The sequence below is a fragment of the Ambystoma mexicanum genome, chromosome 7q (assembly GCF_040938575.1).
Source record: "Ambystoma mexicanum isolate Mex_15411 chromosome 7q, UKY_AmexF1_1, whole genome shotgun sequence".
NCBI lineage: Eukaryota > Metazoa > Chordata > Amphibia > Caudata > Ambystomatidae > Ambystoma > Ambystoma mexicanum.
Window position 1 is genome coordinate 1131001102 of NC_090941.1, and position 141294 is coordinate 1131142395.

The 141294-nt window shown below is 46.0% G+C and overlaps 1 protein-coding gene across 1 annotated transcript; it reads left to right on the forward strand.

Moving 5' to 3' along the window:
- The first annotated feature begins 5797 nt into the window (after window positions 1-5797).
- On the forward strand, window positions 5798-115721 carry LOC138528226 (extracellular calcium-sensing receptor-like). The gene is made up of 5 exons (XM_069639683.1): window positions 5798-6079; window positions 21202-22044; window positions 29911-30138; window positions 103880-104003; window positions 114802-115721. Exons 1-5 carry the CDS (start codon window positions 5822-5824, stop codon window positions 115719-115721), a joined length of 2373 nt encoding a protein of 790 aa, XP_069495784.1. The 5' UTR covers window positions 5798-5821.
- Window positions 115722-141294: the final 25573 nt, after the last annotated feature.

The window sequence follows — 141294 nt, forward strand, 5'->3', positions numbered from 1 at the left end:
CCATATTGCACATTTGTAATCCAGAAGCCTCCCTTCCACAGAGCAATGTGTTACAACATTCCGCAAGCAAACGTCATACTAGGGCCCAACCAAAGGAAACTCAAAAGGTGATTTGTGCCTCCCTGTTGTGCAACAGGGTCACTAATAAACAGCATATGCTAATGTACGCATAGCACCTCACTTCTGTTGTTCTATCAAGTGTACAATATCGTCCACTCACCAACTTCAAACACATTCAGAGTAAGAACTGCATCAATGCATTATGTTCTGGTGGCTGTCATTCAGGCCTAGCCTGTTGGGTGCATGGCCTACAGCCTGCAGCCTCCGCCCTTGTACCCAACAGTTTAGGCCTACACCACACCCACCACAACTTAGCAGAGCCATACAGGCGACCATGCATGCATAGACCAGACATCAGAAAGACAACATACGCACCAGCACTTCCACCCAACCGCCACACCATAAAGCAGGGATGCAGGCACACATGTTCCACTTACCTAAATTCGGACACATATTGCTGTGTTTGATAATGCTACCCACTTCTCACAAAGCAGTATAAGCATATCAACCAAAAAATACAATCTTCACAACATTGGGCCTACTCCCAACACTCTACTACATGCACAACATAACACAGCCATGCAGGCGAACACGTAGCCATATACCATTCATCAGAAAGGCAACATACGCACCAGCACTTCCACCCAACCACCACACCATAAATCAGTGAGGCATATACACCTGTTGCACTTACCATAATGCAGAAACATGTCACTATGTTAGTCACTGCAACCCACTTCTGATCGCAAAGCATTATAAACATACCAACCAAACAAGACACTCTTCACAACATTTACCCTTCTCCCAACACTCTAATACGTGCATACATGCAATGCTGCGTAGGGCACTGCTGGGAATTACAAACTACACAGGCACATAAAAGAACCAGGTGCACCGTCACCTCTTAAGGCTCTATGCCATTGTGTTGCCTGTGCAGAATGGTATCTGAGTGGCTGGGTAGATTCTCCATATAACAAATTTATTATGCTGAAGACTTCCTTGCATGGCGCAATGTGTAACAACACTTCCTACAGCAAGGGTCTTACAAGGGCCTAACCAAAGGAAACACAAATGGTCACATTTCCTCCCTATTGTGCTACAAGGCCCATCATTAACACCATACGCTAATGTACGCATACCAACTCACTTCTGCTGTTCAACCAATTGTACGTCCTCCTCAAACATTGTGTAATACCCACCAACTTGAAAGGCATGCAGAGTAACAACTGCATCGGTGCATTATGTTCTGGTGGCTCACATGCAGGCCTAGCAGGCCTAGCCGTTTGAATGCATGGCCTACAGCCTGCAGCCTTCGGCCATGTACTCAACAGTCTAGGCCTAGGCCACACTGTCATGGCCACTTTCCCAGGATCACAAGAGTGGTACCATCAAGAGGAGGGAGCAGGCAGCATCATGGGTCATACATGTCCCTGTGGGACTTTTATGCATGGAGGGCCTGGTTGGACATAGTCCTGGTGCCTTTGGCGCCAGGCTCATGGAAGGATTCAAATAGGACATTTCCATTATGGGCAGAAGTGCTTAGAATGAACAGGCACACTTTTATTATGAGCAGGAATACTCTCACGAACTCTCATTTGTGTAACTAGTCCGGGTGTGGTCTCCATCTTCATCTGCCTCTGCACGTGCATCTTCTAACTTCTAGGAGTGGCAGGGTGTGGCATGCAGAACTTGGCTAGGGGTGGTGTGGCCTTAAGAGCTCAGCTATAAAAGCCAGCCCAACCCCAAGGAACACACTTCACGTTATTCTGCAACTCTGTGCAGTGTAACGCTCACTGTCGCCTGGGATTCATCTTACCTGGAGTTATCCTGCCATCTTCATCCGTGCTTGTCACTGGAGAATCTTGCTCTTACCTGTACGCTTCGTCTCTTGGCACCACTGCTCATCTGCAAACATCTCGGAGCGCAGACATCTTCTTCCTGGCACCGTGGCTCACCTGCAAACATCTCGGAGTGTAGACATCTTCTTCCGGACAACACGGCTCACCGGCAAACACCCCGGAACGCAGACAGCATCAACTAGGCACCGCGGCACGACGCACTACATCCGAACTCGCAGCACTGGCAAAGAAAGGGCAAAAGACATGGTTAGACACTTAACAGACATTATGTTAAGAGCTCGCTGCCATTAAAACCTCACACCTTCCCTACAGCCCTCACTCACCTGCTGCTGGACATTGTGGTCGTCTCCATCTCCCGCTCAGCCGCATTCTGCACCTCCACAAGCGTGGTTAGGCCGCATTTCCACCTATTTGGCAGAAACCAGAGAGAAGCGTTATTCAGTGCAAAGCAACCACATTGAGAGCAATAACATCAGACATTGAGAGGGAAAAGATAAAGACATTGTAAGAAAGCAGAAAGAGGGGAAAAGACAAAAGACATTGAGAGAAAGTAGAAAGAGGAACTTGGTCGCAGCCGGACTGGACTAATGCTCAGGAATCAGTGAAGCAACTGGATTCCACCAACAAGCGCCCCTGCCGGAAGTAGCAGGACGGAGAGCTCATCATTCACATTACTCAGGTGAGCCTTATGGGCTGTAACGTGCCCACAGAAATCGCACCTTGGGTAGATGGGGTTGGCAAATACCACCGTCACCTACCAGTGCATTCACGTTTTGCCATATCCACGCAGGAGCAGTGCAACCAGTTGTCGCCGCCCATAGCTGATCCGCAGGGGACAAAACCAGAAAGGAGAGATCTAACACCAGGGTGGGCTGCAACCGTGCCCCAACGCCTCCACAGAGACTAGGTGAGCATAATACCCACCCACCACAACGTAACAGAGCCATGCAGTCGAACATATAGTCATATACCAGACATCAGAAATGCAACATACGCACCACCACTTCCACCCATACACCACACCATAAAGCAGAGAGGCAGGCACACATGTTCCACTTACCGTAATGCCGACACAGATCGCTGCGTTTGGCAACACTACCCACTTCCTCTCACTAAGCACTATAAGCATCCCAACCAAAGAATACAAGTGTTACTACATTTCACCTGCTCTCAACACTGTACTACGTAATTACAACCAATGATTCGTAGTGCACTGCGACACTTACTAATCTCAGCACTACCCACTAGGCAAGCACATATAAGAACCAGGTGCACCTTGACCTCTTCCATAGGTACACCATTCCATTACTGCAGCCATGCAGCACACTACACAACTCGTCACTGCTGCATGTCCACCCATACACCAACAAGTGTAGACTGCTCTACCAATCACCACACCCATGGTACCAACATTATGTGCACTTCAGCCAAAGCACACACACAAAGTTACAATGTAGTACCGACTTCCAATGAGTGGACACACTTTTCAGTGCTAGGGCTACAGCGGTGCATCGAAAGGGCTACAGACTTACCTCATACAGCACACCATACTACACACTGTTTACATCCTCAAGTGTCCTGCAATGCATTACCCTTCTGCAAATGTGCCTGCCACCACTCATCAGAGAAACACATTTACTCCGCCGCTGCCATGTCATTGCGAATGCTGCCTGCAATCACCACGCAAAAGTGTTGTCTGTTCACGTAACCGCACATTGGCAGAGTATGAACAACTACTGCTGGCAAGGCAGCGTCTTCTTCAAATGAGGTATATCACATGAACCATTTCTCACTCCCGCACCTTTTCCATCCCTTCTTCCCACCACCAAGTAACATTCATTATGTTTCTCAGTTCCTTTCGCCACTTCATTGTCCTCCCATACAGCATGCCGCCATCATTGAACACTTTTAACAGACATGCTGTGAACGCACACTGCATTGCACTCAAACTTTTCACCGCTCAGCGAACAGGTAAATGGGACGCCGAAGCGGTGCCTTATCAGACTACTTTGAGTGTGCACACCAATACTTACAATGCTCCCAGCCATGCTCACAATGCCTTACAGCCTTGCCACACACACCACAACACTATACTCCGATACACCATGGTAGCGTTTCCCGAAAACTTTGACGCACAGCACTCTTCCCTCCAGCCAACCACCGTCCGCGTCCAATTTTCACCGACATCACGGTGTGCTGCATGCCAATCAGACTGTGGTCCACAAAGCGAACAGGGAAATGGGTCCGTGGAGTGAACCCCAATATCACTAATTTTTTGGGACCTACATTTCTGTGATTTGCAACAAAAGTGCTGGTCGTATTTCCACCAAACACACAAAAGCATGCTTTCTAGCCGAAGCCCCTGCTCCTGCCGCACATTTGGTAAAAATCTGTCCAGCTGTTCGGCCTGTAGCAGTGCGCAACATTTTTCCCCATTCAGTCTATGGGAAAAAACAAAACATCGGGACCCCCCTATATCTTCGCCCCCCCCCGCACAACACGCCACCCAATTTGGCAAAAAAATTCAGAGCTGACCATATACTTTTTTTGTAAAGTTTGGTGAGAATTGGTACAGGGGGAATTAAGTTATAAGCTGCTGAAAAAGTGCTCTTCCTGTGAGTTTAGTAATTTAACCATAACTACACGCCCGCTAGCACGGGCCCTGTAATTCATTGTTATGATGTACAGACATGATTTCTCCCACGCAAAAAGTTTCTGATTTTAGGTTTATTGTTACCTTTTCTTATACTAGTTATTAGGTAGGTGTAATCATAATACCTACCGACATGGGGGTTTACCAATGTGTACAAGCCTCAGTGTCTTAAATTAAAACATCTTGCATTTTGTCCAAAAATACTGAGTTCCTCGGTCATTTTACTGGAACAAAATCTGCAATTAATTGTTTGGGGTGAGTTTCACCAGCAGGCATTTGACAACATCTTCGCTGTCCATCTTGCCATAAAACCTCTCAATATGTGCGTTCACAATGATCTGTTCTTTTGTTATGAAAACCTATCATCAAAAATCAAAAAATAGTCCATAGGCGCCCCTCTGCGAAAATGTGGGCGGGGCAAAGACTGATATGCAAATGCAAATTTCCCTTCTGTGAAAGAGCTAAAGTGTGGCTGCAGACTCTCGAGTGGTTACCTTCCCAAAGAACCCGGCCATTTAGCCATGTTCCTTCTTGCAGAGGGGCGCCTATGACTATATTTTTTGATTGTTTAAAGGACTTAGGTTTAGTCACCCTAGGTTTCCCATGGTCATCCAGATGTGGACCCCTTGCTCACTGTGCTCAGAAAGGCACAGCTCCACCTCACTGATGATACCCAACAAGGTTGAAACATGTGTATGGGGTTGCTGTTGGTTCTCTTGTTCAGAAGGGAATTGCCATAGCATTTCAGTGCTGGACTGGCCATGTGGGCGGGACAAAGACTGATATGCAAATGGATGTATCCCATCTGTGAAAGGTACAATGAGCTAAAGTGTGGATGCAGACTCTCGAGTGGCCTTCCCAAAGAACCGGTCATTTAGTCGTGTTCGTTCTCGCAGAGGGGCGCCTATGATTATACAAGGTCACTCCATGATGATGTCAGTTTCGGAATCCATTGAGTAAATGAGCCAGACTCTATTCCTTTGTACTTCTAAAAACAGTGGAAAATGTAGAAATATCCAATTTCAGAAGTGGTTGTCTGCTACTGTTAGCGTGTGTGCCTGGTTTACCACTGAAAACAGCCAGAGTCATCACATCCAACAGAAAATGCTACAACCAGTTGTGTTTTCCATGATGACAATTGTGATAATATGCTTCCTTTCTGAAAAGCCATATTTATTCACTGTTGAAAATATGCGTTTTTTTCTAATATTACAGGTTGTACATTCGTAACTATCGGGAAGTTCTGGCCATGGTTTTTGCCATAAAAGAAATAAATGAAACGCCAGACTTTTTACCAAACATCACGTTGGGTTTCCAGATCTTTGATTCCTGCTTGTCTGAGATAAAGGCTGTTCGGGGGACCGTGGAGCTACTCTCGGGAAAGAGGGGACCTGTCCCTGGATACAGATGCCCGACGCGTCCACTGTTGGCTGGGATCATCGGGGAGACATTATCATCTTTAACCATCCCAATGGCCAGGATCATGGGGGTCCTTCACTACCCGCAGGTAAATGAAAGAAGGACTTCTGTCATACAGACCTACCAGGAAAGCAATGCAGTGCTCTACAATACAGAAGAAGAGAGAGAGAGCATACAGAAAGGGGGGTTGGGTTTAAAGAGCAAGAAGCAATCAGGGTATAGACAGAAACCAAGACCCAGCCATTCCGGCTGACAAAGCATTCTTGAAAGTGTGTGAGAGAAGGATTTACCTTGATGTCCATTGATATGTTAATGAGAAGTATTTCTGCATAGCAGGAAGAGACATGTATTGTTATTTTATACGTCTTGCATTTCTGAATTTTCAGCTGGACAATTCTGATATTTCTTGTATTGTATTGTGTTCATTGAAAGAGATTTAGCCCAGTAGGAAGCCACCTTGTTTGTTTTTGTTTTGTAGAGACACAGCATGTCATGAAGGGGGTGCTGGATTTGAGGAGTAGGCTCCACATTTCCTTTGGGGTGGACAGGATGATGTCAAGGTTTATTACACCTTTGATGAGATTGGATGGGGCAAGCTGGAAGGCTATGAGCTGGGCCATTGTGGCAGTTCAACACCCGCAAGGAGGAAATTACCTCGACGGAAATTGGAGTGGTCCAGGGTTTGGGTGATGATTTTTAGTTCCGAGGCTGGGAAGAAGGGGGTGGATTGGTGCTGAAGAGTTAGGTGATACCCAGCCATTTGGGTTTTCATAGAGATGTTGACATCGAGGTGTTCATTAAAGGTTATATAGCGATGTGCCATTGAAGTTAATTTCTTTCCACCTACTTGGATTTGCTTTATTGAGATATTCTGTGGGATAGAATCTGCCTTTGTGGAGTTTATCCTGAACTAGGACATTCCCATCCAGGCCTGTAACATGGAGAGGAAGTGTTTAAAACTATAAATGTCATCAACACAGTTTACCTTGTGTTTCTATCAGCATTTTGGCACAGGTTTCGCAGGAGGTTTTTCCAGTCCTTTCATCTAGTGGTTAATGAAGGTTTCGGTAAGAGCCAGGATCACCTGGGCGCTGGATCGCTGATAGTATAGGTAGTATAGTTTGATTAAATTTTAACGCAATACATGAAAAGTCTTGTCACTTGTTTGTCGGTAAGATAACAGGAATTTAATTACACATTTGAAGCTGACACATGTTCCGACCCAACATGGGTCTTTTTCAAGGCGTGTGTGATATGCATAGTTGTATGGTAATGAGCTATTGAGTAAGGGCTCTAGTTAAGTAACCTGGCAGGCCTGTCAACTGGAGCCCTTACGCAAGAGCTCAATACAATACCACTACTTTCACGCATATCACACATGCCTTGAAAAAGACCCAGCTGATACTGGTTCTTACCCAAACCCACTGTAATCTCGATAAGACGGAAGAGTGCCATGTCTTAAGAACCTCTCACCGGCAGCAGTATCCACTCTTAACAATCATGACCATGACAGTGATCTCTATATTCTAGTGGTCTTCCGCCAATGCTGGCAGTGGTTAAAGAAGACTGGTGTGAAGATGGATCCTGAGAGACTCCACAATATACCTGCTCTTAAGGAACCTACTCCTGACTCCTGGCTTGCCTCTCATTTTCATCCTATTTCTCTTCTCCCATATCTTTCTAAACTACTTGAGCACCTTGTTTACTCTTAAGTATATCTCACCACTTCTATGCAGATGAAACTCATCTTTTTCTGTCTTGCTCATCCTTCACTCCTGAAGTCCATAACAAACTTTTGTGATGCGAATTAGCCTTCAACTCCTAGATGTCAGAATATTTTCTTGTACTAAACGCTGTGAAAATGGAGGTACTTTTCTGTCCAGCTGACACAATCCTATCATCTCTTCCTCCTTCTTTTATTTTGTTTCCTCCTTCTCAGCTTCCTGTCTCTCCCACGGCTTGCAACCTGGGACTTCATCTAGACACTGATCAATCTTTTAAGTATCATATTTCTCTATCCTTGTGTGCCCGTCGCTTTCATCTATATAACATGTGTAAAGCTCGTCCTTTCTTGACTTTTGATGCTACTAAACTTCTCATTTCCTCACTAATATTCTGCCTCCTATTTTGGCCTTCCTCCCATTTGTCTTGCACCTCTGACATCTGTTTTTAATGCCTGTGTTCATCTTCTCTCGCTTTTTGCCCCTGTAACTCTATTGCCCCATCCCTTCTTACTCTTGGTTGACTCCCATTTCAGTCCTGACTCAAATTTAACTTTCTCTGTCTTGTCTTTAAATCTCTTCATGATCTTGCACCTATCTATCATTCCTCCCTCGTTTCATTGTATAATCCGCCATGTTCGATCTGCTTTCGTTCTCAATTTCTCCCTGCTGTCTCTCATCCTCCTTGTGCCCAGTAACATTTCCATTTCTTTTCTTTGATGGCCCCCTTGCAGTGTAATACCCTCTAACTTTCTCTTAACTCCATTTCCTCACACTCTCGGTTTTGTGTATCACTTAAGTCCTACCTTCTCCATTCTGATTGACAAGGCTGACTACCGAATGTTACTTGCATTTCCCATTTTTATTGTACTATTTCTATGATCTAATGTATTTGTATTTGTATTTATGAAATTTATAGAGCGCTTTACTCCAAAGCGCTTTACATTAAAACAACTGGATACATAGAATAATTGGAAGTGTAAATGCAAACATGAGACAAACCATTAAAAACAATATATAGAACAATTTACCTAGAACAATAAAAGAGAAACACAAGAGAAGAAGAGTGAGGGAGAAGTGATGAGGTTAACAGGACAGGGAATGAAGAAGATTATATTTCAAGGAGGAACGGAAGGGGGGTATGAGGAAATGGAGTGGATAGAGAGATAGTTCCAAAGTAGGGGGCCAAGGTGCTGAAAGGATCAGAAACAGGAAGGGGCACAAGTAGGCATGGGGACAGTGAGGAGGAAGAGATCAGCAGATCGGAGGGGACGAGAGGGAGAGTAGAATGAAAGGAGAAAGGAAAGGTAGGGAAGGGAGATGTCATGAAGATATTTAAAGATGAGACAAAGGAAGTTAAATTTAAGTTCAGAGTGGAAAGGACGCCATCCAAGATGAGAGAGTGAAGATGAAATTGAGTCAGGAGGAGAGAGAAGGCAAAGGTAAGGATGGCAGAGTGATAGAGGGATTTGAAGGGAGCAAGATGAAAGGCAGGGAGGCCAAAGAGGAGAGTGGAGAAATAGAAATTACGAGAGGAGATGAGGGAAGAGATTAAGAGTTTGGTGGCAAGGAAGGTGAGAGAGGAACTGATTTTGGGAATATTGAAGAGGTGGTAGCGACAGGCACAAGAGGTAATAGAAATATGGTGGGTAAAGGAATGGGAGGAGTCGATGTGGAGGCCTAGATTGCGAGCATGGTCAGAGATGGGGAGATTAGAAGGGGGAAGAGAATGAAAGGAGGAAGAGAAAGAGAGGGAGGCGAGGTGGAGGGAAAGATTAAGACTTCAGTCTTATCATCGTTGAGAGAGAGAAAGTGGGAAGACATCCAGTTTTTTATAGCAGTGAGACAGGAAGAAAGATTGTGGTGGATGTCAGGTGTGAACGACAAGAAAGATAGAAAGAGCTGGGTGTCATCAGTATAGAAATGGTGAGAGATACCGAAAGAAGAGATGATGAGGCAAGGAGGGCAGTGTAAAGAGAGAAACGGAAAGGGCCCAGTACAGAGCATTCGGGGACCCAGAAGTCCAAGGGGAGAGTAGGGGAGGTACGACCACTCCAAGAGACAGTGAAAGAATGGTTGGAGAGGTAGGAAGAGAGACAATTAAGAACAGGGCCTTTGAAACCAAAGGAATAAAGAGTGTTGATGAGTAAGGGGTGATCAACGATATCAAAGGCAGCAGAGAGGTCAAGGAGGACAAGGACAGAGGATTGCTTAGAGTAGCGAGCAGTACAGAGGGAGTTGAGAACAGAGGTGAGGGCAGTTTCAGTGGAGTGCTCAGGGCGGAATCCATATTGAGAGAGGGGGAGAAGAGAAAGATTGGAAACAACAGCTGAGAGTTGAGAGTAGACTATACGTTCGAGGAGCTTAGAAAGGAATGGAAGAAGAGAGATAGGATGAAAGTTGGAGGCGAGGAGGGGGTTAGCAGAGTGCTTTTTCAGAATAGGGATGATTGTAGCATGTTTGAAGGCGGAAGGGAAGGAGGCAGATGAGAGGCAGATGTTGAAGAAGGAGGTGAGATAAGGAATAAGAAAAGGGTAGATTTTAGAAATAAGGGGTGGGGGTTGGTCAGAGGGGGCAACAGTAGGGTAAGTTTTGGACAGGAGGAGGGATACATCGGAAGTAGTAACAGGGGAGAAATTAGACATGTAAGATGTAGGAGTGGTGAGAGAAGGGGGAGGAGGAGAGTAAGAAGGAGAGCGAAGAATGTTTTTCCGCAGAGTGAGTATTTTGGAAGAGAAAAAGTTAGCAAAATCGGAAGGAGAGAGAGGAGAGGTAGTAGAATGGTCAGGGGTAGGCGGGTAGAGAAGACGAGATAGGGTCTGAAAGATGCAACATGGGTGGGAGGATTGGGATTGGAGGAGGTTAGAGTAGAAGGAGCATTTAGCTACGCTGAGGCAGGAGTCATAAAGAGAGTGGTATGAGAAATAGCAGCCTTGATTAGCAGGCAAACAGAATTTGAGCCGACGCCGCTTAAGGCGACGGAGGAGACGGCGCATGGACAGAAGGTGAGGGGAAAGCCAGGGTTGAGAAGGTTTGCAGGTAGGGTGGAAAGAGGAGAGAAGGTGAAGTTGATCAAGGCTGGAAGAGATAGAGGTGGACAAAGAGGATAAGGCTTCATTAGCCGAGAGAGAGGAGAAATCGGAGAGATATGGGAGGGAGGATGAACAGGAGTCAAAGAAGAGAGAGGGGTTAAAGTTACAGAGACCCCGCCGATAAAAGGAAGTGGGGGAGGAGGATGGAGTGGAGGGGCAGAGAGGGGTAATGAGGAGGAAAGCGAGTAATGCTTGATCAGAAATATAGTTGGGAAGCGTAGAGACTGGGGAGGAGGAGAATGTTGAGATAAAGATAAGGTCAAGAGTGGAACCGGAGGAGTGAGTAGAAGAAGTAGGGAGTCGAGAATGGAAAGGAGAGGGGAAGGTTGAAGGGAAGAGGGGAGGTGATGGTTGACATCGCTGTTTACTGTAAGAGGAGAGGGGGAGGGAGAGATGAGGGAAAGAAGGTGATCAAGGTCATCATACAAGGATGAGAGGGGGCCAGGAGGGCGGTGGATTATTAAGCAGGAGATAGCGAGAGGGAAAGTGAAGGATTTGTACAGATATTCGAAGGAAGGAAAGACAGGAAGAGGGGGTGAAGAGGACGATGGGACACAGTTAGGGTGATAGAGGAGACCAACGCCGCCAGCATGGCCAGAGGGGTGGGGATATGAGTGAAGGAGGAGGAGGTGATAAGGGAAGCAGGTACAGTAGAGGTGTGAGGGGTTATCCATGATTCTGTAATACAGAGGGTTTAAGGATAGGGGGTATATTAGGTTGGGACAATGAGGAAGGGAAAAGGGGGTTGGTGTGGACTGGGGGACGGGTTGAGGAAGGGGGTGTTCATGAGGATGAAGGAGAGGGAGATGAGAAGGGGCAAGGAGTGGGGGTGGCAGGAGGGGGAGGAGAGAGGGGATAAAGGAGGAAGAAGAGAGTGAGGAAAGGGACCACGCATGTCAGAGGGGGAGCAGAAGGGGATGGACCGAGTGGAATAGAGGGTGTAACTAGCGAGGGAGGGTGATGAGTGAAGGGGAGAGTTGGGAGATGGAGCGACAAGGCCAGGGAAGAGGGGAAGAGCAGGGAAGATAGTGACAGGGGAGTTGGGAGAGGTCAGGGAGGAGGCCGAGGTAGAGATGGAGGTGGGAGAAAAACTAGGTGCTGGTTCAGGGAAGAGGTCACAGTGCTGGCTGGTCTAAAGTGAATGGCAGCCGCGAGACAGAGAGGGCTACAGGGGACAGGTCACTGAGGAAGACGGAGAAGTGCCCAGAGCCAGTGGAGAATAGTAGTCGGAGAACACAGATGGGGGCCAGCAGGAACGAGGCAGGTGAAGAGGGGGCTGCGGATGGCGGGTAGACTCCGGATGGTGAGGACTAACTGAGGACCAATTGCAACAGGACATTTCAGGAGAAAACTGTAGGAGAATAGAGTCAGGAGAACACAGCCAGGATAAGGTCAGCTTCAGGAGAGCACAGTCAGAAGAACTCAGATAAGTGGACACAGACAGCAGGACCCAGGCAGGTGTGGAGGCAGGCTAAAAGGGGCGGGCAGGCCCAGGGTGGAGAGGGCGCACGAAGGTCCAGATGCAAAGATGGAAGGCCAGCAAGAACCAGGCAGGTGCAGAGGCAGGCTGCAGGAGGTGGGTTTGGGCCAGGGTGGAGATGGCCAACTCTGTCCAGAGGCCAGCAGGACCAGGCAGGTGCAGAGGTGGGCAGCAAGAGGCAGGCAAGCCAGGGTGGAGAAGGCCCAGGGTGGTCAAATGCAGCAGGAGTTGCCCTCTGCTTGTGCACCAATAGCAGAGAGCAACGAGGGTCAGAAGAGCGGCGCCACAGCCCAGGTTGACACACACACCCCGCGAGGAAGCAGGCCACAGGAGTCAGGCAAGCTCAGTGAGAGGGGTAGCAGAGGTCCAGCCACAGCGGGTCAAGCCACGTGAAAAGGTGATGGAAGTCAGGAGGAGTAGGAGCAGTGCCGCGGTCAGTGGAGATCAGGACAGAGTGGGTGTTCGGAGACACAGGCCCCATTATGGAGGTGGAAGCATCAGCAAGAAGCGGAAGAACAGTCAGTGGGAGGAATCAGACCACAGAGGAGACAGGAGCTGGAGTGCAGAAGTGCGGCCCAGGCGAGAACGGGGTAGCGTGAGCAGTCCAGAGGAGGTGCAGAAGAAGGCCACTGGAGGCAAGATGGCGCAGGCCACCTCGTGGGAGAAACAGAGAGGGCCAAGCAGGGCACCCCGTGACAGGAGCAGAACAGGAACAGACCCTGGGGGTGTTTGAGCAAACAGACCAGAGGAGGTACTGTGGCAGTCCGCTGGAGGCAAGGTATTTGTATTTGTTTATTTGTAACACGCAAACCATCAGGCCCGGAGACATCAGGGCGCAATTTGTGCAAAGGTTACATATAGAGCGTATGTACATACATAAAAATAATATACAGGATAATAAACAAGCAATTCTATATACATAAATTACAATGCGGATCTGGGTATGACATGAGACATAGCAAGGAGTGTCCAATATATAATAGGCAAATCAGATATATAATGGGCCAGAGTATGGAAGGCAGGTGTGCAGAACGTGTCTTTAGTGCTGGTTGAAGAGCCAAGATTTGGTTTTGGACTTGAATGTGTTGAGTGAGTGTTCAGATCTAATTGTAACTGGGAGGGCATCCCATAACTTGGAAGCTAAGACCGGGAAGCTTGTGCCCCCCGCTTTTTGGAGTTTGAACCTAGGGATCGATAGACAGTGGGTCTGGGCAGTTCTTAGAGGTCAGGATGTCGAGTGGTGGGACAGCTGACTGCAGAGGTAGGGGGGCCTTGTTAGCCAAGCATTTGTGTATGAGGGCAGGTGTTTTTAGTGAGATTCTCTGTTTGACAGGTAGCCACTTTAGATTGGTTCTGGATTCGGAGATATGATGGTTTCGAGGGATATTTAAGACGGCTCTAATAGCGTTGTTCATCCGCAAAAGGAAACAGTAGGGTTTCCGGTAACACAGAGACGGGCCTCGCAGTGTCACTCAGAGGACCGAGTCAGCAGCAAATTCCAGGGGGAGGGGGAAAGCCACAGCTGCCACACGTGAAGGAGGAAGCTTCAGTGAGGAACGGTCCGCAGACGGGTTGGATAAACAGTCCAGGCGTCGCAGGCGGTGGTCAGGCCTCTTCACGTCAAGGTGGTTGCTGGAGTGAGAACAGTCCGCAGACACGATGAAGCAGGTTGGAGAAACAGTCCAGACACCGCAGGAGGTGGTCACGCACACCCACACTAGGGCCTGAGCAGATATGAGGCCCAACTGGCGCTGCATCGGCGAGTACCTGCAGGCTGAGACCAGGCAGAAGGAGGAGGTATACCACGGGGAAACCAGAACCGGAGCTGCTCCAGAGGTAAGGAAGAAGGAACATAGGATTGGGCTCAGGAAAATTATCATTTATATTGGTTTAATAGGTTTGAATCGGCCTGATGGAGGGAGACACTGGATCAGTGTCTCTTTGGCTTAGGGTGCTATATAAATCCCAAATAAAATACAAATATAAATATTATGAGGTGATGGAAGGAACAGAAAACATTTCAGCTTTTAACAGACGTGCGGTTGGCTCACCAGTTCCCTAATGACACTTGCAAAATTGTTCCAAAAGTGGGATCCTGTTACACCTAGAGATCTTCCTCCAAGTTTCTTTTTCCTACAAGCTAAAACAGCTAGTGTTTTAGAGTCTGAAGATCACAGGTGCGAGGGAGGTAGTGTTCACTTTCTGCTCGAGGTCCAGTGAACCTTTCTTCCTATTTGCTCTACGATTAAGGCAGCCTATGTTGAAATCAATGCACGCTCTGCGAGGGATCCAGTGCAAGGAGAGAGGAGCAGGTGTGATGTGATATGGTCCCAGGTTATGTGGCCCAGTATAGGTCTCGTACATTGATCGAGGATCACTTGGAGTTGATGTGTTGGCTTATGTTGGAACCCCTGAGAGGAGACTGCTACAATAGTGAAGGCGGGAGAGTACCAATGCAGAGGTGACCGTGGGTCTTTGAGGCATGTTGAGGAGCAAGAGTATGCACCTCAGGACATGCAGCTGGAAATTAACGTTCATATATTTGAGAGGAAAGAACAGAACATTTAGATTGGTTATTAAATATATGACTGACACGGTTAATGGTAAAAGTGTTTTCCCTTTTCATTGTCCCTCTCTTATCAATTGCATTTTAGCGGATGACTGTGTGATGTCCATAGTGGCCATAACACAGTGGCATTTGTTACTATGTGTGAAGAGGAAGTGGAGGTCATGTCTGCAAGGGCTAAGGTAGAGGCAGGCAAACAGGCTACCAGATACTACTTCTCCCATGCACCATTCGACTGCACACCCGAGGAGATGGAGCCAAAAAAAATGCATCTGGGTCATGTGATCAGAGATCCTTATCACAAACATAGATGCTGCTTTTAAAAACAGATGCAGCAGGATGTGGCCTGTCACTGGGCAATGGAATGACCAATGATAAATCGATACATGTTTTGTGCTAACCAGTCTGGCTCCAAGGTGATCCTGAAAGAATCCTCCCCAGAATAAGCCTGACATTCCCATGAAGTTTGTCAGTGAATTGTTTAAAGAGCTCTGTACTTGGTAGTTGGCCTATCTCAGGAAACTCTGAGTGAATCAAATGTTTAAACAGGGATCGACACATGTAAAGTTATAGCAGTGTCTTATGAAACATGGCACACGATAAAGGGCACCTGTTCGCTCTAGAATATTGTCCTTTATTCTCAAATGTGTTGTAAATAAGACAGTTTGCCACTCTTGTAATACCAGTAAGAGGAGCCTGGAGTAATAATGACTTTCATAGGGTTGGGGAGAAATGATAGTACTTCCCAAATGAACCTTTCAAGAAAGAAAGACTAGAAAACTGACCTAAAGAATCATGTTGCGTAAAAGGATTGTCAGTGGCCGGCTTGCGACTTTAGTCAGTCCTCTGTCAATGTGAGGTGCAAGTCTTCCTTTGGACCGGCCATGCATGCCTACGTCTGTTCTGGGAAGGGGGCTGGCATAGAGACATTGAATGACATTCAGAGAAATAGATGCATAGATGCATTGGCTAAAAGGGTGTTGTCACAGGGTGAAGGTCACTAAATCTTGGATATATACTATGTACAGTTAACCCCAGGTTTCAGAGCTGATGATGCATTTGCCAGGTTGTTACTGATGTTAAAGAATATAGGTGATTGCTTTTACCGCATCCTATGACTATACAGTCTCTATTACTCTAAGAGGAACACCATTCCTCAATCTGCAACCTGTAGCAGATGTTCAAGCCATTCAATCTCATGAGCCCATTCCCTAGGGGCAACCAAGCTAGGCCTTTATTTCTTGAAGTTCCTCTAGGTTCCTTTCTTGCCGGCTTCTCCACATTGGTGATGATTGTGTTCCTCTTATCCTGGACTAGATCGCTTATTCTGCTACTTGCAATTGCTAGCTTTTCTTAAGGGGAGATCCCTGGGCAGAGAGATTTATAGAATTATATGGGGGTTTGCGGGTCCACATAGCAGGCCTGCTAAATGGACGATGATACTAGCAAGGTCGGTGGATGTAGAGGAACAGCCTCACCCCACCATTTCTCTCCAATGTGACCTCTTGACACAGCATAACCTCTGACTCTTGGTACAGTGGATATGGTTGTTTGACAATGTTTGTCTGCCATTCTAGATTGGCCGAGAGGTTGAGCCTTGTTATAATGCTCTCCCTTATAGAATGCCAGTCAGAGGAATCATTCAGCTCAGAGCCTGTCTTTTCCCGGGTTGAAAGAGCATGAGCAGGAGGGTCATCGATGGAACTCCTCCAGCCACCCTTGATGAGGTTTGTGGCAGAGTGTTCTATCTTGGTGTTGTTTGGGCTGGCTGTTACTCCTACTGCAACTCTTGCTGATGCAGCTTCCTTTAGTTCCTTTTGTTCCACACAATTACCAACATTTTCAACATAATTTGCAGGCTTTATATTAGCTTTCCTAGAAGGCTTGTAGTCCCACGTTCCTGGCATATAGCCAAAATCTGCTCCCGACATACTGTTGGGTGAATATTTATTCATTTTATTTATTGTTCATTTATAATGGGCTTAATACCAGCGAGTGGTTTCTAAGCGCAGAATCGGGATTGAACCTGTCTTGCACCGCGTTGCCTTGCTTCCAAGACAAACGCATTGCCCCTGAGCTATAGAATGTTCAAGGACAGAAGTGATAGATTTTGAGATTGGCCCCTGGAACAAAACCCAGTCTCGTGAATCCCACTATAACCTCTAAGTCTTTTCAACAACTTTTTAGCATTCTCCCTGTCGCCTGGTCTCTGGACTCTCAGTTGTTGTCTTCTTCTTGCACTCCTCTCCAAAACTTCTGAGAGTCGACTCACTCTTGGTGGTGAAGGGTGGATGACATTGCATGCTCCAATAGAGGCTGTTTTATCACTAGAGAGGTTTGGGGGCCATTACCCCATACAAATAAATCAGTAACCTTGGGCTGGCTAGAGGATTTGACTTCTTCTGCCTTTCTTTCTCATTTGGGTAGTTGAGCATGCATATATCAACTTCAGCTGGTGAGACCTTGTAGTGGGCATTCTTTTTCAGAAACAAAATTAAATAAAAATAGTATATTAAAATGGTATCAATAAAATAGTATCAAAAAAGACCAAACAGCCCAATAAATTAAAACAAAATACAAAAATAGGAAAAAAGTAAAAGTAAAAGAGGATCAAAAGGCAGCTCTCACATCATGCTCAGTAATTGTAGCCATGGAATATTGGGTACGATATGCCCTCTGCTTGCACCTATGAATACCTTTAGCTACCTCTGCGCTCCGTTTGTGTTACTATGTCTCCTCCCTGTGTCTCCACACCTCCCAAATAAACTGCCATAGAGACTCCAACACCATGGAGTGGAGTAAGATGGACCGATCATGGGAAGGACAGACTGCAGAAGTCCTACTGCAGCGACCATGCAATGTGCAGCAGGCAAGTGGGCCTTACATGGAGGAGGATGTCAAGGTAAGACAGACCGGCAAGCCACATTGTGTGGTGCATGCAGCGACTACGTGCATGCTCCCAGAACGTCCACTTCTGCCAGCGTAATTCGGCAGCATGGACGGGTCCTGATAGTTAATTTGGTGTCACGGAATGTCAGTTGTTCTGGCTTGCTGGTAGTGAGTCGCACTCCAGGTTCTCAAGGACCAATGTTAGTCCTTTTCTCAGGTTTCCAAACACATGGGGCTGGTACAAACCTTCAGGGGTCCTGCAGCATATTGAGGTCCAAGGTAACAGGGTGACTGGCAGTGATGTAGTCTTGATACAGCAGCAGAGGGCACCTCCAATAGTCGTTGGTCATGGTTAGGGGACAGAGCTCTTCTCCCCATTGGAACACTTGCCTTTACCTCATAACTGGAGGACTCTTGAATTGACTTGTTTCCAAGCAGGCTCCAATGAAATCTTCTTTCAGGATTGGAGTACATAGATGATTCAAAGAAGTGTTGTGACACACCTTCTTTTAAAGGTAAACGTCCACAGGTAATTTGAGTAAAGCTAGCCTGCTTTAGAGGTCAAATCCCTGCTCTTGAAATTAGTGGACTTTGCCCTTCTAACATCACACCCAAAGTGCTTTGTGCTACAGGAAGTGGAAGGGAAAGGAAGATGAAAGAGAGGCAGAGACTATCACAATGGCAGACGTTTCCCAAACTTGTACAGATCTCCCACTGGCTACACCCTTCTTCCCTTCTCAATAAATTCAAAGGGCTTTAGAAATGCAGCACCCTGGTGTGAGGTCTAGCTCTTTGTGAATGGTTGTGCCCTTTGATTCCTGTTCCCAGGCCAACTTCCTGTGATGTGGCTGTCTCTGAGGAAAGGGCATTCCCTGTCCTTGCAAAGGAGCAAGGAGAGGCAATCCCTAAGGCTATTGTCCTGCCGGTGAGTAGGGGAGCCTTGTCTACAGTAAACACACATAACCCTTACACAGCTGAACTGGGCCCACAGGTTGGGATAAATATGGGATATTCTTGCCACCATGACCTAATGCAGGTATGGCTTATTTTTACAATTTACCATGCCACCAGGCAAGGATCCTCAGGGTTATGCAGTTCTGGCAAGGAGGGTTTTACTTTTGTCTGATCCATTGGAATGCAGACAAGCAAGTCCCTGAAATCCGCATAACATCTCACGGCTCCCTTGGCTCACAGGTATGACATTTGCATGCTATACATTAGATGTCTATTCTGTGTCTTGACTTGGCTGGCCACCTCTGACATCTTGACCTGCTGTATGCCACAGGAGAGCAGGTTCTGCAGCTCATGCTACTGGGGAAACAGGGCACATGCTCACTATGATGATTTTGGCATGAGTTCCTGACAGAGGGATCCGGTTAGCAGACCACCTTTTCTGAGATGGATATTTGGCATCAAACTATTGTTAAAACAAATAAAAAAATCTAGAGCTTTTACATCCGTGCCAGGTGGAAATCCTTTACATCTAAATTAGTGAATCATCTGGAAGAAATATCTGGGAATAGATGTTGATGTTTTGCGATGGGAGATTATTTTCCTCAAATGCTTCAACTTCGAGGACATGTTCCTGATGATTACCCTCATCTTGGTAGAGAAAGTAAAAGAGTTCACATTGCACACATGAAGTATGATGACAACCTCCCTCCCCCAAACAGACAATCAACATTCTTTCACAAAATGGTATTGAGTGCTTAGGAGATATATAAGAGCACACTATGGGCGAAAGACTGAATGTTTCTCTGGTGGAGAAAAATTGAGGTACAAGCTACATTCAAACCAAAGCAAATTTTAGAGCATATATTCACCTAATCGGTTCCAAGAGTTTTTAGCAATTTTTTCACGGTGGATATTTTCAGTGCATATTTCTTACTGCATTTTATTCCTCTAAATGTGGCGGTACACAACCACATGCTCCCATTCACCCCCACCCTTACCTCTTTCAAACCAATATTCCCCCTCCCAAAATAAACCATCTGTTTCTTGTTAATCTGTAGTTATTTTTAACTGCTGAATATTCTGCACTGAAGAAAACATGCAATAAACATTCAGAAATTAAATCTCTGGATTGCAATTAATGGGTGTAAGGTCATTTGCCTGCTATCTATTGATTGTGAGAAAAAAAAGACTGAATACTAAAACCAACTGAGCCCCGCCGCACGCCGTACACCAGTGCATGCAAGGACTTACATGTGTGACCAGTAAGAGAGAACCTGTGGGGAGCAGATAAGTGCATGTGAATGTCTGTGGGGGGCTCAGTGGCAGGTGTGCAATGTTTGTGGTGGGGAAGGATGAGGCTGGGTGGGCTAGTGGCTCCCTGGGGTTTTTGGGGTATAAAACACCCCAAAGTCATTATAATTCTGTCTGTTGAAATCTATGAACAATTAAGTCTAAAAACGTGGTCTTCTTTTGTTAGCGTCTTTAATGGGCTGCATTAGGCCATAGAACCAATGAATGTACTCAAAGAAATATGAACATTGTAATTTTGTGTTCCAGTTAGCTTTCGGTCATGCTTTTTGTTTTTTTGTCAAGGATTGGGTGATTGGTGTGAGGTGATATTCACAACTTTTTAACAGTAGGATAGGCTAGATTGAGGCAGATGATAAGTAGAAGAGGAGTAGTCTGTGCAGTATTCTCATGGCTGAGAGTTACTTTCTAGTAATACATCAATTGTCAGAGAGTTGTGATGCTGCATGTGTGCGCAGCTGCTGCGCGCACCGGTGGGGTTAGTCGCTTGTGCCTGTTCGAAGCAGATCTGGGATTTCATGAGCTTTTGTGATGAGCCACATCTTGGTGTATGGGATGGTGCTCTAAGGTATGCATTCCTTTTTGCATCAATGTCCATAGTTTGGTGGTCAAGACAGGGAATGGACTTCCCTTGAGGGTTGAAGTGTGAAAAATTGTATATTTTATGTTTGCATTCCTTTAATTAGTACCAGGGAAGTGCAAGATTTGCATGATATGGAACAAGATCTAAACCCTAAATTGCTGGGCTATTATACAAGTCTGTAATTTAGATGAAAAGACACGGTGTCCAGTCACTAATTCGAAAACAAAAGGATCGAATGCGATACATTCCAGTCAAAAGGACCAATAAAAAGACAGAATGCCCTTTTTTAATGTATTTTTTTTGTTTTTTTGGTTTTGATATAGGTAAAAATATTGGTTTTTGGCCAAAAAACGGTGGTTTGGGGGGACCCCCCCCCCAAAAAAAATGCATTCGGTCTTTTTTTTCGGTCTTTTTGACTCGAATGTATTGTTATTCGAACCTTTGTATTCGAATCTTTGACCCTAAACCAAAGACACACTCTTAGCAATGGGCAGAATAGAGTTGCAATGTGCCCCCAACCCCCCCTTCTCATTAATACACCATGAAATATGACTTGTTTTGAAAAGTATAAATGCTCTCTCTGAGGAATGCCTAACATTATTTTTAATTTCTTACAGATCAGCCACTCAGCCACTATTTCCACGCTGAGTGACAAGCTCCAGTTCCCGTCCTTCCTTCGTACTATTCCCGCCAACACATTTCAGAATATGGCCCTGGCCCAGTTAATAGGGCACTTTGGTTGGACATGGGTGGGAATGATAACGTCTGATGACGACGTGGGCTTGCAAGGAGGCCAGCAGGTAAAGAAGCTAATTGAGGAAAATGGCGGCTGTGTGGCTTTTCTGGAGAGAATTCACAGCCGGTACTCCATGGAAAAAGTACTAGGAGTTCTGGAAGTGATACGGGAACATCCGGTGCAGGTGGTTATAATCCATAGTGCCGCATCACAAGCAAAGGTGCTACTGGAAGCGCTTTACACTCGGAATGTTACGGGGAAGACCTGGGTATTGTCTGCCTACTTTGGGATATCTCCTGGAATGTACGCACATGAGGCCTGGAAGATATTTAATGGGACGCTGGGTCTTAAACCTTATGCAAATGTCATATCAGGATTTGAGGAGTTCCTGTACGGCCTCCACCCAAACACATTTCCTGATGACATTTTCATTAAGCACTTCTGGGAAAAAGCCTTTAAGTGCCAATGGTTGGAGGACAATGCGGTGATAACTATTGACCCGGAAGCACTGGGAACAAAGTCTATGTATTGCTCAGGAAATGAGTCATTGAATGAAAAAGCAATATCTTTGTTTGAACTCAATGATATGAGCTTCACTTACCAATGTTATTTGGCAGTGCATGCATTTGGCCAAGCAATGCACACTCTGGTCTCCTGCACGTCAGCACAGGGACCGTTCAGCAATGGGACTTGCGCTGATATCAATGACGTCCGACAATGGCAGGTCAGAGAAAGTTGTAATTATCAAGAACCACAGATTCTGGAAGTTGTATACGTAGAGCACAGTGTATTCTGAAATTGGGAATTTAAAATAGCAAGACAATATAAAAACACAGCTGAGAAAGTAAAACAATGTTGGGGCAACAAGGAGAGCTGTTGAATTAACAATAGGTGGAAATGTCTATAGTTATAAAATGGCAAACAATTATGTTCCTTGTTACAAAAGGACAACGTGGATTGGGATCAGAACTAAAGGGCTGAATTGAGAAAAGGACATTCCGGACTAAAAGGTCAGGTCCACATTTTCAAGACAGTTGAAAGGTCTAAACTCTCTGGGTAATATAGGAGACACAGGGCTCTGTACCCCAAAGCATAGGTGGCCTTGTGAACCCCTAAATACCATGTGTTAAATAGAAGATGCAGTTACCCTGGGATCATATGGGGTCCCCAATTTGGGTAAACAAATCTAGGAAACCTGAGTTATTTTGCTCCCTCGGCACATGGATGTCATCTAATGGGTAGTGAGACTAACGTGATATTTAAATAGCATTAATAACAGTCACCAGTCTGTGGATAAAACCTACATCTAAAAAATCAAAGCTTATTGTTAATGGTATCCTTCTCAATAAGATTATTAAAGTAAAATAAATGGTCCAATCAGGCTCATGCTCAAATTGCAGACTCACATAAGTGGCCAGAAGGCTTGAAATAGGCTCACACATTCTTCACTTGAGTGAACATTAACCTACTCCTCATTGACAGTGCAGTGGGAAAGTGGAGTGGAGATTCTTTGCAAGGCTGCACTTAGCCATTCTCCCCTCGCAGGACTCTCAAAGTTAGGTGGCCTTATCACTGGTACCTAATTCGTTTTTATTATGTTACTGTTGCTCTGAAATTGTGGTAACTAGGGCTTGCCGCATCATTCCTTTCCGCTTGATCTCGTCTGTCTTCCCCCCCACTCCCTCCTTATTCCATGGTGCTCTCTATCTCTCCTATCTTCTCTAACCGCTTCTACATTGACTATCCTGCTCTCCTCACTAAATCTGGTAGTAAAAAGTTTAAAAAGGATATCCTGGTCTCCAACCCAGGCCTCCCTATCGCTGACACCTACACTAGTGCCTCCTCCAAGGAAATTCTTACTGACATCCTCTTTTTCGTGCCTGACCTATGGACCCTTCATATGGTCTCTGTGCTCTCTCCCTTCTCCTCTTCTCCCATTAAAGGTGGCACCAGTTGGGATGCCCTCTTGGCCCCCTTCCGCTCCTCTAAGGCCATCATTAATGTCTACGCTAATGGGACCGTCTTGGTCCAAGGCCCTCAGGCCAACCTCCACCTCTTTGATAGACGCTTCCCGCGCCTCATCAACTTCCTTTCCTCTCCTGCTGTCCCCCCTCCTCTGTCCTCGGCTACCTTGCCTCTACCCTCCCTCCCTGCCCCCTCTCGTGCTCCTTCTTCACCTCCTTCTTCTACACCTCGCAGGGCGTACCTCTGATCTGCACCCGTCCCCGGAAGTCCTTCAAGGATGGCAACCTACTCCACATTGCCATGCTCAACTCTCACTCTGCCGTCAAACATTCCTCTGATATATGTCACCTTCTTGAGGAACTAGACCTTGACATCCTCGGTCTCACTGAGACATGGTTCACAGCCAGCTCTGTCACCAGCTTTGAAACACTCCTACCTGACGGTTACAAGGTCCTCTCCTTGCCCAGTCCCAACCGTGCTGGGGGGGGGTGTGGCCCTTATCTTCCCTGAGTGGATTCCTGCCACTGTCACTCCTACGCAGACCTACTCCTCTTTTGAATGCCTTGTCTGCTGTCTCTCTCACTCTCCTAGCCATTCCCTTACCGTCACTACTATCTATCGGCCACCTGGTCAAATTTCCTCCTTCCTCTCTGAGTGGGCTGACCTCTCCTCCTCACTCCTGTCCTTAACCACTCAACTCCTCTTTCTTGGAGACTTCAATATCCACCTTGATGCCTCCTGTCCTCCCTCTGGACTCTTTTGCGACCTCTGCAACTCTCTCTCACTCTCTGTTCTCCCGTCTGGGTCGACCCATTCTGCAGTGCACACTCTTGATGCTCTGATCTCTTCTGACCTTCCCCTCTCTGTCCCTCTCTCTACTCCTCTCTCCTGGAGTGATCACTTTCTCCTATCCTCCCACCTCACCCTCCCTACCCCACAGACAAAGCCACCCTCATGACTGCCACCCACCTTTGCGGTCATCCGACCCATGAAGCGCATGTCAGTGGAGGCTTTCGCTACCACCTTCTCGCCCCCCCGTTCCCCTTCGGCTGACTCCCACCCTTACACAGCCCTCTCCACTCTCCACTCTGCTATATCTGATACCCTTGATATCCTTGCCCCTGTCATGAGAATCCGCCTAAAGCCCAAAGCCAAATGTAACTCCTGGTATGACTCGGGCAAGCTCCTGGAGAACTGGCCATCTCCCAGCTTAATCTCCATGCTGAATCTGTTGGTAGTCTTCATGACCATCAGTCTGGCTTCAGAGCTGCCAGAAGCACGGAAACTGCTCTCTTGAACATCCGTGAGGACCTGCTCTCAAACCTTGACTCTAACACCCCTTGTGTTCTCATCTTGCTAGAACTCTCTTCTGCCTTTGACACTGTTAACCACACCATCCTGCTCAACCGTCTCCGTGATAACCTGGGTATCACTGGTCAAGCTCTGGCATGGCTGTCCTCCTTCCTCTCCAATCGACCCTCCCAGGTCCAACTGGGTTCCTTCCTCTCTGACATCTTTTTCTCTACCTGTGGTGTCCCCCAGGGATCTAACCTCTCCCCCTGGTTGTTCACCCAGTACCTGGCACTTCTTGCTCACCGCATCGCCGCTCTCTGTCCCAACTTTCAGTGCTACGCGGATGATACACAGCTCATTTTCAGGCTACCCTCGGCCTCCTCTTCCACTTCCCTCATCTGTGACTGTCTTTCTGCTATCCAGGAATGGTGTGCCGCCAACGACCTCTGCCTTAATGCCAGTAAGACTGAGATTCTACTTATCGGCACACCCACTCCCTCCTTCCCTGCAGCTCTCTGGCCGGCCTCCCTTGGCCCTCTTCCTGCTCCTACCTGCACGGCAAAAGCCTCGGGGTCATCTTCGACTCCACACTCTCCTTCTCTACTCACATCTCTGACGTCACTAAGAAGTCACACTACCAGCTACACCTCCTCAGAGGTATCCTTCCTTTCCTCTCCTTCCCCCAGAAGCTCACTGTCTCCAGAGCTCTGGTTCTCTCTAGGCTGGACTACTGTAACAGCCTCTATCTAAATCTTCCTGCCTCTACTCTCCGCCCTTTGCAACTCATCCAGAACAGGACTGCGAGACTTGTCCTTGGCCTCAAGCCCAGGGACCATATCTCTCCAGGACTGAAATCACTACACTGGCTCCCAGTGGCTGCAAGGATTAAGTTTAAAACCCTCTGCATTCTCCACAAGGCCTTCTGGGGCCTTGGGCCAAAATACCTGCAACTCTCTCTTCCTAAATATCTTCCTTCTCGAGCCCTTCGCTCATCCACCTCCAACCACCTCAGGGTCAGCCGCTTCTTCAAGCAACGAGCTGGGGTAGATCTCTCGCCGCAGCAGGGGCCTCCCTCTGGAACAGCCTTCCTGCCTCCCTGAAACTTGAGGAGAACCATCTCCGGTTCCGGAAGCACCTCAAAACCTTCGTCTTTGCCTCCACTTTCTCTCCCTCTCTCCCCTGCTAAAATCACTGAACCTGCACTGAATCTGCAACTGGGCCACTCACCGATCTCGTGTCCTGGCCCAGCCACTCTTCCCTGCACTGCCTACCTGCATTACGGGACTGTCTCTGTATCCTACAGCCCCTTCTCCCCGCACTTACCTTGCACTTGCCATCAGCTGGCCCTACTATTTATCTCGTATTCTATTAACCATGTACCGCACTTTCCTTGCACTTACCACCAGTTGGCCCTTTTATTTATCTTGTATTCTACTAACCATGTACTGCACTTCCCCTCTCCCCTTCCCCTGCACTTTTCCCAGTCCCCCTACCCTTGCACGATCTGAATGACACCTGGCCTAGTAGGATCGTTGTCTGTCTCCCCTTGTTCCCCCCGCCTCGTCGCGCCTTGAAACACTTGTGTATAGGCGCGTTACAAATACCATATCATATCATATCATATCATGGTGAATGGGAGGCGTCCATGAATTTCCTACTATTTGTGAAGCATATATATACATCTTTACAGAAAAGTGGAATTTATTACCAATGCATGCCGGTTTTCTACATCTTACTATTGGTTACAGACTGGGCAGTGTCATGGGCACTTAGGCATTATTGAAATGCTGCACTGATGATTAGACACTAGTATTAATCCTGCGATTATTTCAGTATGTGCATTTTTCCATCAGTTTTAGTCCTTTTCAGTCCTCCAATTTTAGCTGAAAATGTAATGCAACAATACCCCTGAATTCAGCTCAAGCCATCTTAACTTTGTGCCCCCACTTGCGGCACCTACGACCACAATGACCTCCCTGATGACATCCTGATGACATCACTGATGGCATCACTGGTGGTATCACTAATTACATCATTCATGACATCACTGATGGAATCACGTATGACATCACTAATTACATCATATATGACACCAAAGATTACAGGCCAAATTGCTGAAATTGTTCGTGTAACTTGTACTCATTCATTAGGCAATGTAGCCCCTTCCTCGCTTTGAAGCTTAGCAGGATCAGTCCCAGTTACTGCCTGCATGTCCCGGATGCCTATTGCCTATTTACAGTTTGATAATAAACCACATATATGCCCAGATATCAATACAGATAGCTGCGTGAATGTATAGTTTTATTGTCGTGAAATAAATACATTTACATATACAAGCCTCTGATAGAAATGTTATTTGTAGTGTTCAGCTATGTTGTGACTCCATCCATCTCTAAAAGTACTTGATAGCATTCATGAAATATTAGTTCCCTACTAAAACATGTATAAAACCCTGACTAGTAAACATGCCATCGCAAACAATATTTTATAGGGTTCAGGAGTGTATCCCTTCTGCCCTTCACGTCAAGGGAGAAGAACTCAGTCATGAAATAGTTACATACCATCAATGTCCTATTATACTTGCAAAGAATGCTGATGGAATAAATGTATACTTATTGTCCTGGGAGGAATATCACATTAAGTCCCAGAAATTACAACTGAGTTATGTCCAATGAACATCATTACGCAGACAGGATTATACAAAAGTATATCTCAGCTGATAACAGCCTCTTACACCCTTGGAGGATACCCCACCTCCAGTGAGTATAGCTAGGCATCTTGTGTCCACTTAACATGTTCCCAAATAGAGTATCATCTAAATCCAAAACCCTCCTCCTAGTGGTTACTACATGTCTCTGTTCCTACTATAAATCACTAAACTCCCCTGATTGCCCTAGACACCGAGCTGCATCTACTGCCCCTTCCCCCTACCTGCTGCCCCAGGGGTGTCTCCCCTAAATATATTACACATTGATTTAGAAAGTCATGGTAGGGGAGTAACACATCAATGTTTTCACAGCCTTAAAGTGGATTTGGTAGGTAAGTTATCAAATGCTAACAATGAGCTAAACTTTATTTTTCCCCAAAGAAGAAGAATGTTCATTTTTTTTCCTGAAATAGAGGCAATATGAGTAGAGTGAGAAGGCAGTTTGCTTACTGGTAGCCCAGCTGAAGGGAAGAGAACATAGAGGAGGTGTACCTTTGCTGATGATAAAAACAGTATGCAGCTTTAACAACACTGTTTGCCACAGAAAGGATGTTTGGAACTATTGAAAGTCATTAAATATAGGTCTCAGAAGATCATTTTCACAATAAAGATAGAAAGCTATTGAAAGACATACCATAACCAGACCGAGATCTTGTTGCTCACTTTTTATTATTTATAATCAGTTGTAATCAGGTGTCAAGATATGTGCAACAGTCATTGACAAGGCAATACAATAACTGGGCCAACATTTTGCAAAATTCATCTGACCTTAAATGTAAATATGCAAAGTTGACTTCAACCTAATATGATCTGACCATCTTTTGGCTTTTGGGAGTCGACTAGGGGTTGACCATACTTGGGATTTAGGTAGTTGACTAGGGGATTGACTATACTTAGGCTTTAGTTTTTCGACTAGGGGATTGACCATACTTTGGCTTTAGGTAGTCGACTAGGGGATTGACCATACTTTGGTTTTAGGTAGTCGACTAGGGGATTGACCATACTTTGGCTTTAGGTAGTCGACTAGGGGATTGAGCATACTTTGGCTTTAAGTATTCAACTAGGGGATTGATCATATTTTGGCTTTAGGTACTCAACTAGGGAATGGACCATACTTTGGCTCTAGGTAGTCGACTAGGGGATTGAACATACTTTGGCTTTAGGTAGTCGACTAGGGGATTGACCATACTCTGGCTTTAGGTAGTTGACTAGTGGATTGAGCATACTTTGGCTTTAGGTAGTCGACTAGGGGTTTGACCATACTTTGGCTCTGGGTAGTCGACTAGGGGATTGACCATACTTTGGCTTTAGGTAGTTGACTAGGGGATTGACCATACTTTGGCTTTAGGTAGTCGACTAGTGGATTGAGCATACTTTGGCTTTAGGTAGTCGACTAGGGGTTTGACCATACTTTGGCTTTAGGTAGTCGACTAGGGGATTGACCATGCTTTCGCTTGAGGTAGTCGACTAGGGGATTGACCATACTTTGGCTTTAGGTATTTGACTAGGGATTGACCATACTTTGGCTTTAGGTAGTTGACTAGGGATTTGACCATACTTTGGCTTTAGGTAATCGACTAGGGGATTGACCATACTTTGGATTTATGCAGTCGACTAGGAGATTGACCATACTTTGACTTTAGGTAGTCGACTAGGTGATTGACCCTAAGTTGGCTTTAAGTAGTCAACTAGGGGATTGACCATTCTTTGGCTTTAGGTAGTCGACTAGGTGATTGACCATACATTGGCTTTAGGTAGTTGACTAGGGGATTGACCATACTTTGGCTTTAGGTAGTCGACTAGGGGATTGACCATACTTTGGCTTTAGGTAGTCAACTAGGGGATTGACAATACTCTGGCTTCAGGTAGTCGACTAGGGGATAGACCATACTTTGGCTTTAGGTACTCGTCTAGGGGATTGACCATACTTTGGCTCTAGGTAGTCGACTAGGGGATTGACCATACTTTGGCTTTAGGTAGTCGACTAGGGGATTGACCATACTCTGGCTTTAGGTAGTCGACTAGGGGATTGAGCATAATTTGGCTTTAGGTAGTCGACTAGGGGTTTGACCATACTTTGGCTCTGGGTAGTCGACTAGGGGATTGACCATACTTTGGCTTTAGGTAGTTGACTAGGGGATTGACCATACTTTGGCTTTAGGTAGTTGACTAGGGGATTGACCATACTTTGGCTTTAGGTAGTTGACTAGGGGATTGACCATACTTTGGCTTTAGGTAGTCGACTAGGGGATTGACCATACTTTGGCTTAAGGTAGTTGACTAGGGGATTGACCATACTTTGGCTTTAGGTAGTTGATTAGGGGATTGACCATACTTTGGCTTAAGGTAGTCGACTAGGGGATTGACCATACTTTGGCCTTAGGTAGTCGACTAGGGGATCGACCATACTTTGGCTTTAGGTAGTCGACTAGGGGATTGACCATACTTTGGCTTTAGGTAGTCGAATAGGGGATCGACCATACTTTGGCTTTAGGTAGTCGACTAGGGGATCGACAATACTTTGGCTTTAGGTAGGTAGTTGACTATGGGATGAAGAAAGGCAAGGAGAAGGTGGGGAGTGTACATTCCTTATTGTCTAAATCTCTCTCCTCTGGCACTTCACAGATTCTTCATTATCTGAGAAACCAGCATTTCACCACCCGCAGCGGCCATGAGATATTCTTCGATGAGAATGGAGACGCTCCCGCCACCTTTAATATTGTGAACATTCAGATTTCCCAGGAGGATGAGTTCCAGGTGATCAATGTGGGGAAAATAGATCACAAGGCGACAGAAGGCAAAGAGGTCACCATCACAATGAGCTCCATCCTGTGGAGTGGGGGATCCTCAGAAGTAAGGGCCAAGAGAGTGAAAATGTTGAACGGGATACCATCTTTTCAATGTATGACTTGCCACGGCTTCCCTTTTTGGGCAAATCTGCACTTTTGAGATGAATCCCCTCGTTTTCAGATATTACTCAAAGATGTCCATGAAATGCATGTGATGCGTCCACAAATGCTTCTGCGTGTCCGAATGCATGTCACCCCAGAATAGGTACACCTGGGCGAAAGCATGTGGCTGAAACCTGAATCCCTGATGGTGAACTGTATTCAGAATTCTGCACATTTTCAGGGATTTTGTCAATTTTGGGACTGGCACTTTGGCAGACAGATTCAGCTGCCCATAAAGATGCCCTACCTATCTCTGCTGATTTTTGACAGCCTGGGGGGGCCTGCCAGAGAGGGAGGAGGGTGCCACTGGTGGCTATTTGAGAGCCTATTTTAAGGAGAAAGGGTTGGGTCCTTTCAATCAGAAGTACTCTTATTTGTATTTAGTAATGTTATAGAAAGAGAGGTGCAAACATTGTTTGAACAGAATCTTTTGTTTGCCAAGTTAAGGTAGATGTCATAATTTTAAAGAGGTTTAGCTGAATAGATTGTTTTCATATGTACTGGTGCAAGAAACCAGTATTTAACCGGAAAGGCGTATCAATGAAACGCCCCCAGCCCTGCGGCCCTGGGCATGTCCTGGAGGCACATTTAATCTGCCAGAACTTGCATCAACCTGCATTTGCATTTCACAGTTGGGCTTGACTGACCACTTCTGGAGGTACTACAACAATGGTCTGCAACCTTTGGCTGTCCAGATGTTTTGAATACAACTCCCATCAGCCCTAGCAGTCATAGTAAATGGTGAGTGATCATGAGAGTCGCAGTCCAAATATTTGGAGAGCCACAGGTTGCTGGCCCCTGTATTACAGAATAATTGAATCAGTGAGTAGCACTTGGTCAAAAGTTGCCATAGTGAAAAAATAACATATTTTCTCTGTGCAATTTTGCAAAAGGTTAATGTATGGCCTTGTCCTAATGCTTTGCCTTAAAGCAAAAATGTATTGAAAAGATACTTTTTCTGTAGGGCACTTTTTGCCCTAGTGCAAATTGCACTTGCACCAGTATGAAGTTTCTGTAATATAGCCATACAACTCTGCTGGGGTGTCTGTCTGTCTGGGTCTCTCTGTGTCTGTCTGTCTGGTCTCTCACACACTCTCTCCCTCTCTCTCCCTCTCTTTCTCTCTCTCTCTCTCTCTCTCTCTCTCTTCCTCTCTCTCTCTCTCTCTCTCTCACTCTCTTCTCTCTTCTCTCCCTCTCTCTCTCTTTCTCTCTCTCCCTCTCTCTCTCTCTCTCTCTCTCTCTCTCTTCTCTCTCTCTCTCTCTCTCACTCTCTTCTTCTCTCTCTCTCTCTCTCTCACTCTCTTCTCTCTCTCTCTCTCTCTCTCTCTCTCTCTCTCTCTCTCTTTCTCTCTCTCTCTCTCTCTCTCTCTCTTTCTCTCTCTCTCTTCCTCTCTCTCTCTCTCTCTCTCTCACTCTCTCTCTCTCTCTCTCTCTCTCTCTCTCTCTCTCTCTCTCTCTCTCTCTCTCTCTTTCTCTCTCTCTCTCTCTCTCTCTCTCTCTCTCTCTTCTCTCTCTCTCTTCCTCTCTCTCTCTCTCTCTCACTCTCTCTCTCTCTCTCTCTCTCTCTCTCTCTCTCCCTCCTTCTCTCTCTCTCTCTCTCTCTTTCTCTCTCTCTCTGCTGTAGTTAAAGTAGAGCAATATGGCCTAAATGTATGGGGCCATCGCTACTCGATGTAAAGTGAATGGATCAGTGATGGTGGGGGGTGAAGGGGCCATTGCATGTAACTGAATTAACTGATCTATGGTATTCTGCCCTGATGCCTTGCATGTTCATCATAATGAGGTGATGGATACCGAGTGGGCGTACTGAACCTATCGTTAATGGCCCACCGCCCAAGTTAAGGACTGAAGCGAAGCGAGGGACCCCCAGCACAGGCGGTGGTGCCGTTACCGAGAGGGACGGCCCGCCGCTCAGGTGTATCGCCATTAGCACCCGTGTAGTTCCCTAAGAGGGTGCTAATGGTGTAACTTTTATTTAAAAGGGAAGGAGGAGCAGGGATGGGGGCGCCGGCTAGCAGCACTGAGGCTGCTCGGAACGCTCACTTATACCAGAGAATACAGCCTGCGTTCTGTGCTTCCTGATAGACCACTCTGGTCCAGGGTGCTAAGAGGTGAGGGGCTGTGGGAAAGGAAAGGAGGAGCAGGGAAGGGGGCGCTGACTAGCAGCTGCTCGGAACGCACACTTATACCAGAGAATACAGCCCGCGTTCTGAGCTTCCTGATAGCCCACCCCCGGGTCCAGGGTGCTAAGAGGTGAGGGGCTGTGGGAAAGGAAAGGAGGAGCAGGGAAGGGGGCGCTGACTAGCAGCTGCTCGGAACGCACACTTATACCAGAGAATACAGCCCGCGTTCTGAGCTTCCTGATAGCCCACCCCCGGGTCCAGGGTGCTAAGAAGGGAGGGGCTGTGGGAAAGGCAAGGAGGAGCAGGGAAGGGGGCGCTGACTAGCAGCTGCTCGGAACGCACACTTATACCAGAGAATCCAGCCCGCGTTCTGAGCTTCCTGATAGCCCACCCCCGGGTCCAGGGTGCTAATATCAGTTAAGGTTACAGTGACTTGATGTTATTTTATTATGTATTGCGCTGTTTTAGGCATTGTATTCATGGATTCGCACCCTGAGGTCCACATCATGCTGCACTGATGTTCTAAATTAAACTGTGTCTTCTTTTCAACTTCTTAGTAATTCTAATTACAGTCCATTTAGACAATTACACCATGCAGTGTACACTCTGCGAAATCACAATACAAGTGACTGCCCCTGCATGCTTAATTCCTAAGTGGGTAGCTCCACACAGTGTTTGCTCCATGCCTTCATGAATAGGTCTATGTGTCAAGTGGAGTAAGTCCTCCAACACGTATTCACAATGAAATACCTTTTAGTGGAATTAATCATGATGGCAGCAGGTGTCTTACCTCACCTGGAGGCATCTCTCTTGGCATTTCTGCTGAGGTCCCGTGCACCAGAATGATGTTGTCTATGCGCCAGGTTAGTACCTGGTAATGTTCTTATCCATTATGAGCTGGGCACAGGCTTCTTGAATATGTAATGCCTTCCACACTTGACGCGTTAATCAAGTTTTTGCTGTTATTTAGGCAGTTCTTTCTTTTATTCATTATACTTTTACCTTTGGCTTTGGCATGTAAAGTGAGGAAGTCAGCATTGTCCAGTATGGCTTTGGAGGCGGTTCTCTACTTTCCTGCAGTCACCTTGTAGTTTGCGTCCTTCTCAGACATTCCCTGGAATAGTAGTTTTGTTCGAGTTGTTTTCACATCAAATGCTCTATTTAGTCTAATCTTCCCAACGTGTACAAGAGTAATTCTAACTTTTACATGAGTCTTCCTAACTTGTACACAAGTCTTTCTAACTTTTACATGAGTCTTCCTAACATGTACATGAGTCTTCCTAACATGTACATGAGTCTTCCTAACATGTACATGAGTCTTCCTAACGTGTACACACGTCTTCCTAACATGTACATGAGTCTTCCTAACGTGTACACAAGTCTTCCTAACATCTTAATGAGTCTTTCTAACTTGTACATTCGTTTTTCTAACTTGTACATGAGTCTTGCTAATATACACATAAGTCTGTCGAACTTGTACATGGGTCTTTCTAACTTGTACATGAGCCTTCCTAACGTGTACATGGGTCTTCCTAACATGTACAAGAGTCTTTCTAGCGTGTACATGAGCTTGTCTAACTGGTACATGAGTCTCCCTAACATGTACATGAGTCTTCCTAACATGTACATGAGTCTTCCTAACGTGTACACACGTCTTCCTAACATCTAGATGAGTCTTTCTAACGTGTACATTCGTTTTTCTAACTTGTACATGAGTCTTGCTAACATACACATAAGTCTGTCGAACTTGTACATGGGTCTTTCTAACTTGTACATGAGTCTTCCTAACGTGTACATGGGTCTTTCTAACTTGTACATGAGTGTTTCTTAAGTGTACATGGGTCTTCCTAACATGTACAAGACTCTTTCTAGCGTGTACATGAGCTTGTCTAACTGGTACATGAGTCTTGCTAACGTATACATAAGTCTGTTTAACTTGTACATCGGTCTTTCTAACTTGTACATGAGTGTTCCTAGCGTGTACATGAGTCATCATAACTTGTACATGAGTCGTCATGACTTGTACATGAGTCTGTCTAACTTGTACATGAGTCTTTCTAACGTGTACAAATCAGGGCATTGCTCTAGGAAACAGGAGCATGCGATCGAACGCATTTACTACAGAGCACAGGGATTGAACCCAACAATTGAAAGAAGTGAACTTGATATTTCATACAGGGATAAGACTTCATAAGAGAAACAGTAAACAATGCCCTGATTTGAAAAAGGCTGGTTATTAATTCGAAACACGTGTTATCCACAAGGGAAACTTCAAATAAAACTAACTTTTGGTTTTGAAACTACTATTTGGCGCAGTCTCCTATCTGAGTATTTTTTGCATTATTTTAAATTTTGGAGTGGTTTTGAGTGGCTTTTCAAACCATAACTCAGAGAGACGCGACACATTAATTACTATTGGAAATCGTGACACAAGCATCTTTTACTTTTTTGCATATTTTTGTCGCTTTGACAAACTGTACCCACCAAGCCACGACAGTTTTCCTAACTCGCACACAAGTCTTTCCTACTTACACATGAGTCTTTCTAACGTGTACATGGGTCTAACTTGTACATGAGTCTGTCTAACTTGTACACAAGTCTTTCTAACTTGTATATTAGTCTTCCTAGCGGGTACATGAGTCTCTCTAACTTGTACATGAGTATGTCCTACTTGCAAATGAGTCTTTCTAACATGTACATGAGTCTAACTTGTACACAAGTCTTTCTAACTTGTACATGAGTCTTCCTAGCGGGTACATGAGTCTTTCTAACTTGTACACGAGTCTGTCCTACTTGCACATGAGTCTTTCTAACGTGTACATGAGTCTAACTTGTACACAAGTCTTTCTAACTTGTACATGAGTATGTCCTACTTGCAAATGAGTCTTTCTAACGTGTACATGAGTCTAACTTGTACACAAGTCTTTCTAACTTGTACATGAGTCTTCCTAGTGTGTACATGAGTCTTTCTAACGTGTACATGAGTCTAACTTGTACACAAGTCTTTCTAACTTGTACATGAGTCTTCCTAGTGTGTACATGAGTCTAACTTGTACACAAGTCTTTCTAACTTGTACATGAGTCTTCCTAGTGTGTACATGAGTCTAACTTGTACACAAGTCTTTCTAACTTGTACATGAGTCTTTCTAACTTGTACATGAGTCTTCCTAGTGTGTACATGAGTCTTTCTAACGTGTACATGAGTCTAACTTGTACACAAGTCTTTCTAACTTGTACATGAGTCTTCCTAGTGTGTACATGAGTCTAACTTGTACACAAGTCTTTCTAACTTGTACACGAGTCTTTCTAACTTGTACATGAGTCTTCCTAGTGTGTACATGAGTCTTTCTAACGTGTACATGAGTCTAACTTGTACACAAGTCTTTCTAACTTGTACATGAGTCTTCCTAGTGTGTACATGAGTCTAACTTGTACACAAGTCTTTCTAACTTGTACATGAGTCTTCCTACTGTGTACATGAGTCTAACTTGTACACAAGTCTTTCTAACTTGTACATGAGTCTTTCTAACTTGTACATGAGTCTTCCTAGTGTGTACATGAGTCTTTCTAACGTGTACATGAGTCTAACTTGTACACAAGTCTTTCTAACTTGTACATGAGTCTTCCTAGTGTGTACATGAGTCTAACTTGTACACAAGTCTTTCTAACTTGTACATGAGTCTTCCTAGCGGGTACATGAGTCTTTCTAACTTGTACACGAGTCTGTCCTACTTGTACACAAGTCTTTCTAACTTGTACACGAGTCTTCCTAGCGGGTACATGAGTCTTTCTAACTTGTACATGAGTCTGTCCTACTTGTACACAAGTCTTTCTAACTTGTACACGAGTCTTCCTAACTTGTACATGAGTCTTCCTAGTGTGTACATGAGTCTAACTTGTACACAAGTCTTTCTAACTTGTACATGAGTCTTTCTAACTTGTACATGAGTCTTCCTAGTGTGTACATGAGTCTTTCTAACGTGTACATGAGTCTAACTTGTACACAAGTCTTTCTAACTTGTACATGAGTCTTTCTAACGTGTACATGAGTCTAACTTGTACACAAGTCTTTCTAACTTGTACATGAGTCTTCCTAGTGTGTACATGAGTCTAACTTGTACACAAGTCTTTCTAACTTGTTCATGAGTCTTCCTAGTGTGTACATGAGTCTAACTTGTACACAAGTCTTTCTAACTTGTACATGAGTCTTTCTAACTTGTACATGAGTCTTCCTAGTATGTACATGAGTCTTTCTAACGTGTACATGAGTCTAACTTGTACACAAGTCTTTCTAACTTGTACATGAGTCTTCCTAGTGTGTACATAAGTCTAACTTGTACACAAGTCTTTCTAACTTGTACACGAGTCTTCCTAGCGGGTACATGAGTCTTTCTAACTTGTACACGAGTCTGTCCTACTTGTACACAAGTCTTTCTAACTTGTACATGAGTCTTCCTAGTGTGTACATGAGTCTAACTTGTACACAAGTCTTTCTAACTTGTACATGAGTCTTCCTAGTGTGTACATGAGTCTAACTTGTACACAAGTCTTTCTAACTTGTACATGAGTCTTTCTAACTTGTACATGAGTCTTCCTAGTGTGTACATGAGTCTTTCTAACGTGTACATGTGTCTAACTTGTACACAAGTCTTTCTAACTTGTACATGAGTCTTCCTAGTGTGTACATGAGTCTAACTTGTACACAAGTCTTTCTAACTTGTACACGAGTCTTCCTAGCGGGTACATGAGTCTTTCTAACTTGTACACGAGTCTGTCCTACTTGTACACAAGTCTTTCTAACTTGTACACAAGTCTTCCTAGTGTGTACATGAGTCTTCCTAGCGTGTACATGAGTCTTCCTAGTGTGTACATGAGTCTTCCTAGTGGGTACATGAGTCTTCCTAGCGGGTACATGAGTCTTTCTAACTTGCAGTAGATTATTCTACTCTTTTTGGTGCATTTTCAAAATGTGGACTCTCACAATTTGTTTCAGTTGAGTTATTACCGGATATGCTCAATTAACACTCTTCATCTATAGTGGATATGTTTAAGTTTAATGTGTTACCTTTTCACTAGTGTAATTGGGTGTGATACATTTCTTTTTGGTTCACGCTGAAAATGCTATTCTTGGCAAAAAATACTAGTGAGAGAACTCCCTGTGAAAGAGGGTGCCTTTGAACTTGCTTTGAACTGCAGCTTTGAAATAGAACTTGCCAAGATGGCCGCCATTCACACGTAGACCATAAAAGAAAGCATCATAAACCCACATTCCTCCGTTTATTCCACATGTTAAAAAACAAAGTCTAAAAATTCTTCTGATTGAGAAAGGTTTGGTGTCATATGTCAACTAACACATATGTGCTGTAGAGATTGTAAATGTGATTGCACTCAATGCAGATACTCCATAAATGGGAAGCTGCTCGTCTACAGAAAAGAATCCAACACCACTTAAACACAATATAAAAATAGTTAAAAAACAAACAAATCCAATCTCTTATTTAACAGCGAGAATAAATACTGTTACATATGCTATACTAAACAGTGGCTGAAACTTACATTTCAAGATTCCAAACATTGCTCTTCAAGCTGTTCCTACTTCTGTTTTGGCTGAGCAGAGGGGAGGCAGAGTGAAGGCAGAGTGGAGGCGACAAGGAAAGTGAGTGCTCTGCAAGCAATATGCAACCAATCATATTGTGAAGCACATTGATTTTTGCAAAGATTAAACATAACAATGACAAGCATATTATTCAGCGTTCTATTGGATTTTCAATTAGAATTATTTCTGTCAATAAGATTCCTTCCTTACTGATTTGCTGGGTTTCTTACAACTCTCCTGCTTGGCAAAGTTGCACTTCAGCGCTTTATCAATGGCCTGGGGGAGATGCCACTTGTAGCCGGATTCACAGAACGTTTTCCTATGGGATTGCACCATTGTTAAACGCTTCGATGAATCAATGGTATTTGGTCCAGCACCCTTACAAAGGTTGCACCTTTTAATCAGTCATCATACCTACACCAGTAGAGGAGGCAGTTATTGGTGCCAGGGGGTGTGGGGGATCGCAGATCATAGGGAACCATCAGGAGGCTGAGGGACGCACTGGGAACCAGGGGGGACCCAGAAGGGGCGTTGGCCCCTTTCACCCCACCCTGACCTACACCAGAATATCCTTCTTGTTCATTCATGGAAATAGAGCTAGCACGACTTCGCCAGCTGGCATTGGTGCAATATGAACTTCAGACCATGCTTCTGTTGCAATAGGGCAAAGTGCCAAGTGCCCTGCATCCAAGGGTGAGTTCTGCAGGTCGAATCCCTTTCGCAAAGATGACATGCCTATTCAAGGTGTGGGGGCAAAAAGGGAGAGTTATCTTTTGGAACATGTAGCATCTGTTGCCCACGTTGACCTTCTGAATAAGAGCCCTCCCTGTGGGGGACATACTACTGGAACTCTAATGATTCCGGAAGGAAATGAAGACCTAATTAAACATAGGCCAAAGCAGGGATTGCTTTAGCGCAGTGATAAATGAACAAGTAAATGACAGTACAGAATACCAACAACTATTACAGCTGAGCTGTGAAATCTAGTGAAGGCCGCAGAGTCACACCCATCTACTCACAATAAGGTGTAGTTCAGAAGGGAGGCTGTACATGCAAGACACAAGAAGAGTAGTCCTTGTTTCGGGTGAAGCAGCAACATTAAGAAGTGGAGATGATTGGGGACATTGTAGTTTAGAGATTAAGAAAGGATAACACAGGAACGACAGAAAAGATAATGCATACTATTGCAGACCGTGATGAGAACATTTCAACACATATTTTGGAAATGTTAAACATATTCTAAACATTAGATGTTGCATGGTGGAAGAGTTTGAATCGCACAGTGCCATTTCCCCATCAGTATCACAACATTAAGAGTGTTGCAGACAGTTTTACTGAGACATTCTATAAAACATACAATTAAACACTACTTAATTCGCTTTTTCAAGAATAACATTTTATTAGTTAATTTCACAACAAAATGAAAACTTCACAAATCGTACCACGCACCGCTAACACCCACATGCAGTTTCCAGGTGCTCGCATGGCTCTGCAAGAGAGTGGGAGTGGGGATGTTAGTGAGGATAGGATGAGAGGATAGGTTCAGAACCAGGAGGAACTGGCGCCTGTGAGTCTTGTTTTGCATGTGGGAGTTGGTCAGGAATGCCCTGTGCGTTGTAACCTTATGGAAAGACTCAGTGCCCTGGGTGTGTGCTAGTGTTCGTGTTGGTGTTAGTGTGTCGTGTGATGTTGGCATGTGTTGTAGTTGTGCGCCCTGGTTAGATTGTGTCCATAAGGGATCCAGAGTCGCGTGTGGCTGTTGCTTTATTACTTTCAGGTGTCTTGGTGTGTACTTGTGTTGTTGACGTTTTTATGGACTGTGTGGGGCTGGTGGTTCACTCTACGTGTACTTCCAGAATCTCAGAGATGGAGGGTGTGAACATAGAAGTGATTCTTGGTGTGTTTATGGGTAGTGTGGCTAGCCCATGGTCTAGTGTAGGGGTATTGGTTATGTTGGAGGAGCAGGAAGTGGAAGTGGGTTAGTAAGTTGGTCGGTGTGTTGGAGCCCCTGGTGTGACTCTTTGCTTGCCGCTTGATGGTATCTACCCATGTGAATGGTTGAGGTTCGTCTGTCCGTCTTGCCTCCTCTCTAGTTGTTTGACTGTGATGTTATTGCTGCCGGTGTCCCTTTGTGGTTGTCATTGTCTGTTGAATAACCAGGTTTTGAGTAATTTCCTGAAGGTGACGGGGTCTTCTTTGGTTTAAAATTTCTTTGGGCATATTGTTTCAGAGGTTTGTAATTCGACGTGATAATGCTGTTTCACCGAATTACCTTTGTTCGTAACATTTTGTCTCTATTTGTAGGTTATTGTTGGGTCATAGGTCCCTTCTTGGGTGGTACCCACTGTTCTTGTCTTGGAGGAATTCCGCTCCCTGTCTGTGCAAGCATTTGTGGGTAATGCAGAGTGCTTTGAATTGAATGTGCTTTTTTACTGGTAATCGGTGTAGGCTTTTCAGTGCTGGTGTGATGTGGTCTCTTCTGTTTAGTCTTAATAGGATCCTGGCTGCTGTATTTTGCACCCTTGGAGTTTCTTGGTGAGTCTTTCTGGCATTCTTTGGTAGAGGCTGTTTGCGTAGTCAGTTCTTGTGAATATCAGGGATATGATTGTGAGGGTCCTGTGAGGGAAGGAGAGGTAGGGGAGTAATCATCTGAGTAGTCTTAAGAGAAGAAGCATTTTTTGGTGATTGCGTTGACTTGCGGTTCCAGGGATAGTCTGTTGTCCATGAGTGTTCCTAGGTTATTTACTATGTCGCTAGTCTCCACTTCCAATCCCATGCCTGGCCGGCCAAGCCAGTTGTGGGTAGCCTACGTCAAATACTGCGGATAAGAGCAGTATTTCAGTTTTTGCCGGGTTCAGTTTAAGGTTGTTCATTGTCACCCAACTGTAGATGTCTGTGAGCCAGATTTTGAGGTGGTTATTTTGTTCCTGGGTTGTGTTTGTTTTCACAATCAGTTGCGTGTCGTCTGCGTAGTTGTAGGCGGTTAGTCCATGGTTTCAAATGATTTTCATCAGCGGGCGCATGTAGATGTTGAAAAGCTGAGTAGAGCGGCTGGATCCCTGAGGGACTCCCCAGGATGTATTTTTGGTGCTTGAGGTGATCGGTGGTAGGTAGGTTCTTTTGATTCAGTTTGTTAAGAATGAGGTAAGCCACTTTAGTGCGGATTCCTGTATGCCACTTTTCAAAGTCTTTTTTATCAGTGTTGTGTGACTGTGTCAAATGTCATTGAGATGTCCAATACTATGAGGGCCAATTGGGCTTTTTCATCTGCGTTTCTTTTCAGGTCGTCCCATATCGATAGGGGCTCTACTTCTGCTACTCTCATCAGTCTGAAGACAACTTGTGACCGGTCGAATATTCCGTTTGCTTCAACGTATTTAAGTAGGATCTTGTACACATGGTTCTCCAGGATCTTTTCTGGGTAGGACAGGTTGGATGTCGGTCTGTGGTTACTCAGGTAATCTGCGCTTTCTGATTCCTATTGTATCCTATTTTATCAGTGGTTTGAAGTATGCTGATTTAAAGGCAGATGGTACGAGTCCTATTTTGAGTGATCGGTTCATTAGGTTTCCGGAAGTGTGTCGATGTGGTTCTGTGGTTGAGGATTCCTTTGAAGATGCCACAGGTGCAAGGGTCCATTGGGGACCCTGCAAGGTTGGTGTCCTTGATCAGTGTAGCAAAGTTTCCTTTTGTGATCGGTTCTAGGCAGGTTCTAGGCAGGTGGTTTTGCTGTAGTCTGTGTTTCGCCCAGTGTCAGTGGTTCGGCAGTTGAGGTTGTGTTTATGGTCTCCTGGATTGTCTCTATTCTTGATTTCAGGTGGTTGGTGATGTTGTCACAAAGTCGTTGTGTCAGGATAATGGAATTCTTTTGTTTTTTTAATCTCTTTGATGATTTTGAAGAGTTCTTTCTGTGAATTGTTTGCCGATTCAACTCTCTTGGCATGATTTATTGTTGCAAAGATCACATTCATATCCCTCTGCATCATCCATAAGACTGCCTGGGGCCGGGGACCATGCCATCTACAACTGGCTCTCACTAAATACACTGCCACCAGATCTTTACGTTCCTCTGGGGCCAACTCTCTGAGTGTCAACACTGGAATCTGAGGACCTCAGCAACTACTGCCCATCACCTATCTTCACTTCCTACATAAGATTCTTGAGAAAACAGTCAAGCAACTTCTCCAACATTTTGAAGTAAACATTCTACCTCAGTCCTACCAGTCGGGGTTCAGACCCAGATGCAGCACAGAAATGGCTAACATCAAGGTGATCAATGATGGCCATAAAATCCTCTATGATGGTCAAACTTGCCTCCTGGTTCTCCTTGAGATATCAGCAACATTTGGCACATTAGACCACCAGACACTCCCCAACATTCTATATTGCTGCATGGAGATCTGCAAGATTGTCCTCAACTGTTCAAATCCTACATTGCTAAACCCCACCAGCTTGTACAAATGGACTATTCCAGATCACCAACTCTACCCATCTCCTAGTATGTCCCTGAAGAAGCCAGACGCGGATGACATGCAGCTTGCTCTACCTCAAGATATCCTCCATCAAATATCTGCAGGCTCAAGACATGTTTCACTTTTATGAAGTCCTGATGTCCAGTGCTTACCTGTTTCTCAACCCCTCCAATATCAAATTCCTTCTGCTTACCAACTTTCATGATGCCTACCCCCGGGCATCCGGATCAAGCCCATCAGCCCTGGGAGCAGGCATCCAGACATTTACAAAAACCCCAGCAGCCCCAGCTAGGGGCTGTCTGGGTTCAGTCCTGGCGCCGTAGGAACCAGGCTCATAATAAAAATCAGTCCTGGCGCCATAGGCGCCAGGCTCATAGACATTACTTACCTCATGCAGACCATGCTGCAAATAAATCCAAGCCAACGTGAGGCCTGGATGGGACTATTTTACTACAGGGACTATTTTTTACTCGGGTGTGGTCCTGGGGAACTTCTTTCCTGGGACTACTTTGGAGGCTATTTAAACCACGCCCGAACAGCAGCACATGCTTCGTGTTATTCTGCATTCAGCAGCATGACTCTCACGTGACTGCAGCCAGCATCCAGTCTTCTGCCACGCCTGCGTGCCTGCAGCCAACATCCAGTCTTCTGCCACGCCCGCCTCGAATCCAGAGCTCCTAGAATAAAGAGGAAGAAAAGGACAAGGTTAGAAAACAAACTTATTTCAAATTCCTCACCTGATTCCGGATCCATTTCATCTCCCGACCTGGAAAGTACTTCAGTCCTGCATGCGTCGCTTCGCCAGCTCCAGCACGGCTCCATACTCACAAGTTCTCACAGCATCTTTCGATCCGGCACTGTCTCCATCATTTCTTCGCCGTACTCCGGCACCTAGGGGCACAAGAATAACAAGGTGAGGCAAGGGAATCAACAAATACCTCTTACCACCATAGATTTACCTGATTTACCACCAGCGGTATTATTCTCCATATCTTCATATGCCGCATCTGTAAAGAGGGAGAAAAACAACACGTTAACGCATGCAATAGTTACCGGACAGCGTTGTGTAACACAGACTCTTACCTGAACGCCAGCAGCAGCTACGAGACCTTCTTCTCACAAACTCAGTTGCAACTTAAGGAAGGAAGGGGACAAGTGTGAACATCGGGCACATTGAACTCTTTGAACTTGATACTTACCAATCCCGCCTGGGACTTCAGAGTCAATGCTTACCGGAACTCTCCCAACGCCTTCAAACCAGTGAAGTAACTGGTATCTATGCACCCCTGCAAGACACGCAGGATGGAGAGCTCATCTTTTACAAACATAAGGTGAGGTTACGAAGGGGATATCGGAGGTGATTAGTGGGGGAGAGCGAGAACAGTTGGGAGGCCATCACTAAAACCCACAGGTGGCTAATCCCTGTCTCCACTTGCAGGAAAATACTTCTTCGGGTACAGCAGACAAACTAGGCGGGCCAGTCCAGACAGTCATCTCTGCACTACGCATCACGTTGACGGAGACCGCAGCTGTCCGGGTCCGATCGACACCCCTGTGGGGTCCAGGTGAGCGTAACACCAACAACGCTGAACACCCTGACATCCACACCAGGTTCTCTGCTATGAACCTTGAGGGCTTCACGCCCAGCTGGCCATCTGCGCCATGTCTCTTGCATTCGACATCAACAGACAGGTCTCCTTCGAACAACACATAGTAAGGAGAAACTAGCTCTTCACCCAAAATACAAATTCAGACATGCTGTTCAAGCCTTATTCCTCTCCCACTTGGATGGTAGCAATGCCCTTTTGAACAGCCTTTTTGACAGGTATACTGGAACCCATAGGATATGTCCTGCATTCTGCGGCTACACTCATCAAAGCACTCAGCATATTCAACGACGTCACCCCGACCTTCATAGAACTGCACTGGATCCAGCTGCAAGCTTGTATCATGGTAAAATCCTGCTGTAACATCATCTACAAGGCTGTTGCCCTGAATACCCCAACTTCCTATCATCACACCCTGCTGCATCATATACCAGGCTGTCACCCTGAAGTCCCCAATCCCCTATCACCACATCCAGCTGCATCATCTACACGGCTGTCACCCTGAAGCCCAAAAGCCCCTATCATCCAACCCTGATGCATCATCTACAAGGTGGTCACCCGGAAGTCCCCAAGCCCCTATCAGCTAATCCTGTAGCTGCATCATCTACAAGGCTGTCAACCTGAGATCCCCCAGCCCCTATACTTAAATCCTGCTTGATCATCTGCATGGCTGTCCTGAAGTCCCCAAGCCCCTATCATCAAATCCTGCTGCATCATCTACACAGCTGTCACCCTGAAGCCCAAAAGCCCCTATCATCAAATCCTGCTGCATCATCTACAAGGCCGTCACCCTGAAGTCCCCAAGCCCCTATCATCTAATCCTGTAGCTGCATCATCTACAAGGCTGTCAACCTGAGATCCTCAAGCCCCTATCATCTAATCCTGTAGCTGCATCATCTACAAGGCTGTCAACCTAAGATCCCCAAGCCCCATATACTTAAATCCAGCTTGATCATCTGCATGGCTGTCCTGAAGACCCCAAGCCTCTCTCATCTGATCCTGTAGCTGCATAGACTACAAGGCTTTCACCCTGAAGTCCCCAAGCCCCTATCATCACATCCTGCTGCATCATCTACAAGGCTGTCACCCTGAAGTCCCAAAGCCCCTATCATCACATCCTGCTGCATCATCTACAAGGCTGTTGCCCTGAATACCCAAGCCCTTATCATCTAACCCTGCTGCATCATCTACAAGGCTGTCACCCTGAAGACCCCAACCCCCTATCATCTAATCCTGCTGCATCATCTACAAGGCTGTCACTCTGAAGACCCCATGCCCCTGTCATCACATCCTGCTGCATCATCGACAAGGCGCTCACCCTGAAGGCCCCAAACCCCTATAATCTAATCCTGGAGCTGCATCATCTACAAGGCCATCACCCTGAAGACCCCAACGCCCTGTCATCAAATCCTGCTACATCATCTACAAGGCTGTCACCCTGAAGACCCCAACCCCCTATCATCACATCCTGCTGCATCATCTACAATGCTGTCACCCTGAAGTTCCCAAGCCCCTATCATCACATCCTGCTGCATCATCTACAAGGGCATCACCCTGAAGACCCCAATGCCCTGTCATCAAATCCTGCTGCATCATCTACAAGGCTGTCACCCTGAGTCCCCAAGTCCCTATCATCAAATCCTGCTGCATCATCTATAAGGCTGTCACCCTGAAGTCCCCAATCCACTAGAATCACATCCTGCTGCATCATCTACAAGGCCATAACCCTGAAGTCCCCAAGCCCCTATCATCAAATCCTGCTGCATCATCTACAAGGCTGTCACCCTGAGGTCCCCAAGCCCCTATCATCAAATCCTGCTTCATCATCTACAAGGCTGTCACCCTGAAGTCCCCAAGCCCCTATCATCACATCCTGCTGCATCATCTACAAGGCCGTCACCCTGACGTCCACAAGCCCCTATCATCAAATCCTGCTGCATCATCTACAAGGCTGTCACCCTGAGGTCCCCAAGCCCCTATCATCAAATCCTGCTTCATCATCTACAAGGCTGTCACCCTGAAGTCCCCAAGCCTCTATCATCACATCCTGCTGCATCATCTACAAGACTATCACCCTGAAGTCCCCAAGCCCCTATCATCAAATCCTGCTGCATCATCTACAAGACTATCACCCTGAAGTCCCCAAGCCCCTATCATCAAATCCTGCTGAATCCTCTACATGGCTGTCACGCTGAGGTCCCCAGGCTCCTATCATCTAATCCTGCTGCATCATCTACAAGGCTGTCACCCTGAAGTCCCCAAGCCCCTATCATCTAATCCTGCAGATGCAAAGTCTACAAGGCTGTCACCCTGAAGTCCCCAAGTCCCTATCATCAAATCCTGCTGCATCGCCTACAAGGCTTCACCCTGAAGTCCCCAAGTCCCTATCATCAAATCCTGCTGCATCGTCTCCTAGGCTGTCACCCTGAAGTCCCCAAGACCCTATCATCACATCCTGCTGCATCATCTACAAAGCTGTCACCCTGAAGTCCCCAACCCCCTATCATCACATCCTGCTGCATCATCTACAAGGCAGCCGCCCTTAAGTCCCCAAGCCCATATCATCTAATCCTGTAGCTGCATCATCTACAAGGCTGTCACCCTGAAGTGCCCAAGCCCCTATCATCACATCCTGCTGCATCATCTACAAAGCTGTCACCCTGAAGTCCCCAAGCCCCTATCATCACATCCTGCTGCATCATCTACAAGGCTGTCACCCTGTAGTCCCCAATCCCCTATCATCTAATCCTGTAGCATAGTCTAAAAGGCTGTCACCCTGTAGTGCCCAAGCCCAAATCATCACATCCTGCAGCATCATCTACAAGGATGTCACCCTGAAGTCCCCAATCCCCTAGAATCACATCCTGTAGCTGCATAGTCTAGAAGGCTGTCACCCTGAAGTCCCCAAGCCCCTATCATCACATCCTGTAGCTGCATAGACCACAAGCCTGTCACCGTGAAGTCCCCAACCCCCTATCATCTAATCCTGTAGCATAGTCTACAAGGCTGTCACCCTGAAGTCCCCAAGGCCCTATCATCACATCCTGCTGCATCATCTACAAGTCTGTCACCCTGAAGTCCCCAAACCCCTATAATCAAATCCTGCTGCATCATCTACAAGGCTGAAAATCCTGCTGCAATCTCCTGTACTCCAGTTCGAGTGCCACCTGACCGGCCCATAGAGTCATAGCTTGTTCTGCCGTACTTTTAAGACAAGATAGCTGCACCTTGAGGTGGAAGGGGTGCAGGATGTCTAACTCCAACACCAATCAATAAGGCCAACGCAATGGTTTGGCAAAGGGGAGTCTGTTTAATGACAAGTACAAAAAACGGGGAAACATGGAAATTAACAGTGATGCGATAGCCCGTCTCGCTTCAACTCCCAACAACCTGCATTCAAACAGTAACAGTTGTACCCAAGATTCATCATCATTGACATGTAACACTCATGAATTTGTCATGCAATTCTATTGGTTGGAAAAGGTAACTTAAGTATAGGTGTTATAACAGTATATGGTAATGGAGTGAGAGGATTGGTTAACCCTTATCAGGTGGGCGTCTACGCCCTTCCCTCTAACATTACTGATGTAGACGTCACTAAAAGTATGACGTCCCATTGGTTCTACTATCTATAGGACCCTAGATTATTTGGCCCATTGTTATTGGGTTGGCTACAACCCCAAGCATAAATCTCCACTTTAATTAGCAAAACGCAGAATGGTCAACCAGGTGCAGGATGCCCCAAGATTCACCCAGCCTCCCTTCCATCAATCAGTACTGGAATGGCTATGTGTCAATTAGTTGGCTGTGGTCGGCCTCGAAACTGTAGCTTCTTGTCAGGAAAAGTTATGGTACCTCCTGTTTTGGGTGAAATCAGATGTTGGTGCCTCTTCGCACTTGGCTGGTCACGTGTTAGCACACCGCAAATCTGCTTCATTTTCCTTCTATTTGTGCATTTAATCCTCATTTCGGCCTGCCACCTGCCTGGGCCTCCTTATCTCGACCTTCACGGGGCAGGCTGCTCTGCTCTTAACTTTCGATTCTCTGAAGCTACTGTTCGCCTCCCTTTCTTGGTTTGACCTGATTTCCCAGGCACAGAATGCTCCTTGCTGAGTTTCGATTCCGCCGTCTCTTCTTGTTTTAGCTGGAATAAGAATCCTTTCCTGTTTGACCCTTAGTAACCTGGATTAAGTTTGCTTTTGTATAAAGCGGACTCGCACTTATATAGTGTGCCTCGTTGAGGTAGATATATAGTTGGCACTTGCCGCTCTATTCTTCTAATAAGCATAGCAAGCCGCACCGTTTTCTTAGCTTCTTGCGGTTACAAGCATATGTACAGGCGTTAGCTGGTTGAATATCTTCATCCTGCTTTACAGTTTAAGTTTCTTCATATTTCAACATTGTCTCTCCTTCCAAGTTCATGATGTTCTTATTCATGATGTTTCGTCTCTGTGTGTCATCTTTTGGTTGTCGTTTCTTTCATCTGTGAGTCTGTCCGGGCCCTCGTGATGTCACCATTCGTCTTCAATTAAGGCCTTTTGTGTTTCTTCTGGGACAGTGTTTAAGCAATCTACATTTCGTGTCATTTGCTGGTAGGGTTGTCTCAATGGATACCTTACTGTCCATGGTTGTCTGGTTATTGGCACTTCAATAGGTATTGCTCTTCTGATGGGCACTGGGGAGAGCCCTAGTGCGGCTCTCTGCTGGTTTATTTGCTCATCATACATCACATATCTCGGTGTGAACGTTCCTGGTATTTCATAATAGGTGGCTGGAGTGCAGGCCATATTTGGGACCTCCTCTACACATCTACAAGGCTGTCACCCTGAAGTCCCCCACACCTCTATCATCAAATCCTGCTGCATCATCTGCAAGGCTGTTGCCCTGAACACCCAAGCTACCTCACTGAGAAATTCAGCATCTACAGTGGCCTATGATCCACCAGAAGTAAGGACATTTTCAGACTTGAACTTTGTTGGTGCAGGAAGGAAAGAACCAGAAAACAGGCCTTCTCAGTCTATGCCCCAAGACTAAAGAAACTCCACCCATCAACACCAGACTAACTCCCTCGCTTCTACATTTCAGAATAAAATTGGATTTTTATTTCTCGCTTCATGCCATAATCCAGCTATAAGCACATGAACAGGTTTCAAATCCATGGTTCTCCACATTGTCTTGCTTTCAGGTCCCTCCTTTGCTATTGCTTTCAAGTCCCCCTTCTTCAATGAATAGATCCTCCTTAACAGCAAGATCCACACACCCTCCCAACCTTGGGATGTGTGATTGCCCTCCTGTTTCCTCCCCTGGTTGCTTGTAGACCCCTTGCTGACAAATTGCCTGCCTCACCCTCCTCGTTGTTAGCTCCCTTGTACCTCTGCTTCCCTCATCAAATACCCTAATAATTATGATAATAATAAAACCCATAATAATAATAATAATAATAATAATAATAATAATAATAATAATAATATTAACCAAATTATCATTCTTAAATTGTCAATATAGTAACATCCAGCCTAGAAATAATGTTGTCATCATGTCCCCTATAAGAATAGTTTCTATTTACATTTTCTTTAATGTGATATGTTGTCATTTAGTTAAGGATTTTAAAGTTGTTACCATAGTGGAGATGAGAGGGAGATACAATTTCGGAGGTGGTTGGCTGTAATCATCTCCAGGATGATGGTTTAAGCCATATGGACGAGGTTGGGTGGAGACAGGACAAGGTTAGGGTCATCTGGAGGAAGTCATGTGGGGACAGAAGGTTGGGGGAAACATCTGGATGAGATGTGCTTGAGCGATAAGTTGGTTGACTGCAGTAACCTGCAGGAGGTTGGGCTGAGACAGAGGGTGGTTGGACGAAGTGATCTGAGGGTTGGGTTTGGATTGCAATAGGAGCTAATTGGAGACATCTGGTGGAAGTTGGAGGAGAACATCAGGAGTTAGTACAAAAGGCTAGCAAAGTGGTATCTAGCAAACACTTGTGTATAGGCGTGTTACAAATGCCATATCATATCATATCATATCATATCAAGATTAGACAAAGTACAAGTGTAAAACCTTATCCCAGGGAAGGATCCCAATATAAAAGGGAGGAGGAGCAAGCTTGTGGCATGACATCAAGAAGTAAACCGAATTTGCATACCGTTGTTTGTTCTGAAATGTGGTAACTTGTGCTTGCCGCTCTCTTCCTGTCTGCGTGCTCTCCCATCGTCTGTCCCCCCCCCACCCCCTCCTACTCCATGGTGCCCTCTATCTCGCCTATCTTCTCTAACTGCTTCTCTATTGACTATCCTGCTCTCCTCACTAAATCTGGTAGGAAAAAGTTTAAAAAGGACATCCTGGTCTCCAACCCAGGCCTCCCTATTGCTGACACCTACAATAGTGCCTGTTCTAAGGAAACTCTCACTGACATCCTCTTTTTCGTGCCTTTGCCTGACCTATTGTCATGATCACTGCATCCAAGGAGCCAGGACCAGCCCAACGTCCTTGGAAGCAGGCCCCTAACCCTAATCCTAGGCACCAGCCGGTCCCCACTGGGACCTTTTGGACCTTGTCCTGGCGCCGGTGGCACCAGGCTCATCAAAACCATTGGTCCCGGCACTGGAAGCGCCGGGCTCATATTAGGTGTGAGGATGCTTGGGTGGACTTACCTGCAGCAGACCATGCTGCTTACTTACCAGCCACTTAGAAGCTATCTAAGAACAGGTACTACTTTCGTACCTGGGTGGGGCAGCTCCACTCCCTGGATACAGCACTGGAACTCTTCTGGAAACTGGAACTCTTTTCTTACCTAGGCGGGGCCGTGGAAGAAGACGCCTCATCACTCCAAGGCTATTTAAACCACACCCGATAGATGAAGCGTGCTTCGCGTTATTCTGCATCTGCAGCAGAACACTCACCGAGACTGCTCCGGCTTTTCTTCTTCTGATCCTGGACCTGCAAGAATCCTACTTACCATTTCAGTATCCAGACATCATCAGCACCTGCAAAGAACAGAAAAAACAGGTTAGCAAGGCGAACTTTACACGCAGTACTTACTCACCTGATCCATCGGCTGCGGCCTCTTCTTCGCGCCGCATCTCCACCTGCAAAGGCAAAAGCATTGCCATACTTACCGGCACTCTGTGAATTCCGGATTTCTTCGTTCTGCATCGCCGCCTGTAAAGACAAAGTATCGTTAACAACTTACTGGCATTCCGCGGACTCCGGCGCTGCAAACCAACATCTGAAAGGCAAAAGAAAAGACATTAAGCAGGTATTTACTTACGTCCATCACGCTCGTCGCAATAAAACGCCTGCAAATACTCCGGCGTCTCTTTAACACGAACTAAGCTGCAAGGAAAGAGACAGTTAGAGCGCTTGCCATACTTACGAACTTCCAGGCGCTTCACTTCATCTTCCATCTCAAGAGCCCTGCAATACATAAGGGAAAAGCATTATATAGAGTCTGCATATAAACGTGCCACGCATTTAAAGACTATAAAGACAAAAGGTGTCCAGAAACTCACCGCTCGTGCAGATAACGACGGTAACCATCCTCTGAATTCAAGAGGCCTATGTTTCACCAGTGAAGGAACTGGCAACGGCACCCTGCACCAGACGCAGATGGAGAGCCCAGCATTCACCTATATAAGGTGAGCACGTTGACCTGGGGGCTCTACGAAAAAGCTGGGAAGAGAGAGAGAGAGAGAGAGAGGGACATTCAACTACCCAGACCATTAACCCCCATATTCTTTCACCTGCAGAAACCTCACTCTTCGAGTCCGACACACAGTGCGAAGAGGTTCGACCCCAGAAGCCAATCGAGTCCTGCACATCACTTTTCGAGTCACAGACAGCTTCCTGCCAAGACCCGCGCCTCCGTGGGAATCAGGTGAGCGTTACACCTATGGACCCTTCATATGGTCTCCGTGCTCTCTCCTTTTTCCTCTTCTCCCATTAATGGTGGTACCCGTTGGGATGTCCTCCTGGCCTCCTTCCACTCCTCTAAGGCCATCATTAATGTCTACGCTAATGGGACCGTCTTGGTCCAAGGCCCCCAGGCCAACCTTCACCTCTTTGATAGACGCTTCCCGCGCCTCATCAACTTCCTTTCCTCTCCTGCTGTCCCCCCTCCTCTCTCCTCGGCTACCTTGCCTCTACCCTCCCTCCCGCCCCCTCTCATGCTCCTTCTTCACCTCCTTCTTCTACACCTCCGCAGGGCGTACCTCTGATCTGTACCCCTCCCCGGAAGTCCTTCAAGGTTGGCAACCGCCTCCACATTGCCACTCTTAACTCTCGCTCTGCCATCAAGTATTCCTCTGATATCTGTCAGCTTCTTGAGGAACGGAACCTTGACGTCCTCGGTCTCACTGAGACATGGTTCACGACCAGCTCTGTCACCAGCTTTGACACACTCCTACCTGATGGTTACATGATCCTCTCCGTTCCCAAGCCTAACCGTGCTGGGGGGGGTGTTGCCCTTATCTTCCCTGAGTGGGTTCCTGCCACTGTCATTCCTATGCAGACCTACGCCTCTTTTGAATGTCTTGTCTGCCGACTCTCTCTCTCTCCCAGCCATTCCCTTACCGTGGCTACCATCTATCGGCTACCTGGTCAAATTTCCCCCTTCCTCTCTGAGTGGACTGACCTCTCCTCCTCACTCCTGTCCGCTGCCACTCAACTCCTCTTTCTTGGTGACTTCAACATCCACCTGGATGCCTCCTGTCCCCCCACTGGACTCTTTCGTGACATCTGCGACTCTCTCTCACTCTCTATTCTCCCGTCTGGGCCTACTCATTCTGCAGGGCACACTCTTGATGCTCTGATCTCTTCTGACCTTCCCCTCTCCGTCCCTCTCTCCATCCTCTCTCCTGGACTGATCACTTTCTCCTATCCTCCCACCTCACCCTCCCTACCCCTCAGGCAAAGCCACCCTCATCATCGCCACCCACCTTCTCGGCCATCCGACCCATGAAGCGCGTGTCAGTTGAGGCTTTCGCTGCCACCTTCTCGCCCCCCCCCTCACCCTTCGGCTGACTCCCACCCTGACACAGCCCTCTCCATGCTCCACTCTGCTATATCTGATACTCTTGATATCCTTGCCCCTGTCATGAGAATCCGCCTGCATCCCAAAGCCAAATGTAACTCCTGGTATGACTCGGATCTCGTCACCCTTAAACGCAAGTGCAGGGTGGCAGAGAGGAAATGGCGTGCTTCGTGTTCATCCTCTGACAAACTGGCGTGCCGCCTGCTCCAAGGGCAATACCGTCTCTCCGTTCTCATCAAGAAGAGAGCCCTTATCCAAGCCTGCATCTCTGCGGCATCTAACAACTCGGCTGAACTCTTAAAAATCTGCAAGGAGCTTGCCAACCCTGCTGCAGTCTCTACCTCTCCTGTCCCCTCCCAGGCCCTCTGCACGGCACTGGCCTCTCACTTCATCTCTAAAACTCAGGACATCCTGTCCTCACTCTCCTCCTATCACCTCCCTCCCTCTCTTCCCTGCTCTTCCTCTGGCCCTTCTGCAGCCACCCTCCTCCCTCCTTCTCTGCCTTTCCCCTTTTTTCTGCTGACGAGGTCTCCAGACAAGTCCGATCTATGAAAGTCTCGTCTAAACAGGTTCACCCCTGTTCCTCCAAAACTATCAAGGACCACATCGACTCCCTGGCTCCCGCCCTGGCTGACTTCTGCAACCACTCCTTCGCCTCTGGAGTCTTCCCATCCCCCCTCAAGCACTCCCTTGTGCACCCTCTTCTTAAGAAACCCTCTTCCGACCCCTCCTGCCCGGCTAACTATCGCCCAATCTCCATCACTCTCTTCCTGGGAAAGCTCCTGGAGAAACTGGCCATCTCGCAGCTTAACCTCCATGCTGAATCTGTTGGTAGCCTTCATGGCCATCAGTCTGGCTTCAGAGCTGCCAGAAGCATGGAAACTGCTCTCCTGAACATCCGTGAAGACTTACTCTCCAACCTTGATTCTAACACTCCTTGTGTTCTCATTTTGCTCGATCTCTCTTCTGCCTTTGATACTGTCAACCATGCCATCCTGCTCAATCGTCTCCGTGATAACCTGGGTATCACTGGTCACTCTCTGGCATGGCTGACTTCTTTCCTTTCCAATCGACCCTCCCAGGTCCAACTTGGGTCCTTCCTCTCTGACGTCTTCTTCTCCACCTGTGGTGTTCCCCAGGGATCTAATCTCTCTCCCTGGCTTTTCAACCAGTACCTGTCACTCCTTGCCCACTGCATCGCCGCCCTCTGCCCCAACTTTCAGTGCTATGCGGACGATACCCAGCTCATTTTCAGGCTACCCTCGGCCTCCTCCTCTCCTTCCCTCATCTCTGACTGTCTGTCTGCTATCCAGGAATGGTGTGCCGCCAATAACCTCTGCCTTAATGCCAGTAAGACTGAGATTCTACTCATTGGCACACCCACTCCCTCCTTCCCTGCAGCTCTCTGGCCGGCCTCTCTTGGCCCTCTTCCTGCTCCTACCTGCAAGGCTAAAAACCTCGGGGTCATCTTCGACTCTACACTCTCCTTCTCTCCTCACATATCTGACGTCTCTAAGAAGTCACACTACCAGCTGTACCTCCTCAGAGGTATTCTTCCCTTCCTCTCCTTCCCCCAGAAGCTCACTGTCTCCCGAGCCCTGGTTCTCTCGAAGCTGGACTACTGTAACAGCCTCTATCTTAATCTGCCTGCCTCCACTCTCGGCCCTCTGCAACTCATCCAGAACAGAACTGCAAGACTTGTCCTTGGCCTCAAGCCCAGGGACCATATCTCTCCAGGACTGAAATCTCTACACTGGCTCCCAGTGGCTGCGAGGATTAAGTTCAAAACCCTCTGCATTATCCACAAGGCCTTCTGGGGCCTGGGGCCAAAATACCTTCAACTCTCTCTCCCTAAATATCTTCCTTCCCGAGCCCTTCGCTCATCCGTCTCCAACTCCCTCAGGGTCAGCCGCTTCTCAAAGCAACGAGCTGGGGGTAGATCTCTCTCCGCAGCAGGGGCCTCCCTCTGGAACAGCCTTCCTGCCTCCCTGAAACTTGAAGAGAACCATCTCCGTTTCCGGAAGCACCTCAAAACCTTCCTCTTTGCCTCTGCCTTCTCTGTCCCTCTCCCCTGCTAAATTCTACACTGAAATTGCACTGAATCTGCAACTGGGCCACTCTCACCGACCTCGGTTCTGGGCCCAGCCACTCTCCACTTGCACTGCCTCCCTGGCATCGCATCCCCTGCACTGCGGGACTGTCTCTGTATCCCTACAGCCCCCCCTTCCCAGCACTTGCCTGCACTTACCTTGCACTTGCCACCAGCTGGCTCTATTTATTTATTTATTTTTATTCTACTTACTTGTACTGCACTTCCCCCTCCCCTTGCACTTTTCCCTTCCCCTACCCCTGCACTTGCGCGGTCTGAATGATACCTGGCCTAGTAGGATCGTTGTCTGTCTTCCCCTTGTCCCCCCCCCTGCCTCATCGCGCCTTGAAAGACTTGTGTATAGGCGCGTTACAAATGCCATATCATATCATATCATATCAAAGGACTTGAGCAAGTGAAGAGAGGTGGACAAGAGTGTAGGATTCAGGACCTCAAGGTTGGGAGGTGTTGAAGGCCCTTTTGTGGCCTGCTTTGGAAAAGCTGAAGGGCGACAGACGTTGTTGCCTCAGTAGAGAAGTTGAAGAGCAGAGGGGAAGGAGACCCTGAGAAGACCACAGAAGAATGGTGTGGGAAAACTTAATTGCAGCACTGAAAACCAAGGAAAAGAGGCAGGCAAAGTGATGAAGGGTGCAGGAATGGCTTAAATGCAGGGAGTAGAGGCCCCAGGAAGAGCAGACAAAGATGTGTGCAAACACAAGAAAGAGGAACTGAGAACTAAGTAGGCTCTGATATTCGGAGTCATTATGCCTGGATAGTGGTTTAGTGCTGCCACTGCGTCCATGAGCAAAATTCTGAATATCTGCAAAATCATTCACCCTTCAATCTACCAAAACAATGGTTTTATTTTATCTGGTTAATTTATTTTAATTTATTTATTGGCTGTCATAGTTTAAAACATTTTTAACTTTTCACACAAATAAACACACCAAATGACTTTATAAAATATCTTAAAAACATCAATTCATAAATCAGCACAATTCATCAAGTAGGACTCTACATTTCCTACATTAATTCACCATTGCACCAATAGATCATGTAATAAACACACTTCATCACCACACCAAAAAAGTTAACATTCCTCAATTCATCAGAAAAATAAAACTACACATCAGTCAATCCAAAAATTAAAAAAGTTAATCAATTATCACATCTTTTAAAAACAACACCCACATCCACTCACTCCTAAACAGATACACCAATTGTTAATATAATTGTTCAATCCTAAGCGACATTGGTGGTGCCACAAGAACAATGTGCCACAGTCTCTCAGAGCCAGCCACATTATCTATATCCAGGGCTTTCCCCAAAACATTCACATGGATCGCATCTAGAGAGGGACAAAACCAAAGAATGTGCTGGATTGTTTCAAATTCACCATGGCAAAAGCTACATATCCTACCTTGCTGTGGGATGCGATCTCTGCCACCTTTTACTTCAAGTGTTTATAGTAAATTTAACTTCACAAGTAACCGAGTACGACGTATTATGTTTGCTGGATGTTTTTACACAATTCTATTCTTAGACCCCTACATTTTTATATTGTAGGTAACATGTTTAAACACCTTATAAGTTGCCTTCAATCGCCTATTAATAATTAAATCCAGTTCAAACTCTTTATTTCGAGCCTCGTCAGGTCTCTGTTTAAGCATTCTTCCATGACAGGTCCCCTTAATATAATAGCAAGACACCTGTGTGCCCAAAGTAAAAGAGACCCACAGCTCCCCAATATCAACAAGCACTGTAACTCAATAGACAATGACACTGAAGGTGGGTCGAGGCATCATCTATAGAGTTGCAAAGTCTTGTGATCAATTCTTGCCTGGATGGGTTCAAGACCAAAATATGTCTAATCGCAACAATCAGTGGACCTTTTGGAAGAGACGAAATCCTATGCCACGATTTACCTTCAAACTGAGACCAAAGCTCCTTAATAGGTAATACTTCAGCAACAACTTGTGTTGATCATTGTTTTTGAATTGGGCATTGCTTGATTGCGCGATTGCTAGGACATACTCTGCTGCCCTCAATACATTATTGTGGTTAGCACACTGGGAACTACAACTCCCAGCAGCACCTGAGTTGCTGAAAAAGAAACGTCAGGCGCTTCAGCGCCAGCGCTTCTGGGACAAAGCCGGTCTACGACGGTCCACAGTGGACATCGGCATATCGGTCCTCTACTCTGCCAATTTCATCTCCCACGAAGGATTCACAGGTAAGAAATGGGTTACACAAAATTAATACATTTGCTTACTAAAGCAAATCAACTGCAAAATGAACACTCAGTTAAACAATTCTTATCTACCAAGGACATATCTAGTCCGCTTACTCTAGAGGATACACAAAGTCCCATGATCACACTGTCCAAACAAAAGCCCACTACGATCAATGATGAACCTACACATCATCCACACATAAGTGGAAAAAAGCCAGTTACGAACATAAAGGTGTCACTAAATAAGCATGCTCAGGATATACAAGATTATATCCTAGAGGACAACTTGGGCATCCTCTTTCTCACAGTGACCTGGCTGCAGGAACCAACAGGTCCCTCCATTGACATTGCAGTCCTCCCAGACTATAACATCTATTTTGAAAATAGGGAGTCAGGAAAGGGATGTGGGGTAGCTAAAATAGCAAAACGAAATCTTAAACTATTCCCCTCCACCACACAGTGCTCTGTATGTGAGATTATTCACCTAAAATTAACTCCCACACAAAATCACTGCTTTAACATTATCGTCATCTACAGACCACCCTGAGATGCTGGAAATGCATCGGAGGGACAGGGCCTCCATCTCCTTGTACTTTTCTGCCTTTTTATCGCGTGTTCTGTCGGGTTTTCCGTGCAGGAGTTCATGTAGGACTCCTGGTGGTGCAGCTCTCTCTCTTTTGGTTTGGTGAACAGACCCATGGGATACCCTTACGGCACCCATGGGTGAGGGTACAACCCTGTGCCCCAAGTGTATGTTTTTGGGCACCTGTGTGTGACCCACAGAGCAGGGTACAGGCTGGTGGCAGCTCCGTGCTGAAATGACTGGTGCCCTGAGAGTCCTCCATTTTGGGGTGCCCAGACCCTGTCATTGGAATCAGTAGATTCCTGATGGAGACAAAATGCCCCCCATGGCCTCTTGCCTTCTATCGCCTGTTACCTTGATCTTCCTGAAGACCCGGGAAGCCCTGCCTCTGTCCCTTCCCCCTGACTGGCTGTTGGGTGGAAGTTCCATATATGGTAGTGTGGGGAAGTGTCGACCAGACTGGCTGGAGCCTTCTCAACGACCGTATGTTGTGGGTACGTCCGTGGGTGGGACCTAGGTGAATGGAGTGTGTGACGAATATACATTCTATGTTGTGACTGTCTAGTATCTGGTGTTTGACACAATGGTTGAGACAGCCCTGCCTGAAACCGGCATGATTGCAGCTTGGAGTGTTGAATGGCTCGGTACTTGTCCCAATACACATAACTTGTTGTGAGTGTCTGGAGAGAAGTGAATGGCCTGAATACCTCGTGTACCTGATTGGTTAACTGCCTGCATGAATGCCGTAGTCGGGATTGGATGCTTGAGTGCGACCCAGCGGAATGAATGGGAGATCAACAGTATATCTGGGGACCTCTCACTGCTAGGAATCGTGTTCAGAAGCTGAAGTCCACTACGATGAGTAACTGGAGTGAAGCTTACCCTTGAACCCTGCTGGACGAGAAGAATTGCTGTTGCTCTCCTTCGCAATCTAAAAGCTGCTGTGCTTCAAGAACTGACCCAGAGAGGAACTGGTAAGGCGCCCTCTTCCCGAGCTATGAGGGACCATCGTGCACAGCTGATCTTTGCCTGAGCTCCCTGGTAGACAGACCTTCGACAGGCTGCCGACCCGATACAGGGACTGCTGCGGAACTCCAAGGAGAAGCACCCAGACTGTTGTCCGTCACTGTCGCCGACCGCTGTCGCCGACTGGAGCCGCCGTGCTCCCATTGCCTAAGAAACTTCATTTATCCAAGGACGATCTCGTCCGCATCGTCGCCGCTGTATCCTGCTGGAGAAGGCCTGTCCGTCGACGCCCCGAGGAGCATCCACCGGTGGGTTTCCCACCACCCAAAGACCACAGAGACGCTGACGACTCGACGCCCTTGCTGGGCCACAGTTCTTCAACTCTTTGCGGTCCATAACTATCAACACTGAGGTGCCCTACACGTCTCTTCCTTGCAGGATGTTTATGCTGCCCCGTCAATGAGCACCGCTAGGAACGACACGGCCACTTCAACGACGTAGCTCGACCTGTTCTCCGTTGGACGTTCGACGACCTGTGACTCCTGCCTGAAATGGAGGACACTCAAGAAGGGTTGTCGATTTCCCTGACACGGAACGCTACAACGCCAAGGTGGGGGGATCTCCACACAGAGCTGTGTTTAACGGTAGTTACCAGTATTCTGCCTAGTGCTCAACCATCTTGCTTTCCTTCCTTTCTCTACTGCTGGTTTTCCTCTTTATTTTGATCTGTGTGTCATCCTGACCGTATGCACTTGAATAAGATCTAATGACGTTAGTGGTACCACTTTAGAACTGTACATATTTACCATTGTTGATTTTCGGAGTACAAAGTGAGTTATCGTGATTGTGTATATGACCTTAAATATTAATTATATAAAGACTGTGTTTTAACCGATACAGTGTGTGGACATTCCTTCGTGGGTACTCAGGGACTACACTGTACTTAAGAACCAGCTCGCATCACCTCCCGAGAAGCTAGGCCTTGATTGCTCGTCCATTGCTACCGTAATAGAGAATCTTGGCCGGGGTCTGAGGTCTCTGTTCCTCCCCTCAACCATATAGAGAGCGGAAGTGCAGATCCCCCTCCGGTCTTTACAGCCCCTCATTAACTTCAGACTTCAATGACGAACTCTGCCACATTTTGAATAGCCTGAAAGGTTCCAACACCGGAACAGTACTCCTGGGTGATTTAATTCCATCGACAAAGAAGCCATAAGTCTTGAAAGGGACTTACAGAACATCAGTTACTCAATAGCAAACAAAGGCCTCACCAGCAAAACTGGTAACCAACTGGACTGGATCATCACAAACAATGTAGAAATAACAGTGACAAATACTTTGCCTTGTATTTGGACAGACCATTACAAAATTGAAGCCAAACTTTCTACAGCATTCAAGACCAGATACACTGACAACACACCTAAAACAACTCAGAGCAGAAACCTGAAAAGAAATTACACCATCCATCTTATCAAAAGGGATTGCACATATTATGAACACAACCACAGATGAGGACCCCTGCAATTTAATTGCTTCCACCTATAGCAACAACTTTAAGGAGTTACGAGACAAGCATGCACCACTAAAAACCTCGCCCAATCCTGAATCACCAAAGCTGGTTCACGCCAGAATCAGCTATACTCAGAAAAGCCAAAAGAAAACTCGAGAGACAGTGGCGTAAAGACCCTTCCGAGTCAAACAAAGACAATTGGAGAAAAAAAACGGACCAATTATGCAGAGCCAAGCTAAGGGAATTGAAAAGGAACTACTACATTGATTAGATTGCCACTGCCACAAACTCTACCGGGAAACTGTTTCAAATATTAAAATGTATAGAAAAACCACCTACTCTTTCTCCGCCATTCCAGCCAACTATTGAAGATTGCGAAAATGTTAAAACGGCCTTTCTAAATAAGATAAAAAAAGCTAGAGAAACCATAATAAATTGCATAGTGACAGACCCACCACCTTTGCTCTACACCAAAGAGGAAAACTCAGAACCAAAAACATCCAAGTTCCACTTCTCGCCTGTCTCTTTAGAATACCCTCTCCTCAATAAACTGCACCTCATGTTCCGAAAATATCCTGCCTCCAAAACTTATATTAAATAATGCAGAAGTCTTCACTCCTTACCTATGCCGTTTGACAAACTCGTCATTCAGGGACTGGAAAGTCCCAGTGGAAATAAAAAATGTCACGGTCACTCCGCTAGTAAAAAAACAGGTCTGGATCAACAAGAGCCTTCCAACCTTAGACCAATCACAAACTGTAACTTTTTGTTAAAGATACTTGACAAAATAGCCACACATCAACTTCAGGAATATGTTGACAAGAACAATCTTTTACATTCTCAACAGTCAGGGTTCAGAAGCGCACACAGCACTGAATCTGCCCTGTTAGACCTGCAAACCAGAATGCTTGGCATTCTGGACAAAGGAAAAGCAGGCTTGCTAATCCTTTTGTACCTCACTGGCAGCTTTCGATTTATTAGATCATCGGAATCTCCGAGAGGCCCTAGATACTGCAGGAAATTGTTCTGATGAGGCTATTGACTGGGTTGCATCTTTTCTTGAAGATAGAAACTCCAAAATCACTTGGGGAGGACACTCCACCACATCCATACCTGTGGATTGTGGTGTTCCACAGGGAGCCAGCTTCTAGCCACTGCTTTTCAATCGATATCTCTGCTGTCTCTGCTCCCTCCTTTCACAACTTGGGATTTATTTCACTAATTTCGCAGATGACACACAACTAATACTAGAACTGTGCAGTGATTATACACACGACACCAATAGACTTTCAGCCATCTATAATTCCATTGAAAATTGAATGAAGTCACACTGGATGTGTCTGAATGGCTCCAAGACAGAGTTTATGACATTTGGGTCAACCAAAGTCTTAAACAACCTAGACCCAGCTTACTCCTCCTTTCTCATAAAGGACTCCACTATCAAAGTGTCAGACAAAGTCAAGACACTCAGGATTTACTTACAATCCTCATTAGGAGCTGACGCTCAAATCTCGTATCTCAAGTGGAACTGCCAATACTATCAAAGGCTTCTATGCCGCATCAGGCCTCTTCTAAACAAACAAAATAGCGCTACAATAGCCAGAGCCACCATTCTGTCACGTCTCGACTACGGAATGTCCTGTGCTTGGGAGCCAGTAGTAAATGTATCAAGCAATGTCAAATAATACAAAACAACGCAGTTTGATCCATCTCAGGCAAGTCCACACAAGAACACATAACAAGTGACAGAAAAGATCTCCATTGGTTAGCAATGAAAGCGCGTATTACTTTCAAATCCTTGACACTGCTCCATTGTTGCTTATACGAAGCAGCCCCGGCCTATCTCAAGCAAGAATTCAAATGGTATGAGCCAAGCCGTAGCCTAAAATCTGAAAAGCAGGGACTGCTTGAGTCAGGCCCTTTTAGAATAAAAGCTGTGGGCCTAGGCAGAGCATTCTCCACCAAAGCCATTTCCAACTGGAATGAGCTACCTCGTCATCTTAGACTTGAAAGCAATTTTCAAACATTCAGAAAACAACTCAAAACCCCTCTCTTTAGATAACCTCTGAACTATGCCTTACTAGTGTATAGTCTGAAGCTACTGTCATCCCCCTCTTTTGTTGCTGTCCTGTGAATCTTCAGTCGACGTGTCAATGTCGCGCCGTGATGCTTGTGAGCTTCGGCGTGTTATTACACAGCCAGACTAGTGGCTGTGTAGTTATGGTTAAATTGCTGTTTCCATAGGAAGAGCACTTTTTGGGTGGCTTATAACTCTGCTCCCCCTGGACGATTCGTCACCAAACTTTGAAAAAAAGTATATGGGCCACTCTGAAATTTTTTGCAAAGTTTGGTGATGTTTGGTCCAGTGGGGCAAAAGTTATAGGGGGGGTCCCAAAATGTATTTTTTTTCCCATAGACTGAATGGGGGAAAAACTTTGCACACGCCTACAGGTCAAACTGCTGGACGGATTTTCACCAAATTTGCGGCAGGGACTTGATCCCAAAAACCTGCTTTTGTAAATTTGGTGGCAATCCATCCAGTAGTTTCCTTTAAAACAACCAAAAAATATGTCTAAGAAAATTAGTGATACCTATGTCCGCTCTGCGGTCACACTTCCCTGTTCGCTCCACGGACAAGATACCGATTGGCTAGGGGGTGGCATCATGACCGCGGACACGCAAGGTCTCTGCCGATTGGCTGCAGTGAGCCGTGATGTGCATCAGAATGTGTTGATGCGCTCGACATCTTGGATCTGCCGACAGCACAGCGGCGACTAGAGGCAAAATGCTGTTTCGGAAACTGTTTTGGTGTGTTAGAGTGCTTGGGGAGGTTCAGAGAGTAAGAGATGGGTGAAATACTGTATTTGTTTAGGCGGCATGTGTTAATGATGCATTTCCTATGCCCGCCTTGTCCGGGATGTTTGTAAGTACTGAAAATGAGGGGTCTCATAAGGATAGTACTTCAGTCCGTGCTGTGCGCAGGCAACTTGAAACTGTTCTAAGGACACGTGTGGTGTTAGCGAACATTACAATTGTGTACATGCTGTAGTTAAAATGTGTTTCTTTGGTTGTCCTCCTGATTTATAAGTCGCCATGGGTGTGACATGCTGCAGTGGTTGAGGCCATGGCCTAGAGTCTTGGGTGCATGGCCGTAGGCCGTAGGCCGTAGGCCATACTCCCAAGATGCTAGGCCCTGGCCACAACCACTGCAGCATATCACAGCTATAGCTGCACCCATAGTATCGCATATCGATCAGGTGGTTGTGGGGAAGGTCTAGAGTCTTGGATGCATGGCCAAAGGCCATGGCTGCAGCCCATGCACCCAAGAACAAAGTTATAAGCACTGGAGTTATAAGCCACCATACATTTTATATACTTCACACCCATACATTCATACACCCAAGACTCTAGGCTCTGGTCACAACCACTGCAGCATATCACAGCTATTGATACACCCGTAGTATTAAACATGAATCAGGTGGTTGTGGGGAGGGCCTAGAGTCTTGGGTGCATGGGCAAAGGCCATGCACCCAAGTCCAAATTTATACGTAGTGCAGTTACAAGCCACAATGGGTGCGATATGCTGTGGTGGTTCTGGCCAGTACGTAGAGTCTTGGGGTGCATGGCCGAAGTCCATGCACCCAAGAACAAAGTTATAAGCACTGAAGTTATAAGGCACCATGGGTTGTATATAGTGCAGTGGTTGTGGACAGGACGTAGAGTTTTAGGTGCATAGCTGCAGGTTGTAGGCCGTACGCCATACTCCCAAAACTCTAGGCCCTGGCCACAACCACCACAGCATATCACAGCAATGGATACACCAGTAGTATCGCTTATCGCTCAGATGGTTGTGGGGAGGGTGTACAGTCTTGGGTGCATGGCCAAAGGCCATGCACCCAAGAACAAACCTATAAGCACTGGAGTTATAAGCCACTGTACACCCATACATTCAAATATCTATGGACATACACCCAAAACTCTAGGCCCTGCCACAACCACTGCAGCATATTACACAGCCACGGTAGTGGCTGTGTAGTTATGGTGAAGTTGCTGTTTCCATAGGATGAGCACTTTTTGGGTGGCTTATAAATCCTCTCCCACTGGACGAATCCTCACCAAACTTTGTAAAAAAAAGTATATGGGCCACTCTGAATTTTTTGGAAAAGTTCTGTGGCCTTACACCCAAGACTCTAGGCTCTGGCCACAACCACTGCAGCATTTAACAGCTATATATATACCCGTAGTATCAAACATCAATCAGGTGGTTGTGGGGAGGGCCTAGAGTCTTGTGTGCATGGCCAAGGCCATGTACCCAAGACCAAATTTATACGTAGTGAAGTTACAAGCCACAAGTTGCTGTTTCCATAGGAAGAGCACTTTTTTGGGTGGCTAATAACTCCGCTCCCCCTGGACGAATCCTCATCAAGCTTTGCAGAAAAAGCATATTGGCCACTCTGAATTTCTTTGGAAAGTTCTATGGCCTTACACCCAAGACTCTAGGCTCTGGCCACAACCACTGCAGCATATCACAGCTATAGATACACCCGTAGTATTAAACATCAATCAGGTGGTTGTGGGGAGGGCCTAGAGTCTTGGGTGCATGGCCAAAGGCCATGCACCCAAGACCAAATTTATACGTAGTGAAGTTACAAGCCACAATGGGTGCGATATGCTGTGGTGGTTCTGGCCAGGACGTAGAGTCTTGGGTGCTGCACCCAAGAACAAAGTTATAAGCACTGAAGTTATAAGGCACCATGGGTTTTATATAGTGCAGTGGTTGTGGGCAGGACGTAGAGTTTTGGGTGCATGGCTGCAGGCCGTAGGCCGTACGCCATACTACCAAAACTCTAGGCCCTGGCCACAACCACCGCAGCATATCACAGCAATAGATACACCCGTAGTATCGCTTATCGCTCAGATGGTTGTGGGGAGGGTGTGCACCCAAGAAAAAACTTATAAGCAGTTTGGTGATGTTTGGTCCGTGGGGGGGGGAGTTATAGGGGGGGTCCCAAAACATCTCTTTTTCCCATTAGACTGAATGGGGGAAAAACTTTGTGTCCTTAGACATGTGGCACTTTCACTGATTGGTTGTGGAACAGCGTGAAGTGCGTCAGATTTCTTCGCTGCTCCCGCCATCTTTTATTCATGTTTTGGTGTACGCAGACATCACCGGTAACACATACAAAACAAGACACCATTGCACTTGTTATACTTATGAAATACTATTTCCGATGGTGAGCTTTAAGGAGGCTGGCATGGGATGTGGCAGCAGAAGCTCAAAAAGTGGTGTTTTCTTGTCACCAAAGTCATACGGTAAAGTGGAAGTTGGTGCTCACTATACGGCGCCCAATACTACGTCTGTGTTACAATTTGTTTAGAATAATATTGCCGTCAGACTGGCATCCTACGTTTTCAAATCTGAGGCCACCACCTGCACTGTTTGATGGAAACAGCGGTTCTAGAGGTGTAAAAGGAGTTACAGTTCTCATGATTGGATTCTCATATGTTGTTGCAAAGTGAGAATGTATTTGCCTTCTGAGTGAAGGTCACTTGAGTTACTTTTTTGGTTCCAAGTTCAGTAGGCCCACGCATCCGAGTCAATCCATAAGGGGCAATTGCTTTTTGACCTTGAGCAAAAGGGAAACTTCAGAAGCAATGCAAGGAATGAAAGCTTCGAAAAAAATAGCATTTGATGAGGTTATGTTTTTAAAACGTTTGTAAGGCACATGAAATATCAGTTCACGAAGATTCTTCGGTGCGAATACATTGCTGTCGGACTTGGCCATAAACAATGGAGGCAGTAAATATTATGTAAGTTTAAATTTGACGACTCTACACCGAACCGCGTTTTAATTTTATGTTGCTGAAACACTAATTGTGACAATATAACTGAAGTATTATCTTTCTGCGCAGTTGTATTTTTCCTCCAATAACGGAGAGTGCAGACTTTCCGTGTTGGCAGGGTATGACTAGACTCATCCTTTTTGAGCGTTAATATTTCTTGTTTGAAACATTATGTTTGCCTAAATAGCTTTGGGTATCACTTTGCACATTCTTTTGGTCTTGTTTGAAATCATGAGATGTCATTTTTTTTTACTTGTCCATTCATTTTGGCTTCATAACTGAATTATCATCTTACTGTGTAGTTGCCATTTTTTTAAACCTTACGGCGAGTGCAGATTCTCGGCGTTTGTAGGCTATTAACCCATGGTCAACACTAATATTTCCCTAAAATGTCATGTTTGACCACTTACATTTGTGTATTACTTTCCACATTCTTTGTGCCTTTTTAGCAATTTTTTGCTAAAGGTTGGGTATTGACACGTATTTTCTCTTACGTTTTCCGCCCAGCTACATCTTGCCGTACTGTGCGTGCCATGGTTTCCAGATGCAGAGTGACAGCTTTTTTGGACGCCAAATGCAACTGCTCGTGACCGGCTGCCTGTCCATCACAATTTTGTGGGATGACCGCCCAGGCCACCTTTGTCCATACGCTGAAATAGCTATTAGAATCATCATCATTTTTGGTGGTGTAGGCAGAAGGTCATGGCGCCGTCTTGGAAATCACTGTGCAAACAATGCGGGTGCTTTAACAAAAACGCATACTTTGTGTATGGGAAAAGAACAACGTGTGCCTCACCTTTAACATTTGCAATGACGCCCTTAGAACCATTGTTACAATTTAATTGAAAATGGGATTACTCTGATGGTCTCCGACAGTTTCTTGTTAAACAAAACTACTTTACACACTCTAAAATGTTAACGTTTTCTTTTAAAATCCAGTCTATCATTTCAAAATGTAAGGTGCAACGTTGTACGTCGCTGTATGTTCATTTACAGGTTCTGCGTCACGTAACCTACTTTTGCTTTTTGCAGGCTACCATGGAAAGTGAAGGGGGGCCATGTATGGAACAACCGTTTTCCCTTTCTATAGTGGCCATCTTGAAAAAGGATTTTGTTTTGGAATCTGGCCCACCGCAGGCGCGCCGGATTATAACCAGAAATCCTATTTTTTATTAGAACATGTTACTTTTTTGCAAATCTAGACTATTACTGGCAAATCTTATTTTGGAGTGTATACGATTTTTAAAAAAATATATATTTACACTGTGAAAGGTGGTTCTTAACGGAACATTTACTTTGTTTACGGATGACTTTCATTTTTGGTAGGACAGCTAATAAGGCAATTTGCGAACGGATATGAGGAAAGAGGCACCAAACAGTAATATGGGGGGCTAGGAGGACGGCAAAAAATGTTGTGCATTTGTTATTTGTAAGGTGGGGCAGTGTCTCTCATGCTCCTTCATTACAGCAGTGCTGCTGATTCTCGGAGAGGAGGGATGGCCTTAGCCGATGTCATTTTCAGATAAGTAGAACTTTTGCTAAAATTATGTAATGTGTACTACATTGCTAATGGCTGACTACCAATACGTGTTGGCGCTGTGCAAGGGAAATGTTGAAGGTGGACGTTCCTACCTCAATATAAAATCTATTTCCACACTGTCCACGAGGCATACATCTTACTGTTAAGTGTGTACCGATTCTCGTACACGTCACCGTGCTGTACGCCAGCATATTGTCATGTGGCATTTTCCGCAAGGTGTATGTCTTTAGCAAAAAACTTTGTTAAAGGGACGGTATGGTTAAGTTGCCCTACTAAACACCTGTGAATTCAGTAAAAAAATCTTTGTTAAAGGGACGTTATGGATAAGTTGCCCTCATGAAAACCTGTGAAATTCAGTAAAATAAAACTTTCTTAAAGGGACGTTATGGTTAAGTTGCCCTACTAAAAACCCATAAAATTCACTAAAACAAACTTTGTTAGGGGGACGTTATGGTTCGAAGTAAAACCAAAAAAAAATACCTGAAAATCACTGATGACATCACATGCCTGGCTCACTCGTTTTTCCTTCACTGATATATCTGGGGTAGTAACAGGCAGGAACTAAAAAGTCACTATACTATAGTACAAGGTACTATGATGACAGAACAGATGACATTACATGTGTAGCTCCTTCTTTTTTTTGTCCACTGTCATCTGTAAGCCAGGTCAGTCAAGAGTTTAAGAAGGTAAAAGTTCTATATTTGTAGTCCTTGCCCTTCTCATGTGTTCTTACAATACTTTGCTTAGGTTACGGTTACATCATATCATACATATGCATACAAGAAGAAGGAATCCAGAAACACAGTAATCTTTTCTGTGCATGAAGTTAATTAGTTCGGTTTGAACATTTTGTATTAAAACTGCAGTTTTTGGTGCATGCTTTACGTGCTGTGTATATGCGTATATTTGTATGCATTGTGCTCTCTATATTTTTTTGTGAGTAATAGGCTAATTATGCAGTAAGGGAAGCATACGTAGATACTTATGTTTCACAGTGTGTAAACATTTGTAATGGTAGCATTTATCAATGCAGTATGCAACATGGGAAGATTGCAAATAATGCATCTTTGTAGTGCATGCTGCAGACAATCTCTACATTTCTTCATGAGTTCGTTCATGTACTGAAAGAACTCAGTAATGGAATTGTTTTTTTTCATCAATGCATTGCTAAATGAACTATGTGGCATATCTTAGTTCTTCAATCATCTCTGATACTTTTCTGCCAATGATATAATTACAATCCCTTTTGGAGCCTCTGCATGAAAACTAAATGTACATGTGATGTCATCAGTGACGTCATTAATGACATTTGTGATGTCATCTTTGATGTCCTGGGTGTTAGTGTTAGCAGTGCACAGTGGTGCAGCCAGTTATGGTTGCTTAGCCAACCATAACTGGCGAATTTCACTGGTTTTTCGGTTTTACATCGAACCATAATGTCACGGTTATAAAGGTTTTTTTAGTGAATAAATATATATATATAATATTATTATAAATATATAAATAAATGCAAGTAAAATAAAAAATAAATAAATGAGTAACCACCGGGATCATTTTTTGATGGTAATATCTTCAGGCTGGTTGTAAAGAATACCGACCAAACCTCTTATCCACTTGTTTCATTTGTGTTATGGAGTTGGCCAGTGCCACCTTAATTGGTGAGACTTGTTGAGAAATATTCAAAGTACTACATCATTTAATTTATTTTATTTTATTTTGCTTTATCACAAGCTGGAAACCAGATTGGCATCAGAGCATGGAAAAGGAAAACAAACATGACATTACAACATAAAGCATTTCCCCAATGATGTCACCTGTAAGGAGGTCAGGTAATGTCTACTTGAACAGGTGGGTTTTCAAGCTTTTTTGAAAAGAGAGCAGATTCTCTTCCAACCGCAGTTTGGGAGGGAGAGCATTCCAAGCGATCAATACTGTGTAAGAAAAGGATTTTCCATTGGCTTTTAGCCGTTTTGGGCATGGGCAAAGTAGTAACATAGATTAACTTGAATGTAGAGTTTTTGCTGGTCGGTAGATAGTTAATCTTTCCTTTAAATATTCAGGTGCTGTCGCATAGACTACCTTGTGAACAAAGATGGCCATTTTAAATTGAATTCTGGCTCTTATAGAGAGCCAGTGCAGAGACATTCAAAATATCGTGATATGTTCACCACATGGTACCTGTTTTAGAATCTGAACCGCATTGTTTTATACCACTTGGAGGGCATGCAAATTCTTTTTTGACGCGCCCCCCAAAATGGCATTACAATAGTCCATTCTTGATAGGACAGTGGCCCTAGCCAGAGTTTCACAGTTCTGCTCTGATATCAGCGGTCTAATTTTCCTCACCTTCAGGTGATATTGTGTGCTATGAATGATGTTGTTTACTTGTGCATCAGCACTAACATTACAGTCGAAGAAAGTGCCCAAGGTTTTGATCTTAATCTCAGTATTGATCACACTTCTATCTAACAAGAAAGGGTTGTATCTGAGGTCTAGTTTAGTCTCTGAAACAGGGAGCCAAAAAGTAGGACACATCCAATGCTCCACCATCCATTGTTCCACAATTTCGAAAGTGTCATTCAATCGAGCAGAGTCTTATTCATAGTTACCTTTCAATTTCAGCAACGGCTGAGTATCATCACCATAGCTGGTGAAACAAATATTTGCCTCCTCCCAGCAAATCACACAGAGGTACTCCAAATGAGATGAGGGCATAATCTGACAAGCCTCGCCCAAGGTATGGCAGGGACTGTGTTTGATAAGAAAGAGTGGATCGACTTTATAGCATTTGGTGAGCACTTGCCTGTTTTATCCAGGGACTCAAAAGAATGTCATGATCCATTAAATCAAAGGCTGCTGAGAGGTCCAAAAGGACCAGCGGTCCACACCCACCTGAGTCCACTATGTTCAGTATGTCTGACTGTAAATCCAAAAGTGCACTCTCAGTACTGTGGCCAAACCTAAATCCAGACTGTTTTTATGAAGGAGTTTATTATTTTGTAGGAAGTCCTGAAATTGTGTGGTTGTTAGGGAGAATTCTCTGTTTAGGCTGAATTTCCTAACCTAGTGAGTCCCTCAGCAGCTTTGCTGGATTTCTGGAGTTTGTTTTTTCCATCCTGCCAAGAGTGAGACTCTTTTTCTCCCACTCTTGGATATGAATGTGGTTAATTCCTTCGAATGTCAATGTGTTCTATGGGCTATGGGGTCTTTTACTCCATAGGGTCTCATATGTTTTGCTATGTGTGTTACAACACACCCTCCGTGCCGTAACACTGGGGCGTCCTAACGGACCTCCACCATAGACTCCATACCCGGGGACTGACTACTGTCTCCCCGGGCATGTAAAGTCACCATTGGCTTTACTAGACCTAAATTTACTAACAGAACTAGTACAAACCATCCTATTGTGGACGTACTAGTAGGGGTAGTTTGTTTACTCCTGGGTCTGTTATTCGAGGGGGCACTGTCCCGTCCCCCCTCGTCGAGTTTTAGCTGGTGGAAGTGGAAACTACCTGTTATATTCGACCCCGAATATAACCCTATGGGATTCTTCCCATTGTTGGAGGTTAATACTTTTTCTCGTTAATCTCTAACATGCCACCGGTTTATTTATCTTAAATAAATCTATCGGTTGGTATTTTCTGCCAGAACTCGGTTTTTAAAATGGCGTCTGTGTTTGTCTCTGTGACTCCTAAACCAAAGGTTGAGCCCTTTGTTCCACTTTTGGCGGGCCTCTACACAGAGGCACTCCAAAGTGGTGCCATTCTGTCTGGGTACCACAGGGGGTGTGGGAGGGGGTTTAGGCACCCTGGACTGAGTTGCCTTGCCAACTCAAGTCGCACTCTGGTGTGATTGGCCCAAGTGGTGAGCCACCCCGCTCACCACTTAGCGTGTTTTGAGTGACAGCTATGGTGAATGAATGGGGGTTTTCTGCATAAAAGCAGGGCTTTTGGGACTGGATCCTCAGAAGTTGCCACATGACCTAAGAATCCGACGAGGATAAAGCTGAGCCGACCTGCAACGACGACACCTCCGGTGGAGCCCTGCTGAACCGACTCACCACTTCCCGACGACAGAGGAGATCTCCCCACCGGAGAGTCTCTTCCCCTGACTGGTGGGAACAACCAGTCCCCTTTGATTTTTCTTCATTCCAGGGCGTAGTGGTCGAATTGCCCGTGCAGAGCACCCCGGCAACCAGATAGCCACTGCCCCTGTACCGCGACCAAAAGGTGGTGCCTTGTGACAGAGCACTCCGCGGCTGGTCTCTTCCCTGGTGGTGCAATGATCTTCAACTTTCCTTCGACGATGAGATCATCTCTTCTCTTGGCAAAGACCCGACGTGCATCCACCACCAGGAACAACTGCCCCCGCCGGAGCTGTCTCTCCCCAAACAAGTTACCGTGTCCGCCTGGCTTCCCTTGTGTCGGTTAGCGTGAGGTGTCTGAATCCTCGCCTCTCCATTGGGTCGCCTCCAAGCTTTCTTAACTTTCTGTTCTGAACTGGTCCAATCTTTCTATAACAATTTGCGACAAAGACTCGAAGTGCACTTCCACTAAGATACTTTTTGGGACATATCGCCTTGCCTCTCTCTGAGTGGGCCTGGCCTCTGAACTTTGCGATCTACAGTAGACCCTGCCTTACTTGCCTTGCATTTGTTCGTAAAAGTGTTGGTACCGAGTTGATTTCATACCCTGCCTTTTCTCTCCCGTCCTAACGAATACTAGAGTGCCATCTAGGTTAAAGCATTCACCTCTGTCTGCAAATAAGTGGTGCCGTTGAACCTAGACTTGTCGAACTATTGTTAGGGGGATTGATTTTTTTCTTATAGTAATTGTGATTGAAATTGTTTGCCGTATTAGTGCCCGAGTGTTTTTCATAGATGTGTTTTTATAAATAAATAACTATATTAAATAACTATATATCTTTACACCGAAGCCTTGTTCAGTGTTTGCTGGTTCTACTGTGTAGATTGCCCTATTTTGTATACTCCACATACTGCCTAACTCTTCTTGAGGGAAGTCTGGCTGCTCAGCCACAGCTACCAAGTGAATCTGTGTGGTACAGACTGCTACCAAGTGGGTTTACTGCCAAACACCTGTAGTCCTAAATCTTTTGCAGTGGTCCCAGAGGGAACTGCACAGGTTTCCGCCTAACAGTGGTGGCAATCTTATCCAGAACTTTGAAAAGAAAGCAGTGTTAGTGAATGGTCTTAGATTAGATATGTTCTTGAGATCCATCCTTGCTAGTTTCTATATAGGGCGGCGTAACTGTCACTCACTTACTGTTTCTCGGAACCTCTTCCTGTCTAAAGGATGAATTAATGAATAGGGTGAGAAGGGGCCCCAATATAGTTTCCAAGATTATCTTGGAAGGGAGAGTACCTTCAGATGGGGTGCATGCTCTTCATAATTTACCGGAGAGCTGTTGTAATGCCGGAACACAAAGTCCAACTCCTCTATGTTGGAATTCCCCATGGGGGCATCAGTCTCCATACGGAGTTGTGCGAGTACAGGATTTTCACCTGTCACCACCGTGGAAGAGTTATTGATCTTATTCTAGCAGCTAGGACTTTATCAGAAAAAGTTTTTTTTATATTAGCGCAGTCTTTTTTGGAAGGGATGAAGGAATTTGGTTGTTGCCTTGGGTTTTCAAACTTTCTTCAAGATTTTGAAGAGTTCATTGACTCAATTATTGGTCTTTGTGATCTAATTCTCAAAAAAGTATTTCAAAGCCGTGTAAACAACTTTTTAATATATTTTATCACAATTTCCTTCCAGGTTCACTTGTGAGTATCAGATTTTGTTTTCATCCATTGGGTTTCGCCATTCTTTTGGATATTTTAATGTCTTAAACTTCCTTGGTGAACAAATCATTAGGATGGGTTCTGTCTCTCACAACTGAGGTTTTTAAGGGGGAAACATGGTCTAGCATTTTGGTCATAATATGATCGAAAGTACAAATAAATAGGTCAGGTTTATCATTGTCGGTAGTGGTTTCCAAAATCGCTAGCCAAAATCTTTTTGAAATTCCTAATGAGAATTTTCTTTAAAAGTGCATGTAAAACCTCCAGTTTATGTTTGCCTAAAGGTTTGGAAAAGTGGTCTGACCAGATACAGGGCTGGGTCTCCTTAATTACTACTTGAAGATTTGTAGTAGCTACCCAATCCAATATTTTCCCCTTCGAGTGAGTAGGTTCTGTATTTAGGATAACAAATTCTGAGTTCCTCTAATTGTTTTCCAACTGTGCTGCGTTCTGGTTGGTTATTTCCTGCAGCCAACAATTAAAGTCTCCCAGAAGTAATGGTACACTTCCAAGTTTATCCAGGGGCTGTAGAATGTGCATTAGTTCTTCATTAAAATAAGGCATGTGTGTTGGTGGCCTATATAACAACAGGAAATTTAGGCAGTTTATTGAATCTGATCTTAATTTTAAGTGCAAAAGCTCACACCCTCCACAGGCAGCAGGTATCTGATCGAAGTCCAACCCTTCTTTCATAATGATGGGCACTCCCCCACCATTAGTACCAGGGGCGATGGTCTGAAAGAAATGTATAGTTAGCTGGTACAGCTATTTCCACAGGGATCTTGTAACCACGTTTCGGTAAGGCATATGATGTCTATATCTTGGTCCAAGATGAAGTCATGTACCTCTATTGTGTGTGCATTACGGGATCTTGTGGTAAGTAACACCATGTTAAACAGGGGTTGACTAAGATTTTTTTCCAGGTTCTTGGGAATAATGCTATCTTCACATATTTCAATAATATGTGCATTATGTTCAACAATTGCATTTATTTTCTCCAAAAGGGGGATGGCTGCTAATCTGACTTCAGTATTTTGATCATTGGCACCGGCATCATTAATAGGGGGTCCGGTTTCAATATACCAATACTTGGTCTGTACTCTCGCACTTGAATGTGCACAGCGGCTTCTCGGATCATTATACGGGCCGCTGAAACAGATAACTAGGCGGAGGAACAAGACATAATACGAAGTCGACGAAAATACCCAAGTATTTGAAATGGTGCACCTGTTCCAAGTTTCGGCCACTAACCTGGGCAGATGGCAGGAGCTTAGTGGCAATGAAAATCCCCCTGAAAGTCCTGCAGCCCTCCGCCTGAAGAATCCCAGGACGGAGGAAGGCACATCTCCCAGGGAAACCCTCTGGGAAAGAAAAACCTGGTTCAGGAATGGGGTTCTTTTGTGACTCCTATCCCTTTGGATCCTGTAGTGATGGTCTTGAAATGTAAGCTTGGAAATGGAGATTCCTTCACGGAGGAAGTGAGAGAAAAACAAGCAGAGTGGTAAGCAAACAGAGTCTTATCTAAACACTGGAGCAAGAAGCATATCTCACTTAAAGCAGGAAGAGCTATAGGTTCAGGTGAGTGTTCTTGGATTTTTTGCAGCACTCTGTAGTGAGAAAAGGATAAGATATGAGAAATCAGAATGGAACAGGAGTCGCAAAGAAGCAGAAACGGTACGTTTCCTAAAGAAAACACATGTAACTGAATCGCGAAGTCCAGAGAATACAAAAAGCGGTGTATGGATACCAAATGCTGGAGAATCTGAAATTAACAGCGTTCGGAAGGAAAGAGACCCGGGATCAGGGTTGATTAGTAATGCTCAGGTGCATATGAGGTTGAAGCGGCGTCTGCGGTTGAAAATTCCTAACTGAAATGAGCAGAGGGATCGAATACCAATCATATGAGGCTGGATGATCCGAAAGGAGTAGAGAGAGTGAAGATCGAGCAAACGGCTCAGCTCTGAAGTTCCGCGGAAGGGCGGAGGGAGGTGTCTAGCGGTACTGTGCTGGCTCCAATTCGGAGACGGCAGCGCGGGTGGCTTTGCGGGAGAAAAAGCCCTAACAAGACACAGAGAGTTAGTTTTAGAAAACACATGAAGAAGGGAAAGTAAGATCCTAGGATCAAACTTACGTAGTGTCTTTCTGAGGTGTAGTGACGTGAGGAGATGCACAGTTCTGGCTTCTAAATACTGTCACGTGACCGCATGAACGCGGAAGTACAGAGCCGGAAAAGCTTGTCCGTTCAGTATCACTAGAATGGACTCCTTTGGTGGCCATTTTAGGAATGGCAAGGAATACAGCATAGCAGGACCTACTACGGTGCCACAAAGACCATCCCCAGTAGTGAGACATAACAGTATGCCCGCCTCTCAGAGGCGGGCACCCTGGTTTACCGGGGTGAAGCTGATAAAAGCGACAAACCAACTTGGGCACGTGTACCCCAGAAGCCGGCTCCCAGGATCTGCCAGCCGGCGTATACCCTTTCCAGTCCACCAAGAACTGCAAACGGCCCCTACCATAATAAGAGTCACAAATGCCAGCCACATGGTATTTGGTCCCCAAAGGAGTAGCGAGAGGAGGAGGATGGACGGAAGGGTTTCATTGGTAATGATCGGGAACACCCAACTTGATCTGAGACATGTGGAACACGGGATGAATCCTGGACCATGAAGGAAGGAGCTGAAGATGAACAGCCAATTCACCTATCATTTGAACTACCCGAAAAGGCCCAAAGAAACGCATAGACAGCATTGAAGGCACAAGATGGCAAGGAAGAAAGCATGAAGCCAACCAGACCGGATCCCCCACAGCAATAGCCAGAACTGGTATTCGCCTCAGATCAGCATAACGCATGGTGCGGTCCTGGGCCACTCGCAAGGCCAGATGGGCCGACTGATGTCCTCTGTGGATATCGGAGATCAACTGTCAACCCCAGGAAACTTTGTGGAAGAGGGGACTGCAGAAAGCAGAAAGGAGGGGTGAAATCCATAGGTACAGAAGAAAGGGCGGGTTTTCAGAGCAGCATGAGGAGCATTGTTATAGGCAAATTCAGCGAGAGGTAACGGTTTCACCCAATCATCTTGGGCTGCAGACACAAAGCACCGTAGGTAACCCCCGAGAGTCTGATTCAGACGCTCAGTCTGGCCGTTGGTTTGGGAGCGAAACCCGGAGCTTAAAGCATGCCAGATGTTAAGGAGTGAACACAGTTTTTTCCAGAAATTAGAGGTGTATACAGAGCCCCTGTTAGATACGATTGTGTCTGGCAGACCATGATGAGCAAAAATCTCGGAAATGAAAATGCATGATATTTGATCAGCCGACGGGATTCCAGGTAGTGGGGTAAAGTACAAAATTTTTGAGAAATAATAGTAACCATTATGTCGGTCTGATGAGCTGAAGGAGGCAGGTCGACAATAAAATCTGTGGATATAACTTGCCACGGTTTGTCCGGAATAGGCATCTGAGTCAGTAACCCCAGAGGAAACTGGCGAGGAGTTTTAGATTGTTTGCAAGGAAGGCCACCAAAAATGTCTCTTGACCAACTCGAGAGTGGTGAGTATCCCACGATGTCCGGCTGCATGGGAATCATGGCACATCTGGAGAACCTCCTTCTGCAATCTCTCAGAGGGAACAAAGACTTGTTGATCATGAAAGAACAGCCCCTTATCCTGAAGGAGATTATGGGATTGAGATAATCCTAAACAGTCGTTCAAGTAATCCTTTGTGGACTGTCTGATATGTTACACAAAATCTGTTATGACAGAGATGAAAGTCACATTGGGAAATATTTTTTCCTTCTGGAATTTGACAGTAGGGTGATGCTTTGCGAGACAGAGCATCAGCTCTAGGATTCTGTCGTCCTGGTAGAAAGGTGAACATGATCTTATATGGGAAAAAGAAATGGGCCCACCTGGCCTGCCGGCTATTAGTTGTTGAGCATACTGGAGCACTTTTAGATTCTGGTGATCTGTACTGACCTCCATGGTGTGAGAGGATCCCAATAAAAGGTGTCTCTATTCCTCGAAACCTTGCTTGATTGCTAGAAGTTCCTTCTCCATAACAGAGTAATTCAACTCTGATGGATTAAAGGTCTTGGACAGATAAGCTACAGGTGATTCAATACCCTCGGAATTCTCCTGAAGTAAGACAGAGCCGAGAGCATAATGAGAGGTGTCAGTTTCGAGGATGAATCGCCTATTTTGGTCAGGTGTGACTAGAATAGGAGCGGAAGTGAATACCTCCTTCAATCTTTCAAAGGAGGATTGGGCCAAGGGATCCCAGGCGAACAGTACTTCCTTCTTAAGAAGTCGTGTCAAGGGAAGGATAATCTCAGAGAAAAAGGGAATACATTTCCGATAATAAATGTGCGAATCGCACAAACCGTTGGATCTCTTTTACATTGGAGGGAGGTGGCCATTCTACTACTGCAGATATTTTCCGAGGGTCCATGGACACTCCTTGGGCTAACAAGAGAAATCCTAAGTCAGTAACGCGAGATTGATGAAACTCACACTTCTTGGCCTTACAATATAATTGATTAGCCTGTAGATGATCCAGAACCAGAGAGACGTGACGGATGTGGTCAGATTAATTTTTGGAGAAGACAAGGATGTCATCTAGATAAATGACCATGGGCCTCATTACGACCCTGGCGGAAAGTGACTGACCGGACCGCAACAGCGTAAATAGCGTTTCCGCCATTGCACGAAGGAGCAAAGTGCGGCTAATTACGACCCATCGGGCACGAGCATTACGCCATGGCGGAATCCGAAAGGCTGCGATGGCGGAAATGACCCCAAAACGGCCCTTACCGCCGCCGTACGCTGCACCAGGTGCAATACCGCCACCCATCTTAGCGGTCACCGTAATGAGCGGTCACCGTAACGAGCGGGCACCGCAAATTACGGGCACCGTAAATATACGGAAACGGAAGTAAAAGCATGTGGCCGGAACGGGAAACAGCACGCCGCACAACTATAAAATCCGAATCCCAACACAACCATTAAAAATCCGACCCTGACACACATCCCAACCCGTTAGCAACCCCAGTTAAAAAAAAAAAATATGGGAAAGGTAGCCAAGAAAGCGTGTGATCGCAAGCGGCAGGTACACTTCTCCTGAGAGGAACTGACCGTGCTCACCGAGACCCTCCAGGAAAATGCCGCCGTCGTCTTCTCCAGTCAAATGACCAGGACGGCCCTTGCCAACAAGAAGGCCATATGGGCCCTGGTGGCACAGCGCGTAAGTGCGGTGGGGACAACACCCCGCACGCCACAGCAATGTCGCAAGCGGTGGGACGACCTGCGGATCCGCGTACGCAGCATACTTTCTGCGAACAGGAACATCGCCACAGCTACCGGGGGGGGTTCAGAGTCGCCCATCAAGTTGACCCCCTGGGAGGATATCTGCGCCTCCACCATAGGAATGGAGAGCATAGAGGGAGTCGGAGGGATGGAGAAAGGAGTGCCGACATCCGGAGAATCAGGTAGGTTGGCCAAGAGAAACAATGCGAAATCCACAAAACACGAACATGTGCAGTACCATGTGACCCCATAGTGCAATACATACTTTGCCCTGACAGCGCCCTCTAAAAGTCAGAATGAATAAACAAATCAATCAAGATGCCATAAACAACCCCTACATGTGCAGCATGCACCCCCTAACTGCAGGCAGCCAAATGAATGCATCCTCAATCCACACGAAAATGAGACCACCTCCAAGGCCCAGTCCCAAATCAGCCTCATGTACCACCCCAATGCATTTGATACGTTGCCATTCCAAATCCGACAGACCCATAACTAACGCTCGCCCCTCTTTACTCCACCACAGGGTCCGATACCAACGACGAGCTGCAGGACACCCCTACCAGCACGCCTGCAAAGAGGGCCAGGACCAACGTCCCAAGAGCCTCCACCTCAGGTGCAAGGATCAAGACACGGCAGCAGCAGGAATCAAGTGGCAGCACACTGGAGGGGACTGCAACAGGCACCCCAGCAGCCAGCAAGTCCACAACCCCAGCACCACAGGTCCCCCCAAAGAACGTATCTGATGGCACTGCCTCTGGTGGTAGCAGCACCATAGGTGACACAGCTGTCATGCCAGCATGCTCCGACACGGAAAACAGTGCTGGCGACGTAGGTACCATCCATGACCTTTCCCAATCCCCCTGCATGTTCCATCCCCTACACCATGACGAAACCACGCAGGGGCACCCTGAAGACGACGACTGGCCAACCCCCACAAGTCCTGTGCCAAGGCAACATGTGTTGAGCAGCCCCCCTGTCACACCACCGCAAATGTCCATGGCCCAGCAGAGGCAACAGTCCCTCGACCTGCTGATCGAGCAACAGCAGGAAGTGTCCACGCTACTCAAGGACCATGCAAATGAATGCGGGGGTTCCAGGGCAGCCATGGAAACATCCACCGAGACACTCAGGGCACAAATAGAGAAAAGTAGTGAGAGCCTCAGGGGAGAAATGGAGAGAAGCACCGAGAGCCTGAGAGCACAAATGGAGAAAAGCACCGAGAGCCTGAGGGGGGAACAGCATGCGACGTCCAAAGACGTTTGTGCTGAACTTGCTGCTGTGCGCCGTGTGCTCTCGGAGCTCTCACAAACCCTCAGAGACATGCATGGACGCGAGCAGGCAGAGACATCATCCGTGGCAAGTTCCGTCCAGGGCAGCCCCCAACGCAGATCTGGCAGGAACCTGCGCTCCACGGGCAGGGGTGCCCCTGATACCCGTAGAGGGGGCTTGCAATAGCGTCTACCCACGGACAGCATGCATATTTGGACACTGGTGTTGGGGGGGGAGGTAGTAGGGTGGAGGGGGTGTGTTGGGCTTCACTGGGTGGCGGGTCCATAGGGTGTATAAATCAAATCACATTAACAATACAGCACCTCATTATCATCCAATGACATGTGTGGACATTGGTATTTGCGTACGAGGCCTTCATAGGCGTACAGTCCACAATGTGCCTGTACTACACACACACAGTGCCACAGGTCCCCTTTCCGTGTAATAGGCACCATGCGTGGTTGCTAGAAGCATGCATCTATGATGCTCTGTCGGATTGCACGTGCATCCTGTGCCTCATGGACTCCTTGAGGTGCCTCCACATCCCCACCCTCATCATCATCATCATCTTCAGGTGCATGCAGTACAGCGTCAGGGGGCATGGGCACATTCCTACGTATGCACATGTTGTGCAGCATGACACATGCCATGACCATCTTAGAAACCTTCTCATGGCTGTACATGAGTGCCCCGCCAGACCTGCTGAGGCTGCGGAAACGAGCCTTCAGTAGGCCGAATGCCTGTTCAATGACCACACGGGTACGTGAGTGGGCATGGTTGTAGTCCTCCTCATGCTCGTTCTGTGGGTTCCGGATTGGTGTAAGGAGCCATCTCTTCAGTGGATACCCGGCATCACCTGTATGAGACGAATAAAGGGTGTCAGTGGAATGATAGTGCTAAGTAGCCCCCCCCCCCTCCTGCAAGGTCATTGACGCATCAAATGGGCCACGATGTCATGCATGGAATGAGACTCACCGAGTAGCCAGGATCTGTGCCCTGCGTGTCGCTCCATGTAGCGTGGTATTCTTGTGTTCCTCAGGACCATAGAATCATGGCTAGATCCTGGAAATCTGGCACAACAATGCGTAAAGATCTTGTTGGAGTCACACACCATTTGCACATTGATTGAATGAAATTGTTTCCGGTTGCGGTACTGGACCTCCATGGCATGTGGGACAACCAATTCAACATGGGTGCAGTCAATGGCACCAATGCAACCCGGGATGCCGCCAAGTGCATGGAATCCCACTTTTGCGTTGGTAATCTCCTGGTACGTGCGTGGTAGTGTGATGTGGTCGTCGGCGTGCTTCAGGAGGGCATCGTGCACTTGGAAGAGTGTCCGTGAGAACAGTGGCTGTGAAATGCCATGCAACTGTCCCACTGTGTGCTGGTAGGTGCCTGTGGCCAGGAAGTGGAGTACAGACACCACCTTCAGTAGGGGTGGGATGGCGGTTGGGCTATCTATCATGCTCACGAGGTCAGCATGTGTCATGTCCACAATGGCGATTATGGTGTCCCGGTCCAAACGGTAGAGGGTGTGGATCTGCTCAGCAGTGAGGTTGAACGGATCAGCTCGGAGGCGTGGGATTGCGGGCCGCCTGCGTGGTGGTAGTGGCAGTGCTTGTGGGCCTTGCTGACCCTGCCTTGCCCTCCTCCTCCTCCTTCTCCTCCGTCTCCCCTGTGCGCCCGGTTGTTGTACCTGTTGTTGTTCGTCGTCTTCTTGTAGTTGTAGCACTTGCAGTGCTATCTGGTCCCCCAGGCCCAACATCGCTAGTCCTGCCGGTAGCATTTTGGAGTGGGAGTGGTTGTGGGAGGGGTTTGGGTCTGCTATATATGTGCTGTCGGCCTGTATGGCCTCCACCTGTGCTGATTGAATGAATCTGTGGCAGATGCAATCCCTTCTGGCCGAGCACGTCCCGCACGTAAGGCTGCATTTGGCCGCATGGCATCTTGGGATTGGAATCATGTATCAAATCCCGATGGCAGTGTGATGTACTTTGACTGATTTTCATGCTATGCTCCCATTGTTACACATGCTATGATTGCAGCCGCTTACATACCTGTGAAGAGTCAGTGGTATGTAGGGCTCGATCGATGGCCGACCCTCATGCAGCACAGTAACGTACTTCACCGACGGGCGTGGCGTCCCATTTGTGATTGCAGCCAGTTAGCATTATGACACACAGCCGCACTACATTGATGTAATTGTGAATGCAAGCGTTCACAGAAGCCTTTTCGACGTAATGTTGCAAGTGAGGAATTCGAAGGCCAGCATTTTTGGTTTTGAAGTAGCGGCGAGGATACGCCCACAGGTCTGGCTGGAAATGTAACGTTCTATTGTAGAATGTCCTTGGGACATGGCCCATAACGAGCAAGCAATGAATGATATGAATTGAATGGGATGCGCAATAGCGTAGTGGACGATAAGGCAGGACGTTCCCAAATCCATCTTGCTTCACAACACTACAGATCCGGCCAGGAGCACAGTGGTTTTTGCAGACTGCATTACGCACAGACGCGATGGAAGTTTCACATATTATGTGAGTGAATATTCATGCATTTTCATTGCGGGATGAGGGAATGATGAATGGATGCATGGACAGATGATTCCGTTTAGGGTCTGCCATGTACATGGGTTTTTTGAATCACTCCCCTTCCCCTGCGCTATGTGATGCAAGGCTGCCATAGTGGGACTTACGTCTATCTGCCCTTGTCGGATCCTCCCTGTCTCGACGCGCCTTCATACACTTGTGTCTAGGCACGTTACTAATCCCATGTCATGGGTTCTATCTTGACGGACGCATGCACAGTAACCGACGTTGCCAATGGTGTATTTACCTCGATTGATTTCGTTATGAATCGATACTGATTTAGGGGTCTGTATATTCCTTTGGAGTGGGCTAGCATGCATATGGGTGTGGATTTGGTGTGTTGAATGAAGATTGTAATGCATCATGAGTCCCGTAATGCAATCGGTTAATTTGTGTTTCATTTGGGTGACAGGTATCTCCTGCCCTATTGCAGATGCCATCTCTACGCCACTCCTCCAGATGGGTTTTACTCTCGACACCTGCAGCTTCGGGTGAATCAGTGGAGCACCATTTCGATCTTATGGGACGATCGCCAATGGGCCACATGCCCTTACGCTGTACTGGTGGCTAGGTGCAACATTTCGGCCTTTCAGCTCGACTAGTGCCTGCCTCATGGGACGGACCTGCGGTTCTTGCCGCTTCCATGTTGCCTTTTGGAACGTTGATGTAGGCCCTGTGTGCCATGATGGTACAGGGCGTCACACAAGTGGAAGCTGGTCAATTATTGCAGATGCAGCCCTCGGTGATGATGGATGTTTTGGTGTTATTTTGCAAATTGCTGTGGGGCCTTTGTCATTTGGATGTGCATTTAAATTGTATTCCGATATTTGTCGTGTTGCGTTATTCTTTGCAGGTGATGTGGCGATTTTCGATTTGTGGCGGTATGTATTGCGAGATGATCTGCATTGTGTTCCGCCTTCTGAGTTGAGTTGTGTGGTACAGTACTGGCCGCGTTTGCCTACGTAGCACAGTATGGTCACGGATAGGGGCTGCCATTGTGACTGTTTACATGATGTGCTGTTCAGGGGCGGGGGATTGGCTTTTGGCCGACTGGTGCCTGTCAGCCAGGTCGATTGGTGGAATGATGGGATGTTCAGAATGTGGCTGGTCACAGGTGCCTGTGTTTGCGTGCGTTTGTTGGAGGGGGACTGGGGTCATGTCCATTGGAATAGCTTCTGTATTCATGCCATCTGTGCCCTGCAGCTCCCATCGGCCCCTCTTGGGATGAGCCTGGCTGCTCAGTCACTCTGCCAACTTGTGTGGTACATGCTTCTGCTGATGGTTGGTTTGTTTACTGGCAAGAGTACAGGGCTGGTGCAATCCCCCTCAGGATGCTGTTTTGGATGTTGCCTTGCGCTGGTGGCAAGCGATGGGGGACTACTGTTGTTTTGTGTCATGTGTTCTTGATTTTCATTTTGATGTATTGTACCTTCACATGCCTGTGCTGCATCAGTACGGCTATGGTGACATGCCGTACATGGATGCCCACTCACGGGGCGCTTTGAGCCCCTGCATGCATTTCTACGTTGGCATGCATGGGTGAATTGTAGATTTCACTGGTTGCATAGTGTGAGTACATTGCGCCTGCCAGGAGTTGTGCAATGTGGCCAGGGAGTGGAGTACAGGCACTCAGTGGGCCATTTACGGTTGGTTCACGATGCCGTATTTCTCGCCATGGCGGAATGGTACTTTACGACGTGCTTGATGGCGTTCAGTACATGTCCGCTAGGGTCAGAATTCGCGTACCGTTGCGCCATGGCGGTGATTCCGGTTTTGCAAGGCGCGCGTGCGCGTACTTGGTGCAGTTAGCGTTGCCGTTCACTGCGGTGTCGCTAATGGCATCGTACTTTACGGTGACGGGTCATAATCGCAACGAGCGGTGTTCGATGGCGGTATTGCATTTCCGCCATCATTTTTCCATTTCCGCCAGGGTCGTAATGAGGCCCCATGAAGTGTAACAATACATCTGCAAACAAGTGGTCCATGAAACGCTGAAAAACCGCGGGTGCGCTGGAAAGACCAAAGGGCATCACGTGGTATTTATAGTGCCCAAAGGGCGTTCGAAAGGCTGTCTTCCATTTTCTCCCTTGGCAATGTGAATAAGATGGTAAGCTCCTTTGAGATCGAGTTTGGAATAGATGTTTGCACCTCGTACTGCCTCGAGGATATCAGGAATTAATGGCATTGGGTATTTGTATGCCACCGTGATCTTGTTGAGTCGCTGATAATCAATGCACAGACGTTTTTGGAATAAAGAATAATGAGGCTCCAGCAGGAGAGGGCAACTCTGAGATGAGTCTGTTCCGTAGATTAGTCTGTAAGTATAGTATTCCTTCAATACAGATTTTTCTTTTTGGGAGAGCATATACATTCGTCCAAAGGGAATGGACTGATCGGCAAGGAGCTCAATATGGCAATCATCCCGTTGATGAGGAGGGAGTTCGGAAAATTGGGGAGAGGAGAACACAGAAGAAAAGCGAAAATAACATTCCAGGAGACCTCCTACAAGATTGATAATGGAGGTAGTTTCGGTGAGATGGTTAGAAGGGGATACATGAATTCCTAGAGAATTATGAGAGAGGCAATGAGAGACACAATGCTCCGATCCGAGAAACAGAGTACCTGCTGCCCAATTTATGTAAGGATTGTGGAGACGTAGCCATGGGAGTCCAAGTATTATGGGAAAAAGAGCGGCCTTGATAAGATAAAACATATCATCCTCTCATGAGTCGAGATGTGACAGGAAATGGGAGAGGTTTGTTCCTGTATGGGTCTGGAGCTTAGGGGGCTACCGTCTACTCCTTGAATGGGAATGATGACTGTCTTTGGGATACGTTGGATACCTTTTTCTCCTCCCTACTGGTCATCAATAAAATTCCCTGCAGCTCCACAGTCTACCAATGCGGGAATGTTATGGATTTCTCGATCATGGATGATTAGACTGAGTGATATAACTACCATTGGATTTTCCTTGAGATTAGCAGTCTGTACCTTGTCCGTAATCTTGGCGGAACCATCTTGACACACTCGAGCCGCAGGTTCCCCTTACGGCTGGGTTTTGGTGTTTCCTGGCTTCCTGCGTTCAGTACATCTGGGTGGAGCTACTGGGCAATCCCGAAGCAGATGACTGGACGAACCGCAATATATGCACAGCCCCTGTGTACGCCTACAATCTCTCTCTTCGACAGTCAATGGACACCTTGCAGTTCATAGTTGCATCCGTTCTTCTGTTGACATAGAACGAGGGGGAGGATAGTGTCCTTTGGTTCTGGGCCGGTTGGCCCAAACCTTTCGGCACTCGAAGATACGCTCTTGCAGACGGTAATCCATCTGCATTGTAAAAGTAATCATGTCCAACAAATTAGCAGGTCGAGGGACTCTGGATACCTCGTCTTTCAGATCTTCGGTCAGGCCACGTCGAAACAACGTCAGCAATGCGTCATCGGACCAGGCTGTTTCAGAGGACAACTGTTTGAATTGTGTCACATACAACATGAGGTCTTGTGTGCCTTGTCTATGGTCAAGAAGCCTTTCCAGAGATGCAATAGAAATTTCCTGTCGACTAAACATCGACTTTAAACTGTTCACAAATGCAGGGCAAGAATCTAAGATGGAGTTTCCAGTAGTTACTAACAGTGTTACCCAAGCCAGAGCAGCCCCCGCTAGATGAGAAACCAAAAACCCAACTTTGTCCTTATCAGAAGAGAAATAGTGTAGTTTGAAGGTGAATTGTACCGTGCAGCTATCTAAGGATTCCTTGAGTTTATGGGGACTACCATAGTACTTGCCAGTAGGCAAGGACAAGGGTGGAAGTTCTGGGTTACTTCGGGGGACTTGTTGCCTAAGATGAGCATTTTCTTGTTTGACGTTCTGAAGCTCATGGGATAAGGACTGCATGGCTGCCATAAACTGCTGCATCTGTTGTTCCATGGTTGCTGCTGTCTGGGTGTCGCTATCTGTCATGCCACAGAATAAATTAAACAATAAACCACTAACCTGGGCAGATGGCAGGAGCTTAGTGGCAATGAAAATCCCTCTGAAAGTCCTGCAGCCCTCCGCCTGAAGAATCCCAGGACGGAGGAAGGCACACCTCCCAGCGAAAACCGCTGGGGAAGAAAACCCTGGTTCAGGAATGGGGTATGATGTTCTTTTGTGACTACTATCCCTTTGGATCCTGTAGTGCTGGTCTTGAAATGTAAACTTGGAAATGGAGATTCCCTCAATGAAGAACTGAGAGAAAAACAAGCAGAGTAGTAAGTCGACAGAAAACGGAGTCTTATCTATACACTGGAGCAAGAAGCATATCTCACTTAAAGCAGGAAGAGCTATTGGTTCCGGTGAGTGTTCTTGGATTTCTTTCAGCACTCCGTAGCGAGAAAAGCATAAAATATGAGAAGTCAGAATGTAAGCGGAGTCGCTAAGAAGCAGAAACAGTAAGTTTCCTAAAAAAAAACACATGTAGCTGAATCACGAATTCCAGAGAATACAACAAGTGGTGTATCAGGACCAAATGCTGGAGAATCCGAAATGAACAGGGTTCGGAAGGAAAGAGACCCGGGATCAGCGATGATTAGTAATGCTCAGGTGTGTATGAGGTTGAAGCGGCGTCCACGGTTGAAATGTCCTACCTGAAATGAGCAGAGGGATCAAATACCAAGCATACGAGACCGGATGATTCGAAAGGAGTAGAGAGAGTGAATATCGAGCAAACGGCTCGGCTCGGAAGTTCCGCGGAAGGTTGAGGGAGGTGGCTAGCGCTACTGTACTGGCTCCGATCTGGAGTCAGCAGTGCAGGTGGGTTCGCGGGAGAAAAAGTCCTAACAAGAAACAGAAGGTTAGTTTTAGAAAACACATGAAGAAGGGAAAGTAAGATCCTAGAAGCGAACTTACGTAGTGTCTTTCTGAGGAGTAGTGACGCGAGGAGATGCACAGTTTTGGCTTCTAAATACTGTCACCTGACTGCATGAACGCAGAAGTACAGATCCGGCAAAGCTTGACCGTTCAGTATCACTAGAATGGACTCCGTTGGCAGCCATTTTGGGATGGCCAAAGAATATAGCATAGCGGGTCCTACTACGGTGCCACAAAGACCAGCGCCGGTAGTGAGGCATAACACTTTCTTAACTTATTTAAGACAAGCACCTTTGATTTAGCCACATTGATTTCCGGCCCCACTGACTCAAAGTAATCTGAAGACGGAATGCGCATGTCCACAAGACAAGGTGGAAACATATTCAGCCCTTGGAGAGTCTTACCATAATTTTCTGCATACGCATTGAATAGAAAAGTGGCCAAAATGTACTCTTGGCGAGGGCCCCTCTCACTCCTTATCCAATCGGACATTGTCCCCAATCTGTCCAGTCAAATCCTAAATCTTGTTTGTGAATATATTGCTTCCAACATGGTTTACACAAATGTCAGACAACGCTGAGTTTTCAACTTAGACCATAGCAAGGGCCGATTGACACAATCAAACACCTTCCTTATTTCAAGGAAGGCGACAAAGATCTGTCTCTTTGTCGCATGACATTTGGATTAAGAGTTAAGAGAGAATGGGCCTCATTACACATTAGGCGCTTTTAGCGCCATGGTTCATGCCGGTAATTTACCGGTACCGCCTTGGAGGAAAGGGGAATTACCACCATATTCCAAGGTTGGGAAGGCAGTAATTCCTCCTTCCTCCATTGCCCTTCCCCATTCCCATTTTTGCCCCATAGGGCATAATGGGAATGGGGAAGGCGCTAATTACGGTACCGCAAATTGCGGTACCGTAATTAGCTCCCTGGTCCCTTTGCGGGTTGGATTTTTAATGCCTGCAAAAAGCAGGCGTTAAATTCCCCAATCCGCAAAGGGACCTCGTAGTAAGGCGGTAAGGATTTACTGGTACCGGTAAAATACCGGTACCGGTAAACCCTTACCGCCTACCGTGTAATGAGGCCCAATGAATCCATTCAGAGAGGTATTTACCCCTCTTTTAAATCCTGATTGGAATGTTTCATTGCAAAGTGGACCCTTTGAATGTCTCACAAGATATTTCAACACAAGAGATGAAAACATTTTGTAGGAACTAGCCAGCAAAGAAATTGACTGATAATTTGACGGATCAAGTCTATTACCTGCCTTAAAAATCAGTATGATTGTCGGATCTCTCCAAGAATGGGGGATTATTTTAGTATTTTTGATATCATCAAAAATGTCCATAAGGATATGCACCCACAGCACTGGGTTAGACTTAAATGTGAGATTAGAGAGGCCATCTGGTTCAGGGGCCCTTGAAGATTTTGCCTTATTAATGGCCCCAACCACCTCATCATAAGAAGTGTCAATCTCATCCCAATTCATCAGGTCATAATCATAATTCCATGTATCCGGTTAATGCTCAGAATTTCTACTTACATATACCTAAAAAGGGCGTGTTTGCAGGTGGTGTTATGACGTATAACTTGTGTCAGTATTAAGAAATTTATAACATAGGATTCACTGCTCGATGGCAGTAAACAAACACACACTCCCTCAAGCTAAAGAGTGCCTAGTCGGAAGGGGACTAGTGTTTGATTATTGCTGCCAGGGACTTTGAATCAAACATACACGTGCACTTGCACATTAAGTTGCTCATTCAAAAATTGTTTGTATTTCTTTTTATGTAGCTAAATTTTACACCTATAAAAATACAGAGTGCACCCCTTCTTTAAGAGACTATTACAGATGAGGGTGATCAGAGTAGAGAAATGAAGCAAGGATTCACTAGCAGGAGAAAGGGAAGATCAGAGGTAGACTAGAAGGGTAGGAGGAAGAGGAGATTGAAGACGCTGCAAGGGGAAGACTGGGAGGGTTGGAGAATTGAGTCTGGATGAGCCAGAGGGAAACCAATGATGCAGTGTGGGAGAATCTCAAGAGTTGTGATAGACAGTACAAAGATTAAGAGGTGGTCCCAATTCATGACCTAGTGATCACAGGTTGAGGAGGAGATAGAGTTTAGGTTGGGAGACTGCAGAACCAGGACCCCAGAGAAGAAGGAGAGGGAAGGAAGAACCAAGTAGATACCTTAGTGTGGTGTCCTGTCTACCAATGGCTCTGGTGCTTAGTTTAAAAGCATGCCGGCATGATCATCATGGCATCAACTGCAGAATCACCCACCAGGCTCCAATGCAGACTTAAGACCCAGGGCGGGGAGTCTTCTTTATAAACTATCTGCATAAAAAATGCATTCAGGAGATGAGCAGAGACTGCAAGTGTGCTGCGAACTGAACCAACAAGCTACTGAGACTCATTATTCTTGGAACACTTCAGCCCTTATTTGACACAATGAGCACATATCTCCACTTTTTTTTATAATAACCCTCTGGGAAGGACAAGGACCTGACCTTCAGGACAAACAAAAGAACTTTGCTTTGGCTTTTTGTTGCCATCTGATCGAAACTGAGTTTATATTTTGTACACATTATTGACCCTGAAAAAATTGTTTTAGTTTGTAATGTAATGTGAAATATAATGTACAAATAATTTATAAAGCAGACATACACCAGCTAGGGAATCATGGCACTGAGGAAAAACCAAGACCGAGTGAAGCGGCAAGCTAGACTGTGAAGACGAAGGTTTTGAGAGCATGAAACAACTTTAAGTGGTCATCAATGGCCCATAAAGAAAACAGCGTGGCATTCCACAAAGAGGCCGCTGCCACCGAGAAAGAGCAACCCCCCATGTGAGTCAACCTAAAACGAGGTGGAAAGGGCTGAGGACGTGGAGCTGTTTGGCTGTGGCGAGTGGAAAAGGAAAAGGAGCTGAGAGACTCTACTATCATTCTAACTCAAAGAAGCCCGTAGAAGAGGGTAGAGGGTAGAGGTGCGTGTGCCTTTAAAAAAGTGCTGGTCAGCTGACTTTTTAAGGCCACCTCTGTGACCCTTGCGGCGTGAAGCCCTGAGGTGGAAAGGGCTGAGGACGCGGAGCTGTTTGGCAAGTAGGTGCGTGGTGCGCAATGGCGGCGGCGCCGTCCCCTGTTCTAAGGACCCGGGCTCAGAGGCGACGAGATTGTGCCGGCATTACAGAGGACCCTGCTGCTGTACAGCGTACTCTATGTATTACGAAAGTAAGTCGCTATCACACTTGTCCTTTGAAGATAGCCGACTGTAATGCAGACTCAAAGCTAATTCAGGAACAGGTACCTGACCCTGCAGCAGTTAATATTACATACACACATCCTCTTTGTGACACAGTATTCGAACCCTCAAGTGCCTCAAATGAACCCGCATTTCCGCGAAATGGAACTTGCCTGGCTGGCGACGACGCGGGGGATAGCTATGTTGCTGCTGGTGGCAGCACTTGTGGCACGGACGTTGTGGGCGCCGGGGTCGGCGTCTCTTGGGCGATGCCTTGCTGCGATGCCCGGGGTGTCGCTGGGGGTGGGCTTTCGGCTTGCTGCGGTGGTGCTGCACCTCGCCGTCGGCTGCTGTGGGTGCTCGGCTGCCCAGCGGTCCCGGGTGCGCCGTTTCGGAGGGGGCGGGGAACGGAGGGATGGGGAGCTCAGTTCGGTGCGGCCAGAGCGCCGCTGGGTGCGAGATGGAGTCTGGCTGCGGTGGGGAGGGAGAGGCTCCCACTGGTAGAGATTACCCTGCAGTAATTGAAGCTGAATCATTGAAAGATCGTGACTCAGCTGGATTACGGAATGCAGCAGCATGTTTAAATGACTGTTCTCTCTCTAGCCTGGCCTGTGACGTATCTGTGCTCATTGCAAAGGATGCAGATGCAGTGTTCACTGCGAGTTCTCCAGTGTGTGTGAGGGCCAATTGGGACACTGTGTCCTGGCAGGAAGTTAATGGTAATGATCTTAGTCACCAGCAAAGTGATTTAAATTCAGGAAGGCAATGTGGTGACCATTGCTCGAAGCTTGACAACTTGATTGAGTCGGATGCGAGCCATAGAAATACCATAAGAAGAGACTCACTAGGGGTTGTGAATAACGTTTTACAGAACCTAGTGCTCATGAACAAAGCGTGTGCAAATAAGAAGGTTATATAGCAGAGGTTGCCTGTCGACACTAATGCTAAAACAGCTGTAAAACAAATTAATAGCCAGGTGTCGGGGGCAACGGGTGATATATGGTCAGAGGTTGGCTACAAACGGCTAAAGACACTTGATCCCCTGCCAAAGGGAGAATCGAGGCATGAAATATTTGATATTCATCTGACTTCCCAAAAAAGACTTGCCACCGTCAACAGGAAAGCAATTGGGGTTACTGATGAAATGTATTGTAATGAGCACTCCTCACACAACGACTCTCTGGACTCATCATTAATGGAACGTCCGTTCCCTAAAATTCGCCGTGATGAGGAGCACTTTGCTGGCAGATCACCGAAGCTCCAGGCAAAAACCACAAGGGTAGAGATACCGGTTGTGTCGTCTTCAACTGAATTGCAAGCCCTTTTAATGGCATCCTCGTCGATTTCATTGGCCCCTTTCATGAAACTTTATGAGAATATACATGAGGCTACCAAAGACCTAACGACCGTCGTGGCAATGATGAATTCCAAACTGATCCAACTGGAAAAAACCTACAATGGCTCATATGTAGAGCAACATGAGAGAATTAAAAGACTGGATGCAGCCTTTAATTTGTTAAGTGAGAGCAGAAAATGTGACTCATCCGATAAAGGCTGTTTGCGGACGTTGCCCGAGAGACACTTGCCCTATTCAAACATGACAAAAATCATTCAATTCGGCAAAGGTCTCCTGAGTGTGCCATCTTCGATGGAAGACATACTAGTGCTAAGTCCAGACCCCAAGTTGAGCAAGAATACAACAAGTTAGTAAATCACCAGTATCTTCAGGCTGATGTTGTGACTGTGCAAGAACACCAATGTCTTCAGTCTTCAATCCCAACGCAGATCATTCCGATGGGAGAGGAGCCTGCACCGGCGACTGCGAAGGAAGCTGCGGCTCCTTTAGACGTAGGAAACAAGTTCTCAGAGTCTTCGGCGAAGAATGGTCCTTGCTCATCGGTCATCTCATTTGTACCGAACGTGGCTGACCTGTCTTTCAACTCAGCATTCAAGCAGGCTAGATGTGCGGTCAACAAAACCTGCCTCGACCCTCAAATGGCTTCGACTTCAGGAGTCATTTTTCAAATGGAACCGACTGCAGAAGTGGGCCAATCTAATGTTTTCTCCATTTTCACAGGAGGACCCCATGCCTTGGGAAAATCGGTGATTTTGCCACCAAAATCGAAACTTGCTGTAATCAGTAAGAAATCAAAGAATCAAAAAGCAAAGAAAAATAATGCTTTAAATGGAGCTCAGAAATTCCTGCGGAACATCAAAATGGTCCAGGCAGTGTCTACTGATTTGATCAAGACATCAATGGGCCCTGCTCCAACTAAAAACCAAGCCAAAACTCAAGGGAAAAGTGTTCACTCAACACCGGTTAAACAGACCCAAATAAAGAGTAATACACCATCCGTGGATGTTGCGACGGAACTACTGGATCTGTCAATTTATGTTGAGCCAGAATATGTAGAGCTGGAAGCTGCCTTACCAATAGGCGTTGATTTGCCTCACAACATAGGATCGCATCAAAGTGAGGCGCCTATTCAATGTAAGGAGAAACCTGTACAGCCGACGGACAAAATTATTCTGGACATCCCTGCGATAACGCAAACATGCATTGTTGAAGACGATTGCAGAAATCCCGTTACAAAACGCGGGTCAGAATAAAGATCCTGCGAAATCATTGAAGTATGTGATAGTAATAACTCACTGCTTCCCCCGGTTGCCAGCCCGGTGTTCCTTACACTGGACGAGAAGAGAAAACAGTGCTTAGCCAATTCTCAAGCTGCCAGACCGGGGAGGTCACGGTCGATCTCAGGTCAAGTCAATAAAAGAACAAACGAAAACCATCCCCGTAGGCCGTTGAATGGAAGTTCTGAGGTCGAGGCTCGGGAAGACAATCGAAGAAAGGTGAAAGGGTTGGTGGCCGATAGACGCCCACAAACTCCAAAGGAAAGTGTCTCAAAGTCAGTGCCGAATAAGGGTCTCACTTATAAGCTGATTATTGAGAGCTTAGAATCAATAGACAACTTGATTTTGAATCGAAGAACTGTACTTAAGCTACTTCACCTTGTACCAAGTCTACGTGCCATAACTTCAAATGACATAAAAATTGTGGAGTTTCCAGCTGAAGGTACGAACGACATGGTGGTGCTCCATCTATCCTCGAACTTATTAATTACATCCATCTTGGAAGAAAACATAGCTTTGTTTTCACTGGGCTTTGACGTTTACAAATTGAACGAGCCTGAGGTGCCTCGACTATCCTTCATTGGAACCTCGGATGACCTAAGGGAAGCATCCCTGAGTGTACTTATAGCAACGGTTCCAACAAAAGACATGGCGACGAAGAACTCTCAAGGGCACTTGGCTTTGAAGCAAACATGTGATCTGAAACGCATTCAACCACAGTGCCCGTTAAGGATAACTCACTCATCAACGAGTGATGGTAGAGTGAATTCTGATGGCCAAAATGCACAAATAAGAATCACAATTAAAAGAAATGAATTTTCTGATGAAATCAGCAATGAGAATCATCAAACTTCGAAATCTTCATCTGGAAATCATGAATGGCATTGGCTAGCAGGGGCCTTAAACACAGAAATTGGCCAATAATGCCAGGATCCTGAAGCCCCCATGGTCTGCTGTTTAGCTTCCTGGAACACACGAGGGTTTACACACCTGTTTAATACAATTTGGCTAGACAATCTACACATCGTGTGTTTACAAGAAACATGGTTAAGCGAGATGCCAGTAAATTCGGACTTTGAGATTGTAATAAATCCGGCCATAAAATCAAAGCATGGTCGCCCTATGTCAGGGTTACTAATGATGGTGAGAAGAGCATCGGGTTGGCGTATTACAAATTCTGTGAACCATTCCCCCTATATTCAGGAGACGGATATTGAAAGAGTTGGTGGACATGAGCATACGCAAGACAGGATTGTAATACTGAATGTCTATTGGAATCATATACGGGCAGGAAAAATGGAGTTTATTGACCATATAACAGGATTAATTGATCTTCGAGTGGAATCATTAGACTTGTCCAAGATACTTATTTGTGGTGACCTAAACATCGACCTAATTAAGGAAGCAAACACAGATCTAGGCAGATTGGCACAAGCATGGATAATCGAAATGGGTCTACATAACTTCCAGATGTTGAATGGAAGCACCTGTGGTGACATACCATTTGTTCCCACATGGCATCGTGCAGATTCATCCTCTACCATAGACTACATCTACGTGTCCGAAACTTTTCATACTAGGATCCAATCGCTGAGGATCTGTGAAAAAGCAAATAGTGATCATGACATGTTACTCATGAAATTTGTGATACTTGGAATAGCCCAAAGGCCAAAGTGGTCACACAAACTCCAGGTCGAATCAAATAGAGTTTGTTTAAGATTGGAGGAGAGTGATGTCAACGTTGTGATGTTGCAGTACTGTCAACTGAATGCAGATCTAGAATCCGATCAATTATTGACACAATTCAAAACTGTAAAGGTAGGCTTAAAAAACCCTAACATGGTTCGAGCTCACCACTTCGATCGCGAGATTCTCATCCAAAAACGAAGGATGCGTGCTGCACTTAGGAGAACTAAGTCCCTCGATGTTGCCACTCGAAAATTGGAAATAAAGGTAGTGAAACAAAAATATAAGAACTGGTTGAAGATGCACAAAAAATACCCTAGTGCAAAATGATGCGGAGCAGATGCTAGCCATATTGAGGAACAAAAATTCGAGGGACTTCTGGAGACTTATCAATAACTTTCAAGCTCCTCAAATGGCATTGCAGTCTTGCATGGTCTCGGAAGCAGCTTGGATAACCCATTTTGAAGTCCTTTACAAAGCAGAGGATCATGGAATTATCCCATTGGAAACATCTTTGAAACCGTGGGCTTTGTCGTTTCCAAGAGAGGAGATTGTGTCAATAATTAAGAAGGCTAAAAACTCCCGAGCACCTGGCCCTGACGGTCTTACCAATTTCACGATCAAACAACATCCTGAGCTATGGGCATCCATATGCGTAGCTTTATTCAACAGAATAAGTAAGTGCCACAGGACCCCTAAATCCTGGAAATCTGCTGTTATTGTCCCTATATTTAAGAAGGGGGACAGAACATGCCCATAAAATTACCGCCCAGTGGCATTATTGGACACTCTGGGGAAAATGTATGCCACAATGTTGCAGCAGAAATTGGTGGCATGGGCAATCGAGTCTAATCACGTAGACAAAAGACAATCTGGTTTTGTAAAGCAAGTGGACTGCTCATTAAATCTGTTACTTCTGAACCTGATGAAGATGGAGGCGATAAAGTCGAACACAAAGGTATATTTGGCCTTCATTGACTTCTCATGTGCATTCGATACCATCGACAGACCTCTTTTGTGGCTAAAACTACAAAGTTGGGGATGTCCAGCTGACTTAGTAGCAGCAATCCAAGAACTACACTCCGAAACCTCCATAAAAATCCGTCTGGATCGGTCTGGAAATCTAACAGCCCCAATCAAAACCTATAAAGGGGTTAAACAAGGATGTCCCCTAGCTGCCACAATATTTAGCTTATTCATATCTGATATAGGGTTAGCGATCGACTCGGTAAGTTCTTTTCCACCAAAAGTAGCTAAGTCCCATCTAAGCTGGTTGTTAGACGCCGACGATTTGGTCCAGATGGACCTGACACCTGTCGGCCTTCAGAGGAAGCTGAATGTGGTTGCCCAATATGTCGCATCTAACCAATTGGTGATAAACACAAAAAAATGTGAAATCCTAGTGTTAAAGAACTTGAATAATGAAGGCCGAAAAAAATCGAGTCATCTAAGATGGCACCTGGGTCAGGAGGCCATTCAGATAGCCCAGAGCGTAAAATACCTCGGCATGTTAATAAATTCATCAATCAACTATGGTCCATGGATTGCTGAAAAGAAAAGGAATTGTGAGCAACTGGCAAGTCAAGCTGTCATCATGCATAAGAAATTTGGGAAATTTTCACTAAAACCAGTGGTAGCTTTTTACCAGCAAAATAGTAATCCCTATTTCCCTATATGGTGCTGAAAACGCTTTGGGTTGCAGTCACGAAACATGGTCATCGCTGGAGCATTGTTTCTGGTCTAAGGTCCTGTCTCTCCCAAGGGGAATTCTGACATCATTTGTGAGATATGAATTGTCGCTCTTTTCGCTTCATGCTAGGGTATGCTGGTCTCTGGTGAGTTTGTTTTGGAAAACTCGCCAGCGCGAGCATCTACCACAATTTGACATCTTTTTCGAGCTGACGCCAACAAATAATAGCATGGTGTCACTTTGGTCTAAAGGATGCAAAGAGATCTTGTGTGAATATGGAATTAGTCTGGACATGCTGCATAATGACCCGAACGCTGCCAAACAAAAAATCTGGCGTGCGGATTGGGATCAAACTTGCTCACAACGAGCTGGAGCTAAAATGATGAGGGACGCACCGCTTGAAATACAGGCATTTAACGCTCCTCAGCGCTACATTAAGTTGTTTCCAGATTCTCAGGCTCGAAGAGTGTTCATGATGCTGCGTTTAAACGTATTTAAAACTAAAGATCGGTTGGCTTCATGGAAAAGCAATAAAGTCTCAAATCTAATGTGTAGACTATGCACTAAGGATAAGGAAACCCTTAAACATTTGGTGCTATTCTGCACGGCTCTTCGATCAGAAAGGACAATCCACCTGGGGCCTTGGGGCCTAAAGTACCCCTCCTTTTGTGCCGACGATTGGTGGGCCAATATGTTTCAAGGTTTGGACATGAAATTGATATTACCATTGACTCGTTTCCTAATGTTAATCAAAAATCTCCTGAATGCATTGTCGGTTGATGGGTAATGAGGATAGTAACTGGACTGTTTGATAGAGAATATGGGAGGGGTATTCCTAAAGGTTGACTTTACTATGTGTTGTGTTTTGTGTTTCTGTTTGTAAATATTTTAAAGGTTTGTGATAAACCGAAAAAAATTAAAATAAAAAATAAATAAAAAGAAAACGGAGGTCTGTGATCCTAAGAGATCAAGCGGAACACAGGTGCTGAGTGGGGGTGTAGGGACTAAATTTGGCCTGCAGAAATTCGGACCGTTGACATAAAAACACACAATGGACCACATATAGGGCCTTAAATTTGATGCGCTTTGCCACAGGGAGTCAGTGCAGTTTAGCCAAGATAGGAGAGGCCGAACAAAATCTGGGGGCCCCAACGGTAAGTCGGACCTCCACGTTTTGCAGTACTTGTAGTTGCTGGAGAAGATACGCCGGCTGAGCCAGATAGACCGCATTGCAGTAGTCCAGGGAGTCAGAGGTAAGAGACAATACCACCAAGGAGCGAAGATGAGTGGGGAGGAACAGGAGGACTTTGCGCAAGACATGCAACTTGAGGTGAACTGACTGGCAGACTGCACTAATCTGACTCTGCATGAAGAGGGAATCAGAGAGTTTCACCCCCAGGTTTATGACCACAAGTGAGGGTGTGGGCAGTGGGTCTAGGATGAAATGCCAGTAGGCTGACGACCAGCCAAAAGAGGCAGAGGGGGATCCTACCACCAGAACTTTATTTATTTATTATTTAGTATTTATAGAGCGCGCATCAGCCCGGGGGCATCGTGGCGCTGTTACAGACATTGAGCTTAGTTACATAATACAGACACATTACATGTGAAGGTGCAGACTTACATGGTACAGACATAGTTACAGGTTATAACAGGGCAAGTTTAAGTGAATAGGATAGTTTTGAGTGTTTTTTGGAATGCTGGGAGAGAGGTCTCGGCTCTGAGAGTGTTGGGGAGGGAGTTCCAGAGTATGGGAGAAAATTATGGAAAGCCAATATCCACCGCTTTGGCTCTGAGGACGTGTGGGATGCACAGTTTATTGGCTTGGTTGGTTCTCTTGGGGTGAGACGATGTATCTCTAATAATGGTTTCTGAGAGGTATGGCAGGGCTGAAAGGTTAATGCATTTATGCGTGAAGTTAAGGGTCTTGAAGGTGATCTGTTCTCTAGTGAGAAAGTGATCAGTGTTTTCGCCATTAAGGCAAAGCCAGTTTCTGCTAATTAAGGCGTGGATGGCGAGCAGGCAGGAGCGGCAGGGTTCTGCTGAGGCCGGGTAGGATGAGTAAAGCCCTCGCAAAATGTGCGTATCGTCAGCATAGGAGAAGCTTCACCAAAGGACGAATGTAGAGAATAAAATGAAGAGGGGAGAGCTCAGAATCTTGGGGAACACCACAGTTGAGGGGTTTTGCCATAGAAAGAAAAGGAGGAAGAGAGAGATATTGGGAGCGACCTGCAAGAAAAGAAGCACACCACTCCAAGACCAAGCTAGCAAGGCCGGCCTCCAACAATCGCTCCAGAAAAATAGTGTGGTCAGCAGCGTCGAAGGCGGCAGAGAGATCGAGCAGAATCAGGGCGGCAAAGCCCACATGATCCGCGATCTGAACCAGATCATCAACCACCGCAACTAGAGCCGACTCAGTGCCACGACCAGGCCTGTATCTGCAGTGGAAAGGGTCAAGGCACTCAGAGTCCTCAAGGAATAAACAGAGAAGAGGAGTAACCAAAGCTTCAAGGAGCTTCATAGGAAACGAAAGAAGGGAAATGGGACGGAAATTAGAGAGTCGAAGGGTTAAGATCAGGTTTTTTGAGCAAGGGAAGACTAAGAGCACGCATAAGAGAGTTAGGAATATGAGCTGATGAAAAGGAAACATTACCCTCTGTTGTAAGAGGCTGCGCAATGTTAGGCTAAATATCCTTAAAGCTGCAATCACGGCAGACTGCATGAAGAGAGGAAAGGTAGACCAGATGGAAAGGGTCATGCTCAGGTCCTCAGGGCGGGTCGAAGGAGGGAAAGTTTCTGACGAATAATAACAAAGTTGTCATCAAAGAAAGAGGAGAGAGAGAGAGCAGACTACTTTAAAAAGCTCTTTAGTGGAGTTTACCCAGGCTTCCACCTAAGCTGTGCAAAATGCACATTTAGCTAGCACGATGGCTGCCTGATAGAAGGCCGTGGTTTGACGAAGAGCCTGGCGGGATTAGTCACAGTATGACATTTGCCACTTGCGTTTGGTTTGCCCACGGGACAGCCGAAGCTTGGCAAGGTCAGCTGAATACCAAGGTTCAGAAGGCTGAGCACAGGTTTTACCGACATTAAAGGGAGCCAATAAGTCTGCGGCAGCTGTCATAGCAGTGGTAAAAGTCAGAAGATCCCCAGCAGAATCAGCTGACTGCTGCTGAATAATAGCCACAGTGATGTCAGGGCCTTTTAGAGGGCTCGGGGAGAACTAGAGGGCAGGGACAAGTAATGGAGTTCACAGCGAATGGAATGATTTATTTATTTAATTTGTAACGCGTCGCATGCCCAAGGGCCTCAGAGCGCACATAGAGACGGACAAAACAAACATATGGGGCAAGTTGGAAAAGGGCATTAGAATTCATATCAGTCAGGGGAGAGCGATTGATTAAACACTGGACTCAGTCAGAGGGGAAGTTGAAAAGGTAGTTTGTCAGTCTCTTCTTAAGCTCAGTTGCCATTTCTGTGGTTCTGAGGCTGTGGGCCCTTGTACATCAAAGCTGCAGCCCCCGGGCTTTACCAGCCTAAACTCAGGCTGCACAACTCTGAATTGATCCTTGGATCTGAGAATACGTCAAGGTACATAGGGCTTTAAGTGTTCCATGAGAAAATGTGGGGCTGTATTGTGCACGCACTTATGAGTGAGTGTAATAATCTAATGTGTGACTTTATGTTTCATGGGGAGCCAGCGCAGATCTTGCCTAGAAACTATTTTGTGGGCACGTTTGGATAGGCCAGAAATGGCACACACAGCTCCATTTTGAGTGATCTGCAGTTGGGAGAAGTTAGACTGGGAACATCCGCTCAGGAGACTGTTACAATAGTCGAGGCGGGAATTGACAACGGCAGAGGCCAAGACGAATGTATGATTGTGCGAGACAAATGGCTGAATATTGCAAAGCAGCTTATTGATGAGGCCCCAAGAGGATCGAATCTGGGAGACATGCTGGTTCATTGTCAGTTCGGCGTCCAGTGTGACACTGAGGGTCTTCAGTTTCTTGGCCACAGGGTTAACAGTATTAAAGATGGTAAAGCTGCTATACTCCAGAGGTAGGGTTTTAATTTTAGGGCCAGAGGCTACCATCAGTAATTCAGTATTTTTTGTGTTGAGGTGTAAGGAGTTCATTGCAATCCAGTCATGGATAGCAGTATAAATGGTGTTGAGATTCAGTAAATCCTGGGCATACAGGCACGAGAGTTTCATGACGACCGGAGTGTCATCAGCGTAATTAGTATAAAGGACACCCAGGCCATATAGAAGTCTAAAAAATGGGATAATATAGAAGTTAAACAAAGAGGGCGAGATACAGGACCCCTGAGGGACGCCACATCCAATAGGTGCTGATCTGGAACAGACCTTGCCGGTGTCTACTCTAGCATTATGTGGGCCAAGAAAGGAAGCAACCCATTGTGAAGCAAAGCTAGAGAAGCCTACTATGCAATGTACTCTGTCCACTAATAAAGCATGATCCAACAGATCAAAGGCGGCGGATAAGTCGAAAAGCATTAGGAGCGCTGGATGACCGTGATCGGCAGTATTCAACAAATTTGCTTTAAGGTCCAGCATGGCTGGTGTATTCCAAGAATATTGTCCTGTTCAATGAAACTCTGGAATTGTAAATATGCAAACTTGTCCAGAATTTTTAGAAGAAACGGGACATTGGTTATGGGATGATATATGTCTACAGACATGGGATCGAGATTATCTTTCGTCAAAAGCAGGGTGATCCATGCCTCCTTAAGAAAGAGAGGCACACATCCCTCGTAAAATTGAAAGGTTCACCAATTTTGTCACCCAGTACACAGCTCATCAATACAACCAATAAAGAGTCCAGATGGACAATCATCCCCCCGGCATGAGGAGAGTTTCATGTTGGTGACAAGCTGGGAGATAACAGTCTCAGTACTGGGTGTAAACTGAAATGTAGGTTTGTTAGAGATTGTTGGGGATTTAGGGTCAGGAGAGTCGATCCAGAATTCCCTCCCCGTGTTGCTTGAGTTCCTGGTATTCTTGATGGAGCTTTGGTGGGAGGAAATGTTGTCAGCAAAAGAGTTGTGAATTTTCTGACACCAGTCAATTCTTCACTTGTTCGACTGTGATGTGTGGCTTTCCTTTAAATTCCTTCAAGAGGGCGACCAGCTCCTTTTAGCTGGATTTAGCTTGTGTGATCCTGGAGTTATGAAGGGAAGAATTAGCTTGTATGATAGCATCCTTTTAACTAAAAGTCTGTAGGCGGCAAGGGTTGTGGGCAAAGGATTTTTATACCAGTCACGTTCTGCTGACCTCTTCTGGTGTCTAAGGTGGAGAATGGAGTCATTAAACCAGCACTTGTTCAGTGTCTCAGACTTTACATGATGATGAATCATGTGCACTATGGAGTTAATAGCTCCCTCCAGAGTAACTGTGAGGTGATGAGCTAATTCATCAGCCTTCTGGTAGTTGATCTCATGATCCGACCAAAGAACAGGGAGGTGGGCAAAAGAGGTGACCAGCAAAGGGGGAGAAAAAATAAGGTCAATAGTGTTACCCAGCTGGTGGGTAGGCCCCAAAACCACCTGAGAGAGACCCAGCTCTTCCAACGCAATGATGAAGCGAGCCGCCTGAGCGTCAGCATGGTCATTGGGATGGAAGTTGAAATCGCTGAGGACAAGCTGTACCCCAGCTGAAGTCTAAGATCAGCCACAAGAGCCAGAAAATCAGCATGGAAGAGAGGGTCAGGTCCCTGGAGGTGTTAAATCAGCAAGAAGTGGAGGGTGATGGTGGCAGAGATGAAAACACACAATAGCAAAGCTTCCATGTTTATAGTGTGCTGCAGATGGAAAGCCAAACATATTAACTCACTGTGATAAAGCAGGGTGATCCCTCTGTCCTTCCTAGGTGGGAGCCTATCTAGGTTACAAATCTTAAATTTGGAGGGTAGCGCCTGGGCCAGGCTACGAGCCAAGGTAGCTTTGAGCCATGTTTCCGTGACAAAGTCAAGAGCAGGATCATGTTCCTGAAGGAACGTGAAACAGTCAATGGCGTGCGTGGGAAGAGACTGTGGGTTAAGCAGTAGACATTTAACCTGATGGTCCTTGAGAGTAGGAGGGCCCAGCTAAGGACAGTCCTCCCTATGGCAGTCTGAGGGGAAAGCTGTGTCAGGGGGTGCAAAGCGAATCATGGGAGGAATGGGAATAAGACAGGGAGCTAACCTTTGGAAGGGTCTATAGCCCGTCTGTCGTACAGATGGGTGCAGATGGGCCTGACTTTGGTCGGACTTCGGCCAAGTGATGGCTCTTCCGCTGTGCCATCCAGTGCACTTCAGGGGGTACACTAATTAGTCATTGGTACACTAATAAAGACTTGTTGTGAAAAAAAAGCTCATGTCTGGTTCATTTCTGATTGTTGTATGCTTTGCATGTGTTCCAGAATTTAGGTTTGTCAAGATCTGAACAATGTTGAAATTTAATTTGTTTGGTGTTCAGAATAATACATTTGCACTTTGCACAGGATTGGTAGTAATACTGCCGTGTTCAGAGATTATGATTACAAATATTTTATTTTCTCTTCTATTATACTGTACTGATGTAATAATATATTGGCTCACTGGTGATATCTCACTGGATAGTAAGGTCAATGGAAGTGTATTGGGAATTCGGGCAATATACTGTTGCTAAGACATATTTCTATATCAAAAATCATTTCAATGCCGGAAGACTTGGCTGCAATCATGTGACTTCAAGGTAATGGAGAGAGATCTTGGAAAACATGTGTACGTGGATGAGATACATTGTCATTGCCATTTGATTCTATTTTCATTCAGTAAAGTATATTTTAAAAATGTTCAAATGCTCTTGTTTCTGCATATACTGTTCTGAAAACATTGTATATCATTTCATAATTAGCTCATAATCAATGTTTTGGTCATTATATGGCTCGTGTGAATCCTTCTCGGCTTTGAATATTTATGTTCCTATTTCAGGTTCCGCGCGCTGTCTGCAGTGACGCATGCCCTCCCGGGCACAGAAAGGCAGCCAGAGTGGGGGAGCCTGTGTGCTGCTATGACTGTGTCCCCTGCTCACAAGGAGAGATCAGCAATGGCACAGGTTTGACTACTTTTTAAATGTTGCCCATAATTGAATTTCTCGCCTACTGAGTGTGCACATGGTAAAATAGCAGATTCTATAGGACAGTATAGACTCACAAGTGTTTACAACCATGTTTTAACTCTCTGTTCTGTGCCATAGCAGAGATGTCCGCTTGCATATGAATCTTGTCCCACCCACTCAAATAGTCCAGAACCAAAATGACAGGCTATTCTCTGAATTATAATAGCAGCAGCAATGCCAGGCAACATGCCAACCCTAGCCATCACTCAGAGAAAATTACGCTTACTTAATGCCCAACTTCCTTACAACTCGTTCTTTACAGCTCCTCCATCCACACTCTACTGAACTCTCTGGTACCTTCAACACCTTAGTTGACTTATCTCATCTCTTAGGCTACCAGGACACTCACATGATCGGCACTGCCCTGTGCCCTGCTGAACATTGAATCTTTATCTCCTGGAATTCTGGTACAAACTCTAACACATCTTTCCCAGGAGGTGCCCCCTGAGGGTATGTTCTTACTCCTCTCCTCTCAACATTTCTTCCTTGGCAAACTCATCTTCTTCTTTGGCTTCTCGTAACACCTTTTTCTGATGATACACAATGAACCTCCTTCCCCCTTCACCGCAGAGTAACCCGCCATCATCTCTGTACCAGTCAGGCATATGTGTCATGATGCCTACCCCCAGGCATCCGGACCAAGCCCAACAGCCCCGGGAGCAGGCATCTAGAGCTTTAGTAAAACCTCAGCAGCCCCGGCTAGGGGCTATCTGGGTTCAGTCCTGGTGCCTTAGGCGCCAGGCTCATAGTAGGAATCAGTCCTGGCGCCTAAGGCACCAGGCTCATAGTCATTACTTACCTCAGGCAGACCATGCTGCAAATGACTCCAATCCAACATGAAGCCTGAAAGGGACTATTTTTCTACAGGGACTATTTTTTACTCGGGTGTGGTTTTAGGGACTTCTTACCTGGGACTACTTTTGAGGCTATTTAAACCACGCCCGACCAGCAACACATGCTTTGCATTATTCTGCATCCAGCAGTGTAACACTCACCGTGCCTGCAGCCTGCATCCAGTCTTCTGCCACGCCCGGCTCAAATCCGGAGCACCTAAAACAAAGAGGAAAGAAAGGGACAAGGTTAGAAAACAAACTTATTTCTATTCCACACCTGATTCTGGATCCATCTCGTCTCCGGACCTGTAAAGAACATCATTTCTGCACGCGCCGCACCTCCAGCTGCAGCGCCGCGCCATACTCACCAGTCTTCACAGCATCCTTCGGGTCGGCGCTGCCTCCATCATTTCTTCGCGGAACTTCGGCACCTAGGAGACAAAAGAAAACCACAAGGTGAGCCGAGGGAACCAACAAATATAATTCTTACCACCATAGACTTACCTGATTTACCACCGGAGCCATCCTTTTGTGACTCTTCATATTTTCACGTGCCGCATCTGTAAAGAGAGACAAAACAACACGTTTTCCTCATGCAACATTTACCGGACAGCGCCGGGTAATACAGACTCTTACCTGAGCGCCACCAGCTGCCAAAAGAGCATCTTTTCACGAGCCAGCAGCAAGACAAGAAAGGAAGGGGGGAACAAGAGTGAACATCGGACATATTGAACTCTATGAACTTAATACTTACTGGTCCTCACCAGGAAACTCAGAGTGAATACTCTCTGGTGATTAGTTGGGGAGGACTGTGGGGGTGCCATCACTTGAATCCACAAGTGGCTAAATCCATCTCTCCACTTGCAGGAGAATATTTCTACGGGTTAAGCAGACATGATTAGGAGGGAAGACCCAGTCAGTCATCACTGCACTACACATCACGTGGGTGGAGACCGCTGTCCGGGTCTGACCACCGACGCCCCTGTGGGAGCCAGGTGGAGCGTAACAATATGCCAGATGAAGGCACCGTGCAGTCTAAGTTTCACTCCCACATCATCCATTCTCCCACTCTTTTTCTTCCAGATATCAGCAATCTTTGAACCCCCTCCCATGCTTCCTTCCCTCTACTCTGGCCATCCCCATCCCCTCTGATACCACTTTGCAACACAATTCGGTTGTGTAGGTGCCTAACAAATGCTCAACAAAATAAGTAAATAAAATACAATTCAAATAAATACCCTCACCCCTTACACCAGCAAGACTCACAACCAGGAGCTTCATGTCAATGGGCCTCATTGCACAGAAGGCGGTAAGGGTTAACGGTCACCGGTAAGAGTACCGGTGACCGTTAACCCTTAGCGCCTTACTATGAGGTCCTTTGTGGGACACGACCTTAACGGCTGGTGTAGACCAGCCGTTAAAGTTGGGACCCGCAAAGGGATCTTGGTGCTAATTACGGTACTACAATTTGCGGTACCTTAATTAGCTCCTTCCCCATTCCCATTATGCCCTATGGGGCAAAAATGGGAATGGGGAAGGGCCATGGTGAAAGGGGGAATTACTGCCCCGCCAACCTTGGAATGGGGTGGTAATTCCCCTTTCCTCCATGGTGGTACCGGTATGGTACCGGCGGCAACCATGAGGCCCAATATCTCCCCCAAAATGGCTGTCAGGCTTAATCTCCTGCACCCCTGAATGATCTTCCTCATCTCACTTAAACTTTCATGGAGACCCATCTCCAGTCATCAGCAAATTCGAAGGCGTTTCAGCCTCCCCATGGGAGTCTTTCTCGCTGCTCCGTCATCACACTTGACAATGTACGGAACTTTGCTGTCGCACTTTCTTGAACTATCCTAGATTTTTGGCCACCTCATTAACTTACCTTGATTCTTGCCCACCTCTGTTCACTACTCCTGCCTGGTAGACGCCATGTCCACCTATCTACCTCTTCCCCTGTTAGATCTCCACACATCCACAATCTTTTTGTATTCCCTCGTCCATGCACTTCATCCCAGTATTTACACTCCTGGATATTCTGAGGCATGAGCATGCCCCTGTACTAATTTCTTTAGTTATTGGTGATTACCTTGTGGATGCAGTGCGCACACGGGGAGCAGATGCGAGTGGGGGGGTCAGGTGAAGAGTGTGGAGTTCAAGAAAGGAGGGCTGGAGGGGAGGGGGATTTGAGCAGCATATTCCAGCAGCCACCTATGACTTTCCTGAAGCTCTAAGGCACGGAAGTGAGACAACAATAACTGGATGAGTATTTGCAGCAATCAGGTGACCCCTTAAACATCTGTTTAGGTTTCTGAGCATGTCTGGATCTTCCAAGTCTTCATGCTCAGTAAATTGTCTGTTCCAGAGTCATAGGTCTTTTTATGATTAGCTGTTTTTAATGGTCTCTACATTGGACTACATACAAAAATAATCATACAAAAATAAGCACACAGATTCATTTTATTAAAACAAATCTGCAATTCTAATCCTGGGTATTAAACCCAGAGACCATATTACACCAGCACTGAACAAAATACACTGGTTCCAAAGGATTGACACAATTATCAACACAATGCATTGCCTACAAATAAGGCATGCAAGGCACCAAGACTGATAGATCAATGCCATCCCGCGACTACAAAAAGCGTGCAAGAAAAAGATAAATGTGGTCTACAAACCGCTAACCTTAAAAAGACCTATGACTCACTTCAGTGCTTTTATTCTTGTCTTTATTTGTATTAATGTTTGCATTACACATGGTACTTCTTACATTATGTCGCATCGACCTCACATTGGTGAATTACAATAAAAACACAGACATAAACAATGCAAAAATCAATATAGAAAGAAAAATCCCTGATCCACTAACTAGAATGGGCCACACTAAATTAAGCTAGAAAGGAAAGAGCCAAGCCAAGCAACACTATTATCTATACTATCTGGCAAATTCCCTTGCCCTACCAGTCACACTTTACACAGAATCCCCACACCTTTGCCTCTATCAATCAGAATAGTTGAAACCTAAGACAGTAATACCCTCCCAAGTTCCATCTGCCTTTGCTAACATCATTACTTCATCGACGCTTTCAAAAATCTTAATCAGAAATTTTACAATGGCAAGCGCCAGGAGCCTGGGCACAAGTCCACTGCTATGGGGCCCGCTGGTGAATTAACAAAGGGCCCCAGCATAGGAATCCTTCTGTCCCTTAGACTTTGGCAGTCTATTACTAAATGTTGGAGTGATTCTGTTTTATGACCACACAGTCTGCAGACTCTTAACTCCGGGGGGACGTCACTTGGATCTGCTATGTTGTCCCATCTTTTTATCCTTGCCTTTAGAATAGCATCAGAGACCAGACCCTGTATGTCCAACTCAGCCATACATTTTTCACACTTTTTTTGAATTTGGTGAGGAAGGCTTTCAAGCCTTTCTGCATTGTAAGGTTCAGGAAGTAGTCTTTCTGTAGTTGTTCTGCTTTTGTCATCTTAACAAAAAATAGTAAGACTGTGCTTCATGAGCTGAGTCCACCACAAAACCAAACCCAATTCCAATTGAATTGCACTCACAAGCACTCAATCTGGCAGCCCTAGGACTCTATTCAGATGTCAGCCCATAAATACGTAGTATTTTTCCGGACCTTATTTGTCACACCGTCTGGGCTGCTTTCCTGGAATTATTAAGGTTCATAATGATTAGTTCCAGGTCCTCCTTCTCAAACGAAGCATCCCACACGTGTGGCTGCACTTCCTTCTCCCACCCTTGAGTTGGTTGAGCAGGATCATCACTAAACTTTGACTTGGAAAAATTACTGCATTCTTCCTCTGCCACCCCTGATGTTTGTAATACTGATTGGAGTCTGTGCTTTTGATTTAGAATCCATCATATTCCCTGTGTGTATTTTTGTACCACTTTTAACAGTATGGCCTGATTATTGTGCATATATGTCCTTGGCTTGTAATGTTTACTCCACAACCTGTATTTCTGATTCAGTGCAGTTATGGTCATGTACTCCTGTAACATATTTTGTCCTTTGAGTTTTTTCACCAGCCTAATTTCTTTAGTAAGCAGTCGCTTCTTCTCACTCACCTTCCTATCGAACGTGTGTTGATGACCTTCGTTGATTAGCTTTCGAGGGTATTCTTGGACCAATTCACCTATTTTACCTAGTTTTGCCAAGAGGGTCAAAACAATACCGGCAAACACATGCCCCACCTGTCCTCTGAGCTAAGTCCCTCCCACAAGGATTACAACTTTTTATCTGCTAGCCTCACATTGGAGCTGCGCTGGGTCAGTCTTCGCCCGGTCCCTCTATGAGAATATTTGCATCACCCATAGTCTCCTTCTTATCCACCAAGGGGGGCATTAGAAGTGTAAGCATAAGGAGGGCGTGATCGCTAGATGATGGAGCCTGGTGCAGTCTATGCTTCTCGTGAATATAAAATCAATAGTTGTAGAGATGAATGCATTGGCCCCAGTAGGAATATCCTTTAGCTTCCCGTCGCCCCGGTAGGAATATCCTTTAGCTTACCGTCCCCCATCAAATTTGGTTGAGTAAAATCCCATCTGGATAGAAAGAGTGACCACTCCTGCCCAATAATTAGCCCTTCTAGTATGACCAATTTTAATACTTTTTGTCGCACTGTCATCCAACTCCGAATGGTCTCTTACTGTCAGCAAACAATTGCAAATGAAGTCTCCACCTAGGACAATGGGCCCTTCTTCGCCCAGTCTAGCAGAGCGTTTTTAATCTCATTACTAACTCTCTAAAACACGCTTGACCTGGGATTGAAGTAGATATTAATTAGGAGAGACTTGTTCTTACGACCATCCCAGTCTTTCCTTCCTTCTCAGTGGGAGACTTCTTCATTCACTTTATGATAGTAGGTCTCAAATACATGTATCAACAACTCTTCTTGACAGTCACCTTGAATGAAAGAAGACCACACATTTACTGCGCCACTCACGATCGTACAGGTGGACACATTGAATATCTGCAGAAGAGATGTATTTTAATGCAGGAATTGAGGCCAGTAGGGTCAATTGAACGTTGTTTTCCTCATCGAAGACAGATTCAAAGATAATGGGCCGAGTGACAAATTGTGGGACTGCCCCTCCACAAACTCTGGCAACTGCATCCTCCCTCCTGCTCACATTACACTGTGTTAGTGACCTCCGAGCCCTTGGAGCTTCAACAGCCGGCAATATTGGCGGACTCCCCATCCTTCTTATCTTTCAATCTGTTCTTATTGGGACAGACCCTCCTGACAACACAGGTTGTAACAACCTCCCCAACTTATTATCCTGTGGCTGATGACTCTTTCCCATCATACTCCCTGCCTCCTTAACCACAGGGGTAAACAATGAAAAAAACTCTGGGATGCCAGAATTACCTGGTACCATACCATCAGCCTTAGAATATAACTTAGAATATAACTTTTTGTTGCAACCCAATCAATCGGACCCCTCCGTGCCCACATTAAATTGGCAATGTTTGAGGGTGTTCATAAGTGCCTGGTGGTCTATTGTGTTGAAAGTGGCTGAGAGGTTGAGTAGAACCAGAAGGCAGGGGTGGCCATGAACAAGGATGTTGAGGGTGTCGTCGACCACTTGTATGGTTGCTGTCTCTGTGTTGCATCTGGGTCGGAACCAGGATTGGTAGGTTTGGAGGAGATCATTGGTGTTGATGTGTTGCTGCAGTTGTGCGTCAACCGCTTTCTCAATGATATTACCTAGGAAGGGAAGATGGGTGATGGGACGATAGTTACCTAGGATCTTGAGATCCAAAGTGGGTGTCTTTAGTAGAGGGAGGATTGTTCCTGTTTTTAGGGTCAAAGAGAAGGTGCCTTGAGTTAGGGAGCTGTTGATGATCACCAGGTAGAGAAGGAGAGCTTCTGCAGGGAGGGTCTTCGAGGATGGATGCTGGGAGAATGTCATCTGTATGTAATGTGGCTTTGCTAGGGTTTCTACCAGGTCCTCTGTTGAGAGTTTCTTGAATGTTGTCCAGGTTGTGGAGATTTTCATGAGAAGGGACATGAGGTGGGTCTGTGGATGCAGGGCTGTTGTCTATGTGCTGGAAAATCTTGCTGATTTTGTTGATGAAGAAGGTGTTGATGGCTGTGGATTTTTTCTATGGATTGTGCTATGGCAGGGGCGGCTAGTGGGTTGACACAGTGCAGGACCACTTTTAAGAGGCCTTTGCTTTTGTTGTCGGCTTCTGCTATGGTGTTCTGATAGTCGTAGGCCTTGTCCATGTTAATTAGTTGTCAGCTGGTTGCTCAGAGATCCTTGAGGAGAACCAGGTATTAGGTCCTAGAGTGGCACTCTTGTTTCCTGATTACTCTTTTGCTGAGGTTGAGTTCTTGGTGTACCACGGTGCTGACGGATTTGGTTTGCAGGTGCGTTGTGTCAGAGGTGCATGTTGGTCAATGGAGGCTGAGCGGGTGGTGCTCAGTGCTTCCAGTAAAGACTTGCAGTTCGGTTGAGGCTATTTGGTCTATGTAAGGTGAAGGTTGGTGAGGTCTTCCTTGAGGGCTTCCATTATAGGTTTGTCTGATGGGTATCTGCTGGGACTTCTTAACTGGGGTGTTGTGCAGGATGTTGAAAGGCACGGCTAGGTGCTCAGGTAGCAAGCGAGAGAGGAGAGTTGCAGTGGAGGGAAGACAGAGCAGTCATGATTAGGTCAAGGATGTTACCTTTCTTGTGTGCTGGGTCTTTCATGTGCTGTGTGAGGCTTAGGGTGGTGAGAAGACTGAGGAGAGCTTCCTTCATCAGTTTGGTGGCATTGTTGACTTGGAGGTTGAAGTCACCAACAAAAATGTTTTTGGTGTGCATTAGGGATATGGTGGTGACCAGGTCGATGAAGTCTTTGATGAAGGCGGTGTTGGGTTTGGATGGTTTGTAGATGAGATGGAAAGTGACTGTATCTGTCGGGGATAGCAGGAAGTGGCAGGATTTCCAAGGCGCCAATGTTGTTGACATCAAGTCTGATGCATGGCCATAAGGTCTTTTCGACTACTGCGAGGTCTGCGTCTGTCTTGTTCGGCCAGTCTCTGAGTTGGATGCTTTAGCCATTGGGGACAAGGACGTCTAGGATGTGGGTGTCAGCCAGGTCTCTGTGATGAAGATTGCATTAAGGTTGTGTGTAGTGATGAGGTTGGCAATGTCTGCTGCATGGTTGACAGCTAAGTGGACAATGGCAAACATCAACTTCGGTGTTGTGGATGGTGAGGTGGTGCTGATGGGCTTGCGGCTGATGTGGGCGAGATTGCTCCATTGTGGAGTCAATGTCTTAGAAGCAGGGCAATGTTGTTGGTGGGGATGGCCTGTGGGGACAGAGGGAGAAACACATGTTGGTGCGTGATTACCTGTTGTCTGAGAAGAGATTCGGGCATTGGCTCCTCTCAGGTCTGAACAGGTCCAAACAGGAATTGCCCTTTTCTTCATCTGCCTTTCACTTTGGATCCCCGGGTGAGAGATACATATGATCTAAAAGTTAAGAGTGGAAAGGAAGAGGCAGGGATAAGAAGGTAGTTGGGGCTTAGGCCTCATGGCCTAGATCCACTTTCACCTGCTCACCAACTGCAAAGGAAAAGAGGCTGGAGGGCTGCTTAAGTAGGGAAAAGGGTGGAAAAACAAATGAGATGTGTTGGGCAACCGTTGCAAGGGCAAGATTATGTCATTTTAATTACTAATTGGTCTGAGCTCTGCATCCGTGACCAGGGCTCATATCCACAATCTCCCCACATGTGATCCCTGGGCAGATCCCTTACCCTCAATGTGGAGTTTCTTAATTGTGATCCCTAAGCAGTGTGTTAGGTCACTTTATGGCACAGGCCAAGTCTCAATCATGCATGGCTTATTAGGTCATTCTGTTGCTCCATTTAGACAATTCAGAGCCTGTAACTCCTTATTACATAATAGCCAAAGATTAACAACAGTTTCATTCCCACACATATCAAAATATTTTATTCCAAAAATGAATTCCATTACTACCACAGCCTACATCTATACCACGCAAAAATCATGTAAATAACCTTCTATTGTAAAGAGTATAAAACCCACTAAATACTCACCACTGTCTGTAAATGATCTTCATTTCCTATATCATTTTCAATCTGATTTCTGTACTATCTCATTCTTAGGAATTGTGTATCTGAATGCTCTCATGACGATGCATGCATGCCTACACAGGAACATGTGTGTGCATGTTTGCTAGCCTAGTTGTGCACATGTGTCTGCAACCACACAAATGAGTCTAGTACCAGAACATGTTTTAGAAACATGTTTCCCTTTTCTCCAGAGCTGTGCTGTACAGTAATGAACCCCCTCCAACCCAAGCTCATGCTCGCTTGCCACCCGTTCCATCCCTTACCCACTCATGAACTCATCCCTCAATATTTAGTTATTGTTCACCGTTCACTTATCCCTTCTCTAAACTCTAGCCTGAACTCTGAACCCTCTCCCTAGCCACCACAAACACTTGTGTAAGGGCGTGTTATAAATACCAAATCATATGAACGGAGGATAGTACAGGGGCAACGAACGCGCTGGACTTGGAATTGTGTTATAAAAAAACATTTAAATATATAGATATCATATCATGCCCTAGCTACCACCGGCCCATGTATAGCGCACATCTCTCCAACAGTTATCTTAAAGCCCTCATGTATCCTTTGGATGAGATTCTTTATGGAATATATGCATTTACAGTTTGTGTAACAGGAGAAGTCTTTTAGCGTCCGACCCATCACTTGAATGCATAGGATGTAAGTGGCATTGCTATGCTGCCTGGGTCCCGCATTCTGCTGCAGCTCAACCGCTCTACTGGAGCTATCTCATGATGATTCTTGACTGTCTGCAATGGTTTCCATCAACAGCTGGATGTGTGTTAATCATTTTAATCTAATCTTTTGAAAACAAATTCTAAGCCTCAGCTCCTTTTCAATCGCTGATATGCAAAATCTTATTGTTTCAATGGTTGAGGGACCTTGTTCATGGCCCTGAAAATAAGGTAAGAGATGAAGAGGAGAAGTGAGATTGGGGAAAAGTAGAAGAGAACAAGAACCTATAAAAAACATGAACATGTTTACAGAATAAGAGGAATATGAATGGGGAATATTTGCAGCATTTACTCTAAGATCTTAGAACTGCACTCCTATCCGCTCTGAATGATGGAGTAAACATTGTTGTGGTCTATTGTGAGGCCTCCGGAGATCACTCATGCTGGTGGAAGAGACAGAGGAATGGGAAAGTAAACATGGTCTGTCAGAGGCTCTGCTAACTCTGTATTCTGCACTATCTAACTTGGCTGGTTTTACAGGGAGTTTCAGACCGATGACTTCTGTTCTCCGGCTGGGCATGGTATAGGAACCCTCCATGTGCAAGCATGGAGGGGGTTCATATTGAGTTGATGGCCCTTAGCTGAGACTTGATCTGGAAGCCAGGACATCTCTTGGTGAGGAGCTCATTGTCCACTGGTGTACCTCTGTCGGTGGGTTTCCACATCCTCATGTGTAATGGAACGGACACACTCTCACTGTCATGACTCTGAGGAAGAGAGCACACGTAGAAACACTGTTTGTCCTCAGCAGTCACATTGCTCTGACCCTCCCTTGCTGCCAGAGATGCCTACAGATGTGATACATGTGTAAAGCACAAAGATAACAGAGCAGGCAGGGTCAGTGTCCACCAGGCAGTACACAAGCAGCTATAATAAAAGATATAATTAGGAAGTACACACAGATAAAACAATAACATCAAAAGTCATATTTATTAGTATTGTGGACCTTCTCTCTGAATGTTACACTTTTTCACAAATCTGTTCTGACAAGGAGATAGGTCCTTGGAAGCTACATTTCCCAAGGGTAGCACAACAGTCTAATAACACTGTGTTGTCTTCTTTCAGATGCAGTCACATGTCTAAAATGTCCAGGCATGCAATGGCCCAATGAGAAACATGACAAATGTGTTGATAAATTGATTGATTTCCTCTCCTATGAAGACCCACTTGGCATAATCCTTGCCATCTCTGCCAGCTTTGTGACTCTGTTGAATGTTTCCATCTTGTGTGTCTTCATCAAGTACCGAAACACAGCCATCGTCAAAGCCAGCAACAGAGGGCTCAGTTATTTTCTCCTCCTCTCCCTCATGCTCTGCTTCCTCTGCTCCTTCATATTCATCGGCCATCCCAGGAAGCTCACCTGTATGCTCCGACAGACAGTCTTTGGGGTCATTTTCTCAATCAGTGTCTCCTCAGTTCTTGCCAAAACTATAATTGTTGTCATTGCTTTTAAAGCAACAAATCCCAACAGCTCTGCACGGAAGTATCTTGGATCAAAGACACCAACCTGTATAGTCTTCTTCTGTTCTCTGGTCCAAGTCCTTATTTGCACAATCTGGATAATGACTTCCCCGCCATTTCCAGAAATGAATCTTAAGTCTTATAATGAGAAGATTATCTTTGAATGTAATGAAGGAGATGCCATCTTCTTCTACTGCATGTTAGGATACCTGGGCCTCCTCGCCACCGTCAGCTTTATCGTAGCCTTTCTCTCAAGGAATCTCCCTGGGAGCTTCAACGAGGCCAAGCTGATCACCTTCAGTATGCTGGTGTTTGTCAGTGTGTGGATCTCCTTCATCCCAGCGTACCTGAGCACCCGCGGGAAGTACATGGTGGCCGTGGAGGTGTTTGCCATCCTGTGCTCCAGTGCTGGCCTGCTCGGCTGTATATTCTTTCCTAAATGCTATATCATTCTGATAAAACCTGACAGGAATAGCAGGCAATATATGGTTGGCAAAAAGCATGGTGATAATAACAAATTGTAATGAGATCTATCTGAAATGTTAGAGGTGTAAATGGTGGTAGGTTTGTACTGTGTAACAGAATGGTTCATATTCACACACGCACCAGCCCCCATGTGCTCATGAACAGGGCTTGAGGCAAGGAGAATACCAGACCATAGGGAAAGGAGAGATAGAGCCACTATATTTCACAGTAGGCAGTGAGAGCATCATTCATGTGTTAACACCAAACACCTGACATGCTTTCATCATGGAGGCCCCTGTAGTCCTCAATAGACACTGCTCCCTTCTCTTGAGTTGAGAATCATAGGTTGCTGACAGAGGGAGATGTTTAACGTGACTTGAAGTCTGAGAGATTGGGTAAGATGTTTTAATCCTTCTTGGTTCATCAGATTTTCTAGTTTGTTATATGTGAATGTATTATATATGAGTGAACCTTAGTCATTATAACTAGATATATTCTCATAGCACATGCAATTCTCAGGGAAATAGCCTCAGGACATTAAACCCTTTATGATGACATCAACTGTTATCTGACACTTTGAAAAATGAATCACATTTACTAAAAAGCATAATGTGAGCAAAAAATACTTCTGAATTTATGTATTGAAAGTTTGAATTATTTCAACTAAATCAATTATAAAAAATAAAAATAAAACTGATTCGTAAAGTTTCTCAAAAGGTCTTTAAAACAATCCACCAGATGCTGCTTGGACTTCAGCCATGGCCCACAGTGGCACAAGGTTTTGAAATGTAAGAAAATAATTCATAGTTTACTTGCCTACACAATCACATATTAAAATGGCATGCCAAGAACAAATTATTAATGTATTTACTTAGCATATATAGATAACCTGAAACATAGCTGCATCATGAACAGTCAAAGGTATGAATCTATGGGGACGCTGCTGAGCACGAACAGACATGGTTGCTTAATCTTGCAGCTCTGTGTCCTTTAATATCCCGCCATGATAACATCTTTTCAGTAAGCACCGCATGGCAATCCGTTGCAAGCCCACAACTCCTTGAAGGGGCGTCAACATACGGGCTGAGTTATGCGGTGATCCGGCTATAGTATCAGCAGATCTGGGGACTTCTGGTGTGTCGGGTGTGGACGCTGGAGGGTCGTGGTCTGACTGGGGCCTGGAGGCTGGCTTGGTGCCTGCATGCCTAAACCCTGGAAGTGGCCGCTGTGGGAAAGGCAACCCAGCTGCGGTACAGATTGCTGGTGAGTGCGCCCTGCGCAACATGACCGCTACATCATCCTGCCTGTAGGGCCATGCTGCAGTGTTCTACATCGCAGGAGAGGCCTACACTGCTGGCCTCAGTGACATCATTAAAGCCGGAATGGGTGCTGTTGGCCTTGATGGACCCATACAATCGACATCTTTATTAAGGCATGAGTCAAGCCCCCTGTGGGACTGTTTCACTGAGGGCGTATGGTGACTGCTGCAACTGCAGCTCCAGTTGAGGGCTGTTATCTCACCTATAACAGAGGACGGCAGGTGCATCGCAGGAGCAGTGTGTGGGTTCCATTGGTGCTGGGAGTCTATAGTCCTTGTGAGCCGTGTGCAGGCTATACAGGTTCGGATGCGCATAAGACACTGGCAATATTGCTGCTGATCAGATACTTTCACATCGCAGACTTGGTGAGCTCCGGATTAACTGGACTGGTTTTGAGGCAGGTGGGAGGTGCTGGTGGTTCAGGCCTGGACTGAACTCAGCAACAGCTGGAGGCACATCCCTGCTGGCTGATTCGGGGCAGGCAAATGGAATTACATAGACCCTGACTGGGGTAGCATCCATTTGGAAACTATTGTGTGAACACCCTAGTCACCAGTGACTCGGGATGCTGCTGTGGGGCTGTTCAGGTATGACCCATGGTACTGGGAAGGGCAAGAAAGGCCCCATGGACTTGTATCCCAGCACACCACAAAGAGGTGCTGCAGTAGTTGAGACAGTGGCAGGAGTCCCTACATGACCGCAATGCAAACAAGGTTTGCCTCTGTCAACTCCAAACTTGATGACATTGTCACTAACATCAACTCCCTACATGCTAAAATAGACAAGGAAAGTGGTCAGATCACAGAGGTGGAAACTCGAGTCAGTGATCTGGAGGATACAGTGGGGATGCAAAACCAGGAACTGCAAGCCTACAGGAAGGCACTACAGGCAGTACACATGAAATCTGATGATTTAGAATCCAATTCCCACAGGAACAATGTTCGGATCGTGGGGATACCCGAGATGGTGGTGCAGGGTCATATGGAGCCTTTTGTGGAGGGGTTGCTAAAATATTTATTTAGTGACGCAGTTCTCAGTGCAATTATCGGTTGAAAGAGCTAATCGGCGAAAAAAGATGACCGGAGTCTGTTTTTACAGATAGGTTTGGGGCGTCATATTGAAAAACATGGTTACCCCTTATTTTTAGCTACCGTTGTTAACGGTTGCGAAAAATCATGGTAGTTGATCTAAACCACTGCCACCAGCCATTTAAAATAGGAAAAGGTAACATTTTACTGTTACATCAGTGTTTTTACTCAGGGGAAGCTAAGCAACCCCCCCAGCACTCTATAGTAGGATAGGATGTGCTGGGTCAGTAAATTCAAAGATACTAGTAAAGTCAATTTAACATTACATGCCCTGGGAGACAGTAGTCAGTCCCAAGGAAGGTATTTAAACCTTGGGGAGTCAGAAAGATGCCCCTGTGCCACTGCACTGAAGGTGCTGTGTGACACATAGAAAAAGATGATGCCACTGGAGTTTGTTTAAAAACTCCATAACCAAAGGACACAAAAGTAAAACACATTGAAAAGGAAAAGTTCAAAGGCCCAAAATATAGCAAAAGAGCTGGAGGGCTCTAAATTAGAGAGAATTAAGCACTTGTGTGAGAAATCTCCCTAACATATGCCACATTTAGTTTCTGATTCTACACTTCTACTCTCAGATAGGGTCTCTGTCACTAATCATATTTCTGTTCCAGCGTCCCCAGTTTGTTTTGATGCCTCAAGTAACAGCTCACAGGATGGAGATAACATTTCATTATATGCCAACCAATGCGAATCTGCTATTTCCATACGTAATGATCAGTTGGAACAACAAGATAATGCTTCCATGACTTCTAGCATAGTGGAAGATACATCTTTATATGTGCATCCTGAACCCCGACAACGATCGAAGACCGTCACACATTCACATTCATCACACCCCATGATGATGGAGGTTACCCTGTCAGCCATTAATACAACTATTTTAAGTTTATTTAAATTGTTGGAGCATTTAGACAGAAAAGTCTCTAAGCAATCACATCAAGTGGATTCCATTTGCAAATGGATGAGCTCTTTAAAGTCTATTACTCCATTTCCAGAGACTCCTAAAACCCACCCATCACTTACCATCACAGATGATGATATATGTATTTCTACAGGCTCTCAAATTCTTTCAAAATTTCGTTCATAACATGGCACATCTCAACCAAGTCCCAGTTCTTTTGGTCATAACACAATTGGTCCTCTACTGCACAAGCAATGTAAAACTACTCCGGGACAAGCCATACCTTCCCCTCATAAGAAATGTTCCAATTGGACATCGAACAATGAGAAGAAGCTGAATTATTCTTGCAAACTATATCCTCAATGTCACTCTTTAATAATGAAATGTCGAGGTGGCCAGTTCAATGTACACAACCTTAACAGAAGGAGTGTCCTTAACATCTTTAACGATGTTGTGGATCTGGAAGTCAACACGACTGGTGACTTGGAATAGATTGAGTTCATAGCAGGCCGAGATCTCACAGTCGTGCGTTTGTTGATTCCTTCTGGAGTGGTCTTAAACACCATATGGAAGGCGAAGATGTCGCTCTTCAACATGGGGTTTTTGATCGCCCAAGATCCGGAACGATCACAAAAACACTTTGAGCCATCAGCCCACTCCTTGACTGGGCCCACCGTGGCTCCTCCCCAGACGCAAATGTATCAGTCCACTAGGAATTTGTACACAATAAGATAACTACCAAATCTACATAACACTGCCAACTTTTCACTATGCATTTGGAACAATAGAGGTAATTTCTTTCTCCAGGCCTCAACTCAAAACGTTTCCAAATCCTTTGACCTGTTGATTTTTCAAGAAACGTGGTTGTCAACTGCTCTGGTGTGGGACAACTATGAGACCTCTCTGGTACCAGCGATAAGGGGGATTAGGGGACGACCGTTGTCGGGCCTCCTGGTGGCAGTCAAGCTGACCTCCGACTTTAAATTGGAACCCTGGCGCACACATACATTGGTGAAATTGGTGAGCTCAAATGGTAACATCGCTCTACTAAACATATATTGCAATCCCTTACGGATTACTGATGATCATTTTTACCAAGAGCTGACAACCATGTTATAGATCATTGCAACGTCGCAAGAAATCACAGCTACCATATTATCAGGTGATATTAATCTTGACTGTCTTCATTGCAAAAAGGGTTTTGCCAATCAAGAGGCCAGGCGATGGTCTGATTTCATGACTGAGAGAGGATTCAAAATGGTCAATGGGGCTGGTGTGGGTGACATACCGGCGCAAATAACTTGGCATAGAGATAGTTATGTCAGTATAATTGATTACATCTATGTAGATCCACACTTATTTTTGCAAATTTCATCATTAGTGTAAGTAACTCAACAGCATAGAGACCATAATTTACTTCTTTTAGAAGTCCAACGGAATAATACCCAACCATATGTAATAGACAAGGACATATGCAACCTCTTACGATTAATAGTGGTAAGACATGGGCTGCCAACAAGCTTCAAGCAGTCAACAGAATGGTGACATGGCATTCCATTTACAACCCCACATTCAAATATACTCATGTCTTGGATCAGTTCAAAGATAATATTTTGATTCTAAAATCTCATCCTACAACTCATATGCATACATTTAATTTAGATCTAAAAGAAAGAAGAGCTGCATATCAAAAGGAACTGAAGTTTCTTTTATTTTCTTCCTCCGCCTTCCCTCATGCTGCTTTGCGCTCTGCCAAATGTAGATACACCCATTGGGTACGAGTGCGCCGATCACTCTTATTCCAGCATGATGGAGAAAGAATGATTAATAGCTTAGCCTCTAGAAATTCGGCTGACATATGGAGATCACTTAATACTCGGCACTGTGCTCACCAAATAGAAGCTCAAGCAAATGGAGTCCAGGAACAACAGTGGGTTTCTCACTTTATGGAGCTATACACTGATATGCAGTTTGATAACTTCATTAATACCATGCAAAACGAAATCAAAATGGTTGCTTGAATGTCCCATTGATACCATCATTCAGTACATTAAAACAGCAAATAGATCCAGAGCAGCTGGACCCGAAGGCCTAAATAATAACATGCTAAATGATAACCCTGAACTATGGGCTAATATTTTGTTTACTTTATTTCAACACATTTTAAGTACCAAAACCCTGCTGTTATCATGGAATACTTCATTGATTGTCCCCATTTTTAAAAAAGGTGACTGGTCATTACCCATAAATTACAGACCTATAGCCCTATTAGACACACCGGGAATTTATTTTTGCGAAGTTTGTCCATAGAGATTTCTGTGCTTGGATTCTTCAATGTAAGTGTCGTGATCCACAACAATCAGGTTTTGTGGCATGGATGGGCACGAGTGTGAATCTGCTATGCTTCAATGCACTTAAGATACAATGGGCCTCATTACGACCCTGGCGGTAATCGCCCGTCATTACCGCCATGGCGTAATGAGCGTTTACGCCGTGGGACGATGGCGTAAAGAGCGCCACATCACGACCCATCGCGCACGAGCATTACGCCATGGCGGTAATGCAATTAACGCCATGGCGGAAAAGGCCCCTACCGGCATCGCTAAGCGAGCAAGGTGCCCTTCCGCCAGCGTAAGTAGCGGCCACCGTAATTTACGGCCACCGTAATTTACGGCCACCGTAATTAGCGGCGGCCGTAAAAGGCCAAACCGGAAATAGCGTCATCGCGCCGGAACGGGAAGCAGCCCGTCGGCCATCTTTAAAAACACAATCCATCGCCATCCTACCAAACAACACCAGACCCAACCCTGACACCTGTCCCAACCAAACACCCACCCACCCAAGTTCCCGAAAATGCCAAAATCCGTGAAAAAGGCATGTGACCGCCAGCGCCAGGAGCGATTCAGCCGGGAGGAACTCTGCATGCTAGCGGAGACCCTGCAGGACAACGCAGGTGTTGTATTCTCCCCTGAAATGACCAGGACAGCAATCGGGAAGAAGAAGGCCATCTGGGCCCTGGTGGCTGAGCGCGTCAGCGCGGTGGGGACCGTACCCCGCACCCCACAGCAGTGCCGGAAGCGCTGGGATGACCTGCGCATACGGGTCAGAGCCGTCATCTCGGCAAACCGCAACCTTGCCCAGGGAACCGGTGGAGGGTCGGAATCCCCCCTGAAACTCCAACCGTGGGAGGAGATCTGTGCTATCACCATCGGCATGGAATCCATCGAAGGCGTTGGAGGGATGGAAAGGGGAGCCCCGACATCAGGCGATGAAGGTAGGTGCCTCATACAAGACATGCCATAGTCACAGCAGTCCAATCATGTGTAGCACAAGGTTGCCCTAGAGTGTAAATGCAACACAAATCAATACTGCCCATAGCCACATGCGAGCACCACCCTGCATACACTGCTGGCACCCGCATACCTGCATCCACATACCACACCAAAAGGAGACAACCTGCATGGCACTGCCTGAAATCTGCCTCATCCACTGGCCAAAATAATGTCAACCATTGTCATTCAGAAGTCTGTAGACCCATCAATAACGCCCTCCCACCTTTGCTCCACCACAGGCACAGAATCACACCCAGAGGACCAGGACACCCCTGCGCCGAAGAGAGCGAAGTCCAACGACAACCTCCCTGCACCCTCAACCTCAGCTGCAGTGAGGCAGACCCCACGACAAGCAGGTCCCACTGCAGGCATACCGGAGGTCCCACCGGCAAGAACCCCTGTTGGCAGCAGGCCAGCAGCAGCTGCTCCACCTCCACCGACATTGCCTGCCACAGAAGGCAGGGGGTCAGCGGCCAGCAGCAACATCGGGGAGACAGCTGCAACAGCTGCATGTTCTGACTCGGACATGGAGCAGGAGGTCAGAAGCCCCACTGACCAACTACATTCCCCCTGTTTCTCAGACGCCAGCCCCCATGAGGGCGACACACAGGGGCACACTGAGGCAGAGGAGTGGCCTTCCACCCCATGCCCTGTCCACACTCCACAGGAGGGGACCAGCCCCTCCATCACTCCACCTGCACTGGCCATGGGCCAGCACGGCCAGCCGTCCCTCGAGGACATCACTCAGCGGCAGCATCAACTGTCCGCAATGCTGGATGAGCATGCCGCGGAATGTGTGGGGGCTAGGTTCAGCATTGAACAGGCCACGGAGACACTAAGGGCGGAAGTGGCGCAGAGCACTGCCACCCTGAGGGATGCCATGCAGGCCATGTCCAGGGACATCTGTGCCGAACTTGCGGGCTTGCATCGTGCGGTCACTGACCTCACCCACACAGTACAGGAGCTGCATGCACAGGGGCAGCCAGGGACATCCTCCACTGCCAGTTCTGCGCAGAGCAGCCCCGTGCGCCGTTCTGGACGCAACCTGCGCTCCACAGCCAGGGGTGCCCCGGGTGCCGGGAGAGGGGGCTTGTGACGGCCTGTGGACACGGTCACAGGCATCTGTTGACAGCTACATGGGGTGTGTTGGGGTGTGCAGGGGGGAGGTGGGAGGTGGGAGGGGGTGTGTTGGGGTGTGCAGGGGGGAGGTGGGAGGTGGGAGGGGGTGTGTTGGGGTGTGCAGGGGGAGGTGGGAGGTGGGAGGGGGTGTGTTGGGGTGTGCAGGGGGGAGGTGGGAGGTGGGAGGGGGTGTGTTGGGGTGTGCAGGGGGGAAGTGGGAGGGGGTGTGACACGACAGTTCATAGTTCCAATACACTTTTTTCTTTCAAAAAAAGAAATGTGTGGACATTTTCATTGCGTATGTGTGCTTTATTGGTGTACAGTCCACAGTGTGCATGTCCCAGAGACACACAGTGCCCCAAGTGCAGTCTCCATGCGATAAACACCAGCCGTGTGTGCTAGAAGCAGTGGTCGATGATACTTTGGCGCATGGCACGCCCCTCCTGTGCATCGCCTCCTCCATGTGGTGGCGCCCCATCTGCACCCTCCTCATCCTCATCGTCAGGTGGTTGCAGTTCTGCGTCAGGGGGCAGGGGCACATTCCGTCTGACGCACATATTGTGCAGCATGACACATGCCATGACGATCTTTGCCACCTTCTCATGGCCATACAGGAGTGCCCCACCAGACCTGCTGAGGCTTCGGAACCGTGCCTTCGGGAGGCCGAATGTCTGCTCTATGACCACACGAGTACGTGTATGTGCACGGTTGAAGTCCTCCTCGTGCTGGTTCTGCGGGTTCCGGACTGGCGTGAGGAGCCACCTCTTCAGGGGATAGGCTGCATCACCTGTATGTAGGCGAGAATGTATGTGTCAGTCATGTTGTCTGATCAGGAACATGAAGTTCCACCATGGCTGGCATGGAACTGTTACCTTGGCTCACTTCTACATGCACTAATTGATTCACACTATGCAACCAGTATATGCTCATTGCTGCCATGGCCTGTTTTGCATGCCATCACCCTATGTATGCAGAGGGGTTTTGTGCATTGTGAGTGCCCTTCCTCTGTATCCGTTCTCTGTGTTACTCACAGCCAGGTGGAGTATGCATCTTCCCCCCCCCTTTCTGCCAGGTGGAGTATGCATCTTCCCCCCCCCCTTTCTGCCAGGTGGAGTATGCATCTTCCGCCCCCCCTTTCTGCCAGGTGGAGTATGCATCTTCCCCCCCCCCCTTTCTGCCAGGTGGAGTATGCATCTTCCCCCCCCCTTTCTGCCAGGTGGAGTATGCATCTTCCCCCCCCCCCCTTTCTGCCAGGTGGAGTATGCATCTTCCCCCCCCTTTCTGCCAGGTGGAGTATGCACTGGTACGTCATTCCCATGCCCACTTCCATGACATTGCACTCACCGAGTAGCCAGGATCTTGGGCCTGCATGTCGCTCCATGTAGCGTGGTATTGTGGAGTTCCTCAGGACCATTGAATCATGGGTTGATCCGGGGAATCGGGCACAACAATGTGTGATGATCTTGTTGGAGTCACAGACCATTTGCACGTTGATAGAGTGGAACTGTTTCCGGTTGCGGTACGGTACCTCCATGGCACGTGGAACCACCAATTCCACATGGGTGCAGTCGATGGCACCAATGCAACCGGGTATGCTGGCTAGTGCATGGAAACCCACTTTGGTGTTTGCAATCTCCTGGGCAGTCCGTAGTAATGAGATGTGGTCGTCTGTGTGCTTGAGGAGGACATTGAGCACTTGGATGAGTGTTCGTGAGAATAATGGTTGTGAAATGCCATGCAGGTGCCCCACTGTGTGCTGGTAGGTGCCTGTGGCCAGGAAGTGGAGTACAGCTACTACCTTCAGTAGGGGGGGGATGGCGGTTGGACTTTCTATCATGCTGACGATGTCGTCGTGTGTCATGTCTACGATGGCGGTGATGGTGTCCCGGTCCAAACGGTACAGGGTGTGGATCTGCTCAGCAGTGAGGTTGTTTGGATTGGCTCTGATGCGTGGGATTGGGGGCTGCCTGCGTGGTGGTACTGGCTGTGCTGGTGGGGCTTGCTGGGCCTGCCTTGCCCTCCTTCTCCTCCTGCGTCTCCTCTGTGCTGCCTGTTGTTGTTGTTGTTGCTGTTGTAGTAGCACATGCATTGCTATCAGGTCCTCCAGCCCCAACATTGCTAGTCGTATTGCCATCATTGTGGAGTGTGACTGGGTGTGGGTAGGGGTGGGGTGTGCTCTTTTTGTACTCCCCTGAGTCTGTATTGCCTTCACCTGTGCTGTTTCTGTGCACCTGTGGCAGCTGCATTCACTTGAATTGGCCCTTTACGGTTGGTTCGCGATGGCGTTATTTGCACCATGGCGGTAAGGTACTTAGCGGCCTCGGTGATGGCGTTAGGTGCATGTCCGCTTGGGTCGGCATTTGCGTACCTTTCCGCCATGGCGCTAAGTACGGTGTGGGCGGTCGCGTGCGCGCACCCTTAGCGCAGTTAGCGGCAGCGTTAACTACGATGCCGCTATTGGCATCGTAGTTTACGGTCAGGAGTCATGATCGGACCTGGCGGAAAACGATGGCGGTAACCATTTACCGCCATCGTTTTTCACTTACCGCCAGGGTCGTAATGAGGCCCAATGTCAGATCATAAAACAACAAGTATATTTTGCATTTGTAGATCTACACTCTGCTTTCGATTCAATATCTTGTGTAAAACTGATTTGGAAACTTGCTAGTGATCAGTGTCCACCTACGCTATGCTATATTATTTACAGTTTCCACTCACATACATCAATTTGCATTAGATTTAATCTCAATGGACTACTATCCGCTCCCATTCCTACATCACGCAGACTCAAGAAGGGCTGCTTGTTGACCTCGGCCATCTTTAATTACTATATCCATGATATTAAATATGCTTTTGATTTGGTTCAATCTGACTCCCCTAGAATCAACGGTGTACCAATTAAGGCAGTAATGTATGCCGATGACCTAGTGTTAATATCAAAGACTCCATTAGGTCTTCAGAAATTACTGACGGCTTTTGATGTTTACATCACTGATAATGAACTCAAAGTTAATACCAAACTCACATATCAATGTTTACGCCTAATCATCAGGGTCGTAGCCTGAGACACTGGTCTATCAATCATGTTAGATTATCAGTTGTTCCAGATTATAGCTATTTAGGAATGGTTTTTGAGGGCGTGCCCAATGCATCAAAACATTTAATGGCCATTGAACGCAAGCTGATATCAGCCATGTCACAAGCTTGAATCATACTGCATTGATATGGCAAATTTTGCCTCATACCTGCGTTGCTCTTCTGGAAAACAAAAGTAACACCCTTAATACTATATAGGTTAGAAACTGTCCCCCTCTTTCCACTCTATAGATAGATGGGAGTCAAAGTTCTGGAAACGGGTTTTACAATTACCAATGTGTGCCAATTGCGTGGTTCTGCTATGAGCTGGGGCTAACCTCTCTAGCTGGTATCTATAATTGGAGATTGTGCACCCTATTTTGGAAATGTTTAATCTCCACTGATATGGAAGTTATGCTTAAAACTTTATCAAATTATATGTTTTCAACACAGCATTCTTTTGTGCAAGATTGGTTAAACACAATCTATGGCATTCTCTTGCATGCTGATGTAACAATTGACCTGCTCACTAGAAATCCAGATAAAGCCAAACAATAAATCTATGATATGGACTGGATTGAAAATCGAGCCATTTGTCTACAATATAAATGTTCTTCTAGCCAGCAATTTCCTCCCAAATTACGAGGAGTCATGGAAAAGTATCTTTGCAGAGCCCCTTCAGTGTTTTACAGACACTCAGCGCTTTCGACTCCATTTATGATCAACTAGGGACCTGGTATGCACACACAAAATGTTGCCTAAAAATCAATATATTTGTCGTTTTTGTAACAACTGTGATGTCCCTGAAACTCCTGAGCACTTGATTGTATATTGTCCAGCGTTGTTTGCTTTAAGACAACAACACTTTACGAAATATTGTCGATATTTCGGAGCAATGGATGAACCTCAATGTTGGGCCTTTATATTTAGTACCTCTTATATTCCTCTTCAAATCGATACTGTGAATTTTTTGACTGCGTTACAACTTGAATTGAAATAAGATTCAGTTAATACATTTGTGATGTCAACTTGCAACATGTTATTTTCTGGTGATGAAAAAGAGTTAACAATGAGGGAAAAAAATGTCAATATCTTTATTCGTTGTTTTGTTGGTTATTCAGATCTACTCTCATGGAAAAATGTAAATATGCCTATTTATTGTTTTGTTGTATATTCAGATCCATTGTATTGCGATGTATTATATGGAGATATTTTAATCTTATTCATATAATTTTATATATATAATTGAATATTGTAATGAGTTTATAAATTGAGAAGTTGATTAATTTCAGCTGTATCAATAAAAAATAAAAAACGAAGTCTCTTGCCTCCACAAAGGCTCTGGGATCGGACGGGCTGGGGATAGAATTATACAAAGAGTTCCATCAAGACTTGCCTCATTACGAGTATGGAGGTAATGAATAAAGGAAGGCGGAATGGCATTACCGGCATCGTTTACGTGTCGGGCCATTACGAGCCGACACCCCATACACCCCATACTCCCAATAAACACCCACTTAATCCCCTATACACCACCAACACCACCTCCCCCTCACCCATTGTCACCCCACACTATTTGCAGGCTATTTTCGTGTATGGGGACAGCATTTCCGTCTGCCTTGCACTCCGCCTTGTCATCCGCACAGGGCTGGAGGGTGCAGAGGATGCAGGTGTGGAGGATGGGGTGGATGCAGTTGGAATTCGCACCGCCGGTGCAGGTTGTTGGCGCTGCATGTGTTGGAGCATGCTGGTTAGGACCTGCCTAACGACCCCCAAACTGTCACGGATCATGACTGCACTGGCATTAAAGGCGGCAATGGTCCCAGCATTGGCCTGACAGATCTCGCGCCGTGTCTCCTCGCCGTCAGCCACATATTGGCACACAAGGTCAATCATGGAGTCCTGCCTTGCCTCCACCCTTGACAGCTGTGCCTCCATGTCAGTGGGTGCAGCAGAGGTTGAGGGTGCTGCGGCTGGGTGTGCCATTGCAAGGCTGGCCTCGGGGGTGGTAGTGAGGTCGGAACTGTGCAGTAGAACTGCAGATTCCAGAATGGGGCTGGAGAGTGTGCCCTGAGTGGCGTGTTGGGGAGTGACGGGGGACTTGGGTTTTTGTGGCCATTCCACATGGATTGTTCCATCTAGCTCCACGTACACCTTCGCTCCTACATCTACGTCACTGAGTGGGGCTGTGGCTGCTGCCTCACCCACTGAGCTTGTGGCAGCGGACTGGGTGCCATCAGCCTCCCCTTCTGCTGTTGTTGCCAGCCCTGTGGTAGCAGTCTCGTCTGCTGCTGTGGTTTCATCATGTGCCTTCATGGCCTGTGCACGTGCCCTGGGTTGGACTGTGGGCCACGGTGCTGCCCCGGAGGTGGATTGGCCAATGCCTGGCCGTCTGGCCCTGGACGTAGATGGCCTTGTGGCAGGGTCCTGACTCCCACCTTCTCCATCGGTGCCTGTGGGGGAAGAAGAGATGCAGGGCATCAGTGATGGTGTTACATGCAAGAAGCATGAGATGGTGCTGTACAGTATTTCATTTCTCATGCATTGCAATCTTATAGGTGTATCACACAGGGTAGTTTCAAGGTGGGGCATATTGGCATTAGCCGTGGCGTCTCCATTGGGCACTGATGCATACCAGGTGCTGTGCCATTGTATTGGGCTTTGTGTGATGTATGACATGCAAATGGTCCCTGTGTGTTGGGTGTCTGTTGGTAATGGGATTGGCACACAGCATGCATTTCAGTGTGGCAGGGTGTGGGCCTCCATCTAGACATGGATCTGTAAATGTGTCTATGATGGGCCATGCATTGCCTTGGCTTGGCTCACTTTCACATCAGTTGTGCTATGTCATGGTTTGTACTACTGGAGTTTGCAGGGTCACTCACCTCCATCTCCAGATGTCGCGGCACCCATCTCCATTTCCCCGAAGCCCTCTATCGACTCCATCTGCATGGCTGTGCTGCAGGTTTCCTCCCAGCGCATGAGTTTCACCGGGGAGTGGGCACCCTCGCCTGTGGTCATGGCCTCCCGACAATTGCTGGAGAGGATGTTCCGGACCCTGACCTTTTCTTGCAATATTTTACTGTGCGGGGGCGGTGCCAACCGTTGACACCTTGCGTTTTACCTCCGTCCAGATTTCCGTCTTCTTCATCTGCACCTCCCTTTTGAGGTTATTTGTGAAAACCTCATCGACATGGGCAGCAAGGGCATCTGCCAGCATATTTAACTCCTCATCGGAGAAGCGCTTCTTGCGCAGGCGGGGGGTGGTTTTACGGGTAGCCTTGGACATGGTGTATACAATGGTCCTGGTCTGTCCTTTGTAGCACTGATGGATTGGGAGGATTGCGATGGATTCTGTTTTAAAGATGGCCCCGGCGTATTTCATGTTCCGACTCAATGACGTTTCCTCCGGGTCCGGTATTACGAGCCCGGTATTTGCATGTTGTTATTACCGGGTTGTTCTTAAGGGGTTGCTCCTTGGCGGAGGCGTACCGGCGGGTCCCGTGATGGCGCTATTGCGGGGTTGGAGGGCCTTTAGCAGCATGGCGGTGTGGCCATTACCGGCATAGGGGTTAGCGTGTGCTTGCGCACTCGTAATCAGCTGCTATTGGCGGCCTCAAGGGTGCACGGACGCGCTAATACCTCCATGCCGGTAATGGCTCCATTTTTAGCGCAAATCTCATAATGAGGTCCTGTCCCGAGGTTGCTGACGGTATTGGTATTGGAACTCTGTTATTGAATGTTATTGAAGCCCACACAACGTCGCTTCATATAGACCATTATCACTAATCAATGCTGATCTGAAGATGTTTGCAAGAATTTTGACTATGCACCTGCTTCCTCACATGCCACATCTGGTGCACCCAGATCAGTTGGGATTCATTCCTACCAGGTGAACCACTCAGAACCTGAGGTGCCTGTTGTGTGTGCTGTCACAGATTAGCCCCCAGGCTTGGGCTGTTGTGGCGTCCCAGCACGCAGAAAAAGCTTTTGATTCGATCTTGTGGCAATACCTGTTTCAGGTGCTACAGTGATTCTGTTTTGTCGCCCATTTCTCTTGCTTTGTGCAGCTATTATATTTCAGTCCAACTGCCAGAGTCCGTACCAACCATACATTGTGTGCCCCGTTCACATTAGGTAGGGACACGCGTCAGGGCTGCCCGCTCTCCCCCCTGCTGTTCGCGCTCACATTTGAACTGCTGGCGGAACTCATCAGGGAGGAACAGGGCACAGGGGGGTCAGTATTGTGGGTCCCCCGCAGGCTGACTCTTTCTATATGTACTGCAAGTGCCTCCTGATCCTGGCGTTCTGGGGCACAGTTGTAAAAGTTGTGGGTGCAATATTGAAAATCTCATCAGAGTTGAGGCCAGTTAAGCACCTTTTGGGTGATAATGGTAAGATCTCAATTGAGGCGTGAATGTTCTTTAATGTTGCATGCGCTATTGCTAAGAAATGCATTCTACGGTATTGGAAATCAAACAACGCCCCTAACAGAGATGAGTGGCCACAGGAATTGGTATTCACTAATGAGAGGAAAGAGGACTATGTATCAATTAGGGTTGCTACATGTAGATCCAAGGACATATGGGCACCACTGAGGCTGGATCTGGCTGCGGCAAGGGCTGAGTGGGGTGCATGGGGGGGGGCAGACCTCATGGAATAAGTGGGCCACTGGGATGTGACCTGGAACATAAGGTTATTACACTGTTAAGGGTTTTTTTCTCAATTTTATGACTCTTTGCTATTGTGTTAAAACGGCAAACGCTCTGTAAGCGCATCATGCAGGGCCATGCTAGCCACCTGCTGTATGACTGTCTAAGAAATAAAGGTTTTTAAACAAAAAGTATGGCTCTATGCTAATTTAGTTACAACTAGAATATTTCCCCTATGTCAAAACACTCCGACAAGTCTCTTGGCTGTGATTGACAGTCTAGGTCAATACAAGTGTATCCTGTTTCCACAAGTTACAATAGAATTGCCAATCGTTTGTTAATTAGTTCGCTAGCTTCCTTTGAATACATGGTTCATAAACCTCAATACATACAAATGCATTAGTAGCATTGGAATCTACAGAGTACAAAAACATCCTAAAAAAATAGCCAATGTTTTCTTTTCTAATTTGCATGGAATGTGTTAAAAAATACTCCAATGTGTAACAGACTCTTGGATCCTGTTCTTGCATCAAGTAAAAAAAAGCAACACAAGATTGTCTAAAATGAATTAATCTAAAAATATCGAGGTTAAATGTACAAAGTGAGGAGAAATAACATATCCATACTCCGCTCAATAGGAGTATTATTACATATTCAAATGTTAGAGTGCTCCTTAATCCACACTTGTATATAGAGGGTAACGGAAGTGGGAGAAGTGGTTACTGTGGTGGAGAGTCTTCTTTCTGTGTCTATGAGAAGAGGTGGAGCTTATTGCCATGGAGTCCTGCTGACTGCTATATTACTGACAGTCCAGCGTGTATTACAGCGCGGACGAAAGTGAGAGAAGTGTTTACTGTGGTCACTGTGGGAACATTGTGGAACAAGGCAAATAACTACAAGGCCAATAACTACAAGCAGGTTGGTTTTACTGCTACGACGAGTGACTGTCGGTAAGCGGCGTTATCCTAACATGCCCGCGCTGTTTTTCCATATTATACTGACTGGAGAGGTGACCGCGGCTTTCTGTAAACCTTGGAGCCTCAATAATACATGCTATCTGTGCCATTGGGGATAGAACAACACAGCCACGCTTATAGCTTCTTCCTACTAATTGGACTGGAGAGGCGACCGCTGGGTTACATAAACCTTGGCGCCTCAACAAAAATATGTTATCTGTGTATACATCTATTTCGGAAACATTAGAACAACACAGCTATATCCATATATTTGTGAGCATGGAAATGCCTGCAGTCACTAGGAATCATCCACTACATTCCTGTGACAGCGCAGTATGCACTGGAACTCTAAATGCTGCTCGTAATCTAATAAGGCAAGCGACTAAGAGACTTTTAAAGCAGGCAAGGACTACTATGGCGGGTATCACTAGTGCCATCTGTGATCTGAATGACATCGACGTAAGTCAATGAGGGAAAATAACACCTTTCTTAAAACCAAAGTGCAAAACTGTGGCCATGATCAACTCTCTCTCCATCACTGCTGTCGCTTCAGAATCCACTGTAAATCAAGTTAATGTATCCCCTCAAGACAACTTGGTGATGGCTATAGCCATGAGCTTAGAGGCTGAGTCGAACATGGGTTTGGTAATGCCCACGAACCCTTGCCAAGTTACGGACTCTACTTGCACTACTACTATTGAACTGTCTCCTTCTCCTAATTTTACAGCGATTGCCATGAATGCATATGCATCACAGACAGAAAATCACGAGATCCCTCTTTCTACCGACTCTCCTGGTCTAGAACATTTTAGTATGGAGACAGAATTTTTAATTATACTGAACTCTTTACTTGATTTGTGCAAAAACATATAATAAGAACAACAGATTTTTAAAACTGAACATTAGTGCACAAGTCTCTGGGAAACAAACACTGGGTAGAGAGAAGACAGTTGGTCCTATTATAACTATTCAGGATACACAGGGCCTGTCAAGGCCCCTCCCCCACACCATTGATATAGTAAGCCAGCCCATGACAAGTGTAAATGGTGGGTTAAAGACAAATGCCTTGACGGGAAATAGATTAACCATGAAAGATGGCAGAGTTGTACCTTCACATTCTGGCAGGAAGCTTACCAAAAGGCCTAAGCATGGTGCGCCTCCTGCCGATACTGGCACTAGTGGTAACATCAACACTAAGACGCCATCACAGGCCTTGCCTTCTGCCTTCCCTAAGAGTATGCCTTGCATAGAAACCTCTAAGGGGTTTGAAATAGTGGGAAATGGCAAATTGAAATAACCTCATGGATTTATCCCTGGTCTAAAGTTAGTATCAGAAACTAGCAGTGATTCATTGGGTAGAAATGCTCTCATTCGAGAGAACGTCTTTCAATCATTACATAACACTAGGTCCCAAAATGATGAAGAGAGTTGCTCTAGTGGAATTGAACACAGGGCAATGAGCACACATCTACCAAAGCATGACCTAAGAGATTACTCCCCGCAGATGGGGGATGAAAATACAATACATAACTTGGAGAAGTCTGGACCACTGAAAAGCACTAGTGTGGACCTTGATGACGTTTTGAAGAATATGAGCACTGATAAAATCTTGGTCACTGATCTCTATGCAACTGCTACTAGCCCTTTTTGAAATCACTCTAATGTTTTAGAATTGCTGCATCACTTTCCGGCAATAAGAAATATCTCCTCTTATGAATTAAAGAGAGTTGAGATTCCTCGATCACAATGGGGACCTAATTGGGCTGTTCTACATTGGATATCTCATATCATCGTCAAGCTTATCATGACACAGGTATCCTTTTTCCCTGACCTTGGCAATGAATTTGTCAAGGTACCGATCCCAAGGTACCCGAAAACAATTGCTATTTCATGGTGGGGACTTGCTCTCATCCACCAGATAACATGATAAAAGACATAGTTACTAGGGTATGCCTTGAGTTACATTCAAAAGGCATCTCATTAGGGAGACAAAATGACCATCCCTTGAAAGCCAAGAATTGGGAAGAAGTGGATTGATACTCAGTACCTAGATCTAATCACATAAATATCAGCTCCTGGAATACAAGGCGATATCGCTCTTTCATGTCTAACTCTGAAGGTATACAATCATTACTTGTGGCTGATATCATTCTATTGCAAGAGACCTTGTTGAGGGAAAGTCTTTGTATAGATGGATACACAACCTACCAGGTTCCTGTTTGGAAATATAAGCTAGGCAGGCCTTATGGGGGTCTTATTACAGTGGTGTCGAACTATTTGAAGGCATCAGTATATGTTTTAGCTATAACGGTAGATATCCCACTACTCGGGCAAAATTATGACATCCTATTGATACATGTATATAATCCACCAGGAAACGCTCGTACATTGAAAATAATAAACCAGATAGAAATATTGTTACAGTCCTGGGAAATTAACCACTCTAAGGTTCAATACTATGTTATAGAAGATGTAAATGTTCATCGTCCCCATTACCAGGATAAACTGGTCAAGGATCTGGAATGTCATACTTACACTAGAAATTAATTCAATGTATGGCCTATTGGACCAGAAGAAGAGGATATATCTATAAATGGAAACCCCATGTCATCATTTATCAGGAGCTGCCAACTATAACAATTGATTAATCCTGGACATGAAGACCTTAATTATACTTGGACAAATGTTCACCATTCTCATGGATTGATTTTATATTATGTGAATTATCCGGGTTTGTGCTTATAACTGATGTCAAGACTATTGCTAACAAACTTAGTGATCATGTAATAATAGAATGTTCCTTAGAAATTGCTACTAAGACTATTCATATCAAATTGAAGCATGACTACTGTATTAATACCAAGGGAAACTGTATAAAATGGAATAGAAACAAATGCTGCAGAACTAATGAAATGTTACTAGCTGCGTTGACTGATTAATCTCTTCCCATTTTTGGTAATATGGAAATATTTTATACAACTGTACAGAATTTGCTATGGGAAGTTGTGAATCTACAACAAAGAAATCACTTCCCGTTGCTGTCCCCATAGAAATGTCTATGATCAATTTGTAGCAACAAAAAAAATGGAAATAAATAGCAAGATCCGATAGATAAAAAGAAACATACAGGATTCTGAAATAGGAGCAATGCTAGAGAAAACATTGAAAATGCAATATAAAAATTGGTACAGAATGCATAGGGGCTCCATGGACTCCGCTTAATGGGAGCTAATGATTTTAGCATTAAAAGATAATTATATGCAGAGATTTTGGCACATCTACAAAAAACATAATTCGGATATGCTTGGCATTCAAGAGATTAATCTGATATCAAACGACATGTGGAGATCTTATATATTATCTCTATACTATCGAGAACAAATCTTTGAAACAAATAATACAATATTTGAACATAGGGGATAGAGAATATTTTAAGTTTACAGAGGCCAAAATTGAGAAAATAATAGGAGATATGAAGTCATCTAAGGCACCTGGCCCTGACGGCCTCCCTAATTAGCTTTTTAAGGAAAACGCAAAAGTGTGGGCCACTATCTTATAGTCCATCTATAGTGAAATAGTACACATGGGGAAAATCCCCAAATCTTGGAGATGCTCAGTTTTAATTCCTGTGAACAAAAAAGGCACTAGAGATTCTCCGTCCAACTACAGAATGTTTCCCATGATAGATTCAAGTGCCAAAATCTTTTACAAATTCTTCTAAATTACATCAATGTGTGGATAGTTTATTTTTTATTTATTTATTTGTACATTTGTAAAGCGCATAAAGCCCAGAGGCAACTAGGTGCTGAGACTTAAAAGATGGTTACAGGTTTTTTAAAATGGAGAAAGGTGGATTACACTCCCAAATTTTATACTTCGCTAAATCATTATATGCTGATAATACTGTACAACTTAGAGTAGACCATGAGGGTGAGGTGAGCGAACAGATTCCCGTACATTTTGTCTTAAAATAAGCTTTCACATTGACCCCAGTATTCTTCAATATATACATTTCAGATCTAGATGGAGCCTATAAGAATTGTAGTAATAACCCTGTTGCATAGGTATTGATCCCATTGCTTGGCTTTCCTATGTAGATGATATTGTAATCTTTGATCAGACTGCGTTAGGTTTACAACAGAGCTTGAATAATTTGGAGCAATACTCTGAGGGGCATGGATTAATTATCAACTTGACCAAAACTAAAATCATGACGATTAAATCAAATCTTAAAACAATAAGATTCAGATGGACCATTGACAATAGTATTTTGGAAGAAGTGGAAAGCTACCTATATCTTCGTATTCTTATCACAAATAATTTAGATAAAGAGGTACTTTCAAAAACCATTGTCAGTAAGACGATCACAAAGTTTAAGGCAACCAGATCCCTTTTCTCTAAATCTGGTGGGTATTCATTAGAGGGGCTTCTGAAATAATATAATCCTTGTATAATCCCAAGGGCACTTTGTGGGCTGGAAGTATGCTCTGTTAAGGAGACTGATTGGTTATAGCAATTAGAGGGGAACCTCTAGAGGAGTCTGTTGGGTCTCCCTCAGTGTGTGCTTTGAGTTAGGCTTGATCTCCTTGACTACACATAAAATGATTGCAGCATGCAATTTATATCTTAAAATGAGGCTAAGCGCAGGTGACCCTGACTCTTTTTATTCATATTTTTCTGAACAATAGGGCAGATTGTGCACTTTTCCAGCCTTGAGGCTATGGCATAGAGAGATAAACCACTTTTCGGAAGAAATAGGTTGTACGCTTCTGCCCGAAGATAATTTCATGATCTGGGATCGGGATATGCACACTACCTATTTAGCGGGAAAATCTAGTTGCAAGACATATTCAATGCAGGCATTACCCGCTGACTCTGCATGCACATATATTGTTAATCTGCAAAATTTGAAGGTAAAAAGGTTTATCCTCTTACTAAGGCTTAACCAGTTCCCAGGGTTGGCTAATAGGAGTGCATCGTCAAACCCTCCCACGGAAGAACGAGTATGCAGAATAGGTGGGGAACAATCAGAGACTGTGAGACACCTGCTGACTGAATGTATTATTTTAAAACTTCAATTATTTATTGCAGTAATTATTCAAACCTCCAAAAATCACCAGTAAGACATTAAACAAATATGTATTACTGGAAAAGGAATGATCCAACCACTGGAATGTCACTACTGTTGCCTTTTTTAATTTGGCTACACATGTAGATTTTCAAAAGGAGAATGAACAAAATACTTTAAATAAAGTAAGTAAGAGGGTTCGCGAGTGTTCTATGAAAGAAAATCCAAAAAGTACATAAACAATTGTGTCAAAAGGACAATGAACAAAAACACTTTAAATCAAGTAAATAGCAGAGTTCTAGAGTGTCCTGTGGGAACAAATCAGAAAAACACATAAACAGTTGTATAGTGTGAACTCACATATGCATAGTTTGGCTAAATATTACTTCATATTAGTCCAAACAGATGTACAGAAAATACAATAAATGCAGTGAGTGTTTCAAATGCAACTGCTTTAAAACCAAACAGTCCACAACGGATCTCTGGTGTTTCAGGTGTGCAAGTGTCACCAAGAAAGCCACAAGTTTTTTGAGACAGAAAGGTTGGTTCATCTGATGGCAGAATTCTGTCCGGGAACTGGTGGGCTGGCCACTTGTGGGTGGAATTTAGACCTTAAAAATAGGGTCTGCTGTAGCCTGGCTTAGGAGGGATAACCAAAAAACTGGTTGACGTCAAAATGAAAGTAGTAGTGATTCTAGTGGTCATCATTCATATTCGTTCCGACAGGAACATGGTGACCTTAGATGTTTCGGCTAAGTGGTGTTAAAGCCTTCTTCTGGGGCCAAGTGAAAGCAGGTCTCCCTTGGGTAGTACTAGTTAGAGGTAAAGGTTCAGTATGGTTGTGGATTCAGCTTGCTTTTAGGTAAAATTCTGATTCGGGTAGGTCAAGCTGGCTGTAGGGAGAGCAGCACTGAAACAGCACACCCGAGGATATGATATGATAGTTTATTTATATAGCGCCTATACACAATGTGTTTCAAAGTGCTTCAAGGCAAGGGAGTGAACAATGTAAAATACAATGACATCCTTATAGGCCATGAACAGTAAGGATGTGAAATTAACTATCGTGCTCGGCCTGCCGACATTTTAGATAGTGCAAGAGCTAAGACATAGATAAGGAAGGGAGGGGGAGATTGGGAAGGAAATGGGAACAGACAAGTGACTACCGTACTAGGCCTGACAACATTTCTGGTAGAGATGAAGAAAAACAAAAGGTGAGGGAGAGGGGTGCAGAAAAGGAGGGGAGAAAAAAACAAGCGACTATGGTACTAGACCTGACGACATTTGAGATAGTGCTGGAGGGGGGGGGACAAATAAGGGGGACGAGGAGAGAGATGAGGTTGCTATCATACTAGGTCCATGGACAATTCTGATAGAGTAAAAGCATAGACGAAAGTAAGGGGAGGAGGGGAAAAGGGGTGGAAGGGAGGAGATAGGAAAAGGGAGAGGAGGAGAGAACAGAGAGTAAGCAGTCAAAAAGAGTGGAGAAGCAAGAGGGGAGAGCACATACAATTGCAGAAGTCAGTAGTAACACATCATGTTGCAAGACTGGATACAAGATGAAGATGGGAAGAGCATGATTCAGGGCATGAGAAAGGGTGACGCACTGTGAATCAATGAAGTCCATAAAAGATCAATACCCTTGAATGTGTATACACTTTGCGCTTGTTTGCCAACACCGCTAAGGCTTTCTGCTACCCTCCATCGCACAAGCCTCAGAATATGAAATTGACACCAATTCACTTGTTATATGGCCTGCAATTATGTGTTTACATTTAAGTCTCATTTATGAAAAAGTCCAACCTCTCTCAGCTGCGTGTGTGATATTAATGGTCTCTCTGTTTGAACTGTTACCATTTGCAGTATCACAATAGAATGCTATGCTTATCACTGAATAAAGCAGTTGCTTCTGGAGTTATTAAACATGACAATTACTCTTCTTCCAGCTACATGTTTGGGTTCTGCAGTAATAAAAACATGACTGTACTTGAATGCGCTTTACAGGGCGTCTTGAAGGAGTGACTGAATGAGCTCAGCTACAGGGCATCTTGCAGTAGTGACTGATCTCAGCTACAGGACGTTTTGCAGGAGTGAATGAGCTCAGCTACAGGGTGTCTTGCAGGAGTGACTGAGCTCAGCAACAGTGCATCTTGCAGGAGTGACTGATCTCAGCTATAGGGCATATTGCAGTAGTGACTGAGCTCAGCTACGGGCGTCTTGCAGGAGTGACTGAGCTCAGCTACGGGGGGTGAATGAGCTCAGCTACATGGCATCTTGCAGGAGTGACTGAGCTTAGCTACAGGCCGTCTTGAAGGAGTGACTGAGCTCAGCAACAGTGCATCTTGCAGGAGTGACTGATCTCAGCTATAGGGCATATTGCAGTAGTGACTGAGCTCAGCTACGGGCGTCTTGCAGGAGTGACTGAGCTCAGCTACGGGGGGTGAATGAGCTCAGCTACATGGCATCTTGCAGGAGTGACTGAGCTCAGCTACAGGGCGTCTTGCAGGAGTGGCTGATCTCAGCTATAGGGCATATTGCAGTAGTGACTGAGCTCAGCTACGGGCGTCTTGCAGGAGTGACTGAGCTCAGCTACGGGGGGTGAATGAGCTCAGCTACATGGCATCTTGCAGGAGTGACTGAGCTCAGCTACAGGGCGTCTTGCAGGAGTGGCTGAGCTCAGCTACAGGCCGTTTTGCAGGAGTGACTGAGCTCAGCTACAGGCCATCTTGCAGGAGTGACTGAGCTCAGCTACAGGCCGTTTTGCAGGAGTGACTGAGCTCAGCTACAGGGCGTCTTGCAGGAGTGACTGAGCTCAGCTACAGGACGTTTTGCAGGAGTGAATGAGCTCAGCTACAGGGTGTCTTGCAGGAGTGACTGAGCTCAGCAACAGTGCATCTTGCAGGAGTGACTGATCTCAGCTATAGGGCATATTGCAGTAGTGACTGAGCTCAGCTACGGGCGTCTCGCAGGAGTGACTGAGCTCAGCTACGGGGGGTGAATGAGCTCAGCTACATGGCATCTTGCAGGAGTGACTGAGCTTAGCTACAGGCCGTCTTGAAGGAGTGACTGAGCTCAGCAACAGTGCATCTTGCAGGAGTGACTGATCTCAGCTATAGGGCATATTGCAGTAGTGACTGAGCTCAGCTACGGGCGTCTTGCAGGAGTGACTGAGCTCAGCTACGGGGGGTGAATGAGCTCAGCTACATGGCATCTTGCAGGAGTGACTGAGCTCAGCTACAGGGCGTCTTGCAGGAGTGGCTGATCTCAGCTATAGGGCATATTGCAGTAGTGACTGAGCTCAGCTACGGGCGTCTTGCAGGAGTGACTGAGCTCAGCTACGGGGGGTGAATGAGCTCAGCTACATGGCATCTTGCAGGAGTGACTGAGCTCAGCTACAGGGCGTCTTGCAGGAGTGGCTGAGCTCAGCTACAGGCCGTTTTGCAGGAGTGACTGAGCTCAGCTACAGGCCATCTTGCAGGAGTGACTGAGCTCAGCTACAGGCCGTTTTGCAGGAGTGACTGAGCTCAGCTACAGGGCGTCTTGCAGGAGTGACTGAGCTCAGCTAGCTGGTTCCTTACACAAAACTGGCTGTAAAGATTTGCATAACAAGACATGTGTTGCAGATGGTGTTCACCGGATGAAAGACCGGCACTGGCAGGTATATATTTCCAGAATAGCAACAGTGCTTATGCTAGACCTTTACTGGGAATTGTACATCCGTTTAAAGGCATCTCTTTTCCTCTGCCTCGTGCATGCCCATCTCAGGTGTGCATTCATCAGGTGGCAAACAGCATTGCAGGTATGTTGGATTTTTGAGCTTCCCCATTTCCAAATATAAGCTGACTAATAAATACATCAAGTATGTAGCCCTTCAGGAACTCTGGCGCAGGCATAGACAAACCCCAAGGAAAAAAAACGTAAGTCATGTCCTGGTGTGTCCCGACTCAGGCTGGTGGTCGCAACACTTCATGGCCAGCACCTCCAGCCAGTACAGAGACTCTCTCCACCCGGATGGGGGGTGAATAAGCAGTTAGAGGCGCGTGATTGGACCTCTGCCCGCTTTTATCGGAGTGATGGTTGATAGTTTCTTTTATTTTATAGGTGGTGCTTGGACCTCGTTTT

Excerpts from the sequence above, each read along its gene's own strand:
- LOC138528226 (XM_069639683.1), top strand. The coding sequence starts at position 5,822 with ATGGTTTTTGCCATAAAAGAAATAAATGAAACGCCAGACTTTTTACCA. Across the intron at positions 6,080-21,201 it reads GGGTCCTTCACTACCCGCAG|ATCAGCCACTCAGCCACTAT; the intron begins GTAAATGAAAGA and ends AATTTCTTACAG. Across the intron at positions 30,139-103,879 it reads GGAGTGGGGGATCCTCAGAA|GTTCCGCGCGCTGTCTGCAG; the intron begins GTAAGGGCCAAG and ends TTCCTATTTCAG.